We start from the raw sequence: 144,179 nt of genomic DNA on the forward strand, positions 1-144,179 counted from the left end.
TACCGAGTCTCTCCTTCCCCTACTCAATGAGGATTAGGAGAGAGTAAGAGAGGCAAGTGATGGAGAGGATGATAAATGGTGCTTGCCCAGACCGAAGGATGGTTTGCCATGCAACCACCTTATCTAAGTCACCCTTCCAGTCCAGTCAAGGCTGTCACAGTGAATAAGTTGTGCAATATGAATTACCTTAATGTCACTCTCACTTTGAACTTGTTTTATTGATGAAGTTCTTACTTGGGAAAATACAGCCAAAATACACTCAAGGTAAATTCCATGACACGTGAAAACCTGTTGGAAAATAGGTTCTCTCCATAAAAGAACAATTGTGGAAAATAAGGAGAAAGGGCAGGGTATAGCAGATTCCCACCATTTCTTTTTTGCAAGCAAAGCTGAGTGGATCGACGTCATGGACATTGGGAGCCCACGCATCCTCGGCATGCCAGAGGTAACCGATACCCAGTCGGTGTTCAACCAAGCTCAAAAACCCACTAAAGCTGCTTTCGTCCAACAAAGTCCAAAAAGGGGCCAACCCTGTGCACCACAGTTAATCACATCACACCACAGGGAAGACGAAAGGCAAAGTATGAAAACTAGAGAGAGCAGCACTTTAAAATGGGTAAGAGACTTTACATGATGGGCACGATAAAGACAAAAACCTGCATGGAAAGACAGATAAAAATTACCTTATATTGACTATTTAAACCAATACGTACCAGCAGAGGCACATGCGTCACACGACTCTTTAGTGCAATATGTAATGTTCAACATGAAGCATGGACTCTCTCCAAGACCAAGCGGTAATTGTGTCATTTTTTCTTGGGATACAGCACCAATTTGAGGAAATGGTTTGGAGCGTGCTGAAAGGCATCAGTGCTGCAGGAGAGTTTGGAACCAACAAGGCTTGGCTCAGAGCTGTATGTCAACCACCTTCAAATTATCCTCATTAATGACAATTCCAAGGGGAAATGGTCATTTGTATGTGTGTGATAGTCTGGTATACAGGGGCTGTAATATTTCTGGATGCATACCAGTATGAAAAGTGGCATTTATTAGTTAGGGACACAGGTTTTACAGAGCTGAGCCATAGGCAGCCAGCAGATTTTCTGGCTCTGATTCTGTGTGAGAACCTAGGATGTGTTATTTGATGTCATAGACCAGTGGAATGACAAATACCACCACTGCCCACAGCTTTAGAAAAGAGTGTCATATTCTGTCAAATTCGAAATACATATACTGACATTATTTTTTTTTTAAAGGCAACAAGTACAAAGTATAGCTTTGAAAAATCTTGCATTTCAATCCTCACGCATTTTTACAGGATAAAAATCAGTAATTAATAAAAGCAAATTAGCCATGCCTTGTGGGCAAATACTCTCTCCTTGAACTTGAATATAAATGGAGACAGTAAACCTTATACCAGAACCATGTGGAGTTGTAAGAGTTCACTAGTTGACAGGAATCTTCACATCAAAGGTTTGTGACTTGACACTTCTTGTTGAAATACTTCCTGACGCTGATAGCTACATAAATACTCCATGTAGAGGAGAGGTTGAATGAAAAGGCAACCTATCATTATCCCATCCCTTCTTCCCGTCTCCCCCGTATCATTTCCCAAGACTGTTTACCACAAACACAACAGCAACGCTGCCTGAGCTTATTATGGACAGCCAAGCTGCAATACGTTGCCAAGTCCTGCCCCATGGCCTGGGCCTAGCTCTGTTGTCTTGGTAACCCAGCATCCAAGAACAGAGGGTGGTGGGGGGGGGAGGTTGTGTGATAGTGCTGGAGGTGGTGGTAGAGTGTTTGAGGGGGAGGCTTGCATGATGTCATCTTGTGGCATGGAGGGGGCCAATCAAACCCTGAGAAAATTATGTCACCTTTTGTTGAGCCGGTCCATTCAAGGCTATAGAAGTGCAGTGAATTGAGAGCTGCCGAGAGGTCATTTTTCCCCCCCGAGTTGTGTAAATGTGTATGTGTGTGAGAAAAGAGAGGAGAGAAAAAAAGGGGGGAGGCAGACAAGCAGAGAAGTGCATTGTGGACATGCTAATGTTGTTGAACATAAGCAGGGCCATAAAGATGTCACAAAGCTCAACTTCCAAAACATCACCACCGGGGCCTTTATCCCGCTTGTCGTGTTTTTTTTTTTTTTTTTTCAGACGGCTATGACCTCGTCCACCTCAAATTTGAGTCTTAATATAATTCCTATGATGCTCAAGACAAGTTGTCAAGCACTAGAATAAAAGCCCGAACAAACTGTAATGGAACTTGCCCAGTCAGCTTTGTTTTATCACTGAGGCAAGGACAACAATAAGTAACCCCTTGAGGAATAATTACACCCTTAGCAACTATACACTCCTTCACCTATGTGCCATTCCCTCTCCCCACATGGCCCTTAGCTCCCACCCACCCTGAAGCAGACTTTATTGAATCGTAACTGAAATGACAGTGAAAGACAGTTGAATGGGAAGTCACTGCTGAAATGCTGAAGTCACTCAGACTAAATGAAAACAATGCATGCATTAGCGACGTATGTTGAATATTTTTGGGACAAGACGAGGGACCTGTGGGGATTTCTTCCACAGTACGGTTGAAAACTCCCTGCATTTTGACACATGTTGACCTATAACGTGACATTAAGCACTTCTCCATCAACATCATACGTGACACGTTTGTAGAGTGTAAACTCAGCAAAATGATGTCATCTCTTTACTGTTACTTCTACAAATTCCTTGTGATTATAATAAGTGATGCGTTTACACATTACATGGTAACATCAACTAAAAATACACATTCAGTGTGTTGCGATTGTCAGTAAAACTATTAAAAATCACTGTTTCAGTTTAAATGTAACATATTAAAATTTTACTGTAAAGTTCACCTTTACCTTGTCTTCCTTTGAAGAAAAAAAAGAAAAGAAAAGATAACGCCCCATTTATGCCTCAAATGCCAGACTAGCACATACTGGCCTAACTAGTAAGGAAGCCAGCATGAATAACCGTAACAACGAACACCACTGAAACATCCAACCATTTATCTCATGTATCTGGAATGACACAACAAACAGGCAGCAGCTTGGATACACCTTTTAATTTCTGCTAACAGGGCTTAACAAAAACAACAAAAGCTATGGAGTCATAAATCATAATGAGAATAAACTGCTTAAAAGGATTATTAACTGAAATTAGCAGAAGCTGCCAATGTGTCACAATAAAATGCAGCGTCAGAAGGAGAAATCATGGTTTTACATTAATGACAATGGCTTCTTTGTCGCTGCAGTAAGAAGATGAAAATCACAGATCCACTGACTGAGTGATTCCTCTGATCAATCTCAATCACATGTGCATTAAGTCTTTTTACACAGTAGGAGACATTTTTTGTGCTCCTCCCTGGATAAACTTTCTTCTGCAGTTTTATAAGAGCCACTTTGAAAACAGTCACATGAACAAAAATGACAAAAATCACACAGTAAATGCTGAAGTTACTGAATGAGCGACACTGTAATTAAAATCTGAAAAACAAGAGAAGATACATAGATGGAGGGAAATGATCATTTCTATTAAAATCAATTAGAAAAATAAAGTCAAACAATATGCTGTATCCATCAAAGTAACTATGGCAAATATATGACTCTTCTATAGAGCACTTCTCCAGATGGGGCTGACTGATCTGTTCCATGATGTCTGAGCAGCAAAACGCGATTCACCGTCCTGCTGCGTTTATGTCATAGCTTCTCCAAGCTCACGCTGCTCACTGAATCCTGAGAGCTAGATTGCCAGTGTTGGAGCTCATGTTGTCGGCAGCCGTGCCAGGAGCAAACATCTGCTTCAGAGGATGCTGGTCCAACAGTCCAAACCGGGATTTAGTATGATCCTGGAAACATAATACAGAAACTAATGACTGACTGGAGCCCAAAACCACTTACTTGAATATTGAGACATTTCTCATACCCGCGCTTAAGAAAAAAAAAAGATAAGTATAGGATCCTTTATAACAATGTTTTGCTTAAAATGTTGAGTCAAGGCTTTATAAAGTTACGTCAAATAATTATTAAATTAATAAAACATCAAAACTGATCAACTTCTGCGCAGCTGATTACTTTAGCAGAACAGAACTGGCTCTTTTCAAAAAACTGCTGACAAAAGAAATGGGCCTGAGAAGAGGAATTACCCACAGCCTCATTCGCTGCTGAAATTATCACATTATGGTGTGTTGGCTAACTCCAGATGCCTTTGTTGGATACAGCGTAACAGGCCAGCTAATCATGCAAATGAGGCTAACTATTTTTCATAAAAGAAAAGAAAGATGAGTCCATCTTTAAGACTAAAGATAGAAATATAAGCAAATTGCTCAATAAGCAGCTGAACAGCTGAATTATTTTCTGAATTCTCATCGTTAATCTGGCTTCAACATCTGCTTTTAAGATGACGTAATACACAGAGGTGCTCTCCTGACAACCCAGGCTTTGCTTTACCCTCCACAAAATGACATTACGTTGTCCACCACCCACTCAACCCTGCATGTTTTATGGCAGAAAAGTGGCAGGAGGGCCTGCCCTGCTTGTTCTTTGCCCGGGGAAGGAACATGTCAGAGGATAGGCAGTCCTCTATCAATGTTTCCTATCTTCTTTCTGCTTGTCTGCACCTCTGAGTTGGTTTACCTGTGAGTAGTCACGTTCCATCAGCGTACAGTATAGCCTCATTCTTGTACTCTTTCTTCATGCGCTTATTCCCTCTCCCACTTTTTGTTACCACTAGATATTCTTAGCTACCCTTCTTTTTTTTAATTGTGGTTTTAGCTTTGAAAATCAGGAGTTTGTGCATCTCTTCTGGCCTCCATTCTGGATTTTCCCTTCCCACGTTTCTCTCACATGCCTCACCTTGGAGCACAGCCAAGCAGAGAAACATCAGCATACAGCACCAGGTTTCAACCTGCCTCTGAGTCTACGCCTGCCTGTGTATGTCTCTCTCTGCCCAAGGCTGCAACTGAGGCCTGCCCCTATCACCATCCCTCATCAGCACATCTACTGTACCTGTCTGCTGGCACCCTGCCATCCATACACAGTTCTCCTCCATTTGGTGAGAGAACAAGATGGAAGGGAAGAAAAAAAAAGATAAGCCAAGCCAAAAAATCCACAGAAAATGACTACTTGAGGTCAAGCAGATCTGACCTCCAATGAGAACACCCAGGAGTATCCTGAGAGGCACAAATACAGTGCCACTCATTCAGCTGGCTGGGTGCACTGTGCAGTCCCATCAACAGGTTTCTTTGAAAGCCACCGACTCTGTGGTGGGCCATCAAAGCATATCTTCATTCAGTTCCACTGAAAGGATCTGAGGCTCCTGAGAGAAGTTGTGTTTGAAGTGATATCTCTGTGTCCCTGCATTCTTTACTGTGCTGTCATGACTTGGGTTACACAATAAAAAAAACAGCAAGAACACGGGCATGAATCCAGTGGCACCACCCTGATCACATCTCTCATATATGTGAACTACCACTTCTTCCTCTGTTTATTTAGTCAACATACCATACTGTGGTTGTTTATAGCAACGGTCGCTGCTCCTCATAAGATGACACTGTGTGTAATCACGTACTCCTAGGCTTTAAGATCAAACAAAAGACAGAATCTTACCTGTTGAATCTCTTGAGGTCATGTTTCCATTACTCAGCCCCTTCTTGGTGCTCACCTGAGATCATCTGAAAAAGATAAAGAATGGCGAAATAAAGTGATTCAGAGAGAGGTGCACCTAAAAGACAAAAGAAAAAAAAAAACTGGAGTCAAATTTTATCTCGACCAACACTGCCCAAACTTGTATTAAGAAACTTTGATAACTGTACATGAGTAATACCAAATGTTCCCTTGATTTACAGATGCCACAAGATTAACTCGCAGTGTTGTATAATCTCTGAGTCTTGTTGGGTGTTAAAATGAAATCATTTAGTACACTTGCTTGAACTGATTTGGATTATTTTAATATTCCTATAATTAATTATATGGTTTCCCATTTTCTAAACATTATAACAAGAAAACAGAGAGAAGGAAACAACAGTACAATAAGGATTACAGGTCATGTGAACTTTATCTTTTTAAAATAAATGAATAGTACATAAGACAACTTGTTTCCTCTCCAGTGTCTGTAAAAACAACAGGTCTCTCACAGACATACAGATCATAAGTGACTTGACTCATTTAAGGAAAGTCCCACTTACTCATCCAAAATTATATTTCAAATTAGAGCCAAAAAAGCTGCAGTATGTAGAAATCTTTTTTTAAAATGGAATGTTCAGGGTTTAGCAGCTGGGATAGGCAGCTAAAGGCAGTACCGGTTTTCTATTCTTTACCTCTGCTAATTCACTGAATGGGAGAAATAATATCCTGCTCTGAGTTGGTAAAATCTGTGCACAAAGCTTTGCTCCACTTTCTGTGAGTGAAACCCCAGTACACTTCTGATATCTCTGTCTGTGAAATGGACCCATACAACTGACAGATGTAGCTTGCTAACCAAGCTTGCTAGCATTAGCTGATAACTAATAGCTCATAATTACTCTCTGGCCTAAACATAGCCACTTTAAACTCATGAAATTTAACATGGTAAGCCAAAGCCTCTTTTATATAGAGTCTATGGGCACTATTGTTTGTTAGCTCTAATAACTGAAATTTGTGAGCATGTTGTACATGTAGAAGTTAACCATATGAAAAAGAACAAAAGCAGAAAATGACTCATATCTGTATGACTGTATGTAAAAATAAGTGAAAGCAGTACTTTCGCAGAAACTAAAAAAAGTCAAATCCGGTTTAGAAACTGAGATCTACGTTTCATCTTTGCTTAATGTAAATCTAAGCTTTCAGGGGAGCTCTGCAAAACCTGGCAGCCCAGGAAAATTTAAGTAGTCAAAGTAGCTTTTCCATTGTAACATTTAAAATTTATTTGGTGTGCTGGTTTTATTTTATGAGGTCAACAGGTTCAGGTAGATACTGAATCAAGACTCTTGCAGGTTTCTACAGCACATGCAAACACGTTAAGAGTCTGGACCAAAGACGGCTTCGGTCACTCTTCGCCCATTCCAAGACAAAGGTGCTCTCTGCTTCTGAGTTTCATTGTCCCAGAACTGTTGCCTTGGCAACAAAGGCACTGTTTCCGAGTGACACAAAGCCTAAACTAAAAAAACTCTCCTTTTCAGGTTGAAGGCTCCAAGAGTTGAGGGGAAAACAGCAATAACAGGACGGTGGGGAGAGAAACTGAATACCGGCAAATTGCTTCCCAGAGTTTCTGGAGGACATGGTAAAATGATTCTTTCTTTCCTCTGCCTTTTAAAATACCTTTCCCTGGCACTAGGCACCATAGGTAGTTGTGTGCTGGTCCCATTTCTTTTATATCCTTTCTTATATTTCCGTTTTTTTCTAGCTATCATACTGTGCTAAGTGAGTTATCATGTACACCAGCAGACTGGAGCTGCATGTGGCTAGGCTAAGCCTCCAGATGAGGTAATGTTTAGAGAGTTGGTGAGCCAGCAGAAGGGTTGGTCAGGTCTTGATTAGCTCAGGGGTAGGGGCTCTCTTTAATATTGGACACCCCTTTGTCTGGTCAGATTACTACCTTATGAAAAACTACTCCTGCTGACACGCCTATTGGGATCAGAGCTTCCTGCTCGCTACATCATCCTGCTTATGAGTTCTCCACACACAGGAAAACACTTTCAAGCAACAACACTTTCACACACACTTGCAACTCTCACAAACTCTCAGAAGCACAAATACTGAGAAACTCACAAGACCTGTGCATGCATTTACACGACACTCCCAGGAGCACTCACAGATATCACCTCCTAGGGCCTCCTCTCTTCCATTTGTGTATGCCATGACCAGAGTTGACGACCTCGAGATGGAAAACAACCTGCAGTTATTAACAAGGCCAGATGACACACAAACACACACTCATGCACGCTCACTTGTTTTTATTGTGGTCGTCTCCTCCGGCCACTCTCCAATGAAAATCACATGATGGACCTCTTCCAGCTCAAAAGAAAAAAAATAAAAAATAAACCATCTGAGAATCTCGACCACAAAAACATCAATAAACTTTTTTTTCTATTTATATATAAAAAAAAAAAAAAAAAAAACCCCAGCAGATTCATAGGGGAAGCTTTAAGGGGATTTTAATCCTAGCAGTCTCCTAAAAAGGGCTCAGGCTATAGGATGATTTCAATTATTTGATATAATTTCTGATGGTCCATTAGTTCAAAATAAAGCTCTGATTATAAGAGATGTGTAAACAGAAAGCTGCAAACAAAACCTTCATCCGTGTCTGTAGCAGAGCTTTGCTTTTTTCCAGATGTGTAATTGACTGTTAATTAGTGGTGGCTTTATTTCTGCAAATAAACCATGTTTAAACCGAAGAACAACGGAATAAAAGCAGCACTCTGGTGTGTTCGACCACATTGCAAACTTCAACACCTCTTTTTCTAGTGGAGACAAGCCTATAGTAGCAAATGCTCATATGTCTGCATTGCACTTTGTGAAAACAAATTATTACTTGTAGGTGTATACACACAAGTATTGAAGTACATATATCCATACACACACACACACACACACACACACACAAATCAGTCAGGGACACTGGCACAACCTTGCGCCAGCGGTCCTTTAAACCAGTCATGTGAAACGACCCGTTCCTTTCTGCAAATCAGATTACATCTCCAAGCTGAGCTAAGGTCTGCAAGTCCACATACACATTCAAAGTTTGGTGGCTATACTCAGACACAAACACACAAAAACGCCCACACACACACGCACTCAGTTAATCAGATTTTTCCCCACAAAACTTCCTGTCTTTGTGAATGTACAAAAAAAAATTGACAGCATCAGACATTGGCCAAAATAATCATTAAAAAAATGCAATATCCAGTAAAATTATCGCAGATTCCTTTGATTCCACATTCCTTTAAAAAGAAATATATATATTTTCATAGAAGGCTGAGATAAGCCTTCTTTCAGCGGCCTTCGACTGCTGTTTGGCAGATCAGCTATGGAATGAACACATGTGGAAACATGTTTATAGCGTATTTGGCTGGAATGCAAATGATAGATGATTCACAAATGATTCAAATCCTATTCAAGTTACCATGCACTAGAGAATTAAGCCAGGAAAATAACAGTTTATCAAGCTTAAGTAAGTGTCAATTTGGCTTTGGTCAATGATTTTACTTTAAACAAGCCTCATTATTCTATGGAGTAATGAAGTTTGGGTTAGCACATAAATAAGCATGGTGTGGCAAAGTTATTATGCACAAGTTCAGTGTGCATATCCTTAATGACTGCTTGGTTCTATGATACGCTGCTGAACACATCTAACATCTCTGTGCATTTTAACTTCAGTGGTCAGATTTGTAACTATTTGCAGGTTTTTTTTAAGTTACAGTGTTAAAGAGGCTGCTTGGCTTTATGCTGGTGGGCTGTTTGGCTTAATCAAATCCAGACAGCTGGAGGAAGTATAATCTCTACACAATCTATGTTAAGTCTCCCCTCTTTTAGTCTACTCTCTGTCTAGTACCATCTACCGTATACGTCTTTAAAAATGTTTTAAGGAATTCTAAATTACTTTTGAGTCTGGAAGAAGAATCAATACTTTTCAGTGTCCATTATAAAAACAAAGAAAATTCTTCATGGATCTACTGCATAGCTGAATGCCTTTGCCTGTTTTGCCCTTGGTGCCACAAAGGTCAGAAGGTGGGAAGTTGTGGGTGGCAGGAAGTTGAGACAGGGTGCCTACAATGGGGTGTCAGGACTCTGTCAGTCAGTCCAACTCAAGTGGGTCATTCTCTCTTCACAGTGACATTTGAGAAAACCAGCAATGGGGACCGGCTGCACAGGGAATGGAGGAACAGAGGCACCGCACCCAGGTTTAGGTTGCACTGGATGCTCAGATAAGACAACAGGAAGGGAAAGATTTGAGCAGGGCAACATGGGGAGCAAATCATGGCTACCATTACCCAGGAAGAATTCACTCATCCCTCAGATCACTTGCCACACCTGTGGAGGCCAGTGTCTAAATCACACAGTGCCACCAGTCAGAAGTTTAGAATTGGTCACCAAAGCCTCAGATTAGAGTCAATGTAAATTGATATAGCACAATGCCCACAAAAAGCTATTGAACTGGAAGCTCTGGTTGCTTTGCCCAAAAAATAAAAATAAACGATACAAATATTTAATATATGACACAAACGTTATTAGCTTCAACAATCCAAATCATGTCAATCAAGTAATAGTAATAGTAATTTATCAAAAAAGCTGATTTATCCCTGTATCTAAGGCTTAACAAGGTAAAAACACAAGAAGTTATTCTCTACAACCATATGCCTTATTTTTGTTATAACAGAACAAATGAAGGTAAAGGGTATCTAGTATCTGCTATGTAAGAGGTCCAGTGTGCAAGACATGGATCAAAACAGTCTTAGCCACTGAGTTGCCGGTTGAATTTCTCATGTCTTATGGTTTTTATCTGTAATATTTAGAATAAGAAAACAAGCAGTGTTCCACGTTATAACTTGTGATGATAACTGTCATTACTTTTGATATTTAGGATATTAGCAAATATTTGATAAAGTCATTGACCAATAGATCAATAAAAAAAAACTGTTATGATCCTACAATTAGAATAAGTTGGTGGAAATGGAGATGCTGCATGCTGTGCAACTCAAAAGACAGTCCTACAGTTCATTTACATTACAGTATGTGCACACCCACACACACAAGCAAAATAAACCACAATGTAGTGTCTTCATCTGGAGTTTATTTCCTGCCCTCCAGCGTGACATATGGTTACTTGTGTCTGTTTTACACCTCTGAATCTTTCTGTCGAAGTTTTCTGGCAGCACATAAACTACTCATCACCGGAACTGGGACAGAACTTTGGTGACATGGGTCATGACCTTAGCTTTAGGTTAATGAAAATGTCCACATGGTGGATTAGGTTGGTGTTTAGATATAGTTTTTATCTCACTAAGAAGCAAGAAAGTACAAAAATCTGGGTTATATTGGTGTTACTAGCCCACATGGAAACTTAGGAGGATAATGAAGTTCAGGTGGTTGTAAAATAAGACATATTCAGTTCTAAGGGTGTGCAAAAACCCCTTTTTTGGAGGTTTGAGTGGGAACTCCCACTTGCTGTGCCATTAATTAACCATCATACATTGCACTTGAAGAATGTTAGACAAAGATAGAAACCGAGGCCTACGACTGGGAAAGTGTGAATCAAGCAAACGTGCTGCACCACTCACTCATTCAAATGTACCTTATGTCACTTTGTTTTCCAAACCTGGCCTTGAACTCTTCCCTTCCCTTCCATGCATACTTGGACAAAAATGTGTGTCAAGTTTTACAAGGTGTGAAGTGAGGAAACATTTTTATTCAGAAGCAGCAGCGGTAAAGATTCATCTAGTCTCAAATAAAAACGTCACCTTCTACGACCCTTTTAAACCAGAAGGTGCAGTGACCAAGAATTGTCACAAGATCCATGAAATGTTAGTTTTGGAGCAAAGGTAAACAGCTTCTCCCATGGTGGGCCTGTACCCTACACAGAGTAAGCACATGTTTCCCATTGTGGTTGAAAGGAAAGGGGATTAAAGTGTAGCACAGCCGGAGCCACAGCTATACACCCCATGGTGGGATCAGAGTACTCTCAGGTCTTTGAGTATTGCTGATACAGCCTGTTAAAAGTGACTGGTGTGTAGGGAGAATGCATGGTCAGATCTAGCACTCTGCCTCTAGAGTCCAACATTGAGGCCTTTTTTTGGCGTCTAAGGGGGCAGACACGTTACCATGTTGACAGCACGGCCTAACTATGGCCAATGGAGAAACACACACACACACAAAAAAAAGACCCCAGAATAGTTCAGGGTTATGGGAAGGCGTTGAAACAGAGCGGATTTTATTTTCAGTGACCCAATGCTGTTTCGATGAAAAAGAGATCACCATTAAAACTCACTTTGAAAGCAGAAACAGAGGGAAAGAGGAGAGATGAGGGAAAAAACTGTAAGTAGCAGATGGTTAAAGCTTGCAAATACAAGGTTGTCACCCCGAGGCCTCGAGGTCAAACAGGCCACATTTAGGTTCCACAGGGGAGAGTTAAAGCAGGAGACTGTGACTGTGCAGCCAATTAAAGGACACTTTAAAAAAAAGCAAATAGTGGTAGGGACATTAAGGAAGATATGCATAGTGAAGCATATCTGCACATACCAAAAACTGCCAATTAACCAACACCCCATGAAGCTCAGCTGTGACTGCTTCAGCTGAAGAGCTTACATGTGCAGCAAGTAAAGAGACTTTTCTGTGGTGGGTCAGAAGGGATGCTGAAGGAGGGTTGAACAGTCATTTTGTCAGTCACACCGAATATTAGCATCTCTAATATAATGTCTGAGGGATTTTTAATCTTTGAGACTTTACTAAATTTCAGAGGAGGTGACTCACTATAGACTTGATGGCTCTAAAATACAACTCGCTTAAAACAAGACTTTAAACAGAAACATCAAGAGCTCAGTAAAGACAAATCACACACTAACATTTTTTTGAAAACCTTATACATTTATATAACCTTATATAATTATCTTCTTATATTATAAGAAGAGAATTTAGCCCTGGCTATATAGAACTACCATAACATCCTTAAATGCGAGATTATTTCCCTGAAAATTACCTAAAAAGACAAAAGTAATAAAAAAAGAGTAATAATGTACTTAGAAACTAATGAAGTCTGACTTGCCTTAAACGGCCAGAAAGCAGCAGTTTTAACATAAATCTAGTGACTTACTGTACTCCTCCGCCCTGTGATATCAGATTCTCACCCAAGTTGACTACTCCAAAGAATTTCAAACCATCATTCTTAAACTTTTGACCTCAAAATTCACACTCGTACGCATAGATACAAACTTCCTATATGTCTGCCCATCTTGCAGCAGTGGTGCATGCTTCTGTGCATGTTTGTGGGGGAATTTGAGGAGCGTGAATTATGTGCTGGGCGTTTGTGCAGATTCGCAGGACTTTCTCACCCACAAAAACACTGTTTGGGTGAAGCAGTACGGCATGTTAATGAGCATGTGCGTGGTTGTGTTTTGAAACTGGAAACAGATTTATGTAGTGTTTGGGATCAGCTCTGTAAAGGTCATACTAAACAAGCTAGCTCATTTCAGTAAACCCTATTTCCTCTCTGATCCAGGTGACTTTCGGCCAGTAGTTTCACGACACAGAACTGGCCAATCGCCATTCTGACCACTTTCTCCATCTTCATGACATCAGTAATTTCCGATTCCAGTGACGCCGCACTGACATTCAGCTTCTTTGATTAATTGTTTCCTACAGGGCTCTTGCGAGTGTTTCCGTTTAAAAAAATAAATGACAAAAAATATTTTCTGGAGCCCTAAATTGCTAGATCCAAACACTCCTTCAGCTCCAAGCATTGACCACAAAGCAAGATGACCTGGCATGGGATAAAATATCAGCCACAGCAATAGTTTTCCTACTGACCCTGATCCCTGCAATAAAGAGGAAGGAGTTAGAGGGGATATCAGTCAAACTCTTGATTGCAAACATCCTTCAGCGATACATGTGAAATAGCATTTACTTAAACACACATTCGCGCATCAGTGCACAAGCCTAAAAGCATGTCTATGCATGCGCATGTTGTCAGTGCAGGCATTACCAAAACATGCAAAATGTAAATGTCCCTGGATGCCAAAGTGGAAAAAGGTAGGATGAGAAACACCTAATCTGGCTAATCCAGCCAAAGATTAGAAGCAGGCAAATATTGCCAATAATAAACAAATGACTAACATTCTCAGTCTGTGTGGTTACAAGCCCAAGGGCTCCAGCTATAACCCAGCAGGGTCTGGATCCAATCCGTGCTGTTTATCAGTGCAAGCAGAAGTGGCCACTTGTGAAAGCTCTATGATAAACACTTGGGGGACAAACCGAGAATGGCTAACAGATCAGTATGACCAAATCACTCCTCTCAGTTTGATTTACAGATCTGACTTCAAGGACCAAAGCATGACACTCTCACCATATTATCACCACTTCATTACTCACTCTGACACTACCTTCATGATAGCCATACTCTGTGGGGATATGATTTAGCCTTAACCACCTCTAGTGACGGTCACATATTTAGACACTTAAATGACAAGTTTGTCATGGCATTATGGCACGATTAAATACACCCCCCCCCCCCAAGTCGTGTACTAGTTAAATAGGTAACTGCGACTACATGGAGTTCAACATCACAAGCGGTGGTTCAGAAGAGCGACTGAACTAGTTTCCAAGTTTCTTGAATACGAGCATGTTTGTTTTTCTTTGTTAAAATATAACAAGAATAAATATAGTTGGAAGTAGAAGACATTTTTCATCCAAAAGAAAGCTGAGCACCGTATTTTGTTCAGGATGATTGACACAAAACCGTTCGCATGTCGAGGTGTCACCATGGAGGTTATTGCAAAATCATGTCTGATAGATACTGTGACTGACCATAAATTCCTTTAAGTAGTAACAGAGCTGAGTATATATATAGTACCTGTGTGATGAAACATGAGATCAAAAGGTAAAGCAGTGAAAGTACTGAATCCCTCCTTCATGCAGTGTATATGTGTGTTTTTTGTGGGTGTGGTGAGAAGTAAAAGTTTCCCTTCGCTCGAAACCAACTATTTTCTTTTGGTTCAGTGTTAAGATTCAAGACGGAAAAGTGCAGAGCAGGCGGCGCTTTCATTGTCTCGGCCACAGTGCTTTACCTGCTGTGCCCAGGGACTCAACGGGCCTAAAGGACTCTGTCACTTTAACCTTGTCCCCAAGTATGTCCCTGGCCAGCACAAAAGCCATCTGGGGTGCGGCTGAAAGCTTAAGTAACAAAATAACTCTTTCAATCTGCACACTGCATGGTTCTGACTGCAGGGTGCTAAGGTTGCCAATACCAAGACCCTGGACCTATTCCTCCTCCTTCTCCTCCACCCTTCTAATTCTGGCCTACATGACTAACTCCAACTGAAAGCCCCACACGCCAGAGGTGGGAGCCAGAAGCACTGTAAGATTCAAAAAAAGACCACCTGCTCATCAAACTAAATTGTACTCACTGAAGGCAAGAATAGAGAGAATGAAAAGGAGTTGAGCGAGGGGAAAAAATGAAAGGAAAGACAAGTCACCAATCTCCCTCTGTGATCTTGGCAGACAAAAGAACAAATTGTGTTTCTGCATCACGGCACCAAGCGTCAAAATTGATATAGGGTCCCACTCAGGGCTGTTTGTATTTGAGCATACTGATATAGGCTCCATCAGTTCCCACAAGAGAGCCAGAGAGGTGCATGGACCTACCTACCAGCCTTTCATCTAGGTTTCTTTTGTATTATGCCCACTTGTGTCTGTTGTTTCTCTTGAGTAGAATTGACTGTTATTATTCCAAACAGCATTATCTTTATTAATGCCACAGGTCTCAGGACTGTGCACTCCGTAGGAGTCGGGTCTGGACAGAGCTGCAAGCAATCTCCCTAGATAAAAGCTCAGTAGAGAGCTGTATGCAAGCCAGACAGCCGGACGGGCCTTTACCCTCCCTCCTCATTCTCTGAGAGAAGTGTAGGCCCTACAAAGACTGAGATTTGACTTTAATCTTAGCTCTTTCATAAGGCATCTCAGCTGAGGGCAGGGCTCTAGAAGCCTATCAGAGTCACTTTGTGTTAGCCACGAGTCAGAACAAACAAGTGTAATATTAGTAAAGAAAAATAAAAAAACTTTCTATAATAATTCACAGAAAGTAAAATATACACGATCAAAAAGTTTTGAGAACTTGGAAGACTGAAATCACGATATACAGATACACGGTTTATAATGTTGCCCTCCATTAATACTGTGGCTCTACTGTTGGTGGCTCATATGTGCTCAGAATTGAGGCCATTTTCCAAAGGCAGCCATGCATGATGAGTTATTTTAGAGGTGGTGTGGAGAGCTGACGTGTGGCCAGGTCAGGGCAGGGCAGGGGCTGGGGTCTCGGTTTAGTGCCTAAAGCTGCTTGCTCCAGTGAGGAACACAGCATCAGCTCCCGGCCAAACCCTGGACACTGATTTATGGGACATGCGGATTACCATCAAATCAGCCATAAGGACCACCCAGATAGTGGCACAGGACAACAGCCACACAGACTCACAAAAGGCACACAGCTATTTGAATATACTTGCAGGCTAATAGTGACTAATATGGACATTGTTCAACAGACATCCACAAAACACCGAACCATTACTCAATGACACTTTAAATGCAAACACATATGCTGTTTAAGATGCAGTAAATATTGTAGATTAAGACTTTCTGGGACTAAATGAAAAGCTGCACATGCCATGGGTAATGGCTGGTTAACCACTCAAGTGCAGTGGGAGAAATGAGTTTGCTGAGCCTTCCTCACAACCACAAAGCGAGAGAGCCAGCTTCTCTCAGAGTTCATCTGCATCTACGGGATGTGCCTGGAGGATAATGGCTGATTTTTCACACTGACATTCATTTTCTTAATGGCGATGTGGACTCCTCTCACTCATATGCCATCCTTAATACTTTTCCACCAAGTCACACAATCCAACAACAAGTCCTGAACCAAAGAGGAAAAAACACAAAAAAGTACATATTTCTCACTTGAAAGGGCACAACGCAACTCAGCCATAAGGGACCATAAACAATATGTGTCATGACAAATCGGACATGGTATATTCCTTAGGCAAACACTGATCTCATATGGGGAGACTGCTAGGCAAACACTCACCTGCCCTAAGCTAATAACGTGTGGGGGCAAACACACACTTAAGCTTGTCAATACGCTGAGACAATGATGGGAATTAGATTGCACAATGACTAAATGAAAATAGCATCAGAATTTTCTTTTAAAGGACCATCTCAGGGATAGTCACATGTAACATTTTTAATGACAAACTCACCGTATCATGAAAGAATGCAAGATTTGTATCAAGAGATCAAAGATAAATGGTGTTAACTTAGACCATCACAATGCCTTTGATAAGAGGAAATGCACAGTGTACATTTTATTGTGCAAGAATATAAAAAAATATCTGCATGCTTTGTGTGTCAGGAAATCCTACTAAACAAATGGCACTTATTTGTCTCTAAGGCCTTTCTAACCTAGTTCAGCCAAGCTCCAGAGACAGCACCACGCTACACAGTGGGCACCCTTGACACTTCCTGACCATGTGACTCTCTCCAGCTGCCTTTCGATTGGTTGCTCTGAGACCGAGGGATTGAAGAGAAGAGGAAGCGGTAGTGGCAAAGGGTGGCGGGTAACTGCCTGGCAGCAGACACATGAGAAAAAAAAAGAAATTCCTGCCCCATTGCCATGGAGATGAGTCAACAGCAGGTCGAGGGAGAGCAGAGAGGGCTGGGGGGCTGCGGGGCACTGGCTGACCTGCTGTAGTTAACAATTCATCCCCGTATCCGGCTCGCAAATGATTGGGCAAACATGGAGTGCCCTGGAGGCAAAAGGGCCCCAAGGGGCTGAGAGAGGGGCATTACCCCGGGGTGACACACTGACAGGCAGACAGAGGGTGGACCAGCTGAAAGAGGGAGTAAGGGATAGGGGCTACCAGTGTGGGGTGGGGGGGTGAAGAGGCCTAATTGGAAGTGGGATAGTGGCGAGGCACACCGAGTACTGGAGGCTACAGTACAGTCACAAACGGTACTGATGGTTGTGCCCTTTTAAAGTAGCGTAATTAAATGGCTTGTGTTAAGATGCCATTTTGAGGATGAGAACAATCTTTTAAGTACACCACAACAAACATCGCCCTGGAAATTCGGTTTCTATTCGTCATTCTAAGCTAAATGGTTAACAGCACTTGGCTACTTTTACTGTTGTGCCAACAGTAAAAGCAGGAGTTACGTCAGTTTTATAAGCCTAAACCACAGTAACACCATAAGTCTTTGGCATGTATCCTCTTTGCTGCAGAAGATTTTGCCACAAATGCGGCAAATAAAACACTCTTGCACACTTTAAGTTCACGGAAGGTTGATTTGCAATGGTTTAGAGGAGAAGACTCTAAAACTAAAACATCCCAAGCTCATCAAAAAAGTCTGCAGTGACTTTGGAAACATAAACTCACCAGAAGATCACTAGGATGCAATTAAAGGTTGAACTCTCATCTCGAGAATTTGGATTCCTTCACTGTAAAGACAAATCAGAAGAGGAAATATGTCAGTTCACACCCTGATAATATGCGGTACAATTACATTGCTTACATTTCGCTCTCCTTAACAGTGACAGAGTATCTACTACTCAACAGTGAAAATGGCGAGGGCCAGGTTTCAAACACCACCCACTCTGCAGTGGCGCAGACTCACATCCATAATGGATCAGAGAAAAAAAATAACAGATGAGCGATGGGTGGATCTCATCAATGTCACATCATACAGACAAACCACAAGACTTCAATGCTGCACCTATTTTGGGCTAGACTTTACGTAGTGTTGGGTTCTGTCTCACTCAGCAGAAGTTCTCATATGTAACTTTATGCACTGTCACAACTTGGTCTGTTCCCCAGAATGGCAAACCAAATTTCATTATCCAATTGGCCGTCTTTGACTTTGAAGGATTGAAATGCCACTATTACAACAGGCCTTTCACTGGGCAGTGGTGTATAGAGGGTGTGTTAACAGAGCAGACCTTTTACTGGTCCTTCACTTCTACTAACGTCAGAGCACAGTGTTTTCAAAAACACAGCTGAAGCATGCCCTTCCTTTAGAATCCTCTCAGTAATAACTTAGCCAACAAATCTAATAAATGAAAAACAGAGCAACACTTACTGTGTCTGTGAGAAGAAAAAAAAGAGAGAATAGAATGGAAGGAAAACAAGAGGAAAAAGTGTAATTATGATAAACATAGCAGATGTTAAGAGTCACTTCTCGAAAGGTGTGTCATTCAGGGAGTTTGGGACAAACTTTTGGCTGCGGCTGAGCTCTAAATTTAGCATATTTGCTAAAATAAAAAGTGAGTTCAGTCGCTGGCACTGAGAGTTTGTCCTGCCCATTCATGACCTCAGTGGTGCAGCCGGCGTCACTCATGACGAAACACAAACCATATAAAACAACAAAAAAAGACCTCCTCAAATACTCAGTACATAAGGAAACAGGCACACTTCAGTGTTTCCTGTAAATTATTCTATTATATAAGGCAAGCCAAAAAACAACAAAAAATATAGCTTCCTGCTTTCTATATTTAGAACAAAGTAAAAGTACAAATGTGCCTTTTACATAACTTTACAGAGAAGGATATTATAAAAAAAGAGAATCATCTGTCTTCAGTTTCTATGCATTATGTTTTGTGTATATAACGTGAATAGGAGATTGAGGATACATGAGTTTGCTGTATACATTCTGGAGATGAGCCTGTGTGTGTGTCAGAGCCGCAGAGGATGCCCTCGGGGATAAGATGAGGAGTAAATGAAGCAGAAGTCCCATCTAAGCTCAAAAGCATGTGTGTATCAAGGCTGTAACTAAAACACAAGCATAAACACAAGCGATGTTAGGGATTACACCCTGCAACACCACCGCAGGAAATCACTGACAGCACAGGTGTAACCATCATCGCGGACGCATTCTTCCCCGTCTCCACTCTGCCAGTGGAGGTCTGATTGGCAGCTCATCCTCCACGTTCGTTGGCTGCGTGAAACCTGTGTAAACATCTTGTGGGCATTTGTGTGTGGGACATACAGGTGAGGAGAACACACACAAAGAAGGATTACCGTGGCCTAACGTCACGTCAAAGATGCCTTGCAGCACAATACCACACAGTCTCTCAAAGACTTATTATTTCCCTCGAAATCCTTTCCTTCCTTTGCCTTTAGAGTGGAGTCCGATCTGAAACATACAATATGTAAAATATCCACTAAATGTGGGTTGTTGTATCTATTTCAATGTTCTTTACACTGGTCGGATAAGTTTAAGACTTCACATTTAGAAAGCAGGAGTAACAGAATTTAGAGTGTGACCTGCAGGAAAGGAAAAAAGGGAGGAAAGCACATTTCCTCAGCAAACAGCACCCTCTAGAGTGACACAATTCATTCAATCCTGCATCTCACTCCTGGTCTCTGCATGACGTGCAGAAAACGTTGCTCAAGCACGGGATTAATCAGCAACATTTGCTTTACTTAAAATGCAGATAATTCCGTTTAAAACGTCAGGCTTGTGGTTATTTCTTTGTTTTTCTTTGAGACACTAACTAAGCAGGTTGCCTTGTTCTCTGGATTATTTGTGAGCCACGTTATAGAGGCAAGGGTGAACCTTTCGTTTTCCCAATGCGAGCTGATAATGAGACAGGCCATTATTAAGATGTTTGCTTTAATCGTGTGCAGGGTTATTAGGTGCAGTTTACAGTACACAAGAGAGATTAAGTTAGGCCACGCATGATGGAAAGAGCTGAGGAGCCCCACGATAAGCCAGCTACCCCACAACTGTGAAGTGGGCTGAGAAATATGAGCGCACAGCAGGACATGAAACGCAGCAAGACAAACCATTTTCCCTCCTCTCTCTCTTTCTCCCTCTCTCTCGCCTTCTTTCTATGTCATTTTTTCTCTCCTTTTGCCCCAAATCATGTTACACAACTGCCAAGGAATGCCTGCTATATCAAAGAAAGACTTAAAACAAGCACAAAAGAAAAGAACAGTAAAGAGAGGATCGCAGAGGCAACTATGGAAGCAGTAGGTGTTTGATTCTTTTATGTTTGTAGAAAAGAAAAACATGGCAGGGAGCTTGGCATTAGTGTAACAGTGACACACAAGTCCGGACACATACACGCCTGACTGCTTAACACATGCTTGTATAAACTAAATCAGACTGAGACACACAGCACGGAGCACCAAGCAGGGAGCCCTACATGTTTCCTATATATTTTTTTTCCATGCCATTAATAAAAAAACACATTGGGCTGTTTCATTACATTTTGTTGGAATAAAGGGAGTGCTTAAAAATCCATCATTTTATGAGTGCTCAAACTTTCCCACAGAATTCCCACCATTTTCCATGCGTTTGACCCAAACGCATTAAAGTAGCACTCAATTAGGCTGGCACACGGAGCCAAACCGGGGCGTTCGTTTGCTGCTTAATCATGACACACAGCAGCCACCAACGGAGATTGCGAGACCTGTTGTGAATGAATAGAAACAATTCCCTGCGTGAAGACAATGGGGAATCTAAAAAATTGAATCAATAATATGTTTTAATGTTTAGAGAGACTGTAAGGATTCAGCTAAAGTTAAGAATGAGTAGGACTGTCCTGTGTATGTGTGTGTATGTGTGTGTGTGACTGCATGTTTGTCTGTGTCTATGTCAAGTTAGCAGAAGGTCGGAGTGGTGAAGTATTAGAGCACTGTTTGCTCTCTTCCATTCTTCCATGTACTCTTGGGGATCAGTCTGTTTGAGAATTTGAACAGTGACGTGTGAAACCCGTAAAAACAGGACATAGCGCCGCACTATTTGCTCAAGAACACCCAGAGAATGGACTGCCATTACAAAACAAATCCCTCAGCCCGCATTCCTCCTGTCCATCAAAACCTACCTGTTGAACAACATTTGACATGGAGCGGAAAAGGTAGCTTGCAGAAGATCTATTTCAGGACTTCAATTTATTAAAAGTTTTTGACACTTCGGGGGGGGAAAAGGCAAGCATATGCAGCTCACTCCTCCTCCACGTACCCGTCAATGCACACATCCACAAAGTGTAATAGGAACACAGTATCTGCTCTGGACATTATTTCTAATGAATGAAACTTGCTGTACTTCTTCTATAACATTTAACCCCTGTGTGGACTTGTTTTACACAAAGAGGATAAATTGAATGTCACTGAAATTTGATACGTCAGTGGCTATTTTATAATGTTGATTTTTTTATCTCTTCTGTCTGCTATGTTAAACATCTTATCAATGTTTTCAGCATACGAGCCCAAAGTGCTATTACTGCTATTAGTATTTTTATTATGCGACTTTAAAAGGGGATGATTACTCAACTCCATTATGCAATTTTGATTCTTAACAAAACTACAGGTGACTGTGCCGGACACTGTTACTGTAACAGAGTGCATATTACTCATCTCTTCACTGGTTGCCACTAATTTTAGAGGATGCTGGAATTCTTCTGGTATCATTATGTCACATGAAATCAGTTGATTTGTCTAAAAACCTGCTAAATAATATTTAGCATTAACTTTATTTATTTGTTTGCTTGTATTTTTTTTCTTTTTTATTGCGAAACAATGCCTAACAAATGTGTGACATGTCACAAACTTTACGTAACTTTTTGGTTGATGGAATTAACCAACTGGAACAGAATAAGTGGAAAGAGGCAGAACTAGATTCCAGTCCCTTCCCCTTTCTTTCCTGCCATCACCCTCATATTAGAGGAGCCACTGGGAGAACTGGATGTGATTTGTATGTGTGTTTTTGAAGAGGGGTGCTCATAAACAGCCATGAAAGGGGCCCCTCTATTCAGCCGGCCAGGCGAGATGCGCTTCACTGGGCCAGCCTTTTGTTTTCCCCTGGTTCACAAAACCTTAGACATGGAAAAAAAAGGGGTTGATTCTCTTGATGTGCGCAGGCCCAAATGATGCCATTAGATTGGTGCCCGCTTTGGGTGAAAAAGGCTTCAGTAGCGCTTGAAGTGATTTAAAAGATGCAGGAGAGAGCGGCCCACAAATCCTGTTTGATAATAACGGCGGAGGAGAATGGGGAGGCAAAATGCCAAGCTAGTGATCATTCTATAGTATGCAAAATTGCTCTCAACCCTATGAGTGCCATGGATGTTAAAACAAAAGATGAGGAACATTCCTTTATCACGTGATGAGGGTCAATGTGCTGTGGTGGTGTGTGGGGTCAGGAAGTTCAACAAACTTCCCACGCTGCCTTTCACCACAAGACCATGGTTAAAGCCTGTGACACTTCATTATAGGCAGGGGAATTTTGTTTCCCAAAGGGGCAGTGCCTAAGTGCCCATACAAGGATGAGCCATCAGGAAAAAGAAGGAACAAAAAGCAACAATTAAAAAACAAAAAAACAACACTAAATACTAAACTTCCTCATCCGCGTGGCAGGACTAACACATCAGTTACACAAAAGAACGACTGGGAAAACATTCCCACACTGTCCATCACATGGAGTCTAGAGAAAATATCAAGGTACTCTATTTTAGTGTCACAAGAAAAAAATAACAATAATCTGTTTAACATGTGTTTCTGTAATGCGACAAAGATGACATTTTCTTGAACATCTAAAATTATTCCGGCTATTATTCCGGTTAAGTCGATGGTAAAACAGTGGCACTGTCGTTGTGGAGATCATGTCACCACAGTCCTGTCTGTCAACAGCAATCAAATAAGTATGAGAACCTGACAGTGTCAACAACGGGGCAGTGCCAAACAAAACCACTTGTTGTGGGAATAACGAGCTCCTGATCAAGTCCGGTTCCACTACACTCCTCTCAGCCTCATTTCCAGTCACATACCAACTTTTGGAATGTAACTGGAAGCTTTTGTGGTTACTTTTTCTTTCACAATTTAAGTGCTAATTTTGGAAGTTACCTGCATTCAGATGGCCTTTTTATGGTCTCTGTCTTTTTAAAAAAAAATATTATTATGTATATCTAATGCCAGAATCACAATGTTGTTGCAGCCTGATAAACTCAGTCTCTGCTTTCTTATTATATTTTCTGTAGGAGAAAAAAAAATGTATCAATTTTATTAGTGGAGACTATTGACATGGATTAAAATATTCTGAAAAAAAATGTTGAAAGTGAAAATTTTACTCAAATGTGCTTCAGGTTGTTGGGTTTTTCCCCACTTGGCATGATTATCAAGTGTCTGTCCTGCTGAGTAATATTACCTAGACTGAGGAATGGCCCAAATACCTCTCTTATCAGTGCGCATTAGAAGCACAGTTTCTAAAAAAAAGTTTGAGATAAAGTTTCTGCTGTAGATAACAGTCACTTCTTGGATATATAGACAGTGTATCCACATGAAGATACTATTTCCTACATCATATCTGTCAGCTTATTCTCAAGGTTTGTGCTTTACGGAGGAGGATACAGAACGTACGTAATTATCTTATTACCTTTACTTTTAGGAATAGATCTGGTGGCATGGCACCACTGTGGCTGTTTCTCAAAAGCTTGAGAGCATTATGTTTCCCACACTTGTTTATGAAAATGATATGGAGATATTTTTTTCTTTCCAGGAATCCAACCACAGCTGTCAGATTAAATATCTGTAGTCCATATTGATGGGGAAAAAGCTGTGTTTTCATTTATACTCTGAATTGTTCTTAAAATGAATCTAGTGTCTAGTTCATTTGAAAAAACAAAACAAGAAGTTAATTTATTTTAGAATTTTATTATCAAAGGTGAACTTGAATATATTCTATATTTCAAGTCTTTTGTGTATTATTTTGGATGATTATAGTTTATAGTTCACAGAAATCTGAAATTGTGCATCTCAAATTCTTAGAATATTCCATTTCAAGTTTGAGGAAATTACTATTCAAAGTATAAAGACTGTATCTCTTGGTCTAGTTCAGAACACCCAACTACAGTCATGGTTGCTGACTTGACAGCTGTCTAGATGACGACCATCAACAATCTCCACAAGAAGGGTAAGCATAGGTCAACGTTGCATGACTACAAACTTAAATCAATTTAATTTACAATTCTCTTAACAACTTGGGGGAGTTTCTTAAGAAATGGAGCCTGGTGTAGGTGCATCAAGAGCCACCATGCACAGATATTGTCTGTTGCTCACTGGTCCAAAGTCCTCTTTTTATATGAAATTATATTTTGCATTTTATTTGGAAATTAAGATCCTAGCTTCTGAAGAAATTTGGAAAGAAACAGATACCAAGGTACTCTGTTTTATCAAGTCCAAAATCAACGTAGATGTATGCCAGAGGATTTTAAAGCACTTCATGCTTCCATCTGCTAGAAAGTTTTATGGAGATGCCAATTTCCTTTAAAACTCTAACATCTGCCCACAGAACCAAAACTACAACCAAGTGGTTTGCTAACTATATTATTACTGTGTTTGGCTGACTACACAACGTGCTTGACCTGAACCCCATAGAGAATGTATGCAGTATTGTCAAGAGCAAGATGAGAAACACCCAATCCAAAACTACAGAAGCCCGCTATCAAAGCAACCTGGGTTTCAATAACACCTCAGTAGAGCCATAAGCTGACGGCCTCCATGCCACACTGCATTGATGCAGTAATGTGTACTAAAGGAGCTCCAACCAAGCAGTCTACAAACAAATAGACTTTATTTGATCTCAGGAAATATTGTAATAATGTAAAATACTGGAAAGGATGGAAAACTGGACAAATGGACATACAACCCCAAAGCACAATGCCTCCAGGGTAACGGAGTAAAACAATGATTTTTGTTGTGTTTAATCTAAATGCAAAAATTCTCATGACACCCCTACATTTACAATCCCTGCCCTTGATCATGCAAAACAACACATGTTCTCATTGTCTTAACATTTCTTTGCAAAACCAAGTAGCCCACCTAAGCCCATGATGTCAGTGGAAGTGTTTTCCAGGATGCTTATGGATCCTGTGGGCTCCTGCCGATAAGACTGAGAGAAAGTCAGAAGGAGACCCTCAGCAAACTCAATGTTAGCTAACAATAATGCCTTAGTTCCAGATATCAGGCCATCTCACCACAGACCACATGTGGGATAGCCGGACACAGGTAATCAGGGCTGTCAGAATAGGACCAGTTCCTCTTGCAAAAACTATAAACCGCCAGCTACACCCTACTAAACTATTTCAACTGTATACACAAGATAGAAAATTGTAAAAAGAAAAAAAAGTTAAAAAAAAAAAAAAAAAAAAAGAAAGAAAACACATTATACGATTATCATTTTAAAGTGGTGACAGCTCAATTCCCATTTCCTAGAAATCTTTAAACAGGCTCACTTTGTGCCACAGTCAGTAATATAAAGCAAACATTTCCCTCTTCTCCTCTCAAGTGACACTCCTTTTACAAGTTTTTCTACAGACTCTCTGTCGAACCGGTTGGTGGTGAAATATCTGTCCATTGTGAAGCCTGTTGTCATAGATACACCCAGGTGTAGCTCGTGGGCCAAAGCTGAAGAATCAGAAAGCCAAGGCACTCGCTAATCCTTCGCCATACCACAGTGTGTCAATAATCAGGAATGCACTGCTTAAACTGAAGCATTGTTCCTCTGCCAACAAAATCACAAATATAAGCACTGATACTGCCTTTGGGCACTGCCGTCTTTGGGCCGGGAGAAGAGATGGATTGAAGAGAAACAATGAGAAGTCAATGATGGCAAAAGGAAGCTTTGATATCTTTCCAGGGAGCTTAATGCTGTCTACAGCATAAAACTTTCTACTGCGGTACGTGGGGGATGTGTACAGTTGTGAATGACAAAGCAATCGCTTCTTTATACAGTAGGACAAAGTCGGAGCTCCAGAGAAGACCAGCTGCCGTCAACAGTTGGATTACTTTGAAGTAGCTCTGTGCCGTAAGACAGCAGGAAATATCCTCTTGATGTCTTTGAACCCATTAGACTCTGATTCATAATAGAAAGTTTAATGAAAAAATAATCTCACAAGCACTTATACACATGCACCTGACAAAGGGGGTCTGATCTTGGTGGACAAAAGCCCTCTGAAACAAACTAGTGATTCCCCGGAGTTTATCTGTCTGACTGTATTATTTTTACGACTTTACTCTTGAGGATGGAATGTGGAAAGCTGCCATTTTGAGGATGACTCGGGAGGTGTCTAAAATCATTTCTCACTCGTGTCATTATCTTTACGTCTCCCACTTTCAATAAACTAAATGGTAGCTGACGCGTTGAAGAGTCATCTTGGCAAACACCACTAGGAACTAAACCGTCTCAAACCACAGACATGCAGACATGAGCAGCTCTGAGCCTATCCTATGTACAACAAGACAATAGCTCGCCTGTTGTCTCTGCTTATCCTCTTTCTCTTCTTCCTGTGTGTTTGCGAGCGCATATGTGTGTTTTCACATATTGCGACATCACAGATTAAAGATGCGCAGAATGGGGCAAACGGATGCGGCCAAAGTGGTGAGACCATTGTGGAACGCCGTGGGGCTGAAAAGGTCCTCCTGAGAGCTTTATTGTGTGATGGGACTTGCCGCAGCCAGTTCTATTTCCCCAAGATGCAAGGCCTTGGTGCAAAGCCGCAACAATGAGCATCTTTGTCAAGCAGCACTATTATCTTTATACATTACTGTAAATGACAGGAGAGTGTAGTACAGTGCATATTACATTTAATGAGCTCCAGGTATGTGCCTGTTATTTTTAAAAAAACTAATTTAAACATCTGCAGATCTTAGCTCAGTGTTTAAGAGGATGTACTGTGTTGATCAGAAAGCCTATACCAAAGAAAATGAGTGCATTACACAGTCCACGCAGTCTGTTTAGTTATCCGACTACCATTATTTGTAAAAGCACCTGTGCAGAAGATGGGTAATTAAAACTCTTCATCTCGGGTGACGTAATAGATAAGTAGATATGGTGCAAACCCCACGAGCACAACAGCCGCAATGAGCTTCTTGTGCAATTCAGTGCTTCCTCCATCAATCTCTCTCATACTATGATCCTATAAATACAAGTTTGTGTTTTTTTAGACATAGATTTGCCTTTGAATATTTGAAGACTTAATATATGGATTTATGTTGGTCACTCTTCATTTTGAAACCAAATAAACAACAAAAAACCCCTGTAGCTTTCACTCTTACCTGCACACACTATAGACTAGATACACGATTAAAGCACATTTGGTGCACATGAAATCTATGCAAATATTCTCAACTGAACAAAACAAACTTATATGTTCATACGCACGCACTTTACACTCTTTACTCGGTATAAATGCTTAAAAATTAAAAACATGGATCAACTTGTTAAGTCAACGGGTCAAAGACCATCAGACAGGAAGCACTTGACTCTCTCAGCTAAATTACACCTCAACCTGAACTTGACCTCTCAGTCACCTGATTTAAGCACCTGCATATCAGACAGAGCTGCTTGGTTGAGGATTATCTGACCCCAAACTGAAGAACTTGGCCCTCCTCACTTGGCAAGTGCTTACTCGTCCTGATGTCATGCATCTAATTGCTTGCACTGCGTGGGATATGAAGTCTGATATAAGGTACATTGTTGTGTGCACAGGCTTGTGTGTGTGTGTGTGTGTGTGTGTGTGTGTGTGTGTGTGTGTGTGTGTGTGTGTATGAGTTTGTCATCAAGCTAACACTTGCCTGCAGCAAGATACACATATACACTCATGTCTTCACCTGCCACAACCTATCATTACCACTGTCACGTAGCCACCTCCGCAGAAGGCCTCACAAGCCCTAACAACCACCGGCACACACACCTGGAGGGCCAAACACTTAGTTCCCAGCCCTTTCCTTCATAAAAACAGCCTTTTAACACACACATACATAAACAGACATACACACATACCTATTCATATCCTGCAGCCTCAGCTTCTGCCCTGCACCTCCCATTTGCTGTAAAATCTGTCTCACTTTTCTATCTCCCAAACCGCAAATGTTTTAGTACTATTTAATTTATTTCCTTCGTTATCATTTCCCCACAAGGTGAGTGAACCAGCACACAACCTGCAGAGCCCAGTTGGCAGCCACATCCAGGCTGCTCCTGTGACTAGACAAACAACAGGCCACAGTATGTACTCTAAAGCAAACAGTTTGAAGAAATGGAATCTGATAAGTTGAACAGTGCAACTCAACGGAAGAAATGAACTCTCTCATACAGTTTCAATAGCAAATTATGACTCCTTGAACCTGATATTTTAAATGCGATGTCTTCCTCGTGTAGGTTTCTTCATCCATGTTGGCCATGGTTATTTGAGAGTGTACACAGGTGAAAGAACATATAAACCCACTAAGTAAACGTGGATAACAATACACACAGTACACACAGCTCAGCTCACCTGGTACCCATATACCACCTTAAAAAAAAAACAGAAAAGAAAAAAAAAAGGCAAATATCTGAAGATCACAGCCTGCTGTTTAATGGGTTCTCTCTGCAAACACATCATCTAATCAGGGTTAATCAGAGGATCAATCAAAGAAGGCTGCTGGGACGCGCTACCCCAACAAAATCTTTCAAAGGACACGGATCACTGTAATGTTTGCCCCCCTTTATCTTCTGTCACGTTAACAGACTTGTCTTAGGCCCTCGCTCGCTCTGCACTATGTCCTAGTCAGAGACGGCTTAGTGTGTAGCAACCTGTTCTGATAGGTGTGTGAAAGCTGAAACTCACATGCTTTACAGGCAAACTGTGCAGAAGGAAAATCAAGAAAAACAGCATGTCACACCTTACCAGTTTCTAATCCCAGAAACCAAAAGCAAATTATCTCCAGTGCCAATGTTCTTAAGACTCACAGAACTTTCTGTAGGAAATTGTAGCATACTGTTTAGTCATATATTATAGATATTGGAGGTTTGTATAAAGTACAAATTGGCTAAAAGTAGAAATTTGCTGTTGCACATTGAAGGTTAAAGAGTCTTGTGTTTTCTCTTGCCTGTCTTAAAGGACAACCAATTTTGCACCTCTTTGCAGACAGAAGCAATGGTCTTCAGCAAGGTTAGGCTTTCTTCTGTCTGCCTTCATTATATCTTGGCATGAGCATGCTGCTTATGCACATGTATATAGAACGCTATGTGTTATAAATGACCTCATCAAACCCCAGAATACACAGCAAAGGGATCTGGGTAACATCAGTTGCAAATTTTGGCCCTTAGAGCTTCAATAAGCGTTCTCTGCTTCATTTACATACAACAGTATACAGGTCCACTGTCCACTCTCACTAACACTTACACAACCAATTCACGGCATGCTAAACTTAATGTTAGTCAGAGCATAATTGCACAAATATGTATGTGTGTGCATGTTTCTTTGTAACAGGCCAAAGCATGACGTGGCGAAGTGGTTTTGTTGCTCACAAATCAATAACGCTCCACTTTTTTGAATGTCTTTATAGCTTTTGGGCAGACCTTTGTAAATATGCTCCACTTCTCCAAAGGTAGAGGCACAGGAGGTGACTGCTGTGAGAAATATGCAGAGCTGTCTCCATTTAGAGGAATGAGAAAAGATCCAGCCTCAGGATACGAGTATGTGTCTCTATATATGTGTATGTGTGAGTGTGTGTGTGTGTGTACATGCAGAGGGCTCAGGCATGATCAAACAAAGCACACCCAGGTACAGTATGCCATCTGCACTTCCCCCATCCCCCCCCAAAATGTACTCTCCTCCGCCCTCTGCATCTCCAAGTGGAGTCTTTGCACTACATGGCGTATCAGAATGAAAGAGGCCTTGTCTAAGAGGCTAATCCTTGGGCGATTAGTCAACGCGTCTCGATTAAAAGCTAGCAGAGCTGCCACACCACACCCCCATCCTTCAACCCCCCTCAATGGAAATGGCAGTCCACAGGTGTCCCTACAATGCCTGTCTCATTAGGAAAAAATGGGAGATGGGAGGTTGGTCAGGGCTGACTTTCACATGAGACAGAGGAGTGGAACGCGGCAGGGGCAAGGCCCGAACACTCTCTCACAGACCAGGAGTAGCAGGAATGCCAACGCAGCAGCTCTGCAAGAATATGATTTTTCTTTTAATGCAACAACAACAACAACAAAAAAGATTTTGTTTCCATTAATTTTGCTTTTGCATGCATTGATTAAATTGACCTTTTTTTTTCCCTTTCTTGAAGTAGGGCAACAGAAGTCAGTGAGAGAGAGAAAGAGTGAGGCAAACAATGAAGGAGTGCACACTGTGCAGTATATTTTTGACAGATTATCCCCTCATCAGCCAATGTTTTCAGTAAACAGTCGCTTGAATTGGAAGGATTGAGAGAAAAGACGGGTGTTTCGAGTAATCAGCCCCATACACCCTCACTTTCCATCAACATAAACACCTCACTTCAGGAGTATTCCCATGCCCGAGCATGTCGCCATGACTAAAATATTGTGATTGATGACAATGTACACAATCTGAATGCTTAGAAAAAAGCTTCAATGAAGACACAGTCCACAGCAAAAATACAGTATGTTTGTGCTGAAATACACGACTGAATCCAAGACCTTTATACTGAGCTTGAAAGTGGGATTTTTATATTGTGTTCTTCAGCGTGTAAAGGCATACAGTAGGTGCTTATTACATGAGAGGTGTGTCAGAAGTTGCTACGTGCATCCTAAAAATCTCTCCACTTTACAACTGACATTTCTTTCCACCTGTCAAATACAAGCCAACAAAATGATCAATTTATGTGATTATAAATAAATTGTACGTAATTATCAGGGCTTTACTTCCTCCATTGTCATTGTGAGTCTGAGTCATTTTTCTTAATCTGCTCCTAGTTAACCCGTGGCAGCAGGAAATGACCTTTGGGCCGGGTGACAGACTACTGTACTTCCCCAATCACATCCATCGTGTGCCTAACCTTGAATGAAAGCTTAAAAGGGGAGGGGCTTTTCTTTGGAGTCTGGACACAGGGAGGAATCACTTACCACTTTCCCCAAGAGACCCCAGTGGAGCTAAACAGAGAGGGGATTCAAATAACAATAGTGGAAGGGGGAGGGGCTGAATGCTTCCTGAGATCACATGTTGTTAGAAAGACCACATCACTTGCCAGCCGGGCAGCCAGGCTGGCTGTATGCGGAGGTCCACGGGGTGAGAACACACATGGTTTCAGTTTGGCCTCGTGTAGTACCGGGAGGAAAGAAGGGGCCTGGTAGCAGGAACCCTCCAATTCTCACTTCCTGCTTCTGCTGGAAAGATGATCTGCGCGCCTGCCATCACCATCAACACAGAGCACAGTGTTCACGCAACAGCCGAGGGGATGGCATGTTCATGCGCAGGGCAACCCATCACACCAAATCAGCCTGTCAGCACCCTGAAATCCAGGCTGGTGTATTTCCCCTAACGAGATGGCGGAACAGAGCAAAGACAATCCCATTCAATCATGCCGCCAAGTCTCCTGTGACACACAGGAGCCTGTTAGCTGTGTCATTTATACAGGAAGTAGCTTTCAAACAAATTAAAACACATCAAGTTAAACTGATATATACATATATATATATATATATTTTTTTCCATTGGTTGGCTGTCTTTTTTAATTAGTATTATTATTTTCTGAACTACATGTGACACGTAGAAATTGCCGTGGGTGTGACAAAAGGGCTATATATTGACAAAATGGAGAGAAGGCATAGTGATAGGCTTGTGCAACCGTGTCAATTAACTTTACTACCTGAAAGCCAGATCAGTGTCACTCAAACAGCGTCTGAATGAAAGAACTCCAGGTGACCTCTCGGTCCCTCCTCGGCAGCGGAAGATGACTAACCTCCGCAAATCACGGGTTGCATTTGAGTAAAATAAACACAGGGCACTAATAAAAACCACTGGAGCGAGATGTTTGTATGCATGCAGCGTTGACCCAAATCTGAAGTAAAGATTTTAAAAATCAGAAAGAAAAAAAAACAGCTGCAGTGAACCGCTGCACAATTTGTGGAAATAAACACCTTTTGGGTACTGACAATGTATGATGTGTGCGGTAACGTGTGCGCTTTCATGTGTGCTGCTAAAGCCTTAGCAGCATTGTTTATACTCTGCTGTGTCTGGGTCAGCAGGGTCCTTGACTGAATTCTTGCCTCAGCATGCAGACAGTTTTAACAGTGTTGTTGCAGGAGGAGGAATGATTACATTATAAAAAAATATGCCACACCATATGTCCTTGTAAGAGCCCAAACCACACGCAATAAAATCCAGCAGGCCTTCTAAAGCGGCTTCTGCACTTCACAAGCTGACACAGCCTCGCTTTGGGCATTTCACCAGAAGTTTTTTTTTTTTTAAAGAAAAAAAGAAGTTTTCAAAAGGGAAAATTTGTGCTTTAAAAAGTGTTCATTCACTCTATTTGTGATTTCAGAATCTCCCAACCTAAGAACCACATACCAAAACTTGTACCACTCCTGACATGTTGCCAGATACTGCAGTGGGCTTGTGTAGTGTGTAGGCTTGATGGCAGTAGTCAAGTGTGTGAGGTGGTGCGAGAAATGGCGTAGAAGAACAAATGCAAATCTTTGGCCGGATCCTTAGTCCAACTTCACACACACATACATAAAAATGGCACAACCAACTCAGACGTTTTTATTCAAAGTTGCCTCTTCTGTGTGAACATTTGAAAAATCCTGACTGGAAGCCAGCTTATTACTTCCATCAGAACCTCACCCTCTATGTTCCCCATCTCTGTTTCACTCTCTCTGTGCTCTCCTTGTGTCTCACAACAAGACACAGCATGCTCACTGTAAACCTCTCAGGGGGGGGTGAAAGGGATTGGGAGATTAAATTTATTTTGAATTCCTTTTCCTTAATGTGCCAATTACCCCCACCCTTCCCTCTCCTTCACCTCTTTTCTCCACCCCAAGCAGCACAGCGCAGAGTCTGTGCTCAAAGCACATCTCGTTTATGTTTTGTACACAGAAAACATTTCTTTCACCCCCAGCTGAATCTCAAACTTCACAGCTGTAATGGCATGCAAATCGCTGAAAAAAAAAAAAAAAAAGAGGCCGCATTAGATATGTTTGCACGGCTAAAAAGTGTGGGATAAGTGTGGGATAATAAGAAAAAAGGTTTGCTAGTTGTCAGTTTAGAACACGAGTAACTTTAAAAAAAATGTTTTATAGTTTTTTAATTACAGGTATATCTAATTCTTAAGGTTAGCAGTTGTAGCTTGAAGTTTATGGGAACTCACGGCTTCTACTAATCAAACCAGTCTTGTGCAATATGTTTTCCTGAATTAGACAAAAGTAGATAGCCTTGAGCTCTAAAACCGTATTAAACCATAATATGCTACAGCGTCATAATCCCGGTCATTTGTGTCTAATCTTAGTAAGCAGATCAGAAACCATGCATGTACATGTGCTTTTGCTTTGAAAGACATTGCCGGGCAATTTTTTTTTTTTCCTGCATCAAAGGTCAGGAATGCTAAGGTCAATGCAATGCTACAGTTATAAAAGTGCTTGATAATGATGCCTGAAATTCCCGATCTAACCCACTTGTGTAACAAAACGAGCTTAGGATGTGAGATTTCTCGACTCCGTTTTTGTTCCACTATTCAGAAGTTTGTTTCTTAGCTCTCAGAGGCAACAAAGACTATGCTTTAGTAAATGAACCCTGGCAAAAAGCTCAATTTCCCTCTTTTCTTTGGTTGGAGGACCAGTCACAACCTCCCTTTTCACTACATTTTCACACATTCCATGCATCCAAAATGGTCTTGTTTTCTATCAACTAAGTCCCTTAATTGACCGTTCTATCCAAGGAGGGATTAGCTGATAAGAGGGGGTAAAGAAGAGAGTGAAAGCAAAACAAAAAGAGGAAGTAGACGGACAGTTGGGGGTGGCAACACACCAAAGGATTACCCCTGTCATCTGTGCTCTGATAAAAATACATCTTTAGATGTGTGAAGGGGCGGCGGAAGGACTTTGTTAGGCATCCAAGAAAAACCTGCGCTATCAGGCACTTTGGGGGCACCTTCTCTCCAGGAAAGAACAGAGGAAGGCCCCTGCAGCGAGGATTCAGTATTTCCTCCACCAGCAGCTACAGTTAAGACACTCCGAGGACCCAAACGTCTTTCCAAAAGCCTGTCTCCGATGTTCTCCCACAACGCTTGGCCCCACTTTCTGTTTCTCTATGTCATTTTACACAGCTGCAGGGCCCATTCTTGCACTAAACATTTTGCCGTCACATTATGCTGTAACGTTTCAATCTGTTCTTTCCATTGTTTGCCGAGGTGCCAGCGTGGTTCATGATCTTCAGTACAAACAAGGAAAGTAGAGTTGTAAAAGGTGGTTTCGTGCTGTTGCGAGATCTCCAAACTCTTTAGAGCAAATCTGTAGAATGACTAAGTACAACAGGGACTGATATAGTACATAACCTGTGAGCACACACACACACACACACACACACACACAAGGTAGCCAAGTGCCAGCCACACTGCTGACGTAGGTGGAGTCCGAGCATCAAGCCAAAACAGGCTTTTATAATTGTGCTAGATTTATAGGTGTGGTGCCTTGTGTTCTATATTTAATTACAGATTTTACAATGAGAGCATGTTAAGTGAAATGTAAGACAAGAACATTAGAACTATTGCCTTGGCGTAGACGTAGCAGTCTATGCAGCCCTACCTTGTAATTTCACCATGCAAGGTTTCTGCATAAAATGCTAATATATGCTTCATCATTAAAGGTGTGCAGGTAATATCAATAACAAAAAGTTAGAAAAGAAGTCTGTGTCTCCATCTTTGCCTCTCCTCTGCTTTTTATCTATATTTATACTCTTTTTTTGTCTTTTTTTGCACATTTCTTTTATCTTGCATTTGAGAAAAATGAAGCTGTTAAGTGGCATGCCTTCTCAGATTATTTAATTAGGTTAAAACAAGTAAAAATAGCCTGTGCTGACTCCAGGGAAATTCCACCTGGGGGATGACAAGGGCTGTAAGAGGAGTGGGAGGGGTCGGGTAAGGGCGATTTGGGGAGGGGGGGTGAAAGTCAAGCCCCATCTCTTTTTGACAGATTGGTACAGACACGGGAAACTTTACACGCTGTTTATTTGAGCACGCTTTCTGTATGCACATATCATATTAAAAACCACAAATGTCATGAGAAGAGTCAGAAGAACGCGCCTTTCCTCCCTTTAACATTACCCGAGCTGCTCCGGCTGATTTATGCAGCACAAAGGTCACGTGAAGAGAAAAAAAATACACACTTTCATGTGTCAGTCACCAAGCCCCTCTCTGTCTCTCTACTTCCACTAATGATTGACAGTGACACATCCAAGCTGTTGTGTACACAAATACACATGAGCACACGGGCATATGCGCACATATACGCACACTTTTCTAGAGCATCTGTCGGTTAGTGCTAGAAACTTCAATGTGACACCTGGCGATCAGCAAACAATTATAAAGCAATCAAGCGTGAAAAGCTGAAACCAGCTAAAAGTAAAAGGTGTTGGGTGTTTTAAAGCGCTGTAAACAGAAAAATAAATAAAGTTGCTGAAACAAATTATCAGGATATTACAAAGAAGACAAATGCCGTGTGCTACTTTTGGACAAACTGAAAGTAGCAGGCTTTCTAATAAAATTCTGAGCAATAAAAATGTGTTAGACTGTAATTCTCAGCACTATTAAACATCATAATACATCAAACTGTGCTTTAGCTAAGCTCTGAAGAACAAGCTCCATGTCCCCCAACATTTGCAAAGCAGATGTCTTGATTAGTGCATACCAAGAAAATCTGTCATTCCCTCCAACAAGACAAGGACCATAAAAAGTTAATAAAACTACGAAATGTTCTGCATTAAGCAGTTCTGCTTTTTAACAGTGAAGAAAAAAGCGACTTTACACGCAGCTACCTGAATACACGGGACACCATAGTGCGCAGTGCATGCATTAAAAACACTGGGATTCTTTCCAAGATGATTAGTGAAGAAAAGTGAAGCCCACCCATGTTTGCTCAAACAAAAACCCTGGCTATCCAATCACATTTTGTGGATCAGACTATTTATGAGAGTACCTGTAAAGACCAGAGGCAAAGGCTCGGGCACATGTTTTACTGCTCTGTTTGAATAATCAGGTACAAGTAAAACAAACAGCTACAGAAGGGATGTTTAGCAAGTCGCTCAGGATCCAACTCAGGGCAATAAGTGTTCATTAGTTTTAATAGCCTGGCTCCCGGAGCAAATGAAATGAAGACCAGGAGACCACATCCAGCTAATGTAAATAAACCAAATAAACCAAAAAAACCTCATCAACTGTCTGTTGTGAGAGAATTTTGAAAAATTACTTAAAAATCATCCTGACTTTTATAAGCAGTTTGCATAAGAGTAGAGCAAGAATGGGAGGAAGTAGCCTATTTCTAAAATTAAAGCTTGTTTTATCATGTAATTGATGAAAAAGCATTTAACAGAATGAGTTAATTCACTGTAGGATGACGATCATAAAATACTAAAAGTGGGAGGGAGTACTCAAGGAAAACTTTAAAGTTTCATCTCAAAAGCCCAACTATGTCTTTAGCCTGTGTTAGTCTGTTATGCTGGCGGCACATCTTGATTCCACCTGAGCTCAGAGAAAGGTGGTGATACACTCCCAGTGGTCCAGATGGTCCCCCCCAACACTGGCCCGAACATAAACATGGCTTGGGTCTGGTTGAGGAGAGGGAGACCCCGTTTATTTATGGACATGTCTGGGTCTGGGACACAAATATAGAAAGATAGATCGACGAGATGAGGGACAAAGGAAAAGAGCAGGGAAGCGGTGCGCTCAGACTTGTGGACGTCTTCCAGTATGGTCAGATGGTGTGATCTGGCCCACCTACACAGGAGCTGAATATTCATGTGTCTATGTGCAAGTGTTTACAAGGTTAAAAGTGCATATTCCCATATGCCGCTTCTCTTATCTACAGATTCAGTCCAATGTACAAACTATAAAGCAAAATATCTTTTTAACCTGAAGAGCTAATTACACCCTCCGTGACGTCAAACGTGCCACAAACGAGCACATGTAGCCAGCGGTATTGGCTGCCGGGCGGCAAAAGTAGAGCGAGGGTGTGAGGCCGGGGAATTCAAAGAATTTTCCTGTGTGCTTACCGGCACAAACCAAGCCCACTGTACATCTATGAAAGTATGGCTGAGCAAGCCCCTTTTCATCTTTGCAGCGCTCTCCTTAAATAAATCGGTTCAATCTCGATTTTTACAATAGGGTTTTACAGCTTAATAACCCGGCTACAGAAACCCAGACATCGTAAGGTGTTTTTATGGCTCTTGTAGTTCCTTTATGACCTGGCCAAATGTCATCGCTTCACTGTACACCAAAAGGGGCAGATACTTCTCTAGAAAACAAGACAGTTATGATGTTTTGGAACTTTGTTTAGGATAAGGAAGCGTTGATGAGGAGAGGATTGGTCCTCCTACACAGAAAGGTACCATTTGCTCTCACAGACTTCTACTTGCGTTCCACTAGAACACAATGCTGCACAAAGAAATCCATTTCATGCATTTTTGGTGCTGTTTTTTCACACACACACACACACAACCTATCTATGCTTAAAACCAACTTGCATAATCACACTGGACCTACCCTTATGGAAGACATTTTGAGATCGCGTAATCATGATGCTGATACAAAGCAAGATGACGTACATTGGTGCTACAACAGCAGCTGTTTTTCGTTGCTATAAGTCATTAAAATCGCTATTTGTCCATCGATCTTCTGTCTCCGTGTGAGGGTTCTCTGCTTGTCTCGCTTCGGCATCGTTACAACATCGCACAGGGCAATAAAACTAAGGTTAGGTGATTAGCACTGTGGCCTGACACAGCATGCACTCACTGAAATATAAACACTACACAATCACACCAAACATATGAGCAGCTTCAGCTAATTAAGACCACGCTGCTTTTTAATGCCTGTTTATATCTGACTCCTAAATGAATGCTACCCCTGGAGCTCCCTCCAAAACAGGTCAGCCAAAGAGAAGAGGACAGGGGAGGAACGGAGGCAGGTTGGAAATTACAGGCAAACCAATCTGACCTGCGGTGCCCGAAACTAAAAGCTTTACTAAAAGAAATGAAATAAATGCGGTGAAAATGAAAAGTTCTAGCATGAACCTTGATTATTTTCATAAATCTCTCGGAAATCTGATGATTACAGAAGTTTACACAAAAGCATTTGAAGTAAGCAACCATTTTCAACTTAAAAATGACCAAATGTGCTGGACATATCTGAATTTCTTTGATCATAAAGATTTAGGAAATGTGAGCTTTAATACTTCTCAATCAGTACCATGTGGAGCTTTATTGGTGTACTGCTGCCATTCTTATTGCCTTGGCAGGCATGAAGGACACAGAAACCCAGGAGACAGGGGGACTGACCATCGCTCTCTAACATCGTTAAAAGCGATAAGCTGGCAACTGGCAGAAGCTAAGCTTGCCATCTGTAGCCGCTAGGTCCCTGGCCACCTTACTCAAACTTTCCAAAATGTTTTCACAATCTAAACTCTGCCTCTCCTCCCCGGTTGTACACGACTCAGCCCTCAAGAGCTCAGTGAAGTTGATCTTTTACATGGCGCCACAGTTCTGGGAGAGGGCCAGCCTCACCTGAATGACCTCGGCCTTGTCTTCAAAGCCATTAAGATTGTCTGCTGTGACCACGATCAATACTTCCACAGACCTCCCCTTGCTTTACGAGACAAAGAGAGCACACTATCTACATACAATAGAGCACAGCATTGTCACATTTGTAATTATATTTGAAGGCGTATTACCTGTTTTTATATGCGCACATTGTGGTGCACGGGGGTTGGATTTCAAGTTGCAGCTTGTTGAGACTTGGGGATTTACTGAGAAGGTGGGAAGGCATGTGAATGTGTGTGTGACAGGGAGAGCGAGCGAGAGCGAGAGAGAGAGACAGATGTCTGGAAGAAGCTAGGCTGGCAGAGTTTACAGTGAAGGAGGACTGGCTTTGTAAGCAAATGAAGGAACACACACAAACGTGCGCTAACCTCACACCAACTTTTCTCCTTACACCACACTGAATGCCAAGCTCACAACAGCCATGCACCAGTGCTAACCTGGTGTCTGCATGCATGGGCTGGTGTTTTGTGTGCATGTACATGTCTGCCTCTAGTTCACCTATGCTACCTGTTGGGCACTAGACTCTCGCTTTGTTAATAGTGTTACGTGCTTTTACAGAAGCCATTAAGAGCATTAGCAGATGGGCAAGATGCAGTACTTTACTGTGGTAGGATTTCCCCTGGTTTTAAACTGAGGTATTGCCAGTGTTATACTAGGGAGGGCTTGTGTGGAGGTGACCTGCTGGAAAGTTTAACAAATAAAAAAAGAAGCTATGTACACCAAAAAAGACCAGTCAAGGAGCTGCTGCTCTTAACACCCCCTGTTAAAATCAACTGTAGGGAGCCACGGCACAGAGCAATAATAAATAGCTACAGAGAAATGTAATTCTTTACTGCCCAGCTGCAAAATGTGGTTAATGCAAAAGCCAGCCTTCTGAGGTTTGAAATCTAAAAAATGCAGCTAATGAACAAATGTTTTCCTAAAGTCTTGGCCTCTTACAAAGTACAGAAAGATGGTGAACTCCAGCATCAATGATTAACTTGAACAGTAGACTGAGGTTTACCTGAGCCATTGACTAGACAGGCACATAAAAATACACTACAGACTTCCTCCTTCATATCGCTACCAAAGCTCCACCCTAACTTGCTCATTTTGCAGCTCTGCCATGCCTCAACAAACTGTCTGCAGTAAACAGCTTGGGGAAAAACACTGATCTTTACCGTAAAGGCAAGTGAGCTCCTAAGATTCCTGCCTGACAGTTTCGAACACGCCGGGTCAGGTTCTCAGCTCTGCTAGCCTGCAGTAGCTGTTATCAAAAGCTGCTGAAGGATTTCAGTGATCGATTATTATGAAGAGATGAGTAATTCTGGAGAGCTTAGAAGAGATGGAAAGATAAGCAGCTGAAAGCAGTGTTGCAATCATTTGCTTATGTTGTATACAGCAATTGTCTGAGAATGAATGAGTTTTAATTCAGGTGCGATTGTCAGCGAGCTTTCCACAAAGACCTGAAAATAAAATATGGGCAGTACAAGTTTGCACTTTCACTGAGAATAAACAGAAAGTATATGGAAAATACAACAAGAACAGATATGAATGGTCAACAGCTTTGATAAGCCTGCGGGTTGGAAATGTATTTAGGCTTTGGTGAGAAAGAAATGAGGCGATAAGAGGGATCTACAGTACATGAAATATGACTAAAGTTAAGAAGGCTTTGCATATCTCAGTGTGTGTTCAACTTTTTTTTTTAAAGTGTCAAAGGTCCAAGTTCCATGACTGACATACTCAAAAGGAGAAATCTGATAAGCTGTAGATTATGGATTACTTGATATAGCGCATTTGTGCATGACTTGCAGCTTTGCATTTAAAGTGCACACACTTTACATATACACAAATGCATGCAACAGTAAATGTCTAATTGCACATGTGCACACATTGCATTCAGTATGAATGCACAGACTGTTTGAATTCTGAGACACTTCATGTCAAAGACGCTACAGGGGCAAAAGGTGACATAAAAGTTCTCCTGTGATTAAAACCTGTTCCCATGACACTGTTTCCTGTCTCTGATCTCAAACTCAGACATAAACCTGAAAAGCTGCATAGTTTCAAACCTGTTTTGTTTAAGCAAATTGGTCAACATACAACAATGTGGTGTACACAATAAGAGGACATGGAAAACTTCAACTTTACAAATAAGCAAAAGCTGCAAGACCAAATTAGGACTTTGGCCTACGCATAATTTGCACAGACACATGCATATGGGACACCCGTGGGAATGGAAACTACTTGCATTGTACTAATGACTGTGCTGTCACTTTGTCACAAGTTGCCCCACCTGTTCCTGAAGTATGCCACTTTTATCTCCGCTTCATTCATTCTCTGTTCGTTAATGTCTGAAGTTTATAGCAGAGCTGAAGAACATGAATGAATTGCTCAGCAGTTGTTAAATCTAAAGGACAGAGTGCGCGTTGAAGGCTGTTTTTGATTTTTTCAGCACTTCTGTATTTCTTGCTGACCCCAAATTATCAGGTATTTAAAACTTTGTTGAAATGATTCAGATTATCTTGATAGCAATAATCAAAAATGCTGCATATTTGAGTCTCCTGTAATTTGACAGCAACTTGCAAGGCTGGAAAAGGGTCATGGGAGACAGATGTACAAAGTGAAGTTTATTGAAGTTCACTCTGATTTTATCGGTGTCGGTACACACAGAGGCACACGGTCACTTTGATCTTCAAAGGGAGATGAGCTAGAATGAGGGGCAATAAGAAGATAATAACGCCAATCTATATCCATTACTCCATAGATCACAGGTTCACTGCAACATGCAGCTTTTCTAGCTTTTGTTTTCCAGACAGAGAGCCACATTTCATGTTACCACATTGCCACCTAGTGGTCACATGTACCCGGGCCGGTAATGGAAACCTACTGCAAATCTATCCATGCATTCAGTTTCTTAACAGCAAACCTAAACCTTCTCCATCTTAGGTTAGGTCAGGTGGATGCAGACTCGAGCCCAGAGAAAACTGCAGGGTACACCCTGGAGAAGTTTTCAGTCAATTCCAAGGCTAAAACAGAGAGACACACTACCATAAACGCTTCCATTCACACACACAGCCAATATCAAATCACCAGCAAGTCACTGGACTGTGTGAGGAAACCAGAGCACCAAGAGAAAAGCCATACAGCCACAGGGAGAACACGTAAACCCACAATGAAAGGCCCAGCCAACCAGGGGAGTTAAGACCAGAAGCTTCCAGCACTGCATTCTACAAATACTGCAAAAAATTGAAAAGTGAAGGATGTGAATGAATTCTATTCAAAGCATTTATATGTATAAAAAAATATTAAAAACACTTTTAGTAATAAAAAAATCAACCTCTAGCAGTAGAGGACACACCAAGGAAAGAATGAAGCTGTGCTGTGATTTACATTTAAACCGAGGGCAGAAGAGTCAGCAAGGTGTAATAACTGTATATTAAACATGATTATCTACTGTGACAGGTGATATATGTAATCTAATTACACTTAATAATACAATAATACACAAATAGAAAGTGGGGCCTTGAAAAACCCCACAGAAAAGATCCAATTGTGACCTCTAGTGGTGAAGTCAAGGAAGTGTGTTGGGGACATCACAAGGCACAGAAAAAAAAGAGAGCGAGCGAATGTGTCCCCAAAATGATATTTTTAAATTTATTTTAACTATTTTATTATGTTTTATCAAATTTATCAGACTCTATTTATATTTTGCCTCTGTCAGTGCGCCCTAGGGCAGCTGTGGCTACAATGTAGCTTGCCATCACCAGTGTGTGAATGGGTGGATGACTGAATGTAGTGTAAAGCGCTTTGGGGTCCATAGGGACTAAGTAAAGCGCTATACAAATACAGGCCATTTACCATAGCTTGTGACATAAAATGAAATATCCAATGCTTAACAAATATAAGTTTTACAAGTTATTTCTGACTTCTCTCATTTGCTTAATAAAAACAATTTTGACAGATTTCCTTTTTTTATGGCAGACTGTCTAATAAATTTGTGAGTGTACAAATTTGTTAGTGACTAGTGAGTGTACATTACAATGGGAGATCATCATAACAGTATGAAAAGTAGAATATATTATAGATGAATGCACAATCTGCAAATGCCCCTTTTTCAGTGCAGGCTGCACATTTAAATATATATGTGGTGGTGGGTGATTAATCACACGCTGTACAAACAGCACAAAGTGCCCGAGGGGACACGCAAATCATAAGGTCCACAAAGCATCAGTAACACCTGGATCCCAGTGTCCCATCTGACAGCAGCAGCTCAACATGTACTCCTCTACTTTGCTTTACTCTGGAACCCTCAGCACACAGCGTGATCAAAGAGGGTAAAAGGGTAGGAGGATATCCTCAAAGAGTCTCAAGTTGTTAGCCACTAGAAAATATTTATCAAGTTTAATTTCTAAGTGTTGTTTGTTAGCACGCTAACTCATAGTAAGCTAAAGTTGTCTGAACAAAAAAGGGTGATCTCTCCAGCTGTAGTTTGGAGAGCCAGGATTACTGGAAGTTTTAATCAGTTAAGGTGACAATGCCATTTTAACTCAGATTCAATAGCATAGTTGAGATTTTCATAACTCCTGAAAGCCACCTGAAAAATCACAGACATGTGTGAAATGTTTTGAATGCCTTAAAAAAACATTTAACTAGTAATTATGATGATTTTGTCATTGATTTTTAATGTCTCTTTGATTTCAAACCCCAATTTTCTTTCTTCAAAATAAATGAAGATATTGTGACCATAATTTGATAGATAAAAGGTACTAAGAAAATCACCACAAAGCTGTTAAAGCTTAAAAAAACAAAAACCCTAATGAAAACTAATTTCCCGAGGGATGAACCTTCCTTCTTTCACAGGGATGCAGACAGATCTGCATGTTTGATGTGTCATAGATTTTTCACTGGATTTACTGGATCCATCCCTGACGCAACCCTTCCACTTCTGCTGGCTGCCAGAGGTAGGAGTAAAGTTTCAAATTAGCACCACACATTTTAAGTGGCCACAGAAAGAAATGCAGGCCAGAAAGCCAAGATTATGTTGTTGCACACATTGCCCACAAGAGTGCAGCAGAATCTAAGGCATCCATCAAGGTAATCCCAAAGCTTGACTACAGATGGCACTACAGCACAGCAATTCTCTCAGTGTTATTTTACATGGACTACTAACATCACACCTTATGAAGCCCAGATTTCACAAAATAAATCAGCATCAGTCCCCTGGGAAACATGAGTGGCTCTGCTTATTTGACTGAAGCCTTCTGATGACAGCCCAAGTAGAGGACAACTTCCAGTCAATTTAACTCAGATTACAGTACTTTGGTAAGTAAGTCTGTGACTCTGTTCAGTGACACTGGCAAGCAAATTCTTCCCTGTCTGTCAGGGCTCAAAGTTTGACAGCACAACACACTGGCCTGCTCAGCATCTGCCCCCCTACTTATCAGGCCTAAAATTTTAATTTGACATGAGCCTCTATGCATCACGAAAACCAAAGGTATCAGACAATCAACCTTAATCAAGCATTTTATGTGGAGACGATTGCGAGTTGACGACATTCAATCTCTTTTAAAGAAACTAAAAGCTTTCACAATCGCACGGATCTCCAACACGAGCACATGACTTAACACACACATAAACAGTGGTCTGAGGAGCCTGGTGGTCTGCTGTGTCCCAGGGAGGTCACACAGGAAATTTCACGCTCCTCTTCACACTGAAAATGTCTCCTTTATCCTCCTGACTGGAGACAAAATAAAAGAAAAGAGGAATGAAAGACTGAACTGGAAAAAAAAAAGGAAACCCACTCTGGCTTACTTGTGTAGGTGTGACTCGCTGAAACACAGCCATGGCAACCCATACCCAGCAAAGTAAAGGAGGAACATGGTCACAGGTTCGGTGGAATGTGACATTTATGAGAGCAAAACACAAAGGGAGGAATTTTCCCTCCAAAACAGGAGCAAGAAAACTTAAGAAGAAATGTCAGGAATTTAAAGTATTTTTAACTCTTGATCAGATTTTTTTTCCATACAAGGACAGTCAAGAATGCACCTGAAAGTCCACTTCAAGTGTGCTTTAAAAGAAATGCATTTTAAACTAATGTTATCATCGTTACACTGCAAACTATCAGAGCGGGCTGTTTGTATTCTAGTTTTACTATTAAAGCAAGAGTCTTTATTTAGCATCGTTCCTCTTTGGGACACGTTTGAGGTACGTAGAGCATCCTGTGAGAATGGAGAGCTGTCTGCCCGTGCTGACAGAGGTGCCCCTGTACTGTGGTGCGCTGAGCATTTTCACCATTTGCTCTCTGGTCTTAACACTTGGGCTGACACTTTCTATCTTCTATACTCCTGCAGAGGTCAGTGTGGTTTTTCTCATGCATACAAGGTAAAAAGCCCACGGGGTAGTAGGATCACAATTACAGTTCCAGGAAACATACCATTTTTAACACATAACAGGAAGTGACAGGCTTAATGACAGCAATGTAACTTGAAAAGGTGTAAACACAAAGTGCACTGGGAATTTTTAACCAAAGAAGTCAGGTTTCGTGTCACAGCTCCAGGCATTGCTCCAGTAAACCCCTCCACCCAGGTTTGCTACTTCCTCTAAAACAGCCTTCTTCACTCTCACCTAAGCACAGGCTGGATGCCTCTCTCAGCCTCACACTTCCTGGTAACTCCCACACCAGGATAACACCACCCTGAGGCAAATATACACACACGAGCCACCTTCTAAGTTGTGGTTTCCCTTTAGGAAATCACCAATCTGCTGCCATTACCCACCAGCATTTACACCTCCTCTCTGCACCCTTTAATTTTTCTTTACCCCAATGTTTAAAATTAAACAACTTCTCTCCCTTATGAGAGATCATTACAGGAAGAAAGCACCACACAGACTGTTAAAAGACGCCAAGAACAGCTAATAAATCTAAGGTGGTGATCTGGTGTCAGAGCATCAGGGTGTTATCAGTGTTATTAGCAAAAGCTATGTACACATTTTGATGTGACTGCTGCTGAAGGATGTTTCGGGATTTCTGATCTTCAGAATATTCTGCGAATTTGAAACTGTGAGCAAGACGAGAGGACAGTTCAGAAAAACATGACACGATATTGGACCATTTAGCCGCTGTATCAGTTCAGTTTGCGCTCCCTTCCTTACCGTCAGCTTAACCGTGTGAGAATCACAAAATTTTAAATACGAGACAGCACATATGGAACACAATTGCCAAAAGCCCTGAGAAGAAAAACACTTTATAAAGCGCTCCAGCTTTTCAAAAGCTCTCTCCTTCTCCCTTTCACACACACACACATAAACACATAGACACAAACACATACACCTCGAAACAAAGGTGCCATTTTACTCAGGAAGGGTCAGCAGTTCTCTCCATCAGACAGGGGCTTGTTCTTGGTCAGAGGCTGCTGCCCAATCTCAGGCCACCCTCCCCTGGCTCCACTGCCCCCCCCTCCGGCCCCCACCACCCCGGAGACAAGCTCCCCATTGTTCCAGCACTACTAATAAATGACAGTTCTCCTGTTCAGACAAACTTTAGGGCCCATTCAAACACACACACACACACACACACACACACACACACACACACGTGTAAATGGTGCTCTATATAAAAAGATACCAGGAGCATTTTCTTTAATGGCTGGTATTTCTGGAGCTCATTAAGTCGTTATCTGACACTAATGATGAAAGGATGCCTTCCTGCATCTTAAGCTTTGAACCTGAGGACAGGATGAGATAATCCTGAGGGCCGTTTGTGTAATAATGAATAATAAATGTTCCTATTGCCTTCCATTTCTCTTCGGTGGTCAAAAGCGGTCATGACATTGAGTCATAGTTCACCAGGAGGTCATGCTGCTCAGTCCGTGTTGTCACCCTGTGAGCTCAATCGGGGGCCAGGGAGCCGAGGTAGGCCTTGAGTTTAGACATGATAAATCACCACTCAGCTTAAGCTCATAAACACACCATTAACACGCTCGACCACATGAACTCTACCCGTTTACCTTAACCACATGGTGCTTGGGACTATCTGCCTGTGTTAGCACTCATAGGGGTCTGATGCACATGGCTGTCACAGCTCCATGAGGATCTGTGGGGAGCAAGGGGAGCTACATGAGATCCTTTCCCATCATTAGTAATTAGATATTTAATCTGCTTCAGACCACAGTGTAGAAACAGTGTACGCGCTCCTTGATTTGCTTAGGTGACATTTATATTAAGGCAGTGTAAACTGGTGTTAATCGTCTAATAAACATCATCTGCACCTTACTAAATAGAAACAAGATTAGCTTATATTCCTGACAACACAAATCAACTTGAAGCTGAAACTCAATTGCCAGAGATGACAAGGTCCTCCTGAAATGTTGATTGGAGTAAATACAGGGTTGTTAAGTCTTGCCCCGGTGTGTGTATATGGTTCTCTGCTGTGGTTCACCACAAACATATCATATGACAGCACAGCCAGCTGAAAACTGAGAGAAAGCAAATTCCTGCTATTTTTAGCTATGACAAACATAAACAAAAGAATCAGAAAAAGAAATACACTTGCTGAAGCGTCATGGCTGCTTTGATGTCTATCGGATCACTCGTGGGCTTCCATGAAAGCATCTGTATTTTTTGATGGGCTTAAACAGCAAAAGGGGTGATGTTGGCCATGCGCAGGACAGATGCTGGGCAACCGGGGTCAGATATTGCTCCCGCTTTGCCGTTTAAATTACAAAAGGAGGAGGAGGAGGAAGAAGAGGCAGAAGTTGTGAGAAGAGGAGTAAGGGGAAAAAAAAGCCCCAGTGTTTAGTCAAGGCCTGCTCACTGACACAAAGTCTGTCTTTGTCTGCCTCCCAGGGTGCCAGATAAAGGAATTCTTGTGTGTCGGGGGCTCTGACCGAGTTTATTTGACACTTCAGCTCCTTTTGTGAAGCAAGTGTCCCACCGTCAATGCTGGCCATGAGAGTCACTTGGCATTAGACAGAGGGTCGCTCTTCAGTGGAGAAAGGGGGTCTTGTTTGGAGAAGATTTTTAATAGAGGTGGTGTGTGTGTGTGTGTGTGTGTGTGTGTGTGTGTGTGTGTGTGTGTGTGTGTGTGGACAGAGGGGTGCTCAGTCGGTGCTCTAAGCTGTATACGGACATATAGTGGGGCTCTGTGCCCTCCCGCAACCACAACAGAAGAAATTCTTCATTGCTACAGAAGTGCGTGGGATTGAGAGGACTGGGTACTGAAAAATGAAGACAGGTGAAAGTGGAGGCTTCAGCAAATGAAGGAAGACATAGACACACACACACACACACACACACACACACACACACACAACACCTATTATGAATGCAATGCCATTAAGTCACACCAGGCTTGTAAAAGATGGACATGCCAACTTGCAAAGCAGGTTATCTCACGCGATTTTGAGTATGTTTATAAGTTGGGGTGATCACATGGACCTGTAGGTTCAACTGAAAGGAAGCATATGATATATATGTATATATACATATATATGATTGACAGGTGTTCCAGTACCACTGAGGTCAAAGTTATAGTGCTCAAAGCACTTTCCTCTCACCTTGAATGGAGTTACTGTATGAGCGGTGGGAGGGCATGCTCCTTTTTATGAACACTGTATCCACACTGTGGATTTATTTCAGCTGCACCTGGTCTTTAACAACTTATAACAGGTCATTGCTCTCTAGGCTGTGAACACCCGGCAGTGCAGGTGCATAGCCAGTGGCTGTGCTCAACCCATGCATGTGAAATATTAAACTGAGCCATTTTTCCATACAGTTACAGATGCATATGTAATGATGTTAGAGAATAATGAAGAGAAGTTTTCACCTACTGAACAGGTGAACTTAATGAGAGTTTGGCTTTCTTTGTCAAAATACACAGCTCCCTACTGACAATGAGCAGAAACACACCTTCTGTGTTGGTATCCATAAGTATGTTCCTAATGAGTCCACTTCCAAAAGAATTTAAGTATAATTGTAATTTGGTAGAGAAGATATGGGCACCCATGTGGGTGTGTTGAGAAGATAAGAACAGAACCTTTGGCCAAAGTAGACAGTGCTGAATGCATTGTCACGTCTCGAATATATAACATAAATAAAAACCTCCATAAGTTAAGCATACTTATATTTTTTGCTGACACAAAGGTTTTTATATTGACGTTGTCCACATACCTGCGGAATCAGGAGATGCGCACATATTATCCAAATCACTGGACATCCACTGGAGCACAGCTTCCAAAATATAATCCAAGATATCCAACTGTGCAAAAATAAAAATCCACCAAATACAGATTTCATTTTCGAAATCAGCATATAACATTGACCATCTATAAAAATGTCAGCACTTGACCACGCGTGTATCCCAAATATCCCAAGAGACTTGTCCAGCAGCTGAATCTGTGGCAGGAGTAGAAACTCATCCCAGACTGAAGTCACCATTTCCTTATAACACGCGAAAAGATCCATAGCTGGAGTTTTCAATCCATCAGCTGCTGTCATCGTGATCACGTTTAAACAAAAAAACAAAACAATAATAATAATAACTTCTCCACGTTTGTCAATGTCGCCATTAATCCCGTTAATGCGTCCAAAGAGCCCCAGCATTAAACGATTTACGCCCAGGCAAATCCAGCAAATCAATCAGAACGATTATTTCCGAAGATGCTGATTCCTCCTCAAGGTCCAGCGCAATGATGGTCTCTGCGGCAGCTGCAGCCAGAGTCTCTGCTGACACGACGCGCTCTCGTCAAGAGCCGCAGCTTCACTGAGCCATAGTTTGTGCGGAGCGCCTCAGCACATGCTGTTTTCACCAAACGTAGTTGCGCAATGCATGACGGTAAGTGGAGTTAACTGGAATAGGAAAACAGCAGCAAGTTTAAACCTTAAAAACAAATTTTAAAGACAAAAAAAGAAAGAAAGAAAACACGGAACGCAATGAAATGATTTCACAGGTTAACCTTAAAATAATGAAAGTAAAGTAAAGGTGAAATAACTTTTAAAAACTGTTACCTGCATTAGAAATTAGATCATTTTTATCATTATTATTATTAGTAGTACTAGTATTTGTATTATTATTCTCTAAATATCAGTAAAGCTGTCATGGATATCAGCTGTTACAATCTCTGTTGCAATCGTTCATCACCTGTCAGTTTCATTCCAGGTTGCGTGTGAGCAGTGTGTGTGAGTAATAATGATCATCTGTAGCTGTGCAGAGATACAGAGATGTCGGTGGCTTGAATCACCTTCCCATGAATGAATCTCTTGTCTTTCTTACCTCACTTTCATGTCCTAACCACCTCCAGGCTTGCTTGTATTGCCTGGATCACGCTCTCAAGCTTCAAAACAAGGCCTGGATTCACGGGAATGGAGCACAGATCAAAATCAGAACAGAACCCACTTACTTACAATAAGCTGAAGCTAAGTAAAGTTGGACATTTCTTCTCACTCACTGTGGACTGTGGACTCAAAGCTTGCATACATGTTTGCTATTATTTGTGATTTTGTTGTGTATTAGACTGTTTTTTTTTAACTTCATCATATTTAAGAAGTACTCTGATGAAGCGTTTAAGACTAAAACACAGCAGAGAGGATATAAGTGACAACAAAGCTGGGATAAGGGAGTAAAGTTGATAAACTCTGACCTAAGCCAAAGAAAAAAAACCATGAATAAATAAAAAAGTATATTCACATAGAAGTTATATCAGTCTTTATTATACTTTCCTTCCTCATACATTACTCCCTGTTCACACAGGACCTGGCACCGTTCCATTCCACTTTTTACTTCGCCCTTTTGGCTGCGATCCAGTCCAGTCCAGGAGTACCTGAATTGCACGCGATTCTGTCAATTGCAGGTACTTGATGGCTTTCTTGTGTGCAGGGGTTGAAAAGTTGCTGGAGGTTTGCGCACACAGCATTGCGTGACTAGCGCTGGGGACGAAAACACAAAGACATTGTTTTCAGTGATCAAACCCCCTTTATAGTAACTCAACAGCATTCCTGTCTCACATTCCTAAGCCACCGCTGCTGTGTGAAGGGTTTTTTTCTTTCCTTTAAAAAAAGGAAGAAAGGAAAAAAGAAAGAAAAGGAGGGTTGCACTTTTTTAATCTGGTTCACTGTGTCGACCTCGCTTCTTCCACAAGTTTTCTCGTAGCTCATTAATCATTAATCAAGACTGAATTAAAGTATTAGTTGAGGCAATTATCTGGCATGGGGTAATTAAGAGGTGTTTATCCCTTATCCAAAACAATGTGATGAATGTAAACACAGTGTGCCAGCTTTCATGTTAAGCCAGCAGCCAGCTGAACAGCAGTATAAAATCAAATGAAAATGCATTGCTTCTCAGTGTATCCCCTTAAAACATGCGCGGGTGGGATTTCCAGGTTGTTTGTGCAACTGCCTGCAAATGTGTTTATGCTCACTTGTGTGCATCCTCCTACACCGTGTCTCCACTCACGCCAGCATGCGTCTGTAGGTATGTGCTAATGTGCACACAAATGTTTTCCAGATTGGTGTGACAAGGATAATCATATCCAGGGAGCACAAACCCATGCTGAATGCTTCTCACACAGATGGGAGGAAAAAGGAGGAATGCATTAAAAAATCCCGGGGAAACGAGACTGACTGAGTGTACACCCACAGACAGTCGTGCAAGTGTAAAACTTATGATATGTGGAAATCTACCGGCAAAGGAGCCAAGCGAGGCCGCCATCACCTGGAGTGGGTGAAACAAATCTAATATTTACTGAAAGCGATGACCCTCATGACCTTCTGCTTTCAACATAGAAAACATAGAGACGAGGACAATTGAGTCAGTCATATCTCCAGTGTGTGCTCTGAGAGTGATTAAGACTAGAGCACATTCATTACTGGCCCAGCTCAGACAGAGAGGGGCTTCAGAGCAGAGCCCTTGTGTTGGACTGTTTGGATGTCCTATCCCCTTGTATCTCTTTGACTACTTCCAACACAAGGCTCTATTCAACCAGACTGGGAACAAATGTTTCCTTATGTGACCCTGAGTACCCGAGCTTCAGCAGGATATAGAGAAGAGCCTATGAGACTGAAAGAGAGACATTACTGAAGGCCGTACCTCTGCTCTTATAGAGAGATATGAGCTGGATCGCAGGTGGGGACAGGGGGAAGGATGGTAATGACCTTACAGAAATAACAGGGTGGATGACACAATGACACATGTTTCCCAATAACTATATGCTGTTTCTTTGGTATGGCCCCAACCACAAAATTGCTAGCCTGCTTAGGTTTCCGTTCTTTATTTTCTCACTTTCCCACTTCTCATGAGTGTTATTACTTCTACATCCGCCTGGGAATTAATTGGGTAAATATCAGCCAGGAAACATGAGGTTAGATTCCATGTTGGCAGCTCATGTAATTTCACATACAGCCAACATGCAGATTTCCGTCTGTTTTTTTGGCACGCCTGTGGGAATGGGCAAAGTGTAGCAAAACAGAGGTCAAGGCAAGGTTTCACACTGAAGTGGGTGAAAATTTCTCATGTGAAACTAAAAATGGCTTTCACCAGTTTTACATAATGAGACATAATGTGGCGTGTACCTCTTTTCTATAGAATCAGCCAGGATAAAGAGCTAATCCTCTTGTGCTATGAGACTGATAGAGCTGGAGTCTTTCCAGCACCTTAGGGAGTCAGATCTATGGAAGAGAGAGCCTTTCAAAGAAAACCATGTAATCAATGGCACAATCCCCCTCAAACCCCCTCATTCGATTGATGCTAACCGTAAAGATTTTGGTAAATCAGTTCGCTCAAGCCTTTCCCATCTCATCCTGCATTAAGATGTCAAACTGTAACTGGAGTTCCAGTGTTTACCCAACCAGGTTTTCTCACTTGAGGAGAAATTAAATGAACTTTTGGCCCGGACTAGGCGTACAGAACCACTGACATGCAGCCTATATGACTCATTCAGTCTTACACTGGGCAGAGGGGGAATTTATTCGGAGAAACACACCCTTGCTGGCGTGTACCATAGTTTGATCATTGCAGGTGTCTTGGTTTATTGGGTTTCTATGTCAAAGAGCAAACCTTAGTCTATAAAAACCTCAATTTAAAGCTCTAATTATGAAAACACTAAGCACCAATGAGCATGCAGCTGCATACCTACGAGTGCATTTCAAGGAGCAGGAGTTCTGTCTTGGTGACTCTACAAAGAGCCCACATGAAGTTTAAAATTTTAAACAGGAAAAAATGAAGGTAAGGCTAAAATTGTTCAAATAGGGGAAATACTATGAGTAAGTTTATACCTCTAGTTGGAGAATAAGCATATGAAGCCTTTTTTAAATTTTTCCTCTGGATGCTTTTCTAAATGTGTGTGTGTGTGGGGAGGGGTCGGGGGGGGGCGGCTAGATTTTGGTGGCAAGCAGTGTGTAGGCAGCTGGGAGTGTGGCAGGGCTATGCGTGACTAGGAGAAATACACCTGTCTCTGTGCTCAGGTATGGAGGGGGAGTCGGCAAGCAGGGGCCTGCCAGGTGAACAATGCTCCCTATTGTACCTTGCGCTCTGACTGCTGATACTCGCAGGAGAGGAAGCCCTGATCCCAGTGTGTGCGTAGCTCGCTTGCCCGTCTCTCCCTCCCAGCTCACACAATCACACGAGATACACAGCCAAATTATTTATAGTACACATATTGCGCTGACCGCAGGCGCCCTGAGCTAAATCCCAACAACTCTGCCTTTTACACGCAAGTTGCCAATCAGAGCAGTGACTGACAGATTTTTTTATATCCAAAAAGTTGAAATGTTGGATGTAAAAGTTATAATTGTGTTGAGGATATTTTGTATGAGCAGTATTATGAAGGGGAATATACAACAAGCTATCATAATAATATAAATGGAAAAACATGTCTTAATAGGTGTGAATGTTATTCGTACAGAGATTATTCAGAGGTGTCACTTTAAGGGTCTATAATTGAGAGCACACAATGTAAATACATGACGTGACTGTTGATAGTAATCTATTATCAGTTCTACCCCAACCCATGTTTTCCAGCCTTTTTATTCTCGTTGCAGATAAGGCAATTTTGAGATGGAGAGTCATGCAGATACTGTAGATTGCAGATAGAAGAGACCCCCAAAGAAAGTAAAAGGGAGGTCGCCCATTGGTGAATTACTGACACTCTCTGTGCTTTCAGCAACAAAAGCTGTCTCTCATTTTGTTGTGATTTGTTGGGCAATTATAGAGAAAAAAAATGAACAGGGTAACTATGGGGAGGGTCTGGAATGTGTGGGAATGCTAAACATCTGCTTTGAGAAGTTTTAGTTCTGGGTTGAGCTTGGACAGTCGCAAGTAAATATCTCTGCCAAACAGAAACTCCAGCTGTTCCACAGATGGCATCAGTTATTTTGTCCCATTTGGTGTTAAAAAAAACATTTTTGCCTTAAAATGATGTAAGTTCCTTTGATCTTCCTTAACCTTTTCCATTGTGTGACAAGGAGAGCTGCAGTGTGAATGCCACCACTTATCTATTCCTGTTAAATTCCTTGACTTGTGTCGGTGTGTGCTTGTAGGCATGTATAACACCAACGCTATCTCATGTGAGTGTGTGTGTGCTCACTGACTAATGAAATACAGTCTTCATAAAGGTAGTATTGTTAAGTTGCGTGCGAAGCTCATGCTTTAGGCTTTGGGTCCCCGCCCACCCCTGTAAACCACGGCCTTTTTTTCCTCTCCTTTTTTGCCTTCTACACCTTCCCCTTTCTCTTTGTTACAGGTAAACATTTGATGTCCGCACGCAATCCCCGGAGAGTCTCCTCCCCTTGTTCTTTCCTCAGCTCCAAGGCTTACTCACACTCTCTTTTACACACACTTACCACACACCTCTCATTCTCGGTCTCTCGCTCATGCACTCTCTGACACGCAACCTTTCCCTCCCCATTCTTCTGAAATTCCTCTCCTCACTGACTCAGCACCTGTTTCCTATAGAGGACATGAAGTTTCTTTCTGTTGCTCGAGAAACTGGTTGAATATCTGATTGACTCTAAACATTCAGTTTCACAAACACTTTGCACACACGTTTTCTGTTACTGAACGTTAGTCTCCTTTGTCTGTGTTGCTCCTTCCTGTTTGTTGTATTCGGTTTTTTTAACCCGTTTGTCCTGCAGTATTGTGTTACATTACATGAAGTTTGTTTGCCTCTTTTTTATTTCTATGTGGTTGTATTTTTTTAACATGTTCAAAATAAAGATTCAGTTCAATTCAAAGTTATGGACAAAACCAACAAGACTTATTTCAGTAAATTTGCTTTTTTAATTCAAGTTAATGTTGCCAGAATCAAAACTAGAATTCCTCCTGGAATCACACTGACCACAACAAAGTCTCAGATACCGGAAACCGATAAACACAGGGTTGGTGTGTTGAAGTTTCCTTGGGCAAGACACCAAACCCCAAGATCCTCCTGAGAGTAGGCTAGGTTCTTAGATGGTTTTGCCTGCAGCTTTCAAGAATTTAAGGTTAGATAGTAATATACAAGCACTTAATATTTAATATTTCATTGCCAACTACATGCATGTCGCATCCCATGACTGCATCCCTTAGAGTTGGCACCATATGCTAAAGCTTGCCTGCCAGATTACGCAAAACTGCCTTTCTGCTAGTTTCCATGATAGTCGGTGCTCCAAGAACCACATTTTGTCACAGACTCATAAGATGAAAACATGCCTGCTTTGCTGTCACTTCTAGTAATATCGATACCAACAAAATTACCTTTGGCACACTAGAAAATAATCTGCATTGGTGGGGGTACACCCTGGATACGTTTCCAGCCCATCATAGGGATAAAAGAGAGACAGAAAACCACATCTATTGACAGTTTAGATTAACCTAAAAAGTGTGTACGGTCAGTGAGGGGAAAATGAAAACACAGCCCAGAGTCTGCTTTCTGTGAGGTGACAATGCTACTGAGCACCACCATCGTGATATGATCCGACAATCCAAAATATGAGAAAAGGAAAGAAATGGATTCCTCACTGATTTAAATCAGAAAAGAATTTACTGTTTTAACCACATTCAACTTGTGTAAACTTCAATTTTCTGTTTCAGGTGTTGTACATGGTTTTGGTACAGCTTTTACTGAGATACAAAAATATGTGTGAATAACTTCCAAAATATTTATTGGTGTGTGTGTGAATGATTATGATCTAACACTTAAACTCCTGGGGAAGGTAATAAAACAAGTCCAAATCTGGTCTGCAGACTCAAGCTCTAGTACCACTGCCAACCTCAGTCACGCACTTCCTTTGAGCTGCACTTCACCACAAACTGTGAAGCTATGAAAAGTCCTGTCAGGTTCCGATACACGAGGATCCATGATTAATGACCGTCATGGCTAAGCGGGGGAAACCCAAAACCTCTGTGCCAATGTTAGCAGCATCAAATAGAGCTGAAATCACTGAAAATGAATGCAAGAGTAAAGGAGAATCGTTTTATCATGTCAAGGACACACACACACACACACACAATGCAAAACCCACACAAACGTGCATGTCTGTACACATACTCACATGCTGCGTAGTAACAAACCCGAAAGTGCTTGCAAAGTTCGCACATGAGAGATAACTGCATATACATATCGCTGTTCTCCAGTATGCTTAGATCATATATGAACAAAGATTTAGGTTACTTGATAAATAAATGTAATAAATGAGTCCTGCCTCCATCTATCAGTTTTTTTCTCCTCATCCAATTCAGCATCGCAGCATTTTACTGCTGCCATAGCAGTAAAAGGTGGGGTGCACCCTGGAACACACAACCAATCACACTGACACCTACGCTCAATTTAGAATGACCAGTTAAATAACCCCATGCATGGCTACGGACTGTGAGAGGAAGCAAACATATCCAGAAAAAACCCACAAGCTTCACACAGAACAGCCACAGCCAACTGGTGAATTTGATCCCAGGACCTTCATGCTGTGAGGCAACAGCACTAACCACTGCACCACCTTACTGCCCGGTGAGTCCCTCTTTGCTCTTTTTTATTTGGGAAAGTCAGACTGTCAGAGAGGAAAAGACAGTCCCAAGCAGCCACAAAAGAAATTATTTCAATCCCTTCATTGTTGTCTCCTGTGATCATTGTGCCTGCTGCTCTCTTTCATCAAGGGCTTTTGGCTCCCTCCAACCAGCCCAATTAGTAGCCCTGCAGAGGTGAAGTGTATTATGCAAATACAAACAGTTACTGTACCAGCTTGAGCAGCCCCCATGGGTAGCGTACAACAAGGCTATGTTAAATGAATATTAGATTTGTTGTGCCTACAACAAGTTACCTATTGTTGTTGTGGCCTTTCTGCTGCTCTGGAAAAGCCATTCAAACAAGATAATCTGTCTGCATCTCGTCAATGCAGCTCACTGTTTCACTGTGCTTGGACGAAACACTGACACAAAGGGGCTGTTTGATAGGGGATATGAAGCAATTGGTGCAGGGGACTAAATAGATATTTCTTACAGCCACTGCTGCTTGTCACTGGACCACTGAATACGGCACAAACACTCTAAATGAAAATATCAGAATTTCCCACACATTTTTACAATGCATCACCTTTCCCGTAACTTAAACTGTGTAATATTTTTTGCCATTTGAGTCCATTGTTTCATATTGAGTTCATTTCTGTCTCTCTCTCTCTGCTTTCATTGCAAACAATTGCTTTTGTCCCTGTCCTGGATAGGTGTGATGGTTGGGTCAGAGCTGTGAAAGGGCTGTATTGTCCTTCTTCACACCCCAAGGTGTGCTTGGAGAGAGACCAACAAAGTGGTAACTAAACAGTGAAACAAGTTTTCTCTGTAAGTTTGTACCACATGGCTCCTCAAGGAACCATTGTTCCCTTTCATTACCCACATCATGTGGGAAATATTTCAGTATGTATCCATAAAATTAGCCAATAATACAAACTGTGCTTTTTTGAGAAGTTAGAAGGCTAATGTAATTTTGACAGAAAGTCACGCAAATGAAGGCTGCTATCAAAGTTCTCCCTATTTTTTGTTAAATTTGGTGACTGCGTCACTTCTACTTTTTACACACTGTAATGTTTTATTAATAGAAAAAGCTGTCACAAAGGCAAATTTCAGGGTGTTCTGTAGCTGTCTAGTTTGTCTGTGTCACTTTCTCTCTGGTCACGTCAGGCAGCTGTTTGCAAACAGTCTTTCCCACAAGCCAGTCATTTAATAACAGGGTTGAGTTGGACTATAATGACTGCTTTCTGGCACGCTCCAGCAGAAGAAAAGAAGCGCACTGGCAAAGCACCTTTGAATACAAAAAAATAATCAACAATAAAAAGCAAAAAGTGTGTTGTGATTGTCATCATTGGTGCATATTTTAAGAAAAAAAAATTCCAACTACCAAAAATCAGAAAGCCATATTTCATTTATGTTATGACATAATCACCACTTTCTTATACTGTATTTCACATTACTGATTTAAAAGGAACATGGCCTCTTGCTCTGAATCGTAAATATATCTTAACAACCACTTCAAAATAAAAGTAAACATTTACTATGATTTACAGTATCAGTATAATTAGCTTTAGCTCTTATTTTGTCACCCTTGTCCCCTTTTGGTTCCTGAAAACTGAATGACCTCAGAACATTTTGTTTACGTTTTCTTTCCCGACCGGTTCTTTTGAATCCTGTGCACACCGTGCCGCGGAGGCTCAGCGTATGGAGTCACTTTAGCATGCGCCTTTGATGTGTGAGAATGGTATGCCGAGGTCCAATTTCACTTGCTGACGCTGACTCACACAACTGTAAGCTAGCGTGACAGCAGAGGCAGGTTAATGTGTTCTCCCTCCAGGCAAATGCAGGGAAATATGAGTGACTGACTGTTGCCTTTAGCCAGAAGAGATGAAACACAGAGAGAAGGAAGTTCTGTTTGAACAATTTGAAGGTTTTTATTTGCAAGCACACCTTTCAAGAAATAATTACATAGGGTTTGTGTTATCTTTGCATTTAAGAAGTCAAGCAGCAATAATTTGTGTGATGTAACACGCTTATTGTATACGACTCAGTGCACACATGAGGATCATCACAATCCACGAGTAAAAGCACACTCTCCCTCCCCCTGGGTAGATACAGTGTCCCCTGAGCTCTGTTTAAACCATTATGTGCCTCTAACATGTATGTCCCTTAAATCTATATTCAGAACCCCAACAGAGAAAGAGTCCATGGCAGCTTTCAACATGCCTGAAATTGATTTTGTGCTCTAGTCGTTCTTTAAATAAGTGTCTTTTAGCACATTCAAAGTCCAGAGAGAGTTTAAAAAGAATGAATTAATCCACCGATGCATGTCAAATTTAAATACAACAAAAGAACAAAGCGACACATCGGACTCATAAGATAACAGACCCTGTCTACATCAACCTTAGCGATGTTGTGCATCTGTATATAAAATAAATGTTGTTATGAACTCTAAACTTATAAAATCCTGTCTTTCAGATGGCTATCAAAGTGTTAGAGAAAAAGACGCTTTAAGAGAAACATAATACCAGGGCCAAAGCACAACTAAAACATATCTGTGGCAGCATTGTATATATTTCCCACAACCTGAAATACACCCTCAGCACTTAACTGCACAACCATATTGAGATAATGTGGGTTTGAGGGGAAAATAGATCTAAGGGCAAAGAGAAGTGGGCAAGTTAAGTAGTGTGTGGTGGTGGGTTGTAAAGGTTGGATGATATATTCTAAGAAGTAAAGTATGCGTGTGTTTTGGTGTGTGTGTGGTTTATAGGGGCTGAATGGGGCACTACTTTTTAAAGATGAGATACTGCAACACGTCCACTGCTGGTGGCCCCTTTTTTTTTAAATGTGGAGGTCACGGTATCATCACTCACAATAATTTAGGAATCAGTGGGTGTAGGTTTAGAGGTTTGGGTTGTAATAAATTAATAAAGAAAGGTCTGATGTATTCATAAGCGAGAGTAAGCCACTGATATACAATATATATTAGACACACACACACAGAACAAACATTAAGTGTCTCGCCTCTTTCTACTGGCTGGCATTTATAGTGCTAACAATGGACTATAAACCTCACAGTAGCTCTTTATGATGGTGAAGGATCTGCATTTTTATTAGGGGCAAACGTTGAAATTACAACTCATTCTTCTCCCAAGCATTGCAATGCGCAATCCCCACCTGTGACACAAAGTCCAGAGTCTGCTGCCAACACACTGAGGATGACGTCAAGGATTGGTTTACCTACTGAACCCCAGTCAGCCAGGTGAACTCTGGCTCACCTCCCAGACTGGTCATCACTGGCTGAAAACTACAGAACACAAATAAGGCATACTAATTTTAATCTTAAATATAAATGCAAACAAGCGAATATGCAGAAATCAAGCGTTAAACACGAGATGTTGAATAACGCTTAATTATTATTGTAGGACTATGCTGAGAAGGAATTGCATTTTTGCATTGAGTGTTCCTTCCTGTAAACCTGTTATTATGTTATATAGGTGTGCGGAGTTTGATAACATCACGCTGACATGTCAACAGAAGTTGACTCATGTTCTTGGAGTAGCTATAATTATTTTCCCTTCCTGGCGGCTGAAGGTAAATTATGATTACAAGTACAGATGAGTGAAGCAAAAAAAAAGGACATAGATCGAACTGCATCAGCGGACAAAGTCTGCTGAAATATTTGACCAGGAAATGCGTAGAAAAAAAATCATACTGATTAAAATGGACGTGGATTGAAAGACTCATGAGTGACTGTGACAAAAAGGTACGCACCTCATACGTGGCAACCTGGATGTGTATCCAGAAATATGGTTGTTAAGCTCGGTGTGAATGTTTGAGGGCACTTACAGCTGCTGTGTGGAGAAGTGTTGCCCCGAGGGCCGCGGCAGCATGAGTGTGAGCTTTGTGGTGCTCTGGAAACAAGAAAAGCGGCTCTGTTTTTGGATCGCTGTCTTGGCTTTGTATGAACGCTTCCTGGCACGCAGTCAAGATTCTGCCCCTAGTGAGGGAAGATTAATGACAGCAAGTCACGGAAAGGCAGAGAGCAGAGGAAAGCAAAGGAAAGCAATAGGGTGAGAGGGGAAAGACAGGAGGGATAGGGGGTAAAACAAAAGGTAACGGCTGTTTTGTTGGCGTGATGGTAGCAGGTATGAGTAAAAGGTGTGTGACTCTGTGAGTGTTTGTGCCTGGGTGTGCATCAGTAAGAGTACAATACTAACAGAGATTACGAGGATTAGTGGAATCCTCATAAACATTCCTGACAGTTGTACAAACATGATGAATATAATCGCTGGACAAAAGGCCATGCCCTCTTTAAATTTCATCTCTGTAAATCCAGCTAATGTCCACATACTCTGGTTATCTCACAAAACCTTAGCCTACTCCTCCAGCTGTGGTCAATCTCCATATTCGCACAACACCTTCAAATCTGACGGAGGGTGAGAGATAGCTACAGGCTTTGTTTAGCTAAGGTCTAGACATTACAACCCCTGTCCTGTAATGACACTTGAACAGACAGAGTAGTGAATCCTCATATGGCGTTCCCTCATATTGTACTCACAATAGCTTGAACATCCTAAGAAGTAAAGTAGTTGAAATGTCAAACTTGGATCAAGAGATCAAGCTTCACAAGTGGGAAAGCACAGACTTGGAAGAGAAGCAAAGAGAAAAAAACAGAAAGGCATCAAGAGTTCTTCTTTTAGGTAACATGGATCACGACTAGTCTGTGATGAAAGAGCCAAGAGCTGAGTAGAGCGTGATGCTGCCAGGGCTGACCTCTCTCCCCATCTCCCAGCCCAAAACCCCCAACCAAAGTATCAGCCTCAGGACAAGCACAGGTCATGGTGAACTCACTCTCCTCATTTCCCCTTTCTTTTCTTGACCACAAAAACAATGACATCACAGACTTTGGAGTCTCTGACAAACCTAAGTCTTTGTATCAGATGAAAAATGATCCTGAGAAGGAATATTCATCAAACTAAAGGGGAAAAGAGCGTGTGATTCTGTTTTTGTTTTTTTTTTGTCAAAACAGTTCACTTCATTCTCGAGCTATGCCAGGTTTTCCCTATGACAGTGAAGAGCAAACTGCTCCGTTTCATAGTGCCAGGACATTCGAACAATGTGAATGAAGGGAAACTGTAAAAGCCTTTTCATCCAAGAAGCATCTTCATACGATCTTTTTATCTGAAACTGAGGTTGCACAGAGGTCACTTATTCTTTATGCCATTCTATTAAAAGCAAAGTAAACAACAGGTAACTGTTGTTAGACGGCATGTGTAATGGGCTCAGCACAGATGCAGACTGGATCGTGACTCAGAGCAGCGACAGGTGACAAATGGTCTGTTCTTTTGTCGCAGTCGATCTCTTAGGGCTTCGCCAAACTTCCAGTGAACCTGGAGCAGTGCTGCTATTGCTGTAAAAGTGCCGTTGAACAGATTTTGAAAACAAAGAACTCCATGCTTCTCTCGCCGAGCTCCACTAGTGCACCTGGAGGAAATTAATTTAGCTAAGCAAAACAGTCAAAGCCCAGTGATACCTTTCAACACATTTTTTTCCTAATGGAATATTCACACTTGTGATATATTTTAATAAGTGTTTCTAGGATTGAAACTTAGCAGTAAGTAATTTGCAGATGACAGCAATGTAGCTGTCTGCATACACATTCCCATTTGGTCTCTAATACTTGAATTCTTTTGAGCCAAGTCATGCCCATACTTCCTATCCCGTGGACATGGTGTTTTACCCAAACACCTGCCACCCATTCTGCTGACTTTATCTGGGAGAGAGCAGAGTAGGTGGCGGGGAGTTAAGGAAGAAGGGAGGGGTGCTATTGTTGGCACACTCCTACGGTTCTGTAGGATGGAGAATGTGCAGAGGTGGAGAAGGGGATTAAACAGAGCAATATTATTCTTTCACAGACCTGCTTTGAATCAGAACTCAACACCACACATAAAGCTGTGAGGACTGGATGAGCTCATTGGGGGGAAAATGCCGCTGTAGTGACCCGGAAAAAAAATGGGAAAAAATGTCTAGCAGTAACAGGAAACAGAAATAAAGAGAGGAAAAAACTAGCTGGCTGAGGAATAAAACATAAGTCAACGTGTTTACCTTTCTTAGATGAAATAATAGCTTTTGGAGGCATTCCAGTTAAGGTTTCTGTGATCAATTTCCAATCCTGATTGGTCTTTGGGGGGTGTATTCCTATGGGGAAATATGGAAACGTAATGTCAAGTTCTTTCAATCGTCTTCACATTGTGGCTGAAAACTGGTTTGATGGTTGGTCAGATGCACACCTTTTTAGCTAGCATGAGTGCAATTCAAGAATATTCTATGTACACAAATTCACAAAAATGCCCTGAAAACATTTCCTCATTTAGCAGGACAGTGATCCATCCATCCATCCATCCTCATCCGCTTTATCCGAGATCGGGTCGCGGGGGCAGCAGCCTAAGCAGAGAAGCCCAGACCTCCCTCTCCCCAGCCACCTCCTCCAGCTCATCCGGGGGAACACCAAGGCGTTCCCAGGCCAGCCGAGAGATATAATCTCTCCAGCGCGTCCTGGGTCTGCCCCGGGGCCTCCTCCCGGTGGGACATGCCCGGAACACCTCACCCAGGAGGCGCCCAGAGGGCATCCTTATCAGATGCCCGAACCACCTCAACTGGCTCCTTTCGATGTGGAGGAGCAGCGGCTCTACTCTGAGCCCCTCCCGGATGGCCGAACTTCTCACCCTATCTCTAAGGGAGAGGCCAGCCACCCTTCGGAGGAAGCTCATTTCTGCCGCTTGTATCCGCGATCTCGTTCTTTCGGTCACTACCCACAGCTCGTGGCCATAGGTGAGGGTCGGGACGTAGATCGACCGGTAAATTGAGAGCTTCGCTTTTACACTCAGCTCCCTCTTCACCACGACGGACCGGTGCAGCGTCCGCATCACTGCAGCCGCAGCACCAATCCGTCTGTCGATCTCCGGCTCCCTTCTCCCATCACTCGCGAACAAGACCCCGAGATACTTAAACTCCTCCACTTGGGGCAGGAACTCATCCCCGACCGGAGTGGGCACTCCACCCTTTTCGGCTGAGAACCATGGCCTCAGATTTGGAGGTGCTGATCCTCATTCCCGCTGCTTCACACTCGGCTGCGAACCGTTCCAGTGCGAGCTGGAGGCCCTCACCCGATGAAGCCAACAGAACCACATCATCCGCAAAAGCAGAGATGAGATTCTGAGGCCACCAAGTGAAAGCCCTCCGCCACTTGGCTGCGCCTAGAAATCCTGTCCATAAAATTATGAACAGAATCGGTGATAAAGGGCAGCCCTGGCGGAGCCCATCACCCACCGGAAACGAGTCCGACTTATTGCCGGCAATGCGAACCAAACTCTTACAACGGTTGTATAGGGATCGAATTGCCCGTAGCAATGGGCCAGACACCCCATACTCCCGCAACACCTCCCACAGGACACCCGAGGGACACGGTCGAATGCCTTCTCCAAGTCCACAAAACACATGTAGACTGGTTGGGCAAACTCCCATGCACCCTCAAGTATCCTTGAGAGGATAAAGAGCTGGTCCAGTGTTCCGTGACCAGGACGAAAACCGCATTGTTCCTCCTGTATCCGAGGTTCGACTAACGGACGAACTCTCCTTTCCAGCACCCTGGCATAGACTTTCCCAGGAGGCTGAGGAGTGTGATCCCCTGTAGTTGGAACACACCCTCCGGTCTCCCTTCTTAAAGATGGGGACCACCACCCCGGTCTGCCAGTCCAGGGTACTGCCCCTGATCTCCACGCAACATTGTAGAGGCGTGTCAACCAGGACAGCCCTACAACGTCCAGAGCCTTCAGGAACTCGGGCGGACCTCATCAACACCAGGGGCTCTGCCACCGAGGAGTTGTTTAACTGCCTCAGTGACCTCGACCCCAGAAATTGGCGGGTCATTCCCTCATCCCCAGACTCTGCTTCCTCCTCGGAAGACGTGTCAGTGGGATTAAGGAGGTCCTCAGTATTCCTTCCACCGTCTGACAATTTTCTCAGTCGACGTCAGCAGCGCACCGCCAGCACTATACACAGTGCAGGTAGAGCACCGCTTTCCCCTCCCGAGACGCCTGACGGTTTGCCAGAATCTCTTCGAGGCAGTCCGAAAGTCTTTTTCCATGGCCTCTCCGAACTCCTCCCACACCCGAGTTTTTGCTTCAGCCACTGCCCGAGCCGCATTCCGCTTGGCCTGTCGATACCTGTCAGCTGCCTCTGGAGTCCCACAGGCTAACCAAGCCCGATAGGACTCCTTCTTCATCCTGGTGGCTCCCTTCACCTCTGGTGTCCACCATTTGGTTCGGGATTACCACCACGGCAGGCACCAACCACCTTGCGGCCGCAGCTCAATGCAGCAGCCGGCAATGGAGGCGCTGAACATGGTCCATTCGGACTCAATGTCCCCAGTCTCCCTCGGAATGTTGTTGAAGCTCTGCCGGAGGTGTGTGTTGAAGATCTCGCGGACTGGGGCCTCTGCTAGACGTTCCCAGCACACCCTCACTCACGCGTTTAGGTGCACCGGGTCTGTCCAGCGTCTTCCCCGCCACCTGATCCAACTCACCACCAGGTGGTGATCAGTTGACAGCTCAGCCCCTCTCTTTACCCGAGTGTCCAGAACATATGGTCGCAGGTCTGGTGATACGATTACAAAATCGATCATCGACCTGCGGCCTAGAGCATCCTGGTGCCACATGCACTTATGGACACTCTTATGTCCAGTGATCCTAAATATGAATAAATATTTAGCCAATGCAACTACATAAACATATGAAAATGTTCATATGAAACATGCTAAATGACCATTTGGAACTTTTGTTACTTTTCAGGTAGCCTTAAAATTACAGCTAAGACCTCATTAGCTGTCCTAGATTGTATACTGTCACACAGCATAACGTGCTAAACACACAAGTAACCACACCTGGTGGAAATCACTCTTTATGTTGAACATTTGTTGACAACTGACTCCATAAATGGCAAAGTGATTATGTTAATAGGGATGTTGATAATGCAAAAAGACCATCCACAGACTGCTATTTTAATTGAAAGAAATTCATTAACAGAAATACTGCCTTGACTTTGCCAATAAGTGAAGTTGTCATTAACTTCCATATCCAGACTCATCATGTGATATATGGTTATGGGATACTTTTTTTTCACAATAAGGGTCTATTTTTGAGTTGTGGCCACAACTTGAGGTATGACATTTTAGAAAGGGCTGAAATTTAGGTTACAATCACCTCAACCCCTAGAATCTCAGAGTACGGGAAGGAGTGACGATGTGCAGAAGATCAGAGATATATATAGACTTCAAAGTAAGAAGGAGAATCTTAAAAATACCACAGACTTTCTGAGTATTGTTCCTCTATAACCACAGTGTACGTATCTTCTGATAACTCTGTCCAGCAGGATAACACAGCAGGTCGCAAACCTCAAAGTTGTATCTTTATAAAAACTGTGATGCTATCATGTCAGTATGGACCAAAATCTCTGAGGAATGCACCTTGTTGACTCTATGCCCTTAAACATCAACCTCAGTTTGTGTCTCCTTTACTGTACAATACCTGGAAGTTATGGCATGGGTCCATAGTTACAATGTAACATGAGGAAATACTGTTTGTTTCTCTGCTAAATTACCAGGAAACTTTAATGCAGCACTTAAAATTGCTTACACACTACATTACTTACAGTGTAATTACTTCTGTTTCTTGTAAAAACCTGACTTGCTACCCTGTTATTCTAATATATCTACTTTTAAGTATTTGTATGTACATTTTAATTTAAAATAAAAATGCTGAAATTGTATTTAATTACAGGGGAATTATGCCCCTAGCTGTGGGCTATATTATAACATCTTAACTAAAATTTTTTTGCTATAATTGCCTGTAGAGGCTGATAAGCTTTACTTGTTTTTAGTTGTTACTGGTCCCTGTACAGCTGTAGTGAGAGCTTGGTTTGCACCGCCAGCAAGAAGTCTGATTGGAGAGACAGTTTTGTGCTTTTCATCAATTTGTTCTTATTATCTATGGACAGAATTTATAAGCACAGCCAAAGTTTCGAGTGTGATGTTTATGGTCTCAGGATCCCATCTCTGCTGTTTGGAGAGATTTGGTCCCATGGCTTAATTGAGCAATGACCTCCCAGCTTGCACTGGTTTGCAGCTGTGTGTGAAATGAATGTGATGGAAATCAACCTCCAAATCTGAGGCTGTAGGCAGAAATGAGCTTCCTCTAAAGTGCGTCTGAGCTCTGCCTTTGAGATAGGCTGAGATGCTCGGTCATTTGGTCTGCCTTAGAGCTCCAGGTTGTTTATTTCACTTACTTTATCATGGGATCAAATCGAGGGATCAAAATGACTCTTAGCAACTTCATCATATATATATATATATATATATATATATATATATATATATATATATATATATATATATATATATATATATATATATATATATATATTTATTGTTTTATTTAATAAATTATGCATATTACTAACAATAATTTCTTTCTTTAGATGACACTAATTACATAACTAATAAGGCTTTGAGAAGAAATGTGTTTTGCTATTGTTATTATTTTGCTCTGCTTCTGAATTATTCTTGGGGGACCCGGGTAAGCAGGTAAATACGTTAATAGGATCGTTAATAGGATCAGAGTTAAGAATTAAGTCCATTATGAAGGCAAAAGGGGGTCCATCCTGGTATTAGCAAGGTGTATTTAATGAAGTGGCCAGTGAGTGTGTGTTTGCAGCTGTATTTTAGTTAGTCTAATGTTGATTGTATAATAAGCACACCTTTATACTTCAAAATCATAGCTTGAGATTAACCAGCCTGCAGACAAAGGTGGGTAGTGAACTTGTTGAGATTTGCTGAAGTGGTTATGGGTGTGAAGTAGGAAGAGAGCAATAGTCGGTCATGGACTACAGGGTACAGAGAGGGCAGTGTGTAGAGGAGAGAGAATCTAGGATGGACAGGCACAAAGGGACCATTGGTTTGGCTGAGACGCAGCATGAATCCAGTCGGAGTTCCGTGGGAATACTGAGCTCAGTGAGACAGATCTCCCTCTCTCTCTTCTCAATGAGTTTGTGACGGAGAAGAGGAGAAGGAGACATCAAAAAACGCCCTCACAAGCAGCCCTCACTGACACACTGTGAGCATAATTTCAAACCAACACAAGATATGCAGCCTAGCAACACTTCTAACAAGGAAGTGAAACTAGAAAAGAAAGACTGTTCTGAGGAACTCTGGAATACATTATCTGTAATTATTAACACGCACATTTGATAGACTTCCTGTTCTTGTTGAACAAACAACAGAAATAATTAGAGTTGTGTTTCCTCGTACATCAATACCTGGAAAAGTTTATTTCTGCCAAATTCTGCTTCCAAATACTTCTCATCCCCTACAGCCAAGTCCCCCCCCGACCATTTGTATCTGTATCATTACCCACGCCAACACATGTAGCAATCCAAAGTACACACCAATTCCCATGAAATAGAATCTGATCCAAAACTACTACAGAAATCCCATTGTTCTCCATCATGCAACACTGAGCCTTCACAATCAGACCCTATTGGGAAACTGCACTCGTGTTGAACGGAGCACCAAAATACACATATGGATACAGCTTCTAGCTCTGGGGAGATGGGTGGGGGCGCTGGGCAGCACAGGAAACATTACAAGAACATGTAAACCAAAAGCTTGTCAAGTTTTAAGCTTACATATTAATTACACTATTTTAACTCCTAATTCAATAAGTTGTCACATGGTGGTTTAACTGTATTTACTTAAATTTTTAGTTTATCTGTCTTCCTCTAAAGCAAGGATGGGCTGTTGTGGGGGGCTGCACCAGTAAGCTAAACTCAATTCTGAAGTGATTAAATTTTAATTTAATCACTTCATAAGTTTATTGATGAGGCCCTCTCCAACAGCCCCAGTTTCTCATGTGGCCCCTTTGGGAAAATTAATTACCCACCCCTGCTCTAAATAGTGAGAATCACTCCTCATTAGCATCTCCTCTTACATATCTCTATGTTTCTCAGAGGGATGTGGCCCTTACACACCGTTCCGAGTGGGGTCAGATGGTATCAGTGGCATTTTTGATGCAACTGCACAGATACTGCCCTGCCACCTTTGGCATTTGGACCGGGCAATCACACAAATAACATAGTTTAAATAGAGCTAAGGCATAACGTCATCAAACTTTTACTACTCTACGTAAAGCTTTTATACTCTAGACACCATGAGGAAAAATGTCAAAATGTCATAATCACAAAGTTGCTGACTGGTATGGTTGTTTTAGACCAAATGGATCTGCATCAAGAGTCACTGCCCAAACTGAGACTTCTCTCCTTTCATTCTCTAGCAGCCTGCAGCATCTCAGACCCCCTGCAGTGTTCTAATACCCCTGTGACCTGCTGGACTCTGCCTGCCTCCTGCCCCCTGCACTTCCCCACCCTCCCGTGCCCTCCCTGGCACCTTTGCCCCAAGACCATGCCTCATTCATCTGGCCACCCCTCTCCGGCCAGGGAAGCTGAAGGCCTTCTTTGTATGTGCTCTCTGGGAGATATTAACCCCCGTCTCTATGCTCCCACCAAACAAAGGAAGCACTTACTAACCGCTAAAGCCTTAACAAACAGTGGCTTTCAAATGAACCCTGCTCCATGCGGTGCAGAAGGAGGGGAGCGCCCAGGAGAGTAAAGCCCGAAACATTTGCTTGTTTTTGGAGATTACAGAAAAACCGGGTGGTGCGGTAGTCGATCTTTTTTGCATCGATGCACTACAGGTTCATGTGGTTAAGACTGAAACAGGAGTGAAAGTAGTCCACATATACATATTTATATATGCCAAAAGAGAAAGTCACAGACTTTCCAGTGACAAAGAGTGCAAAATATTTTTTCATAATTTTTTTATCTACTTCCTCATGTTTTTTCAAAAATTTGATATTTCAAATAGAAACCTTCTACATACACACATGTCATTGAGGTGTTTTCATCTCACGAGTCTCTTTCAGTTTTAAAATGTGTCATCATCGCACAATGTGATCCTTGTTTTACATGCCTATCTATCATAGTTGTTGTCAAACTGATTGTGTGGTTAAGTATTATAGTAAGGTCGAGTTTGGAAAAGAATGTAGTCTAATAGATCTGCTCTGATTAAAAGACTAGAAGTAGAAATGGGCAAAAGTGTTACTTGCAACTGAACTGTGGATGAGACACATTTGCAAGCACAAGGCCTTTACAACTGTGGGCCTACTATCAGCATTAGAAGTCACAGAAATCTGGTGCATTGTGAAGTGTAATATAAAAATAAGGTAAATGATACAGTTAACATTAACTAAGGCTACTATATATCTGAATTTGCTACTGGAGCATAAGCTAAAGTAGCTGTAGGGATACCTAACTCATCTAATGGAAAGTTAGCAATTATACTGCGCTAGCTAAGGTTACTTTAGTCTCATTATGTTTAAATAGCAAAATGTCAAAGTGTGCTCGTCACTGGGTAAGCATTATGCTTGAGTGACATCAAGTAGAACAAACAGATTTTTATCTACAATGGTGACAAAGACAAAGGATCACTTGCTCCCGCGTTACTTCACAATATGGGCGCTAGCATGTTTTGATTGGGAGACGGAAATTGCTACGCCTTAGAAGGATATGACATGGTGCATTGCATGAGAAAACATACTACAGTGGACAAAACTAAGTAAGCCCTTCCTATTGTATGTAAACAAGTACGCCTGACAGCTTTTGTTGGCTTTGTTGATCAGGACCTATCAAGCCAGTAAAAACAGAGTCATGTGTTACTTAAATTTGTTTTGTACGTTTCTGGGAAAGAAGCAAATATCTTTGAGTTACACATTACAATCAAAAATTCCTCCCAGGTCTGAAATGAATGTGCCAATGTCCATTTGTCGCTTAACAAATGTGCATGTAATATCATAGCTACCACCATTACATTTTATTATATGTACTGGCAAGCTAACTGCTTTCTGGGTTAAAGCAGAAATGAGGTGAAAGGAGCCATAGGGAGAGAGACAGAAAGATAGAGCACAAATGCAGTTTAACTGTGGGGATTATATAGTGAAAAGAAACTGGACAATCACACAGGAGTGCCTTGTTTCATGAGCATGTAGTTGGACTAAAGGTCAACAACCTCTAAATGATGACTGCATCTCCAGTCTTAGCAAACTACACTACAAATGCACACTGTGAAAACAATCTCCAATTAAAGAATTAAAACAGAATCGGTGCTTGGAATAAAAGTAACATTGAAAAATGCGCTAGATTTCGGTCATTTCTTGTATTTAATTAACCAATATTTATCATTTAGCTACTGTACCACAATTCAAATGTGAACCTATAAACCAGAGGCAGCCGCAGTAAAGCGCTTTACAACAACTCTTCTACTGATCTGATAGCTCCTGTTTTAAACTGTAAAGAGCGTACATTTGTGCCCAGGAGTGTGCTTCTGATGTTTGATTTTTTTTTTGTGACTGTTTGAATTATTAGTCATCTTTGGTGGAGCTTAAAGTTTTATCCAAGGACTGGCGCTCGTTGATTTTTTCCCCTTTAGTCACACAGAAAGCAGTTAGAAAAAAAAGGGTTAAGCTGTCATCAGCAGGTTGCCGGACCTCTCAAGGTGTGCCATCACCTTTCCATCTCTGCAGCCACGCACTGACATTTGGTTAGAACATATCTCGCTGGCCAAACAGAACATTGGCAAACAAGAATGGATAAAAACTATGGATAAAAAGCTTACTGGTATGCTGCAGGAGATCCAAAGCACACACGCTTGTTGCACGCTAATAGCAAAGAATGGTTGCAAGTACATCAGCAGATAATGTAGACAATTATTTAATGCCTCCAAGATCTATGGGTCAGTGCCTTGGAAGAATCTCCTTTCTTTCTTTTTTCACTTACAAAATGTGCCTGATTTTCAGCTTGATTAAAAATATCTGATATTATTCCCTTAGATCAATAAGATGCCAGATTAACTCTGGTTTCATTATCAGCACTATCTAATGGAAAACAAATCCACTTTCTACTCTCCTCAGACAAGAATACAACATAGCGTCTGATGTACTTTTACACATGTGGTCGATCCCGCTGTTCACGGGATAACATGAGACCCTGAAGGACAAGACCGGCTTGAGTCCAAGTTACAGAAACTGTCTTCCCACATCTGAGCCTTCTGCCAATGAATAAGGCTTTGTCTGTAGACGAATGAGATCCATATCTCCCATTTGGCATTACTCATGTCATCACTAATCAAAAGCAGATGAGCAGACAAGCTGTGCTTTGCACCAACTATGTGTGTGAGTGCGAGCATGAATGTGTGGTTGACTGTGTAGAGCTTAGATGGATTTTACTGTGGACCTGCGGGACATGACTGAGGTTAAAAACAAAGTTTATGGAGATATCAGAACATGCTGATGTAAACCATGCACTCTGGTCAGTGTCGTGTTTTACGACCACAGTCAGCAAATTATTCACAAATTTGTGCGTGGCTTCTGCATGTCTTCATCATTTCTATTCAACATGACACAGGCTAAAACGTAAACACAGATTTACATTTGGTATATTTAAGTACTTTACTGTATGCGTAGTATAAGTGGCACATAAGTGGCACCCATTAAATGGGTAAGGGAGTCTAAATGACAAGTGAGGAAGTGATAAAAACAGAGGTTGGAAAATCTAGGCAGGTCAGACCTCATGCACTTGTAAACAAGTGATGGTTTCTGGTGTCATCAAATGCAAATGCAAATAGCTCGAGCTAAACAGCAACAGTGAGAGACTGGAAGAAAGATAATCATCTGCCACCCAAAGGTCAACTAAAGAACAACCGCAAAGTCATTTTATCATCTGAAACTAATGGGAATAGTTTGAGAGAACATGGCACACAGAGATTAGCTTTCAGTCTCCTTTACAAATAATTTAATAGTAAAACTGTAACAGAGTTTACCCTTTGCTTCATGGTATTATTAGCAACTCCCGAGACATCAATGGTTCATTTGTTAAAAATGAAAACTGAGGACATGAGGAAGTAAAATGGAATTTTGAGAAAAGGTTTTATGTTTCAGCAAGTCTAATAATAACACAGAAAATACAATAGATTAGACCTAAAAAAATGTTCAATGGAAAAGTCCAGAGAAATAACTTTATGAAAGGAATTCATTTATTAGGTCCAGAGGGATATATTAACAAAACCGGGACAGGCTGCAACCAAAATCTGTCAGCCACCTGAACAGGTTGCAGTGAAGTGGTCAGAAATCATTGTGTTGCTTGAGGGCAGCTTAGCAAGGCAGACGCGGGGATAATCACGAGGTTTAAACAAAGAGTGTGCCACTGAACAATGTGTCATCTAATCGCTGTCACTGCCAGACAATTTGCTGAGCCACCACAAACATACTTTGGATTGTACTGGGAGAACCCTGACGTATATATTACTACAAACACGGACACACACATGTGCTATGACCATCATAGTATGATGTTATAATACAGTACCATTAAGATCTGACATTCAGTTTGGTGCTCAGTTGAACTGCCAAATATATATATAGATTCGCTATGATCATTATATAATGATTCAGTACTTTATTTAATTTACGTTCTGGGAAAAACAATGTGTGTGTTCTATAGAGTGAGGGACTTATGTGGCCAACCGCGAGGTCCAAAACCTAAACGTAGATGGTTTCCTACCAGTGGAGCTTTTTGAAAGCAACTTTTAGATGTTTCTCAAACCACGCTGTTCCCAAACTTCTCATGGCCACATTCATTCTGTACAAAGGATCTCTGTTCGGCCTGGCCTCTCTCAGTATCCTTTTGTGAACTAAGTCGGCAGTCCTCCTGACTGGAATGCCTATTCTTGGAGGTAAAATGCACAAAGATAGATGCACAAAGCATACTTTCCCACAACATATTTCTCGGACACACCTCACGTTAACATCACTGAAAGCAAAAGACAGGTAGCTGTAATTCCCAAAATGCAGAATGCGCCTTACTACTTGCCAACCTGTAGCTTCCATTGCCATTCACAGCTCATAAAGAACATGAAGAACATTCAGCTCAATAAAGGGATGGAGACAGAGAGTTTGAGAAGGGTGAAATATCTGAGAAAATGACAGGAGATACAGACGCGAGGAGAAGAGGCGAAAAAAAAGAGTGAGAGCTTGGGAGCTTCAGACAGCCTCTTCACCAGTAGAGACTGTATGAGGGGGATGAATGTGGTCCTTTGTACTGGGCAGACTGTGGGCTCCAATGTATGTGTATGTGAAAAAGAAAGAGAGACCTAGGCGGCCCAAACTCAGGGCCTACAGATGTCTGGAGCTGCGCCGCTCACCCCCGGCCTCCACAGGCAGCAAGCAGCTGTTGTCAGAGAGAGACAGGCCGCCCCGGAGAGACTGGGAGGGGGCCAATGGGCAGAAAACAAGAAAGAGCCTCTTTCACTGCCTGGTATGTCCTTCTGGATCCCTACACAATGTATCCTTTGAGGACCCAGAAGAATAACATTTAGATTTAAAGTTTTCTCATCCTGGGAAGTTTGGGTCAGCTCGCTCATTCCTCTCACTCTGTAAACTGTTGAAGGGTTGATGCTGAGGTTAGGGCTGGTGCTGTCATTGCAGTCAATCCAGGAACTCAAGCAGATAAAGTTAGCCTGTCCTCGGAAACATTTCAAGCACCCCTGACTAATACGGTCGAGGAAATGTCAAATGTGTTGTAAAGAATTATGGCTCTCAAGGACCACAGAGAACTGCTCCACTGATCATGGTAAATATTTTTAAATGTAACTTATTTGCCTCGAAGTTACCTAAGTGGCTAACAGACAGCACAATCTGTTTTTTAGTGCTAACCCAGTCAAACACATTCAAGTGCTGACCGGTCACAGAGTTTCATACACTCTCACTCCCAGCAGGTGTTTATGAAATGTACTCGGAGCACCTGCAGAGTCAAGGGAACCAAGTGACTCTGTGTTTCCGCAACTCAAAGAAGCACAACAACTCACTTATTGCAGTACAGAATGTGCATTCACAGCCTTGGAGGCCTGCTTTGAAATGCTTTATTAAACAGATTGACAGATTTCTCTCTAGTCTGTGCAAACAGGTTTTGTGACGAGAAAAGAAGGGGCGGGACTTTCTTCAGATAAACCGCAAAACTAAAAAAAATCAAACATGTTGTTTTAATAAATCAGCCCAAACGTTAACATTTTATAGTAACACGCACCTGGCAAAGGACGTTGACTCTTGAGTTAAAAAAAAACCCTTATTATCAATAAACGCCAATAGATAACTAACACAACAGTAACTGTCAAATAAAGAGGCTGTTATGACGCACTGATGTTGGCTTTAAAGTTCACTGAGATTATATTGTTTACTTTTATGCCACTTCTATCCAAATAAAACAAAATTTGGTTCGTCATCAAAGGCCAGTAAGTCAACAATCCCAGTTGAGCGCAAGTCAAACATAGTTATATGTTCTTTAGTAATGTAAGTACTTTTTAAATAATAATGGTAATAATAAATGGGCATGTTTTCTTTTTCTTTATCTTCAGCCATGAAAAACACATTAGAAGGCTGCCTGACAAGAACTGCTTTGCGATACTGTTTTTTTGAGTGTCGTGAGCTTGGTGTCATGCTCAAAGAACAGTTTGAGATGATCTGAGCTTCATGGCATGGTGCGTTGTGCTACTCCTCATTGGTCATAAACAGATGGACTTGGTCAGCAGCAGTACTCAGGGAGATTGTGGTATGCAGATTACACTAAATTGGTATTAAGACACCCAAAACCTGTCAAGCAAATATCCCCCAGACCATTACACATCACCACCTGCCTGAACGGGCAAGATGGAGCCATCCTTTTTCGCACCAGAAACCAAGACTCATCAGTCCAGTCAATGTTTATCCATTTTTGGTGTCTAATTTTGGTAAGCCCATGTGAATTGCAAAAGAAGAAAAGGCCGGTTGGTATAACAGATAATACAAAGAAGAACACACTGCCAAGACACACAAGGGAGAACCAAGAGTCACAAAGCCTCTTGCCATATATGTCCAGGCCTGACCAAATGATTGGCATGCTGAGGCAGGAGTTAGGCCCCAAGACTAGGTTTGGCTGTAAAGGAGATGAAACTAATAAAGTCTATGATAGAGAAATCCAGGAACTGGGATAGGAATCTTAAAAACAGGATAAACTTATCTAAATCTTTGGCCAAATCTGGTCATTATAAATAGTAAATATTATGACTATGAATGACTAAAGCTGGGTGAAAAATAAAACAATGTTCCCTTTGTGTAAGGCTGATGCTTTACAAGCAATATGTGTCCCTGCCACCATCCTACCATGTCTGAGTGCAGAATGAGCTCATCATCACTTCAGAGAGGATTAGGGCATAAAAACCTGGATTAAACTTGAGAATAGTCCTTTTGTAATTTAAGTTATTTTTTATGCTAAATTGCAGAATATGTGGTTTCTGATGCAAGTTATCCAGTTTAAAAGCTGCATTCATCTCATTAGTCCCTGCACAATGGATGCATTTGTTATTATACATACACAGACATTGGTTAATATAACAACACGAGTCCCAAACTACAAAAATACCAAATGACCTATAGTTGCCTTGTGGTGTACTACACTACTTATGTGATTATATATGAAGATCTATTGCTGGTAAGGTGTGAGCTCAAGAAAGTGCAATTTTCAGGGTGTGTGTATACAAAGACGTATTATGACTCAGACTACAACTGAGTCACTATTTGGCCAACTTTCAGGAAACTGAGCAGGCTGAATAATACAGATCAATCAAAGCAAATAATGCGATGTAAAATTTTAAATGTAATAATACATTTTAAGTCAGATCACATAAACTTTTGTGTTTGGGAGATTATTTCCTTGTTGTATAAATGCTTCTTGACAATAAATCTTATACTGTTGGAGAGCCTGTGTGTTTCCCTTTAAATGTTGCCGCATTTATAAGAAAAATGCATTTGTGTGGATTGAGCAGCATGGTTGAGTGTTTGGGTTGCGCCCATGAAAAACTTACCACTTCTTGACCCTAATATGTGTGTGTGTGCACAACAAAGAGAGGGGGAAAATGCCGCCAATGTGCACAAACAATTGACCACACAGTATACAATTAATTTGCACAAATGTAATGTCTTTGATACGCTGCTTAGCGATGATACTAACTCTCAAAGTGGAGCCAGCAAGAATCGATAAGGGAATCAGGATCCCTAAATTCTTTTCAATTCCCATCTCTACTGATAGGTTTGCTTTCGTGTGCTTGTTTTTTTTTCGTGGTGTGAGTGTTCTTCTACTTCATTTGTAAAGAAGTGTTTCACTTACCCACATTTTAAAGCTAAAAAGCAGGGACTGTATCTTTAAAGAAAATAATTTATTCCAAGTCTAAAAGCTGCAGATGACAGTAATGAAAAGACTATTAAAACTTCTAACTTCTTAACTAAACAATTTTATATCATAGAGAATAACATTGTTGAGGCAAGTTACAGACATGATGCAGGGAAGAGAAGGAGAAGACTAGGAGCGAGAAAATCTGGAAAATGTTTGAGAGAGACAACAGGAGACAGTGAAACATGGAATACTGGAATAACGCAACCACAAATAGCCTCGCAAATAGAAGGAATGTATAAACATACAGTCTCGTTTCTTGGGGAAGTCTGGGCATCCCGTGAATGGATTGTTTGTTTGTCTGCCATTAAAACGATGCGGGGAGCAACACACAAAAATAATAAATGATTAAAGCGCCACATTAGCTTATGTTCTGATTCACTTAATATGTTTCTTCTACTGACTTTAAAAGTAGAGAAGTGGCGAAAAAAGCAAAGATTGATGGATGATCTCATTTGAGAAAATTAAAGAAACGATCTTTGCCACCTTCTGCCTCCAACACTCTGACTAGGACTGGCAGCAAAGTCAGGGGAACTGTTGAAAGCTGCTGGCCACCTTTTAAACTGGTCAGTTTAGGGGTGAAGACAAGTAAAACTAATGTTCCCATTAGGACTCAAACAAAGATGGAATGAAGAATGTAAACGAGAGGTGTAGGGAGGGAGGTGGAGAGAAGGGAAAGGGACCCCTATGGGCTTACCAAACAGCCCAGGAATGCAGCGGTAAAAATGAGTTGGGCTCTCTGGCACAAGATGGTCCGTGTGACTGGGTTTAGATGATGGCTGTGACAAAGACTCCTTTCTTACTGACTTTAATAAGTACAATGCACCGTGGAGCCACAAACAAGCAACCGCTTGTTGTAGAAAATATGGATACACCCCAACACGGCGATGCACCCACGCACTCACACGAGAAACTTTTATAGAATTTCATCTATTATATGTGGACAGCTGACACTGCCTTTACAATGAAAAGGGTTTGTGTGTGTGTGTGTTCATGTGTGTGTGTATGAGCCACTCCCTTTAAAAAACATCTCTGAGAAGTGCAGAGTAGGCCTATCATAATTACAATAACAGCAGACTGTCATGTAAAAAAATTACAAAATGGAAAGCCATCAATAAAGCTCACGACAATATAAAAGATTCCATCTGATGCACATTTTCCTAAAGATCCCACATGTGAAAAGTCAAATAAGTCAATAGCCAATTTAAAATCTCAACATTATTTCACCATGATCATTTTAAAAGAGAAAACACGTGCCACGTGTCAGATATGCTGACCGTAAAGGTTTACACAATGAAGAAAATGCATACTGTTCATTCGCGTTTGTGAATGTTATCTCAAATTTATCAGTGAAAATGTCACTATCTGGATATACCAGAACTCACTTGACTACACAGACAAACCCTGGTAGAAATACAACATACCAAAAAACTGAAAATGTCTTCAAATGGAGCAGAGCTCTTTTTTTTTCAAGTTTGCCACTAGCTCAAGTGACATCACATCAGGCAGTTAGCCAGGTTCTGAACACAAAAGGACATTTTTTCCCAATATCTATAAAAGTTCTGAGGTGTAAAATATATGCCCAGGTCAAAACATTAGACTGTATCAATGTTTCCAACAAGTGCTTCGCCATTCATCAGTGGACTGTATGAAATAAGGCACTAAAGTCTCTTTCCTGAGCATGCACATTAGTTTTTAATAGAACCTCCTCAGTGTTGTGCTCACCATTCATCACCATTACAGCAAATGTGTGTGTGTAAATGTTTTTTTTTTTTGGATGAATATGTCATTCATTTGATTGCAAAATCTCTGAATTGCATTGGCGACGACATGAAATTCAAATTTTTTCAGTTAGGAACTTGTAACAACTTATAATGCAACCAAAACCATACAAAACAAAGTCGATTAATGAGCTAGTTATTAAGCAATAATGAGCTGGTCCTGATGTTTCTAAATAAGAAAAGGTTTATGAAATTGGCAGCACCAGGAAGAATTTCAGTAGAAAAACGTTTTTACTACATGAAATATTACATAAACAAAATATTTATGCGTCTTAAAAATGGCACGCACACATTTTCGTCTTTGTAATCATCTTTATGTTTGATATTCCAACTAAATTTAACTCAGTTTTAATCATTTAGCACCAATTCACAACAACAATTGCCTCACAGTGCTTTATATTGTAAGGTAAAGACCCTAAAATGATACAGAGAAAACCCCAACTATCACAAGCACTTGGCAACAGTGGAAAGGAAAAACTCCCTTTTAGCGAGAATAAACCTGCAGCAGAACACGCCCCAGGGATGGGCAGCAGTGTGGCGCAACTAGCTGGAGGTGATGGGAGGACGACAGGACAAAAGGCATACTGTGGAAGAGAGCCAGAGATTAATAATAACTAATGATTAAATGCAAAGTGGTGTATCAACACATATTGAGTTGCAGCATAACTAAGGGAGGATTCAGGGTCAATTGATCGAGCCCTAACTATGTGCTTTGTGGAATAGACTCAATGCACAGCTTTTTCACTTTTATTAATAATTAATACCTGAGAATAACAGTCTATTTTTTAAGTTGTTAAATGACAGAAGGAACAGAAAATACTCATAAAGCTGAGAGTAAATACACGAAATGTGTTGTTTTTCTGTACATGTATAAACGCTGCTCCACCTCAGGCACCACCACTACATCACCATACATAACTCCTTCAACGGTTTCCCTTTTCACATCTGCACAGCGGTTTCAGTCTCTCACTTGCTCTACACATTTCCACTCACCACCCTGCATTACACACACCTTACATATGTGTGAAGAAAAAAAAATCCCCAACCCACCAAATGTTATTCCACATTGTTTTTCAAGTGAAAGATTTAAAACCCAGCTGCTGGCCACCTAATGCATTTGGGAACAAACTTGGTGTAAGGGGGTTAAAGTTTTGTATTTTTAACCAGGTCTACTCCCTAATGCATCCCATCTGGTCTGGAAATAAAGTAATACTATTCACTGCTCATAAAGTTCCCACCTGGATCCATTACAGCTGATTCTAGTGGGATATGGCTTTGAGAGGTTTTGAGGTTTGTTCTTTGAAAAATATGAACATGCTGTTATCTTTGCTCCGGTGCTCTGCAGAGGACTTGCACTCTTGAGCATGTTGAAACCTTGGCTGTTCCAATACGAGCTTTGTTCTACTAACAGTTAGTGAGGATTTACCATCACATGGTCTAAAAGGGGTGCTCTGTGTGTCTTCATCACAAGACAAAAAGTGGTGCCTTTGAATTTTAAACTACAAAAACAAACAAAAAAAGCCAAAAAAATACAATACAATTAAGGTAAACAGAGAAAGTGCTTTTATCACACGTCTTACTACTCCTGTCTTTATCTTTCTTGCCATAAATTCTGCAAAAAGAACACATGTATGCACATGTAGGCCTGCTATAGACAATGAAATATATATATATCTATATTTTTAGTGTTGACGCACTTCTGCTGTGCTTTCCGCTTAATAAAGATAGATCAAATTTTTACACGAGTTGTTCCTTGGCCAGAGATGAGCCAGTTTCCATCTCCTCCTGATCAGTTTTCACCCCTACTACCAGTTCAGGTGTTACTCTCAACAATAGTCATCTTGTCCAAGCTGTCACCCTTCACATTCCTAAACTCATGTAATCCCAGCTCCACTACATCATAGTGTTACCGCATATGACAAATATCTCTAGCAGACACAGTGTACCCTTTGTTCCTCTGATGTTTAGTTATTCTTAAAAACACAGGATAGCTGACACTGGGCACAGATGCTGGTGAACTACCATGGGGGGGGATTGATTAGGCATTTGAATCCAAGGCAGGTGTAGGGCTTTGACACTGACACCCAACACCTGCTAGGAACAGCAGACAATCACTTCATCGGGTCCAGTCAAAACATTTCACGTCAATGAATGAATTCCAGTTGCTCTGAATGTAAATTAATACTCTGTCCAGCGACTGCTTTATGTGAAACCTGCACTGAGACACAGCTGCAGAAGGGCATGTGCTGAAAATCAGGCCAAGAAAGAAATGTTTAAATCTGTGGATAGGAGCAACACACATTTTGACTAAATACACGGTCGAATTGGGAAGTTAGGTTTAGTCTTTGATCACAAAATAATGTGCAGCCACGCTTAATCCAGTAGGTGGCATTACTACACAGTAGACAGGGACTAACGCTCGTCTACACAAAACAGACAGATTTTGCAAGAGTGCCTGTACTGAAATGATAAGTCTTGTTGGTAAGTTGGGATATGCGTGCATGTGGGATAGGAAAATAAACAGCATCTGTGCAGAATTGTTGTGACTTTCAAACATTTCCCAGTGCAGGTGGATACAAACAATGAGCACAACAATATGGCCTTTGACTTGCTCATCAGTAAATCTCTGTGCTTCATCCACAATGCAGTCATCTCTCTTTAGAGTTTCCATCTTTCACAGACAGTGAAATCAATCATTCCTCAGATGTGACATCAGAGACACTCTGTCCTTGTACTGTGCTAAATAACTCCTGAATGTGTGATCTGCGGATCATCCTGTAGCATCTTGCATCACGGTACAGGAGAGATTTGACAAGTCCATTAATATTTACATGTTTTTCAATAATATACTATCTCTAAAGCTCTTGCTTACATGAACGCCGTCTTAAATTATGACACAAACCTCACAGCTACATGCTAGTTTTCTTTCTAACCTCATCATCGTCTGCAGCAACACACTCCACCTCTGCACTGACTCCAAAGATGCCTGGTAAAACAGCACCACCACCGCCAGAGGCCATCTGTGCCTTTTCACAGCATACTCGCTTGCCAAGCATTAAATCACCAAATTGCTCTACAAGTTTGTCACTGCATATTTGTTCAGTTCCTGCTTAAAGACAAAATGTAACAAAACAAAAACAATGTCTAAATATGAGAACCTTAAATCTCATTTTAGTGCATAAAAAGCCTTTAGACAAAAATCCAGTGCAGGCTAAGATAGGGCGAGAGATCATCTCGCATTCGAAGGGTTTCACCAGCTCAGTGGGAGATCACAGCCGTCCATTTAGGCCTGCAAGGACATCCTACTCATCTCTGATCTGATAACAGAGCTTAAAAGCAGAGACAGGGACCAATTTGCTCATAGTCTTCTAAATCTTTTTAGAATAGGCTGTGAGTTCTGAGCCCCCAGATGGAACAAATCTCCTAGAGAGATGTATAGTACTCTACAAGAGTCGCCTGCCAGAAAAAAATAACCCTGCTGAAAAGGACTGAAAAGTGTTACTTGTAAATCTTTTACTCTTGGAATCAATACTACCATACATCTAGACGTGTCTGGGGATAATATGGTGCTTATCATAAGTTACTCCAGCTGAAAGTGGTAGTATTTATGGGGACATCTGTTGTATCTGTCACTGGTTATAACTGTTTATTTGCTGGTTTATCAAAAGCCACAGCTTGGGCACCGGATGGTGGATTATAAAGACGTGCAGATAGCGCTGTTGATGTGTGGGCCTCTAATCACGCACCTCTGCATGTGCAGCCAAAACACTCCGATGGCCTGTGATTTCTCACATCACCAAAGTGCACTCCACAGGACAAGAGCGAAATGTCTGGAAGGCCGAACTGAAGAACACCTCTTAGATATGGAGAAGGCTGCAGGGACTCCTTGTGCCTTCACTTATTCTGATTGCATATGGTAATCTGTGAGGTCGTGGCGGGTGTTTGAAAAAGGGGGGGTGGGGGGGGGTATATATATTAAGACATAGTTTCCATGTTGAGTCATAATTTAAACTGAACAGTCCCAATTGAAGGGAATTCTTCATTTTTAACAAGCTGTAACTGATGTAAGCTTGAGCCTTTGCATTCCTCTGACAATTGATCCAAGTATCCACCGGCCAAAACCACCATCTGTCTTTCTCTGTCTAATTCCTTTTTTTTTTCTCCTGTTTGTTTCATTGATTTCAACAATAAAGCGGGGAACACAAGGGAGCGATGTTGCTTTGTGAGGTCGCTTCTGTCGAATTACCCCACAATTCTTGGTCCATTTTGAAGGCCTCATTTTTCAACTCTTCAATTGGTTCATTGAATCACTCGAGTGCTCCAGTCATTGAGAAGGAATTTAAAAAAAAACAAAAAAACAGCACCTCACACACAAATTCACTAACTTAAAAACAGGCATGTGTTGTGTTCCTGCGTGGAGTGTGTTTGTTTCTATTTTCAAGCAGATTCTTGGAAAAGGCAACATGAAGTATTTGTTTATAGGCTGTCTATGAGGGGTGTACCCAGTCTCTATAGCCTTCACAACCCTGTGGAGGAAAAGCAAGCACAGAAATTTACTGGGTAGTTGGTCTGCACAGCACTGTTCAGCTCAAAGTGGCTAGGAACCTAACAGGCATTCATCAACAGATGACACATCCTCATGACTTTTAATCTAGTGCAACCAAAAGTAAACATCTGGTTTGGTGAAATAAGTGACTGACTCAGGATTAATTAAGGACTTTGTAAACCCACTAACTGTTTCTCTAGAACAACCTTTAGTTGCTTGAAATAAAATGGCAAAAATGCATTGAAAGATGGATAAAATGTCTCTAAAAATGTTACACGCCAATTAAAATCTGGGGATGTGTGTCAGTTAAAGATACAGAAACAACTGCGGGCAAATTATGCAAAGGTTTAAAACTGCAGAAGCATATCGGCTACGCCGGGTAAAAAGAAGATAGCGAGGTGAAAAGATTTAGATATTTTGCAGTGACCTGAGGGGGACTTTAAGCAGTTTTGCACCACAAGAGACAGGAATGAGTGACACAGGGACATCGTGATTGGTATTTCATTTTTAATAACCTGCCGCTGTACGGTCTCAGTGCTCCCTGTCATTTGAGTTCATAAGTAATTGCTATGCTGTCATATACCAACAAACAGCATAGATTGTCATGGGCATAGCTGGAAGTCACAGTCTTTCATTTTGTCTCCTATAATTGAATACTCTGAGTTCATTAAAACCCATCTGGATGAGCATAAATGTAAGTCCCTAAGGAATGTTACCGAAGGAGATTCATTTGTTCTTATAAAGACTGAGAGACTCACAGCAAAACTAAATGTGACAGGGATGAGACTGAGTTCATCCAATTTATACAAAATGTGTTCCAAGCTGGTTGCAGAGAAAATGGGAGAAAGCGTCCAAAGGCAACACACGACAAAAGAGCGTGGGTGGAGAACAAATAGAAACTTTAGAAAAGCAGAAAATAAAATAATGACCAGTGATGTATTCTTCTTTTACTAATAGTGTCATTTCAGCACCTTTAGAATGCTTCACTTGTCACAGCACAACAATAAAAACTTGCAGGTATTAAGAGAATGAAAGAAAATATAGCAAAAGGTTTGCATATGAAAAAGTTTGTAAGTTGATGGATTAATTTTCCATCAACAACCACAAATCAAGCACAGAAAATAAATAGCTCCGTTTCACATCCCCTGCCCGCATGCTTCATCACCAAGTAATTATCAGTAAAGGTGGCAAACAAGCAGTATACCATGAGTAGGTGAGGATCACTGGCTGGTCTCTGGAGAGCAGTGGACCAGATGATGATGTGATGAGGTTTCTTTAAGGAAACTTCTAGATTTTGTCAAGCACAGGATTGGGTCAGAAACGGCCTATAAAACTACTGCAAAGGTGATTTTATCTACAATTTATAGGAAAGAGTTTCAAATATAGTGAACTGGAAAAAAAATATTTATAATATCAACAGATGTGCCCCGAGTGGCATTTGGTCCATTTTGGTTGTCAGATATGATGAATTCATTGTATTGATTAGATTTTCCTCAAGTAGCCTGTTGCTTTAGCTGCTGTTTGCCAATAAAGTGTCAGCTCTGTGAAGATCATTTTGACTCTGCTTCAGGCAATAAAACTCAGCCAAGAATTATTAGACTGTGGAAGTATACCCAGTCATGCGGGAGAGAGGAAAGCACCCAAACAAATCAACAACCACTGTGACAAGGTGTGTGTCTGGGTGCTTCTCTGCTGATTGTGATTATCTTAGACTGTCATTCGCCAGTGGCTCATTTTGTTCTTTGCACCTTTTGTGCTATGCAAAAGTCCCAACCACCCCACGTTTATTTAAATTTTGCCAGGAAAATACAAACATCAGGTTATTAAAATATGAGCAAATATAAATGGAAATACAGTATATAAGACAAAAATCTACTGTATGTTCAGTAAATATACTGAATCTTGTTACAGATTGTCTTCTTACAGAATCTCGGCACCGAAGAATATTATCATTATTAAATTATTGTACTATTTGCCCACGCAGTCTTTCAATGAGTGGGAGCTCTTTTGATCATCTTATTAATTAGTTGTCTGATTAACTATTATAAAGTATTGGTTTATGTTTTATTTTTAGGATTACACAACTATCCCCATCTTATATTGTTCCCCTCCAAACATGCTGCTGGGATCAGTTTCACAGATAAAATATAAAATATACTTTTTTAATACATACATGAAAACCTAAAATTACTATAGATTTTACACAGTGACCAAAAACCTTTGGGAAAAGCAGACTAGTTGGTCTTTCCAATTTATGTACCCGCACCCCTAGTAGCTAGCTAATGGATTAAAGAGTGAGGATTTGAAGAATCAGCATTAAAATTCATATGTGAAGTAATGAGGGCGATTCCAACCGATTAAAGGTCTCAGGTCACAGAAGGACTCCAGCTTTAATCATTAAAATGATCCCTGTTACTTACTGATGTAATGTCAGTGTAGGAGTAATGTGTCAACACAAAGCAATACAGAGAAGTCAACACAGGGCAAAATATGACTGCTCACTGTTAGCAAGACAAGAGTTTTTATCAAAATCTTGACTTTAAAATGTTTTGGGGTTTTTTGTACATTTGAAAGCAAATATAGCACTCTCTAAATCAGCACTGATCTACTCACATCTATTCAATGCACCGCACAGCTTTAAGTTTCCTGGACTGGTCTAATGAATGACATACGGTGAAAGACAAATGTACAACAAAATTCAGATGTCTGGCAAGGCGGGCGCCGAAGAGCTTGTCCTGCAAGTGACATTAACGAGGACAAAATCATATTCAAGGAGGGGAAACAATGTGAAATGAATGTGTAATGTGAAACACTGATCTTAAGATTTAACAAAACTATTGTGATTATCATTTTTGTCATAACTGTGCAGCCTGTTTAACCTGAATTCAGCTTCACCAGAGTGAAGATGCTCCATTGTACCGTAGTTTTAAAATAAATAAATAAATGCATGTATTAACACTACATTGGAATTTTAACTCGCCCTGGCATTGTTCATCAAGTTTAGTATCTTTCACAAAGCGGATACTGCTCAATTAAAGGACATACCGACTCCAAACGAGGAGGATATGTGAGTCACTCTTGAAAAATATTGATTCTTCTCTGCTCTCTGACGATGCCTCAGCTTGCTGTCAAGCTGTCTTTCAGTTTAGGTGACTGTTAAGGAATACAGTGTGAGAACTGTGGCTGAGGATTTATTGGCTGTAAAGGAAGATTGACAGATGGATCACTGAGACTGGTTATGAAAGCAGGGGTTGCACTACAAGTAACTCTGAAGGATCTACTGAGTGTTTTCCTTTTCCTTTTGCAGAGTTCTGTTCTTAAGCTTCAGGTATACATTATGTACAGTACTGCCATCTACAGAGCATACTGATTACAGTCATTACAAATAGACATCGTTCTTGAGGCAGATATCCCATGTGTAAAGACACACGCTAGAGATAAATATCTATGCTGTGAGAACAATAAAGCTAGATCTGTCTGTATGATATCATTCAACAATTTAATGACAATCCTCCCGAGGGTAAAGTAGATATAACAGGATATTACCAGGAAATTGCAGACCAATATCAACCTATTTCATTTTTAATCTTTCATCACCTGATCCTGACACCTCTTCCCCTGCTGACACCTGTTGAAAACACAACAGAGATGGATTCTCTGTGCAACCTTTGTATAATTAAGGGTTAACTGATATTGGAAATTAAATAGTGCTGAAACAGATTTGTACAAAAGGGGGCCAAATGTGGCCGGATATAGTTATGCCAAAGGGAATGCAAACATCTACTCAGGGGAAACAGTAACATACAGTCATATGAAAAAATTAAGCTTTCACAAGAGTCTATGTAGTCCTGTGAAAAACTGAGTACATTGCATGATTCAGCAGATCCACCTTTAGCAGAAATAACTTTTTACTAACTAATAACTCATTTTGGCCCCATTCTTCTTTACGACATTGCTTCAGGTCATTGAGGCTTGCAGGCATTCAATTACATACAGCTCTCTAAGGCCCTGCCATAGTATTTCAGTTGGGCTGGAATTTGGGTCAACATCATTGCATCACTTTGATTTTTTATTTTTGTTATTTATTTATTTTCAGCCACTCTGTTAAAGATTTCCTGCTGTGCTTGGCTTCATTGGTTTCATGGACTCAATTTCAGCCCAGCTTTAGCTTTCATACAGATAGCTCTCAAGTCCGATTGACTCCAGAATATTTTGGCATACAGATGAGTTAATAACCCTTTAAGACCTACCATAGAGCCAACTTCACCAGAGCTTATCTTTATATCTTTACATGCTGTAGTGCAATTTCGGGGAGTATTTCAAGTTGCTATATATCAATACAACCATTATATCCCCAAAGTTTAATAATATGTAAGCATTAAGTCGATAAAAAGTGCATAAATTGCAAAAAGTGCAATAAACTACAAAAAAATTGAAAATCATTTTTGTTTGTTTTTTTTAAACATATTTCTAGTTACAGAAATTTCAGAGGTTTATCCCTCAAAACTGTAAATGCAAAAAAGCTGCATAAAATAGTTTCAAACCATAGGAAATTTATTTTGAGTGTCTTCATAGTTTAATTTTTGAGATACACCAATTTTTATATACTGCAGGAAAAACGAAAATAAATATTATAATGCAAATTTGAAAAAAGACAGCATGTGCATCACAATAAACTATTTCCAACAGTGTAATTTGAGTTCTAAGCATCGCAGAAACTATACAGAAAGGCATGAACTCAAACATTAATTTTTAAAACACCAGCATATCTTTGTAAATGCCCTATAGGAAAAAACTACATTTTCTGTGAAAATGTCTTCACTTCAGGTTTGGCAGGTAATGGCGGACATCAGATCGTGCTGACATTTATTCCAACGTAGGAAGTGTTATGAACAGCTGATCAGATCAGCAAAGCGTGTTTCTGGAATATTATGTTTTTGTTGCTGCAAATGCTTTTTATGCATATTTAAAAAGGAAAATGTGACCTAGGACAAGCTGAATGTATAAGATGTAAGTACAATTCCTCCGGTTTCATATCCAAAAAAACTTATTGCGCCGTTGCAATTCTACCGGGCTTTAAAAATAGCTATGCAAAACAGAGCCTGCCTGCTCCGACCAGCCATAAGGGGTTAATGGTAAACTCAATCAATACAAGGAGCACATACCAAAACAAACCTAAGTCATTATCCATCTGCCACCGTGCTTTACAGTTGATATGAGGTGCTAATACTGATATGACATGTTTGGTTTTTGTCAGACTTGTGCCCAAACATCTCTAGATATGTCGAAAAGCCTTTGTTCGAGAAATGTTGTGATTTTCTCAATTTTGCCATCCTCATTTTAGGGTTCCTGATGACACTTCCAAACAAGTCATACTTCAGTGTTTTTGTATGTGTACTGTCATGAATGTGCTTACTGAGGCGTGTAGGTGTCTTTTTACATGAGTGTATAGAAAACTTTGCATTTGCTGAGGCTAGAACTTATCAAAAGACTTACTGAATTATAAAGATTATGTTTTTAAACAAATAGAGGTCCCTCAACAAGCACTACTGAAAAAAATTACACCACCCTGTTGGTTTTGCATTCAAAATTCATATCAGTAATGCCAAATCAGATGACACATTCAGAGCTATACATGTTCTGTTACTAATTTGAGCTTGAGTTATATTTCACTGGCATCTAGATAACATTTTATAATCAATGTGATCACACTCTGATTCATCATATATTACTGGGTAACAAACATGATCATTTGAATCAAGAGAGCACAGAAGAGCTCATCAAAATTCTGCAGAAGGACTATCACCTTTTTATAAGACTAATTCTAAGTCTTTCTGCCACCAGAGAAAATAAAGGTTGAGAAACTACAACGCTGAGAGGAGAAAACACTGTTATGTTTTTAAGTGCTTTTCATATTTTCAGCAGTAAAACTTCAAAGTACCAAATAGCTAATAAAAATGATTTAGCAGAAGCAATTGCAATATAATGAAAATGAAGAAATGAGTGCATGAAATACAAATGTAATCAAATACATAAGTGAAGTAAGTGCATGAGATAACTGAGAGATTATCAATCTTGCGTATTATTCATGCACACAGCAGGCCACAGTATGTGCTGTAGAAGATCTATTGTAGCTAATGATATAGTGGTAAACCTTGAAGCCACAACAGAACAAAAACAAAACAAAGAAAAAGAATTTGTTGCTATGCAGATGTCAAATTATTTTCAACTAGAAAATGAAAAGCAGATTAAATGAATACAAATGAAAAAGGACATTATAACAGTTACAATAGAAATCCATGTTATCAGTGCAACTTTTACAAAGCATTATCAACTTGCAAATCACAGCCTATTGTTATACTGTTAGCTGGTCTCTCGTATATCGATTGTGTTGGACACAGCTGACTGGAAGCTCTAATGAAAGCAAATCTCCCTCAAGCCTGCTATCTGCCCTGACAAGAAACAAAGTGTTAGCTCCCAACCTTTCAGACGGAGAAAATATCCCCACTTGGCTTGCAAACAAACTTTTGGCTCGCTCACCACAAAGTTAGACTCAGCTAATGACAAGTGCTTTAATTTGAGAACTGTCCTTATGTTCTTTGATCTTAGATGTGCGACGGGCATCGGGCGCTGTTTCCCACTGCTGCGGCCGAGCCGAACACAGATGATAATTTATATCAAGTATAAAGTCAACAAGAGAACATCCAGAGACACATTTTTTTTCCCTGCTGATGACAGTGAATGGCTAATGAGAAATTAACTGTGGAAAACTTTCATAACATAAAAGTAATATTGCCCACATGATGCTAACATAATGTACTCTAATATAATATACATACTTATTGTTCTGCATAATGCATTAGTGTCGTAATAAACTAGACTAATGAGCAAGGTCCCATAACATGTCACATGTCTTCTTCTATAATAGGAGAAATCACTTATTCTGCAACTGTACCAAATACTGTTAAATAACCAGAATGACATGAGTGGTTATGAGAAGTAAACATTGAGCACCGAGCACTACACATGCACTTGTTATGAAGCTTCAGTATGTTGTTTACATTTTGGTCAAATGTGAAAGTGATGCTGCTAATCCACTAAAGATTCTTAGTTAGAAATAAACACCAGACCAGAAAGGGGAACAAAGAATAGTCTTTTTGCTGTCTTATCAGAATGACATTTTGACAGTTATTCCTCCCAAAGTGTGATGAGGAATGCTTTCACTGACATTTTTTTTTTTTCAACTTTCTCCTTTTGAAATTTTCCTTTTAATCAAATTCAGTCTGGTATCTCTCTGAAAATGCGTATATGATGATGGTAAATAGGAACGATGTAGCAATATAAATAAATTCAGAGTGAAGGCTTAAGTAAATCATTTAGGTTAGACATAAGTCATCACTTATTCTTCAGTTATCCACTGACATTTTAATATTTTAGCACAGGTCTTTTACTGTGGAACATTTGCATAATTTTGAATTTTTAGATGAAAAATGAAAAAACACCACCGGTAAAATCTGCCTGTTTGATAAGTGTATACTGATTGCAAAGACTTGAAGAAACACATGCAAAAAAAAAAAGCTGCACAGTATTTTTAGTGAGGTCCAGTCAGACCAAAGGCCTGATATAGGAACTCCTCACCCTCAGTTCAGTTAATGCCATCACTCCGAGACGAGTGAACAATCCAAAGACAGATGCAGCTTCTAGCGCTGAAACCTAAAGCCGATACGCAAGTGTTTAAAACCTTCATTTTTCTTAAGCTGCATCCACACAGTGGGCACTTTGCTTTTGGATCACATGCCAGACTCTGGTTGCCTAGGTGACCCTCTAATGTAATTACCTACCTTGCCATATATCAATCGCCATCACTCACCTTGAAGGAGAGAAAGATTTATCTCACGACCCACCCATTTCACATTTCCTCACGTTTTTTTTATTTTGTGTTTTTGGTTTTTAGGTTTTTCACCCATATTCTCTTTACATTGTCGAACGTCACTGAGTTTCTATGTTCGCTGGTCACCAGGTTGCTGTGGGTCACTCCCTGTGTGGATGCAGCTGAATGTTCCAACTCTATGTGACAAAAAAGACCCTGCAGTAATCCCGTAATGTCACAAGTTTCTTTTGAAAGTGAAATCATATATTCACTTACGTGCACCACAGATGTTTAGCCCCCCACAGTGCAGCAATAGATGCCGAGAGAATCCCAAACCGTTCTCAGACGACTCATTTGAGATCTAAAGCTTTAAATCTTTTCACAACAGGTATGGTCTGGATGAGCCTTCTGGCTTAGATTTTCAATTAAATTAGACCCAAAGCATCCAGAGATATTGTGTTTGCTCATGCAGAGCACTGCATGAAAAATATGTTCATAAAAATAATTTATCAGGCCATTAGAATGATGGTGATGAGGACTGTAATGATCTCTGCTGAAGACCCATTTGTGTCTGAAAGTGCACTTCATTTATGAGAAAAGCACTACTTTTCACATCAAAAGTTAAAAACAAAACTATTGTTAAAAAAAGTGAGAAAGAAAAACTACTTCTTGTTTGATTGAAAACTCATCAGTAAATTGTTATAGCTGTACAAAAAAGTTAATGCCATTTTGTTCTGCTTACCCTCTGGAAGAGAATACAGAGGTTGCTGTGTGCATCAGTCTTCTGCGAAACATCACTCTAAATACAACAAGCCTCTTCGCTTCACATAGGCAATCAAAAGTATGTAAAAAGTAAAATTATCATAATGTATACAACTGTGTGTGTGCTATTCAGAGTAAAATTTTTCACCTCTGTCACTAAATAACAAAGGCCAGTCGACATCACGTGTTTACACTTAATCATTTGTGGTATTCCCATAAGAGAAACGGTTTTCTATCAAATCAACTCACTTTATTTGTAATTAAAGTTGCTGAGCAAAGTCTGCACTTCTGGCGTTCTGTCTGCTGGACACTTGATTAACGATCCCAAACATGTTTCTCACTCCCCTGAGCCTAAACCTATTTCTTCTGATACTGTAATATATTTCAGCAAAAACACACAAACACAGATGTAGTGCACACACACACACCCACATGTATAAATAGGACAGGGCAGTGAGATTTTTCTCTCAGCAGGGGCAACCTAATTGATGATAACATGTTTGAGAGCTGTCAAGACATGCCACCAAAGAGGTCACACACAGAATTCCTTATTCTACAAGGAAAAGAGAAAGTAGAGTGTTTGCCTGCAGTCTCTTAATTCCTTTAAGCACATTCCATGGTGAGACCATGGATTTTGTCATGTATCAGTTTAAAACTAATATTTGCTTAAGGTGGAAAAGCTATTTTTGTATCTTTTTTTCACTCAAATTCATGCAGATCTAAGACATATGCTGTTTTTGTTTTCCACTGAGAGGTGGAAGCGTGCTTCTTTTCCTTTCAGCCCCATCGGTGCAGGTCAATAGGTTAATGTAAAAACTCAAGTGTTCTGACTCTTAATTAATGCTGCAATCGAGGGGCAGCATGATTGCTGATGGAGAATAAATGTATGGAGTTGCTGCTGTTGCTTTTGAAAGGAAATTGGGGTCAGTTATGATGCAAGGTCATATAAAGTGAGCTTTCACAGGCATAAATGTGATGGGAAATCAAACCGAACTCGTTTCAAACCCCCCAAAAAACACGTGGGAGGTCTTCAAGGTGCAATGGTGCAAATGTCCTTAATCTGTGGGCATCATTTACCTATAATATCTGTAGCTTGATGCTTTATATACTGGCAAGTGGTAATGGTGGTGCAGTGCATGTATTTTTATACTGACATATAGCTTGTTGTAGGTATTTTTTTTCCACACCAATTGTTTAGTTGTGAATTTGTGTAATTTTTTATTAAATCTGTTAGGGATTTATTATAAATGGCATCTGTGTTAAACATATCTGATTTCCACAACCTTGCTATCTGAGTCAGATTCATCAAAGGCTTATAACTAACCTATAAAGCAGTAGTAAATATTTCTTAACATGGAAAAATATATAACTTAAACCAAGTTATAACGTAAAGATATTCTTATGCAATTTTCATGTATTTAAAAAAAAATAATATTAAAAGCTGAAAAACCTCATTTAGATCAAAAAACAACCCGTGGCGAGCTGGTCTCAAGACCGAATACCTGGGTCGGGTTGGTTCATGAAGGACATTCAGCATTAAATTGTTTCCAAATCAAATATGAAAATCATCAAGAATGAGATTTTCATATGTGAGTGACAAGATGAGATGGGGGGAGATTATCCGCTGTGGTGATTCCTAAAGGGAGTAGCCAATAGAAGAAGAAGGTTAATACATGGATGTATGATAGGGAGACTTACTGGTCTCGCCCTAAGCCTTTCACATAGGGACATCTGTTCAAGATCCCTCTGTGTTCCATTTGAATGTACTCTTTAGCCCTCAGTGTACTTTTTGTTAAAGTGGAGACTTAACATTGTGAACGCGTGTTTTATATAACCCAAACCATCATTCTATTGTAAGCCTAAGCAAGTAGCTTTGCCCAAACCTAAACGAACAAAGCAAATAAAACAGAACTCTCTTTCTGAGAGCCTTATGGTTTACAAAACTGATGCCCCTCCTTCATTATTAAGCAGACTTTTTTTCTCCTCAGTCTGCATGTCCATTAGAGCTGTGTCATATCGTATCATTTGCGATAACACAAAAATTAAGATAAGACTGAGTGAAATACAACATTGTCAGAAAAAGAGTATTGCACTTAGTGTTATTGCTAATGCACATGTGTGGATGCGTCTGTTTGGTCAGTTGAAGTCTTTGTTGTGGAGTCTGACAGCAGTAGTGAGGAAAGACCTGCAAAATCTCTGCATCCCACACCGTGGGTGCCGCAGCCTGCCACTGAAGGAGCTGCTCAGTGCTGTCAGAGTCTCCTGCATGGGGTGGGACATGTTGTCCAACAGGGATGACAGCTTAGCCACCATTCTCCTGTCTCTCACCACCTCCACTGGGTCCAGAGGGCATCCTAGAACAGAGCCAGATCAGCCTGTTCAGTCTCTTCCTGTCCCCAGCAGAGATGCTGCCATCCCAGCAGACCCACCGTAAAAGATGGCTGAGGCCACCACAGAGTAATAGAAGGTGTTCAGGAGTGGGCCCCTCACTCCAAAAGACCTGAGTCTCCGCAGCAGGTACAGCCTGCTCTGCCCTTTTCTGTAGAGGGCGTCTGAATTATGAGTCCAGTCCTGTTTAAATTCATCTTTAAATTGACTTTTTAAACATTACATATGCATTCATAATATATAAGTGTCATAAATGCATATAAATACATGTCCTCCATATAACAGGAGCAGCAAACAATGGATGGAAATGACTGATGTGGCCAAATGGTGGAAAAGCAGGGCTTTAAGCAACATTTTTCAGTTTTATTAGGCCTTTGTGTGACAGGGGTAAGCTTCTTTAGTCATTTTTAAATTAAAGTGCAAAGTCATTATTTCATTATCTTATACTTTTACTTATAATTTCCAGGGAAACACCTACCTAGGTTACATCTGTGCTTATATTTGTCACTGGATTTAATGCCGTGTCTCTACTATTAAACTATAATGCTGCTGCAAGCTGGTACCTTGTTTCAGAAGACTCACACTTCAAATGAGGACGTTTGTCATCAATGACAGCAGCTCCTTTTAAAAACAAAGATGGCAAATGCCCTTTATTTATAAATGCTGCTGCCTACAAGCAGCAAGAATCATCAGAAATATCATTTCTGGACATATTCTTGAAATATCGTCATACAACTTTGAGACTATATCTCCCACCCCTAATGGAAAAGGAGTTGTAGCTGGAATCAAATAGACAGCATTTTTAAAGTATCAGTTGAAAGTAGTAGAGCCAGCAGTACTCCTGGATATATTTGGTTACACTTCTGACCTTGATGAAGAAAGAGCTGTGGAAATTTCATTAACAATTCATTATGCCAACGGCACAGCTTTATGCAACTACTGTCTTCAGTGACTGCGGTCTTAACGATGCCTTGCAAAGAGACACATAATATTCGAGCAAGTAAATCAAATTAAATCAAATCAAATCACTTTTATTGTCACGTCACATGTGCAGGTACACTGGTACAGTACATGTGAGTGAAATTCTTGTGTGCGAGTAAGTAGGGTCACCTGGGTGGCATTATGTTGTCCTGTTTTGAGGAAGTTTGGGGGAGGCATGGTTTCGCACCATATTGACTTGTCAATATGGTGACAGTACATAAATCGGTTTAAATGCCAGCTGCAAATGTAACAAAATCACTACAAAATAAAATTTGAAAAATAAAATTATACTGAGTACAAAAGATAAAATATCTCCCAAGTGAAAACAGATTTACCAGTCACAAAAAGAAGCGACGTTAATACATCTCCTGTTGTTTCGTATCACAGCTCTCAGTCTCACAAACCACTCATCTCAACATGCTAGCCCTCTTCCCTGTAAGCCTTTAACAAAGTCCTTCAAAACTCCCTACTCGAGCAACAATTGCTCACTGAACACTGAAAGCCTTCACCACAACAGCTCCCTAGGCAGTCAAGCAATTTCAATTGCACCTTCCAATTCCAACAGTGGGGGATGAACCTATGCCTGCTGTGACATCTACAGTCCTCCAGACTTCCAATATACATTCTCCCTCTAACTGTCTCACTGTGAGCACTATGTGCTGCACACAGTATGCACTCTAGGTTTTCTCAGATGCGAGACAAATCCTTGTGATTTTGTCAGTTGTATTTTTGTTTGCAGAGCCATATGGCTTCGTCTCGGCAGCAGTCACCAGTCACTCATCTCGGTGTCACAGCTATAAACGTCTCAATTAAATAAGATTCAATCTTCAGATGAGCGGTTTCACGACTGCTTTGATCCTTTAATCCTCATGTTCATCATTTCTACACTTTAATTTGGGAAAAATGACAAGGCTGGGTTGAGATGTGCTTTTGAGCATGGTACACTAAGTCCTAAATCACACCTGCTATGATTAGGTGGCTCACGGCAGGATGGTTATTCCAATGAGTACACCAGTTCTACATACGAACCCTCTTTTAAATACAGAAAACAGACTTAGAGTGTGCATGCAGTGTTCCAACATAATATGTGAAATCATAACTACATTTGTGATGGTCTGATAAAAACTGAAGAGCATTATAGCCCCACGGCTATGCAATAAAGTATTCCTTACTGTCATATAACATCTCTGATACTCAAATGAGGATTAGTGGGGAGCTTGAAAAAGATTAAATGCAAAGAAGCAAAGATATAAATGGTTGCATGCAACAGCACTGCAGAAATACTTCTTTTTTTTTCCCGAGTCCCCAGACTTTGATATGAATCTCCTGCCTATTCATCATAAATCAGGAACAATCCAGCTGAGCTGATATTGTTGCTCAGGTTTACTGTAATCCATATATAATTAGAGTTGAGCAATCATACAAGAGATTAAATCCAGGATATGGAAACACAGAGAAACAGTTAAAGTGACCCCAACTATAATCCAGAAAACATATTAGGATCAAACACAGGACTTCAGTGAGCTTCTACTGCAGACTGTCTTGGCTTTATAAAGAAAGAACATTCATTTAAAAGGACAAAGAACTCAAAGATGTCATATTTATCACGCTCTACCATGCCATAGAAGAAGAACAATGACCAAGAATGCCATGTTCTTGTCTTTAAGCTGAATAAGTGTGCTTAAGTGTGTGCGAACATGTCACAGGCACTCCCGACAGACACCAGTACACAATGTACCAACACCTTCACCACCGCGGCAGGCCTAATGAACGCAGCAGAGACACGCCTGTTGTTTTCTTCTCTCAATTTACGCTCGTTAAGATGTATCCATTCACATCCAGCTCCCCTCAACAGAGGCAGGTCAGACCGCAAACCTGACACCTACGGCGGTGTGAACATAAACACCGAGCGCTCGATTTTTACTCTTACTCGGGTAATGTGACTTGAAGACATTCGTACTGTGTAGCATTTGGTGTGAAAAGAGTGGGCAGACTATTCTCTCGAGGATTGCTTTCAGAAGTGCAAGCTGTTGTAATATACATCCGCGGTTTGATTTGTCACTATTCGCTCACATTCATAAAGCTGTTAGTTGCATACAATATGAAGCTATTCTTATTTATCCGTTCTGTGGCGCTGCAGTGTACTTGTTCACACTATCGCCTAACAAGCAAAAGGGGAATAAAAATCCTTGGTTTGATTCCAGGAGGAGACATAAATCCCTCTGGGGTTGGGTCAGGAAGGGCGTAAAAATCTGACAAATTAAACATGCACAGCTACCCGCTCTGATGATCCCTCGTAAATAAGAGAGCAGCCGAAAATACAATTTCATATGAAAAGAAACAGCACTATAAACTGAATATTAAACCCTGTTAGCTACAGTGGCAAACAGTGTACTGTTTGCAATCTGTTGTGCTTTAATATAATTCCAGCTTGTTATTATTTCATTACTAAATCATTTATAAATCTCCTCCTCAGTTACACGGCCCAAAACCAGTGGCGGGTTCCAATAACAACAACGCTCATGGTTTGTTCAATATTAAACATTCATTAAGAGGCAGGCAATGCTTTATTGAAACATGGTTTGTTTCTGCAGCCGGAGGCGGCTAAGCTCTCCATCTCTGTCACTGTGTCTCTGGTTGTGTATAGCAACATGCTGCTGCTGCCACAGGAAAGCAGCGTTCTCACTTTGTGCTGCTCCCTGTCTCGGTTTGCCACTTGTATTTTTTTTCCTTACACAGCCATCTGTCCCTGGCCTGTGTGTTTTGTGTTCTGGGTTTCTGAACAAACATTAAGCGGGACTCACTGCTACAGATTTCGAACATCAATCCATGAGAAACACTGGGGCCTATTCACATAAACAAATTATTACCTCTTCTACTGGTAGAACACTTTTGAATAAACGTGTGAGTAAATAAATAAAAGCATTCAATCTGTTTGGGGCTGATTAACTTCCTCTTTACTGATACTGAGTTTCTGCTAGGCTTCAGTTTGTCCCAGTACTGTGACTATTACATACACAACACCGGTATTCCAGATCTCTTTCTTCTGAAAAATCAATGATGCTGGGAAAAAAAAGAAAGGAAAAAAACACAAAAAGAGAAAAACACCAAAAAGATTTGTTTTTCTTTTAGAGAGAATCTAATCTTGTGGATTTCGTTCTGCTTTTGTGGAGCAAGAACAGCTCTGGCAAGCTTGAATAAAGCAAAATAAAATAACCCAAAACAATCTACTAGTAGCATAAGTGCCTGAAAGTGTCAGACAAACAATATGTGGTGTAACTTTTTCCTAAGCCTCTCTCACGCAATCAAAATATAGCTATGGCATGTGCTCCCAGCAAAATTACTATCAAATGTCTTTTGGAGCATTCATAATCTCTCATAAAATCCATATCTCCACACCAGAAAAAGATGACCAATATTATATACTGATGGCTTGCTAAAAAAAACCAAAAAAACCCTGACACACAGAAACACAACCAGGATTTGATGCAGAAAATATGCATTTTCATGCCATAATGAGAGGATTTACCAATGTGTTTAAAAGACTCAAAGCAGTTTCATTTAAGCAGGACTGACATGCACATTCATGGCACTCGATGTAATCCCTGCAGGGCAACAGGCTGCAGACTGTAAGCCAAGAATGAGTCATCTCAGACAGACAGAGATGGAAAGAGAACGTCATGAAGCAGGTTACTTTTCACCCACCTTATTAAATTGGATGTCCAAACAAGCCTTATGTCGTGGTGACCAACTCTCTCTCCACTGCCTTCCTTTTAACATGATCTGTTGGGCTTTTATGTCTCACACGTTTAATGCATTGGAAATGGATGACACCAACAAGTCATTATGACCATCTGACAATGTGACTGCTGCCACGTTCTACCACCTAAGAGTTATGTGACGTGAACAGTGCGCTGATAAAATGTGACCCTGAAACAACTGTTTGAAAAACTGAATGGAATGAATGAAAGGAAAACGTTCAATATGAAATGTTGGGGGATTCAGTGAAGAAGAAAATCTAGTTTAGTAGTGGCAGTGGAAGCCCTGGTTTCATTATGTCTCCTCCAGCTGTTTTCATGACTGCAGTGGTTGAAGAACCGCAGAGAGATTTTGATTCAGTAGGTTTTATAATCGTTCTCTACTCTGTGGAAATCCAACTCACGCTTCTTGGATTTTTTTTCCCCACTCTGTGTGACTTGGAAGAAACTCCTAACTGCTGCCTCTTATGACCAACTAGTTTGTGTTTTACTGGGAGCCTGTTTCTTTAATGCATGCTATGACCTGAACCACACTAACTCATTTTTTGCAGCATCATGCAACATGAACCTCTACTGCTTACTGACGCTAATCAGGAAAAGATGAGCATCATGCTCCACTTGCAGAACTGACTGGTCAGTAAGCTGTGATTTAATACACATCGATCATTTAACCTGTTTAAGAGCAGGTTAGATCTGCACCTTAAGTTACCATGGTGATGTACCCCGATGAGAATCGAGTAGCTCCTGAAGCTACCTTTCTAACCCCCTAGCTCCGCTTTGTAGTAAAAGTGTGGTGGTGGTCTGTGTGTAAAGTGGTGGATTTATTCAGACACATTTTAGAATTTCTTTTCTTTTTTTATTTTTCAGTAACTTATTGTAAATTTCTGGCAACATTATAATTGTAAAAAGGTCTTTATCTACACTTGATGCTTTGTTTTGTTTTAGGTATTCATGTCCTAAAACACTCTTAGCATCACTTATCAATTAACTTAAGTTTAAATTGTTAATTACAAACCATGTACTTGAATTTGCTTCTCATATCTGAAGCTTGTATTTCTATTTCTTTATTTCTATTTGAATATTCTGTTTTGTTGTCCGTGTGTTTTGTATCTGATTTGATTCGTCTTGTCAATTTTTAAATGTTTGTTAATAATTCAAATAAATCCTTATATTATAAATGAGGGATACCCCACAAGGATTTGTCCAGTCTAAATAAAATGCCTTTTAATACTACAAAAATACTAAAACATCATAGCTGTGAATGGAATACACCTCTCTGTAGAAACATATATTTCCCATTCCCATCTGTAGGTACCACTTATGCTGAACAAAGTTTGTTGTTTCTTTCAGCATGATTAAATATACTGAATGCCTCTATTTATCAAATCAAAACATATAAACATAACCTTTCATAAGAAACCTTCTATTATTCCAGAAAAGCTCCGTTACCTGCTGATATCTGTTTGTGTTTTCACATGATGATGCTTGCAATACTTAGCCTTCCTCTTTGCCTTTTATATCGATGGCAAAGAAGTCACTAGAAGATTATTATGGAACATATGAAAATGATATAATAATAGATAAAAGTACATGTCCAAAGATGCTACAATATATAAGTTGTAACAAGTTTTTTGTAACATATACCTACCTAACATAGATCTGACAGAGACATGGCTAAAGAGGGAAATTTCAGACTATCCAGTGGAACAGCTAGTTTCTCACTAATTCTGGTGGCTGCAGAAAAGCAGCAGTAAAAGCAGTAAGAACGGCTTAACAGCTTTGTTTACTCAATATGCTCGGCACTGGATTGAGGCCATACTATTTACCACTGGAGTTTTTATCGTTGTTCAAATTATGCCATCAGTGCTCTGCACATGTGACATCATTAATTCCACAGTCACAGGCCAATACATAGCAACCCAGTGCACTGCTCATGATAAGAGTGGAGATGGAGCCCATTTACCAGTTCTTGACAGTGCAATTAAACAACAATCTCAAGATGCTTTCACACAGTCACTGTAACTTTTCTCAGCCATACCGGACAGAGAAAGCAGTTAGACTGTTAAACGGTCTGCACCCTGCCTGCTCTCTAGTGAAAAATTCACTTACACTGCACCTCATAGCAAACCAGAATAGTACAAATTCTGTATATAATATCAGAAAAGTGAAGCTAATGCAGAAATGCCCTAAACTTGCGTTCTTTTGAACAGCCAGCAGGTTGTATTTCATGAGGAAATTATGGTTCAGTGATAGTAGCGCGTGGGCAGCACATACGCAGCATGTGGGCAGTCGGTTGGCAGTCCATGAGGCAGATACAGACACAGTCTACCTGCAGAGAACGTTTGTTGTCAGATCGAGACAGTGTCAAAAGTATGCGGCACAACCAGTCTGTGGGTAACTCTTGCTCGTGCTGTTGCTGGTCCATCAGCCAGCTGAGGAGAAGAGACAAGTCCTTTCCTTCCCTTGTCAACCAGTTACCATTCAACCGATGCACAGTGTCATCCACATCATGCACTGGGCTGCTGGGACTTTGGGAAGCTGCACAAGAGCGATGGTGGTTATTAATATTTTATAAATAATCAATTAGCATGTCATAGTACAATAAAGCAAGATATGCTTTAAGATTGGCCTACCTAGTGACAAGTTGCTATTATATGAGGATCCCTCAGTTTTATAGTCAGATCTGTGCCACACTCATGAATCATGGGTTCAAAAAGCTAAGACCCTTTGGGGAAAAAATGCTCAGCTTGGAGCAAAACTGGGACTACTGGGCCACATTGACTACTATCCATGTCCAGCTGATGTAGACATGCACAGTCTGCTGTGGTTATTTTTCCAGTCTGCAGTGGTCAATGTTGTATTTTCTATGGTTTGCTGGGGAGGTGGCCTTGGGTCTTATGATGCCAATAAGCTTATGATGAAGGCCAGCTCTGTGACATGGATGGAACTGGGCAGTATGTAGGCAGTGACAGAGAAAGGGATGAAAGGAAATCTGAAAGCACTCATGAACAACCCCTCTTATCCTTTGCCAAGCTGAGGAGGCTCAGGAGCACATTCACACACAGATCCAACCAGCCATGTGCCTCCAAATGCTTGGAGGATCTCTCATGCCATCGGCCATCAGACTCCACAGTTTACGTCCAACCTCAACTAACCGACACTCAAACACATGGTCTCTATAGCTATTTTCCATATATAATGCATGAATAAATGCCCATATATTTTCACAAATGATGTTCTATCTACAAACATCCAGAGCTCTGTTTCAGAGTTCCTATCTTATTATGTACTAGAATACATCAGTACGTGTTGACATGGAGTCAATCAGCTTGTGGCCCTGCGGAGGTGCTATCAAACCCCAGGCTACAATGACAGCAAGCTTTGGCTTAACTATATTTTTGGGGTATTTTTTATGTTCTATGGGGCTGGCAAGTTGTCCAGACCAATCGAGCACAGTAATAATATGACCAGAAAACCATTTGGTAGTAGTTTTGGCAAACTTGCTAAGTCCCTCTGGAAAAGAAAATCAGTATTTCCAGTGTGCTCTATAGATGGCTGTGCTGGATAAATAATAGTGAACCAATACATCAACACCACATGCAGAAGTTGCAGTAAGCTGCAGTTACAGCAGAGGAAGATGCTTTAATTCAACACAACAAGAAAATAATGATAGGAAAGTTTTCAAACAGACACTGCTAACATATTTACATGTAAATACATATTAGCCACCTAGCTTCATCGTTTCTGGCAATTAAGGACCCCCATTGTACTTCAGACCTTCCTAGCTCACTAGCGACTTCTTGCCTATAAATATATTATCGCCCTCTGCTGGTACTGCAACTTCTGCACGTGCGTCCTTTTCACACTCTGGAGAGGCAAAGAGTCAAATGGACACAGTGCACTGGTGTGTCTATTACACACTTTGCCGTGATATGGGGTTGCACCAGCAGATAACATGGCACCTCAAATCATCGCAGACTGCAGAAACTATACCCTGGACTTCAAATACCTGTATTCTGTGCCTCTCCACTCTCCCTCCAGACTATAGAACCTTGGGAAACCGGAAATGTACCACAATGTGTAGATGTGTTGTACGTGAGTTCAACATCCATTTAAATGTCAAATCCAAGAGTATCCCAGCTAAATACTGCACTGCAAAGTTCTTTATTTTACCCATCAGTGTTTTTAATGTTTTCAGATCATGTTGAAAGAATCAAACTCCTAAAGAGTGGTGTGAAAAAAAGTTTAGTTTTTTACACATTATTTATGTAAAAGAAATCCAAATGTAAGCAGGTGTTTCTGTAGTCAGTTGATAAGAAGTCTGTAATATGCAGATGGCTGTGCATTCTGTTTACACTTCCTCTGAAGAACAGAGCTGCAGCCAGATATCCCAGGCCTCCCCCAGGCTGAAAGCTAATACATTAAGTGCAAGACAGCTCCCACTGATCATAGTATTCATCAAAACAAACTCAATTACGCACATGTCCACACAAAGAAAAACTAACCTACAATCTCAAGCGAAGGCTCCCCTTGTCTTCAAAAGAATATATATAAGCTCTATGACTCAGTATTTTTAATACAGTCACTTACTGTATCTTGCTTGTGTGTACATTTATCCAACTGCTCTGTGAAAAGGCTTGAATTGAAAAGAAGAGTGATTTAAGTGATTTAAATTGTTCGTTGGAGCTCATCGGTTTGACCATTTCAGAAACTGCTGATCTACTGGGATTTTCCCACACAACCATCTCTAGAGGTTTACAGATTATGGTCTTAAAAAGAGAAAATTTCTAGTGAGCAGTAATTCTCTGGGTGAAAATGCCTTGTTGATGCAAGAGATCAGAGTAGTGCTAGCTAAAAGGAAGGCAACAGTAACTCAAATAATGACTTGTTACAACCAGGGTATGCAGAAGAGCATCTCTGAACTCACAACATGTTGAAATTGGAAGCAGACGGACTACAGCAAGGGAAGACCACACCAAGTGTCATTCCAATCAGCTAATAACAGGAAACTGAGGCTAGAGTTTTCTCACAAGGTCACGGAAATTTGACAGTAGAAGATTGGAAAAAGTTGCCTGATCTGACAAATCTGGCTAACACGGTGTAAAAAACATAAAAAGCCAGCTCCATCCTGACTTGTGTCAAAGGTTGGGGCTGTTGGCGGAGATGTAACAATTGCACACTGAGCATCGTTTAAACATCACAGCCAGTTGTTGCTGACCATGTGCATCTCTTTATGACTACAGCGTACCCATCTTCTGATGCCTGCTTCCTGCAGGATAATGCAGCATGTCACACAGCTCAAATTTATCTTGGGTTTCTTGTATGTGAGAGTGAGTTCACTGAACTCAAATGGCCTCCACAGTCGCCAGCTCTCAATCCCATAGAGCACCTAATGATTCTCTAATAAAAACTGGGGAACATTGCGAACCGCGGTGTAAAAGCTAATTGTCAATTTATCCGTTGTTTGCATGTGAGATTAAGATGTATTTTTTTCATAAAGTTGGCCTGAAATATCAAGCAGTTTTCAACATTAGCGATCTGGTATTTTCTAATAAATTTTCATCCTCATTAATATTTAGCTCTCATCTCCTAAACTGTCATATCTGAGAAGAAAATAACATAATGGCAGCTATTGTTTTAGTCATGAAATTACTGTTACAGGTTTTTGAGACATCTACATAATCAGTGTTATTTTTTTTTTCACTCCAAAAAAACCGAGGTGAAATTGGAGAACACATTTTTAAGCAATTTATTTTAAAATAAATGCTGGAATTACTAAATTTTGATACATGTAATACATCCAGATAAATTAGAATTTTCTGGCAATTATTTCATGTTTGGGATTTAAAGGGTTAAAGACTTTACTTTAGATGTCAAAAAATGGGACAGCACAGTTACACCAGAAATTTTCAACCCTTGATAGAAGCTTTGCACACCACATAATGTCCCAGGAATCAGACAGAAAATGACACCTGAAATAAAAATCAAAGCTACAATTTAAATCAAGAGGCTCTGTTTGTCTGCAATAAGCACTGATGCTACGATTATAATTTTAAAGTGGGAAAGTCAGACACTGAGCAGTGCGCCACAGAAATGCAACAAAAGCAGCACTGACAGCTTATTCAGACAGAGCATACCTGAGAAATCTTATCCAACACCCGTCTCCCTCCATGAGCTATTTTATCTCTCATCTCTGGGCTCTGAAAAGTAGAGTGAAAACCAATTGGCTTCATAAGATTAGAAAGTACCACACGACGACCAGGCGCTCCACCTCTCAGCTTTTACCCTCACACACAGCTGTGAAGCAGAAAAGTGTGTCGGAAAAAAAAAAGGTTTATTAGAAGATTGCAAGATTGATTGAAAACCGTTAACTGGCTTTTTGTGGATGGAAGGCTCAAGAGATTCATTAAACGCCTCTGTGTTTAAAATAAAACCCACAAAAGTGCAATGCTTGACTGTATAATGCTTCTAACAGTGTAACAGTTCAATTTTTCAAAAAGAAAAAAATGCTAAACTACCTGCTGAAGTTAAAAATTATATTTGATCATTTCAAAATATATTTCCTCGAGTTTTCATTTTAGCGTTTAACTCACAGCAAGTTTCTTCTGCTTCCCAAACATGTAACCACACAACCAGGCAACGCTTGAAAGAGAATATGAGTCATAAAGTTACAGCAGTGAAGGGCATAAAATTCTCTCTGAAGTCTGGTTTGAAAAGTGGAAGAAAACAATTCCAAGGACCTTCGAGAGGAAAAGAAAATACTCAGAACATGAAAAGAAAATGTGTCTATAAGCAAGCTTTCAGTGCTCTATAAAGAATCCAGCCCTTATTTTGGAAAGCTAACTTTATTAGATATATTTATTCAACTGCTCGTTGACCCAAATATCTAATCAGAAAACCCGCGGCAGCAAATTAGTACATTTAGCCATGTCAGCATGGTCAAAACAAACTGTTAAGTAGCATCAGAATTAAAAGAAAATTTAAGTGACTTTCAATTTTTCAATCTTTGTTGGGCTAGTCTGAGTATTTCAGAAACTGATGATTTACTTCCCACATAAGCATCTCTAGAGTTTACAGACAATGTTCTCTTGTTTAAAATGCATTGTTAATGCAGGTCAGTGTCATGGCCCTGGTTCTGTTTCCCAGCATTCTGTGTTTTTTGAACTTTTAAATATCTTCTTTTTTTAAGTAAGTTTACATTTCACACAGTCACAGTGAATAAAGAAGGTTGGAAAAACATTGTCTCAATTTCTGCTTCGACATTCAGATGATAGGGTCAGATTTTTGGTGTAAACAACTTGAAAACATGGCTCCATTCTGCTTTGTATCAACAGTTCAAGCTGCAGTCGGTGCTATAATTGTGTAGGGGATATGATTAGTGCCAACTGGGGGTCGTTTAAACACCTGCATATTTTTGCTGTCCTCTTATGATCACAGTGTGCCAATCTTCTGATGGCTACTTCCAACAGGATAATGCCTCGTATTGCAAAAGCAACAAACTGATTTCTTAAACATGAGAATGAGTTCACTATATTCAAATGGCCTCCACAGTCGCCAGATCTCAGTCCAATACAGCACGGCTGAGATGTGATGGAATGGGAGATTGGCAAAACTGAAGTGTAGCCCACAAATCTGCAGCAACTGAGTGATGCTGTCATGTCAATATGGGCCAGAATCTCGGAGGGATGTTTACAGCCTCTTGTTGAATATATGCCATGAAGAATTAAAGCAGTTCTGAAAGTAAGAGGTGGTCTGGTCCTATATCAGCAAGATGTACCTAATGAAGTGACCAGTCACTGTACTTCTAAAGGTTGTGAGCTGGCTCCTCTCCTCTGTCTTTCTCCTTGTGTGCGTGTCAGTGAAATAGGGTCTACTCCTTATCTGAGGAGGGCAAGGTGTGAAAAGGAAGAGAGACAGATGTAGAAAACATTACTTGAATTAATGACGGTGACTGTGAGTGCAATAAAACCTTCTGTATTTATCACTCTAGAACCAACGATGGAAGGACACTTACATCAAACATGTGAAAGTAAGGCCAAAATATCGGATTTTTTTTAAACAACATGAATGTGGTGACAGTGGTGCAAAGTCCCCTGCTAGTACCATCACAGCTGCCATCCTCCAAAGCAATCGACCGAAGGGAAACACTAGCAACAGCCCTCCTTCCAGATCATTGATATTGGGTATTGACAGTCTCACATGGTGTTGACTGAACAATCTGACTATGGAGAAGATTACCCTGCACAATAAACAATAGTCACAAACGTTAGCTTTAGTTCTTTTTTAGTTTTTATCATGTTACACAAATGACATCCTTAATTTTGTTTGGTATTTGTGTGCAAATGGATAAGATGGAAAAAGGTATGCTATCTGTAACTCATAAGAAAGTAATTAAAGAAAATTCTGGACTGAACCTGAGAGCACTAAAAATCCAGTGGAACAGTCTCCAGCAAAGATAATCAATCGCACTTAACAGCTCTGAAACAAGCAGTTCTTTAGCTTTGTTCCAACAACAGAAAAGAGAGCAGTGACTGGTTTGCATGCCAGATAACACCCTTTGACAAAGCTCTAAAAGCACATTTACAGCCACATCAGGAACTGACCGGCTGTCAGCTGTTGCACACAAACAGCTAAGCTCGGCTGATGGCTAGGTGGACAAAATTCTGTTCTGTGTGTTCTGTTCAGAACTGTACAATAAAATAATAATATTAATAATAAAAATTAAAGTCTGGGTATGTTTTATTTAAATCTACCTCACATTAGAGGTTTAAATCATTCCACTATCATACCTCGTACCTCTAGGGTAGCATCATTTCAACTTAACCAGCTATTTCAATCACAAAAAGCATTCATAAATGAATTATACACGAGGAATTACAGAGTAATTAATTTGGATTTTACATGCATGTTTTGTCAAATGTCATTGGTACAGCTATTATGGGAAATGGCTGGCACTTAAAACGTCTGTCAAGCGCAGTGATTTGCGCCGACTTTTAAATGATTCCTAATCATCCATCAACCCACACTGTTTATTCCCAGCTTGATTATAACCTGTGCTTCCTGCTACAAAGATGAAAAGTCCAGCGACATCATGCCAGCAAAATAAAAGATACCTCTGACAGCAAAATTCAAAAACACACAAAGCTGAATAGCAATCAGAGGTTTGTGTCGGGTTTTATTAACAGTCACGACATCTAATACCAAATCTTATCTGTGTTCAATACTCTTTAACAAATGAAGATGGAGACAGTGAGATCCCACTGAAAACACTCTGGATAAAGCTGGATAAAGCTGAAAAAGTATACTCAATATGATTGAAGCCTTCCAATGTCAACTATGAACCTTGGTGCTCAAATCCGACTACTGTGTTCTAAATGTCCCAACGGGTGTGTTTCAAGGTAACGTCTGTATTTCTTAGTGCTCAGTTTGTTGTAATAGACTATGTGGAACAACATGAAGCAGATCATTATCCTTCAGAATCACCTTAGTCACCGCAACTGTGTCTCATAGGAGTTAGAGTTTGTCACAGCGGGCAGAGTCATTTTCTGTAAATAAATCGCAGTGTGTTAAGACTACAGATAGAGCAGTTGGCACAAACAGGGCAAGGCATATGGCTGAGAGTGCCTCGGTCACAGAAAAGACTTTTAATGCCTTAAACACAAAGTCTTTGGTTTGATAAATAAATGTTTTGTTCTATACACAGTTGTGTTTTGGAAAGTTGTTCAGGAATGTCTGAGAAATTTATTTAGTCCTTTTTACTTAATGCTTTAAAATCAGTTAAAAATAATTTTAGCAGGTTATAAAGGTCTTTCAAAGATCTCTTTGAGCATTGGCTGCTTTATTATTCATTGCCAGTCTAAACCTTGTATCTGACTATTTTTTGGGGAATGTTGTTTTTTAAGCAACTTAACACTTAAAGATCCAAAACATGTAAACACAGAAACTTTGTCAAAAAAACACAAAAATTTATTTTTTTTCGAAAAGCCCCTGTCATGGTTTGGTGCTGCACTGCAGGCAGCAGTGTTGGGGCTCTTATTAAAATCAATGGAATTATGAACATGGAAAAACAGCTTAAGATTTTGGTCCACAATGCAATATTATCTGGAAAGTGTATGATTGGCAGTGGCCTTATTTGTCAACTGGACAATGATTCACACTGCCAGTGCAGCAGAAGCATATCTGGATAGAAAAACACACAGTAGAACACCATCATTCATGGACTGGGCTCCCCAGAGTCCAACAAAAGGTAGCCAACATTCAAAGCAGAGCTCTGAATGTCTCCCAAGAAGGCAGGAGAACTATTCCTGAAAATGACAAGAAAACTGGTCTAAGAGAGTTCAGGCTGTGGTGAAGAATAAAGGTGGCTATACTAAATTCACTCATTAGACTCTGTTTTTGCCTTATATACTGTATTTCCATGTTTGCACATGTTTCAATAAATTTCTGCACATATTTCCCATTTTTCTTGAAAAATATAGGAATTGTATTTTGTTTTTCTACAATTTGCAGCACTATAAGTGACAAAGCACCAAAGACAGGAAAAAGTACAATACAAAATATGTCAACAGTCTCTGAATGAGGCCTAATTTCTTTCATGTTTGCTAACTTATTATATAAACAGGTTCCAAAAACACCTGTTTAATTTTTGTCATTGGTGGTACAGTCATTACATAATTGCCAAAAGCATCAGTAGTATTCATTAAATATTTTACAGCTGCCTCGGGCTTCTAATTGCTTGTCAATTCACCATGGTACGATGTATAATCAATGCTTTCAGTTCAGGGCCTGGACCAGAGAGGTACTTCATCATGCCTCAGTAATTAGAAAGCAAATAAAGACCTGAACTACCCAGCAAAGCCAAGTCAGGATTTCATTCTGCACATCGTTCAGTGCTATTATGTACTGCCATGCATTTTTCGCAGAGGGAATACCCGTAATAAGTGTTAGTGCCTAAAGGCCTCATAAAAAAATCTTTACCGTTACCATAACATCCCAAGACACTTGTCTGATGCCAAGGTTTCAATGACAACACAGTTTTACCTACAATATCAATGTTAAAATCATACAGAAAAGTTCATAGATCACTTTAATTTAACTATATTGCATTGTACACAAAACCAAGTTAATGGGTCATTGATTCTTTGTCGGGGCAAGGTACCTACTAATAAATTACAGTTTAAATTCCCCCATGACCTTTTCCTTTTCCTTCTATGTCTTTCTTCTGGACAGTCAACATGTGCTTGTTTCCTAGCTTTCACTAAAAAAGAACAAAAAAAAGAATAATATCCAATCAATAACTGCTTAATGGCCTCATGCGAATTTTAAATGCAGGACTAGAAGACAGGCTTTGACGATGAAGTGCACCCAGTACTAGATTTTCCCCTAACTGCTATTTATGTAAAAACAAAGTATGCTTTTAAGCCGTTAACGCACAGCCTAAATCTGAAAATAATGTTACAAACATTGCACTTCCCTAAGTTCTTTTCTTAAAGAAAAAAGAAAAACAAGGCAGACACAGTAGATTAAGTCCAATTTTAAACCCGATGTGGTCTGACATCTTCCAGATTGGTTGTTGTTTCATGTGTCATGAGCAATACAACTAGTGTTAGGACAGAAAGTGCAGGTCTGTCAGCTTACTAGTCATGGCTTTTGCGGCAAAAACCCCACATTCATCCATTTGCAAAGAAACCTAAGTGGCACCTTAGTATTATTCTATCATATTGAATAATGCCCCAACATTTTCATGCCAGCCTGTTACTTACAGGGTATCATTTGCTCTTCTTTTGACCTCATGCAGATTACAGTACCGTACCATTTACCAGAGGGTGCAGTACCATCAGTACAAGGTACAAGTGCTTAAAAACACAACTGACAAACAAAATGCTTAAAAATAAAAGTGATAAAAGTTTGTCTCTCTTTCTCTGCCAAAATCAGCAAGATGGAAAAATAATCATTATAAAAGTCTCTTTAACCACTTTATACAAAATAAACATTAAATTTTTATAGACTATATAATTGCAATTAGAATATGATTTTCTGAAACATTAATATTGTGTTCTACCTGTGCAGAAGATTGGACCTCACTCATAATGCCATGGATGATTTGATTGGCTTGTGTACTGTCACCCGCAGGTTGACGAGCAGATGTTTGGGACGCTGGATTTGGATTTGTCACTCTCCCATCATGCAGAGCTGCTGAAGAACATCAAAAACAGCACTTCAAAACCAACGCTTGGGTCTCAAAGGTGTGAAGTGAAGCACTCTGCAACCGCCTCAGCTACATCCTGCATCGTTGAGACTACTAGATATGTATTGCGTTTACCACATGGAGGAAACATGATGAAATTAGCTTTGAATGAGTGCTGGAGGTTTCTGCAGCACCTGATTGTTTTTACAGCTCTGTGCTCACTACTGCCCCCTGAAGGGCGAAAGCTGAACTAAAGGTAAAGTATGGGCATGAACTTGCAGTACACTTTTTTGGGGCTGAAAGTAATATTTTCCTTTGTGGATGACATCCAAGTCTCACTCCAGTCACTTCATTTTTTTTTCTTTATTGACAGTTTGACTTTCACTGTGCAATGCCTATGCCGCATTGATCAGACTGTAAAGTTTAGGTTCATTCGGCTAGCTCTTTTCCCAAGGGCTGCCACAGCGGATGGATCAGTATTGTTTGATTTGGCACAGATTATGGCAGATGCCCTTCCTCTTATCTGTGCTTAAGGCACAGGTGTCGTACCATTTGTGTTATCTCCTGGTTTCGAATCGCAGAGCTTTCAAGTATAAAGCGCATGCGTTAAAGGTTTCAGCTAAAGGTAAGCTCCTTTTTTTGTGCGCAATCAAAAATCTGAGTTTGTAGCTTCAGGGAAAATTTGTGACAACAGACCGTCTCCTAGCCAATCCTAGTCTGACTTTAAGGAAATGCGTTCTGACATATTTTTCCCAGAAATTACATAAAATTGAAATTTAAAAAAATGTAAATCGGGTAAATAAACTAGTAAATAAGTAAATAACTTATTTCATGAAAAAGAACTCGTGCCTCGATCCTGTAACCAAAATGTTGAAGTCATATGATAATTGGATGATAAGCTGATAAGCTGATATGAACTGACCTCCTCTAAGTCTTGGTGTCAACTTTATTGTCACATCCCAGAACTATCCTATGCACAGTGGCGCAGGGCGCTCGCCACCAGAGTCGCTAAATTATAGCATGCTTCATGCAGATCAGCTCCATCTTATGTGGGATTGGCTATCTGCATTCTGCACCATTGGAGACGGTCTCTCTCTTCGTTCAGAGGTGAGTCTCTTCAGCACCTCCCCGGCACTGCTTAAACATCCCCGCGTCCTCCTGCCGGAGACAGTTACTGCGCGCGCCACACCACGAGGGCATCCGTGTCTTTTTCTCTTGTCGCGTAACACACAATACAGTATGGAATTAATGCAAAACGAAATTTTGCATCACCCAGTGGTTTTCCATCTCGCCCATGAGACAAACTTGGGGAATATTTGAAGATGAACCTGCCGTGGACACTGAAAACACTTGAACCCACACAGAAGCGGTGTGTTCTGTGAATGCTGAAAAAAAAGCCCAGTTACAGGTAAGATAATAACTTCCAAGAGCAACTGATAGGGATGTGTATAAAACTGTACGAAAATAAAGGAGAAGTCAGATTTACGGATTAATGAATTAAAAACGGGAAATTGAATGTGCTTGAGCCAAAGAAATGTCTCGCCCGTTTACCGTGGACTGTGGTAATTTTGTTAACTATTTACACAGGCGCAATTTCACAACACACATAACCAAACAATATCCTATGCTGTTTGTGTACAGAGTTTCCTAATAATGTTAATGAATGACTTAACCCCACTCTTTTGCAGTTTGTCTTTTCTGAACCAGATTTGTTTCATTGTCTTGTCTTCTGCTAAAAAATCCACGTTCCTGAAGGGTTTTAGCTACAAAATACTCTTTTTACCATCTGTGCTGGGAGCAAACTGCATTTCTGACTCCTTTCTGCCTGTGCTGGCTCTTGGCTGTATATTTTTAAAGGGAGAGAGAGAGAATACCTGTTGCTCAGTTTGCACAGTACCTCAAACACAGCATTTTTTTTCCACAATATACCATACACCTGCAGTGTTTAGTTGTGTGTGATTCATTTTTCATCTACACAAGTGCTTCAGGCACCATGTTAATCATGTCTGTGCTCTGCCTCTGTAGGACTAATCACTAATCTTATTTATTCTTTGCAATGGGAATGTGCTTTTTTCAGTTTCCAAGTGATAGGTATCACAACAGTGTAAGCACCTGAATCAAATAGCGGACATTTAGATGTCACTGAGTTCAAATATCCTTTTTAGTAACATGGTCAGCTGTTTACCAAAATACAAGACTGCAGGCAGAGTCCAACCTTTCCTGCTGCTATGGAGAAAATGATGCACTGGCATAATAAAACCACTTATCTTTTTGGCTCCAAACTAAGTTGTCAGACCACGTTTGCCTCCTGTGTACTGGCAGTGAAAAGCACTTCAGTCTGACTGCAACAAGGCTATTGGCAGTGCCGTGATTCCCCCCATTCAATTACTTAAGCTGAGATAAATTTACATCCATGCCGTCCCCCTAATAAATTGGGTGGTGGGGGGGAAATGTGTCAACAAAGAATCCAAGGTGGCTTGTCACAGCTGATCGTTTTGCAGCATGTGAAATGAAAGAATTTCCCCCGGGAGAGCTTATGGCTTTAGGGCGTGTGGAGTGATTTCCCTCGGTAGCAGTAAGCCTGACCAAATAAAGGCGCAAAGAAGGTCTAACCTCAGGTAGAAAGCACCGTCTAAGCTTCTGTATGAGAAGATGTTCCTCCTAAGACATGCTGTTAGTCAGGTCTGTTCTCAACAGAGATACAGATAATCATGGTGTAGACTATTAGATTCCCTATACGAAGTGCTGGCCATACATGTGAAAAAATACTAATTTTCTTATTGCTACATCGTATGCTCACATGTGGACAGTTTTCTGCCATACAATAGCCACTCATATCATCTGTCCGCAAGTGGATTAATGATCGTGTTCTCTGCTATTTAGTCCATCAAGGTTGAAAGAACACAATAAAGAGGTTGGTTTTCAAGATTTTCATACTTTAGCTGACATAGCTTCTCTTGTGCTTGTGTCCAGGTGGGATGTCATAATCAGTGCGACACAGAGAGACTGAGGTGTCATGGACTCGTGGATCTTCCCGTCATCCCCTCCGAACCTGTCGGAGCACCTCCTGTACGACAGCTTCATGCAGGACAATGAGTCCATCCCCCACGGGAACTACACAGACCACAGCTTCACCAGAACCAGCACGGTGGTCATCACCTGCATGTACTTTCTGGTTTGTGCTATGGGGCTGTGTGGAAACGCTCTCGTCATCTATGTCATTCTGCGCTACGCCAAGATGAAGACAGTTACCAACATCTACATCCTCAACTTGGCGGTGGCTGACGTGCTCTTCATGCTTGGCCTGCCGTTCATTGCCATCCAGTTGGCGCTGGTCCACTGGCCTTTTGGGCCTGTGCTATGCAGGGTCGTGATGACCGTCGACTCCCTCAACCAGTTCACTTCTATCTTCTGCCTGATGGTCATGAGCATTGACCGCTACTTGGCCGTTGTGCATCCCATTAAATCCACAAAGTGGAGGAAGCCACGCATGGCCAAGACTATCAATCTGGCAGTGTGGGGGGTGTCGCTGATGGTTAACCTGCCAATAGTTATCTACAGTGGTGTAATTACAAAGCACGATGGCTGCTTTTGCACCATCGTATGGCCTGAACCTCAAGAGGCTTACTACACAGCATTCATGTTCTACACATTCATTCTAGGCTTCTTCCTGCCCCTCATGGTCATCTGCCTTTGCTACCTGTGCATCATCATCAAGGTGAAGTCCTCGGGCATCCGTGTGGGCTCCTCCAAGAGGAAGCGCTCAGAGAGGAAAGTCACCCGGATGGTGTCCATCGTGGTGGCAGTGTTTGTTTTCTGCTGGCTGCCTTTCTACGTTTTCAACGTCACATCAGTGACAGGCACCATCAGCACCACCCCGATCCTGAGAAGTACCTTTGCATTCGTGGTGGTTCTAGGATATGCCAACAGCTGCGCTAACCCAATCCTTTATGCCTTCTTATCAGAGAACTTCAAGAAGAGTTTCCAAAATGTCCTGTGTCTTAAAAATGTGGGAGGGCTGGACGAGGTCGATCGAAGTGATAGCCGGCAGGACAAATCTCGCATGATGAATGACCCGACGGAGACCCAGAGTACTCTGCTCAATGGGGACCTGCAGACAAGCATCTGAGGGGCGGCTGATTGGACTCATGTACACACTCGCAGAAACAGTCATCACTTACCAATCTCTCTAAGGTTTCATCAGGAAGAACATTATTAAATATTAAACTTATTAAGATCCAACACAGAGGAAAAATCAAAGGCATGCCAAACTGCAGTGTCACTCTTGATGTATTATCAGGTTCTAAGCAAATCTATTATAACATAATAACACAAATTCATAAATGCTGTCTTTAGGCTGTAAATGAAATGCAAATTTAATCTCCTCAGTCCCAGGTGTATTAACTCTGAAGTAACTAAACAGATGCCAACACCCAATTGCAAATGTGCCCAATTAACCAGTGTAGTAGAGACCCAGCACTACGTACAGAGTTTATAGCAGAGAGGCTGTGCCAAGTTTACACATTTTTGTATTGGCTGAAAATAACAAGGGAACAGTGTGCTCAAGATATTGTGTAACTGCAGATTATTTGTTTCTTTTCGGGAAGTGTTTTGACAGTAAACAAAATGGAAACTGTATTTAAAGAAAGTCAGAAAATGTATATAAATATATGAATCTCTCAATCCTGTCTTGTACAAAACTAATCCTCTCTGTCAGCTGTAGAACATAACGAATGTCACTGCTGTTGTGTGTCGTTATGTTCTGTAATATAGCTACTTTTCTTCTTATTTTTGTGAGTGATTTTCCTTGTAATACAAATGTATCTCATGTAAATGTGAATGTTCAGTAGGCCACCAAATATTTAGCCCTGTGTCACTTTCTCCCTGCATTACACTATGTACATATATAATTTATGTCCCATTAAAGGGTACTGGCTTGACAGTTTATCAAGCAAGCCTCTAACCAAAGTGCTGCTAAGATGTATAGACATTTCGTAGGGTTGTAGTACCATGGTGGTATTAAATAGAGCAATGTTACCTTCCTGTTTTACTGGATTTTTCACAACACTGCTTATTATTTAACGACGTCTACCATATAATAATCTCGCTGTCATTGTTTGCAGAAGTAACAATTACCAATTAGCTCAAATTTTGGAGAGCTGTTTCTAAATGATTAAGAATGAATACAGAGTCTTTTTATTATGTTTTCTCCAAACCTGAAACCTGTTCAGATAATAGTTATTTTACTGCATTGTTTTCTGTCCACCGATTTCCCAGGAGCTGCAGCGCATCAAAGGGTACAGATCACTTGATCTATATCCTAAATCAGTTCCTGTATCTTGAGACTGAGCTTCCACATCACATATTATTAGTTAACACTTTGCATCCTTTGACTCTGACCTGTCGTCCTCCGTGGCGTCTTGGGGCTACATTTCGAGTGTGGTTTCTAACACTGCGTGTCTGCGTGTTGTGAATTTGTGAAGGGCTAGAACACTTATCCTAAAGAGGCTGTGGTGTTCCTTTTTAAATCGTCACTGTGCTGCTCCAGGAGTCCACAGTTCCTTCTGACAGCCCGTGATCTTTCTGTTCCTATAGTCGGGTTACTATCTTTGTGTTTATGAAACATTGATATTAGATGTGGAGGTTTCTTCAAACGCATCAAAGCTACTGATAGATTTTAATTAATTCATAAAGAATCGTGACTGGCCATGTGTTGATGTGAACATGTCAGCTAGCACTCTCTTGCAAACAAGAGGTAAAATACGTGTTACTACTGCCTTAAGCATGCCGTGTTCAATATGTACTTCTTTGTGTGAGTGTTTACATGATATGCAGAAGTGCACACACACACACGCACTTAGTCACACCCCATCCATACCTAACCAAATTCCATATCCAGTCTGGCACTCTCTCTGCAGTATTGCTGCATATGTTAACAGGATTGTAACTTCTTATTAGTACTGAAAGACATGGAGCACCTCTAGTGTCCTATATTTCTATAGCAACAGTGACCAGTTGGTGTTGGTTGCATAGAAACATTTATAGCATGACAATAATAGAGAGATGACTCCAGGAATACATTATGACTAGATGTTGCTCAGATGACTGAAGAAGAAGAAAAAAACTCACCATCTCTGAGCTATGAAACCAAACACCTCAGTTACATGTGAAAGCTTATAGTCTGTATTAGTACATGTGAGCAAAATAAACACCTTGCATTAAGTATCATGGTAGCAGATATCAAGAGAGAGCTGTGTCACTGCTGTTTATTAATGCTGATTTCTTAAAATCCTTTTTTTAATTAAAAATATCTGAATTGATTACATTGCCTATTCTATTGGTGTTTTATTTCACTTTTCTTTATTTTGTGAATGTTACCATTCCTGTATTTTGGGATATATGTTCCCCCAGCTCCTGTTTAGTTAAATTAAAGTGAAATAGCTATCTAATGAGATGAGATTGTGTATAGACTGCGTATAGTTGTGTTGAAACTAAATAAAGAATATGTTCAAAAATCATTTGGTGCAGTCTCTTTAAACTGACCTTTGTCACAGCATGAATGAGCAGGTAAACACAGAGGTTGTTTATGAAGAGTGTGGGACTTAGATGTCAAAGGTATCCAGAGGTGTGGCTAAAGGGGAAATTTGATTGGACCCCCTCCCTCCCTAAAATCATGTGGTCATGTCAGTGCAACCGTGGGTGGAAATTAAAGGGGAGGATGAGGAGGTATAGCACCGCTCTTTGCAATCATCAAGCCATCACTTTAAATTATACCCATTTAATGTTAAATAATATTAAACCCACTGAAAGCTATTAGTTTAAATGTAGACTGGAAAATAATTTATTTTGAAAGTTGAACTCCCCCTCATGAACCTCACAATGGCTCAGTCCACTATAGTACACTGCACAAAGCATGTGTGAGTGGTCTCAATACCCATTAAAATTAAGCATGTTTGCTGTTGTAATAACCAGACTTTATTTTTATTAATACGCTACCTCGCTGTCGTGTTTCAATATTGTTACAAGGTGGCTACGGCTTATTTCCTAATGTGTGTTTATGGAGACGAGGGATTTGTGCACTCATTTAATTCTCAACCAATTTTCTAAGGATACAAAATGTTAAATTAAAATCCAATTTACTTTAAACTGTTTTAATTAGTGGGAAGTTATAGTAACTTAACACAAATTAACACAAAATAACTGTCATAGCAAATCATAAATATGAGACAAGTTTAACTTATGTCATAAATAATCAAGTAATTACTTCTATAATATAAAGTGAAGGGATATAGCCTCATCTTATGTGCTGTTTTAGTGCAGGATGTGGTCAAATGCCCACGACCAGGCTTGTTCTTTTTTTGTGTTGCGGTTTTGAATGTGACCACAAGGTGGAGCCATATCAGCTGTTGTGTTTCAGCGTTCAGTCTAAGTTTTGACAAAGTGAGACTCCATTTTTGTTTCTGCCTTGTTCTTCTATAACAGTACATGCACTGCAGCGCTTCACTTCTGAAAATATATTTTAATGTGCAAACAAAAAGAAAGAAATGAGACAGACAGCATATCCATATTCCAGTTTTGTTCTGAGTTTAATCACTGAAACGAATGAAGCTCTCCTCTTCCTTTTCGTTTCAGCTGTGTCCCTGAATGTCCTTTGGGCGGTCTCAACTGCTCCACGACAGAACAAAACCACAGTGTGACCATTTCAGAAGTCTTCAATTTCACTCTTCAGAAATTCAGCACTGTCTACGAGCTGAGGTTACGCAGGAGACCAAAGGATATGCATGTTGGTTTTCAATAGAGCAGCTAAACAAACAGGGGTTCTTTTTTTTTTTTTAAATGTGGCATTACTTTGTGATTGGTTAGGGCCCTGGTCTTTTTTTTGTTGTTTTTTTAAATACAAGTTTCAATCCGTCAGTTTTTTTTAATACACACAATCAGTGACCACAAAACCCTGACACGTATGTGCGTTATCTAGTCTGAGTTGACAAACGATTTAATAGAACACTAGGTTTGCAGAGGCAAGACATACTGTAAGCCAAACTGGTCTACACCATCCACAGTTGCCATGGAGAAGATTAATACTGATGGATGCAGAGCCAGACTGCAGTCGCACAGGGCCCATATATGTGCAATGTGTTTAATCCACTATAAATCTCAAACAGCCTTCCCACCCAAAAGTACAGAAAAAAAAATCATGACGGGCAACAAGCCTCGAGCCATTACTAAGGGCAACTTTTCACATATAAGATCATGAGAGCCCAATCGCATGCAGTGCTGTTAAAAGGGCTTCTTTTTTTTTCCTTTGCACAGAAACATTCAAGGTGTTCAACTCGAAGAGAACACATCAGCCTCACATATTACAGGACCTGATCTGTAGTTTTGTGTATTGAATCTTCTTGTCATACAGTACAAAAACCCAAAGCTCACATTCAACATACACACTTTCTAAACAGCAAAAGGTGAGCCAATTAATCATCACCATCATTATACCAACAATTCCACAAGAATGAAAGTATAATACGTCAAAACAAAAAAAAGAAATTTCCAGTACCAGGACAGCAAGAAACATATATGAATGTACTGAAAACAACAATTAAAAAAATAAAAGACACTTAAAAGAAAACAAGTAAACAAAAATTTCAACGAGTCGCTAAAAAAATAAGATATTCCCTGCCCTCAGCCAGACTTTAAAAAACAAAACTGAAACAATCAACACAGTAAATAATGAAACATGAGAACACTCAGGTCCAAATCTGTTTAGTTTCCATGGCAGCGCTTCCCCAGCTACTGGCAAAGGCAGCGTCTCCAAGCTCTCCCATTATTTCTTTGCCCATAAAAAATAGATGTATACTAGATTCATACAGTATTTCATAACTAAATTCACAAATGATAAGAATCATAACCATAAGTTTAAAAATGTCCTTGCAAAGTTCATAATACGCTGATTTATATATTTAATTTTTTTTTCCTTTTTTTTCCTTTTTTTTTTGCATTCAGTCCTTTATGCATATGACAACATACTGTCCTCCATCATCACTAAGTTAAATGCTTGGTCAGCTGAAATGAGAGCACCATGGGAGAGAGATGGAGAGTGTGTGGGAGGTGGAGAGGGACGGAGGGTGTGGGGGTGGGGTCAGAATACTGTGAGAAAAAAAAATCCAGATATGCCCAATCGGCGTGACAGTCTGTCACGCTCAGACTCTGCCCCTGCAGCAGCAGGAAGGGGAAGGGAGAGAGAGCGGCGGGGTGTGGAGCCTCTTCCCTCTGCCCAAGCCTGGAACTGGCGGCGCCTGACTCTTCCTCCTCCTCTCCTCTTTATTCAGTTTTGTCAAGTAGATGCCAAGAAGTAGCTCAGTGCTTATTTTGTTTTCTTTTGAAAGTATGTGTGATTTTACACGTCTCTTTTTGTTTGTTTGTTTGTTTGTTTTCGTCCTCCAGAACTGGAGGAGCAGACTGGTAGTCAGAAAGTTTCAGGTAGCTTTGTGTGTTTCATCCTGTCGCCAGTCACATGACTGTCTCATTTAAAAGCAAGTGGTTCTTCATGGTCATTGGTCACAAAGACTACTCATACTCAAGGAACTGTTTATGGTAGAATAAGAGATACCTAGAAAGAAAAGAGAAAACAAAATGAATTACAGTATCACACTGTATCAGATTATGTAGCACTAATGTTGTGTTTTGACTTTTACCCTTCACTATCGAGTACATCCTTAATGCTAGCCTTGGTGATTATGGCATCATCACATTTGAACCACTGATCCTTGTGCTGGCGGATGAAGCTGGTGTAGTGGCCACTCTCTAATGTGCCTTGGTGGTTGACCACAGCAAACAAGGAATACCTGAAAATAAAAAAGGAAAGAAAACTGAGTTTTTATACAGGAATATCCCATCATCGCCCCAGTAAATGAGCGCTTTCGGTTCAAAACCCAGCACCATTAAACTTTAAGGTCATTTTTCACACTATAGAGATATTAAGGAAAAAACATTTTCACTGTGTCCTCTTGCTTTACCCACAAGCTGTCAGTTTTATCGACACAGTATATTCCCAATAAATGTCCTGGAAAATTAAAGCTGTTGTAGCTGCAATGGATGAAAAAAACTAAGAAGCTTTTAATAGGCTTCAAATTGATTTAATTAGGGGAAGTCACAGCCGGATGGTTTGGGTCATTAGCATGTGCTACTGTGTAAGAGCTGAAATTTCTTCTTTGATGTCAGACAGCAACAACTGCTGAGAATTTAGTGATAACTATCAGCTCGATGTATATACATATCCCAAGATACTCACTTATTGTCATTGTTTAATACATCAACCGACTGTTGATACTGCCCGTTCATTCTGCTCTCTTTACTGTAAAAGACAAAGAAGACAGTTAATGTTTGAGGCAAGCGTAAACTGCCTCAAAAATCCACTAGGTGGCAGAATACTACAATCAATGAAAGCATGTGGGTTCTCTGCCTGTAACACTAATGATATTTCAGTTTATGAGTGGAGCTGAATGGATGCAACATTCAGGGGTGGGGCAAGACTGCTGCTGCATGCTCTAGTGACACCAGTGTATATTACTAGGGAGCATTTACACAAAGCATGTCATAAAATGTAATAAATGAATTGGGAAGGTGAAGGATATACGAGGACAAGTATTTTTTCCCATTTGGGTGTTAGCTGTCACATATTTACTATAACATATATATGAAAAGAAAAGCTGAGGGCCTGATCAGTAGTAAAAATGAAACATGTAGACTTCAGTGATCATCTTACCTGGACGCCATGAAGGGCGTCATATCCAGCTCTAGGGGGAAGGAAACATACGTGGTAATCTTCCTCCGTAGTTTAGCAGAGTGCTCAAACCGCTGGAGAGGCCAGAGAGGGTTGACGAGAAGGGAGACGGGAAAAGGAGAAGGGGCAAGAGAGAGAGGCGGGGGATGGGGAAACCAATACTATATGTTTAGAATTAATAGGCATCATATATATTAAAAAAACAAACAAAAAAAAAACATGAGTGAAATGTATGTTTTCCACCCTGGCTGTCAAATATTACCATATTTGTAATGAGATAACAAGTGAGGCTGATATCTATCTAAGACAACATTATTGCAGCCTACAAATACATTAGGTCTCCAGTATTGCAATAAATAAAACATGAAGATAATGGAGGACCGTATGAGTCATTAAAAATCATAGATGTCCTGGGACACTGCACAAAGGTGCAACACTGTAGGAGGCAACAACAGCTAAATTGAATTATGAACACACCTACGCACATGTACCAGCCAGCTAAGGCACTGCATAATGTGAACCTTGCTGACATCAGATGAAAGGCTGCATACACACAGAGCAAAATGAATCATATATTAAGGCCACTGCAATATAGAACAAGTACAGATAATTGAACAGCAGAATGCATTGGCATGAAGGCAGAAAGAAGGGAAAGTTCACGTCAAGATCAAATGCATTTGTTTTTCATCTGGCCTGCAGTGCAGTTGCAAACTATAGGAAACACGGAGCTAGTCAACCTTATAGCTTGGCATTAATGTTTACATCCTGTCATGGGCAAGGGCAGGTTCAAGATTCCCTCTGTGCAGCAAAAAAGCTACAAAATGTGTAGCATGATGGAAAGAAAAGTAGTCCCTAGATAAAACTGCTCAGATTGCTGCTCATGTTTTTAGGGGATGAGACCTTAGCATTATAAGGAAATGCTTATTAGCTCAATTACATATAAAAGCATGCAGGAATCTCATCAACGCATGCACACATTTGATTTTAAGGGTGAACTTTCCTTTTAAGCCACAGAGCTCTTTTTACTATTTTGGAGTGGTGACAAAATTAGACGTGCGAATGTTAGATCCTCAGATTAGCCTTAAATAATCAAACTGTCAGACAGTGACAGACAATGTAACAAGTGATAATTGGCAGCACACGGGTGACTCACTTTGAGATGGAAACATGCTACGATGGGAAGCTTCTTCATTGTCAGCTGTTTGGTGGACTCCTGGTAACTATGGCAACCGCCACATTTTATTTTGGCACTGCTTCCTAGATGCTCAGGTCGCGTAAACCTGCAGAGTGAAGAATGCAATAAAGAGAGAGGGGAGAGATGACGTGTTAAAACGTGCAGCCAGAAAATGGATACGGAACGGAGGCATGAAACGCGAGAAGCAGGAAGAAAGATTTCTGCGTGGAGTGTTTCTGGTTGTGTTAGATGTCCACTGAATGTGGAGCACACTAAGCTGTTCTCAGTATCAGTGGAAGAACATGAAGGTCTGTATAATATATGCTTGCTTGCACGGTTTTGCTGCAGCACATACGCATGTCAGTTTGCCTAACGCAAAAGCCCATGTGGTGTCGCCAACGCCTCTATCACCATGGCAATAACATCAACCAGTTCTGTAGCTTTAAGAGACTTGCTGCAGCAACTAGAGATGTGTGAGAAGCTGCAGTAAAAAAAAAAAAGTCAGCAGGAGAGGAGGTGAGAAAAAGAGAGGGGGAGGATGAGACAAATGTGAGTGGTAGAGAGTGAGGGCAAACGGGAAAAGAATGAAATAAGATAAGGAGAAGAGGAAAACAAATTGAAAGAATGAAGAGGCAGTAGAGGAGATATGAGAGGTCACACTCCCTCTGTCAACCTGGTGATGGGAGAAGATGAGATTCAAGGATAACACGGCTGTTGTGCCTGAATAGAAACTATATGCAACCCCCTGTACATGTGCAGGGGTGGGGTGAATGTTTGACTGCTGCTGAAAAGATGCAGGTGGACTGATAAAAGCTTGTTTCCTTTTAAAAAATTATAAACTGATTTAATTCTATCCAGCAATGATTAAAAACTATCAGTGTTACTGACTATCAGCGCAGATTACCATGCCTACAGTGTTTTGGTTTGCTTCTGCTTTTTGTTTATGTATTTTACATCACACTCACTGACACATCCACAAGTATTTTTAAAATCAAGAAAAAAAATGTTCTTCTTTGACTCTCAAAAAGAGAAAAAATGCCGACAGAAACATTTATTAAAAAACAAAACACAAAAAAACCAAACCGTCATTTACATAAAAATGTGAAAAAACACTTTTAAAATGCCTGCAAAATCAGCAGGTGACAGTATAACTCTAATTCCAGCACCATGCTGCCAGTCGGCCGTGCCGCTGCCACTATAATCCATAATATCAGTTTTCCATGTCTAGACATAAACAGGGAGTATCTGCACCTTAGATGGAGTTTCCAGCAGGCCTTTTTTTTTCAGTGGCTTTAAGCAGTTTTTCAAAGTGTTAAAGTGTTGCATAAAAAAAACAAAACAAAAGAAAGCACTCCTGTGGAACTTGGACTGAGCGTTATGAATGAATGAATGAATGAATGAATGAATATACCTGCGCAAGCAGTCTGTGAGCGTGGTGGATCCTGACAGGTGGCTTTCGCCATTAACTGTGCTTCCATCCCCTCCAGGGCTGAGGGGCCAAAAAGGCGTGGATGAGCCAGGAAGGTCCAGACTGATGTCCCAGAAAGGGTCTATCGTTGTGGAAACCCCACTACAGGGAAAAAAAAAAGAAGAAGAAGGAGGGAGTCCAATTATAATGTCTAACTATTAGTGTGTGGCTTTGTGTAGTTCAGTGGCAGTATGATGACATAGATGGTAACGAGTAAGATTAAACTCCCTCAGCCCCTTGAGATTCTGATCATGTCTTTGTTTAAGGCTGATGGAAGACTGAATGTGTGCATGTGAATAATATCTACACAGTTGTTCCGGGTCCATCTGCAATTCAATGATGTGTTACGTCAGAGAAAATGGCTTTGCGAAAAGAATTTGTATTACTACAGCCCAATAAGCGTGATGGACTGCAGCCCGGGCAAAACAGAGGCCTCAAGTGCAAAATGCGTAGAGTATACATAAATATATATGCACAGGGGTGGGCTGCCAAATATTATCAATGTTGATTAGATGAGTCATGGTTTTGCAATACCCAGAGAAACCAGTGGGTGGCTAGCAAGGCAAGCAGACATGCATTTATGGCGATAGGAGATCAGCTCTGCAGTAATTTGACACCAGTATGGCACTACTTTAGTTTGAAAGCCTTTGCTGATGCATTTTATTGCTTAAGAGCTTACCCATTATATTCAAAAAGCGATTTTAATGATTATGAAGGGGCGTGATTTACTGCCACAGTGATGCACTGTCATGAGCAGCTCTGCATCAGCAGTCTCTACTTTCACAGTGGAGGCAGGTAATGTCACAGTAAGCTGGGCTGGGCTTGCCTGCAAGTCTGGGTGAGGTGCTTTCCAGTTCAGTGCAGCGTGCTAGTGTTAATGTGACAGGACAGCTCTAGGGGGAAGCAGGCAATGCTTGGGTTGCGCTGCTGTCTAGACAACCTCCATTAAAGCAGCTCTGCAGGGACTGGGTCTTTGAATAAGAGCGCAAAAACCAATGGCTCCCCCACTACTAGAAGATGACAGGAATATATGGAGGATGCATGAATGAGTAAATGTTGGAGGGGAAAAAAAAACAGAAGGCGTGATGCTGCTTCAACATGAATGCTTAGTGAACATCTCGAGTGGGATTGTCTTTCAGCAGTCCCTTTCCATTGCATCATGGCGGGGTTTTTATCTGAACACACACACACACACACACACACACACACACACACACACACACACACACACACACACACACTTACTGGCAAACTTGACAGGTAACATCTGATTGCAGGCCCCCGGTGAAGATTTGGTCAATGATGCAGTTACAGTGGTTTGGATTGTTGGCTTTCTTGCCATTGTCGTCTGTTGACCAGAGAGAGGAGACAGTATGAACACACAGAACTACACACTGCCCACCTCTTTAGCACATTTAAAAGCTTCACAGTGCCTCGCTCCCACTTCACAGCTCTTTATTCTCTCTAGCCAATCAGGGTAAGCCTTTCTGTTGTGGCTATGACTGAGTCAACCTGTCATTGCACTGCACCAGGGCCTATTGACATTCCTTACACTACTTGCTTGCTGTCCCTTTGGTACATTGTAAGTCTCCTTCAGTATGTTTCCAGTGAAGTAAGGCACTGTTGTCTGTCGGTAGATTTTAGGTATAATTCGATATGCCAGATCAGAGACAGTAGGTGGCTCTGTCTCCTAACACTCCCCTCAATCTCAGCCGACACTGCTCTTAGCTGCGTTTACTCATTTAAGTCAAACTGGAATTTCAGACTAAAGTATTTATGGGCCACAAACTCAATAAATAAATAAACCCATTAAACTAATTGTGTTTAAGGACGACTTACTGATAGTGTCTCCTTTGCAGTGCCTATGCAGTACATCCAATGCTGCAATGAGGAACTCATGGGCATCTTGCTGCTCGTAGCCTGCGAGGTGACGTGCATGAGTCCACACCAGGTGCAGCAGCCGGAATGGAATGTGGGGCGAACGGTGGCCCGAGTAGAACTGGGAGAAGGGATGAAAGATGGGACAGGTGGGTGAGGGTGAAGAAGAAAGGTGGTTAGCCTATTTTTCCAGGTGTTACTAGGTGTGTTATTTTATCCACTTCATTCCAGTCTCTTTTGGCTTTTTTGTAAGCACTTCATTCTACAGGTCTTGCCAGATATAAATGAATTCTAACAAATGTTACAAAACAGAGCCAGCTCTGATGACAGCAAATCCACAGAGAGGGAAAGTGTAAGACACAACGCAGGCAAGTCAAAGCGGATGGGTGGGGGAAAAACGGGGAGAGTGTGCAGCAAAAATATCCATCTGTTATGTGCTGGAGATCTCTGGCTTGCTGTTGAAATTGGACTGAGAATTCAGGGCAGGTCAGGATGGACAAGCAAGTGACAAAGCAAGTACTGGCAGGGTGCAAAAACAGTGCAACGAAGTTCCAACAAGAGCTCATTAACGCCAGAGAAGGATCTCATTTCCCGACGTGCGGATAATGCGCGCACGTCGCTTTATACTCCTCAGTTTTCTCTGAAGTCTGATTGAGCGGTGAAAGAAAAAAAAAAGCTGAGCTGACGTCTCTTTTTGAATCTTACAGACTCTTCTCCTTTTCGGCAGTCTGAAGGTGGCTGACAAACGAATTACGCGACAACGCGAAGACAAGAATAGGGGAGAGGAAGAGGAGAGAGTCGCTGATCAAAGCAGGCCGCACCTCCCCTTTTCAATCCAAAAAAGCTGCCTGAGATCACGCAGGTGCCTGCAGAGCCAGAAGATGACTTTTGATGAAGATACAGAGGGGAGCTGGATGTAACCTATGAAACAAGGCTTAGGCACCAAAAAAAGACTGCTCATGTGCCAGGGACTGTTTAAATGTAAAATCCTGAATTTCATGTCTCAAAGACACTTCATGTGAAATACAAGTGAACAGTTCAGCTAACTGAGACAGGACAGACATGTCTGTGTGTGTTGCGGAGGTGGGGGGCTGATGACTCAACTCGTTATATATTATAACACCACTTGCCAACTGTGTGCCGATATACACTGCAAATGAGAGGATGTAAGAAGGAAGTGAGACAGTGTGGGAGCAGAGCAGGCAGTCATTACGTAAGACTCTGGGTTGATGAGTTTATTAGACATAAAATGCCTATTTTCTGTTGCAAGAAGAAAAAACAGTTAAGGCTTTTTAAAGGCTATGTAATTTAAATCTGGCTGATCAGATTCAATAAAGGTGTATAATTACTGCATTCTGCTCATCCATTTGTATGTGGCACTCTACATTCCTTTCAGGCAAGATTTCTTCCCTTGTCTCTGCCTCCCTCTTTGGACTTGACAAAAGAGCACAAGAGTGACTCAGCCTTTTATGGCAGAGAAAACATTCTGTATTGCATGGTTGTTAAAAATCTCTCAAATTATAGCTGTGTACACCCAAAAAAAAAAAAAAAGATTATAAAAAACGAAACATTCACAAACCCATTTTCTTTGTGCCATTTACCAAACCTATCTAACAAGTTTGCACATGTCGACTGTGCATCGTACCTCCTGAAAAAGCTGCGACATCTCACACACCAGACAGGAGTTTGATTGCATCTCGCACTTGTGTCTGTCGGAGAGAAAGAAGTCTCGTAGCAGTGGTGTGTGTGTCAGAGCCTGAACGATGCAGTTCATGAAGCACGTGTTGCCCAGATTTATTAGCCCTCGTAAACCTGCGGAACAAAAAGGGAATAAAAGAAGAGGGAGAACATCATGGCGGTGAAGGTTAAACACAGCAGTGACTCCAATTCACACTGGTGGCAATGGAGAGATTTTTAAATCATATTTATCTTTGAACTAAAGTGAATTTCCTCGTTCAAAAACATTTTACAAGTCTTTTTTTTTTTAATGCTCTCTCATTTTAAAGTCTAGGCTTTCACTCAACTTAGCCAGACAGTTATCCCTAACCCAATTCAGCAATGTTTTAGCCGTTAGCTTTGGGTTACCATCATGCTAAAAGCTGTATTGCTCACCATTCATCACTCACTGAGTTGCAACGGGTTTCCCTGGGCCTGTTATTAAGAACTAATCCCATAGTATCATACTGCTACTACCATGCTCTACCATGGGGGTGTGACCAGAAGATGAGCAGTGCCTCATGTTCACTAAGAGCTCTTTCCAGAAAGTAAAATATTTATCTCACAGTCCTTTAAATGGCATTTGGTAAACTCTGTGAGCTGTCATGTGTCTTTTACTGTGAGCGATGGTTATCCCTACAAAGGACTTTTGAAGATGACACATCAAAATTCTATGCTACTGGGAATACTCGTTGCTTTTTATGCCTTTAGCCTGAGCTGTGGTGCGACATAATTTTAATCACAGAGCTCTGGAGAGTTCATTGGATTTCACGCTTTTTGTACTGGCATGTCGTGTAAATTCTGAAACAAATGCACCTTGTCAGAATATAGAGTAAAGTAAAAGGTTTGAACACTTTTTTTTACATTTAATAAATTGAGTTCAATTTGTTTTTTAACTCTAGATTGATATATAAAAGGCTGGTTGATTTATTTAAACATAATGAAGTTATGCATAAAAGCCACCAATGCTTTGTGATCCATTTTTGTTTGGCTGAAAAGTTAATATGGTGTTGGGTCAGGTATGCCAGCAACACTGTGTGCAACTTGGATGTGTTCCCAAAGCTTTGAATGAATTCATTTAGAGTGAGAAATGATGGCCAGAAGAACAGGTGAGACACAGCTAGATTTTGGGTCTAATCCAACTGACCAAGGTTTGGTTCTTGATAAGAGTGCTCAGTGAGCGCCTAAACAATTTAGACTGGTCATGGTGGGCGCGCACACATAAAGACACAAGTTCCACCGCCCAGTCAGGTTGACCAAGCAAATTGTTTGAAGGTATAAAGAGAGTGAAGGCTGGTGGGAGACGGGGTGGAAAAAAGGGTAAATTACTACATGTACAAAATTAGAGACACGATGGAAACAACAGGAGGGGTAAAAGCATGGCAAGAGATAACTCCGAAAAAGGAACAAAGAGAAAACAAGTTCTGGGTAGAGATAGACACACATTCTGATGTAGTGTGGACATATCTGAGAGTGAACACTGTGTCCTGCCTCTCCCAGTCCACTGCCTGTGGGGCTGCCCAGTCTGGTTGACCTTGAGTATTACACCTAAATGCATGAGTGACTCCAAGCACACTTGCGCACACACACGTGTACACAAACACACAAAGAGCCATGGAGAGAACCCACAGCAATCACAACTGTGATGAGAAGAAAAGCTGTGCAGATTAAGACGTGCAGAATAAACAATGCAGTCCATTGCCCACCTATGGTGCAGTTTGTAGTGATTTTCCTCCGCTTTGGATTGTGTCGTAATAACTCTAGCTCCCTCTTGGTCGGCTCCCATGTCGTGTACTTTTCCCCTATGCCTGTGGACAAATGTGACGGCGCAGAGATTACCAGGCTGCTTTAGTTTAAAAAAGAGAAAAGAAAGAAAACTGTATTAATGAAAACAGAATGCTATACCTTGCAATTTCCATGCTTTCCTCTGTTCCTCTTTGGCAATCTGCTCCATGTCTTTGTCGTAAATGTAGTCTTGACACACAAAACAATATATTCCACCATATAATAGGTCTATTGCTGTAGGAAGGAAGGAGGAGGAACTAGAGTGAGTGATAGATTGCAATCAAATTATAAGTAGATTTTTTTTTTTTACAGTAATAGACATAGGGTTTTTTTAATTATTATTTTGCTGTCTAAAACCACTGATAAAACCAAGTGTTACCATCTTATTGCTTCCACTAGAAAAATTACAGATGTGAGGCAAGCAGTGATGGAAAAGGTGTATTTGTCTACCACCCCCACTTGTGCTTCCCATTAACACAACCCACCTTCTTCCATTTTCAAACTCCACAGCAACAATATTTCAGCTCTGTTGCTGTGACAACCTATTTTTAGATTAACCGGACATCTTTCTGTTTTTGGCGCTACTCACAATAAGAAGGTGAGCTAATGCATCATGTAGAAAAACCAACCGGTGTATATGTGCTGCTCAGTGTTTTGCAAGAGCGTGAAATAAGAAAAGACAGTAAAATATATATAGAAATAGGATGCTCCTCTGCATACAACAGCACCCGGTTAATGAAGAAAAATTAGAATAATACAAGTGGCAGAGAGAGGAGGAAGACAAGGTCCTGCATAAGGCATGAGAAGCACTTCAGCACTCGTGCTAAAATGAGTAAAGCATAAGAGCAAAACAATGAGAGGATGAAGAGGTGGGGAAATGAGGTTGATAGAAAAAAAAAGCAGACAAAGAAGGCATGAGCAAAGTCCTGTGAGTGAGCCTGCTAAGAACAGGAAGTGAAAATGATGGGAACAGAGCACTGAGAAGGGAGCTTGACATCTAGCAGTGGAGCAGACAAGGGAGTTTGGATTAATTTGATTAGAGGTAGAGAGGAACAGAGTGCCAGTGTCAGGGAGGCACCTGTGGAAAGCTCAACGCTAATTAAGACCGTATCCCAGCACATGGGATGGGGTGTGTGTGTTGTGTATGTCTGTGTGTGTGTAACCAAACTGCTGAAATGGATTAAATCAATTAAAGCCATTAAGATGTGTACAAAACTGTTCTATTGTCTCTGTTGTTTCCACATTAATTTGTGCTCATCAGGGTGATGTCAAAATCTTGCTCTTTAATACCTTTGTCTTATTTAGCATAATTGGTATGTAATGTTGAAGCTACTCTTTTTGGTAGCACAAGATTAGCAAAAGTCTACCATTCCCTTGCTGAAGAAGACTCTGGTAGTTTAAATGTGACTGGCATAGGCACCCCCACAGGAACTGTAATGCGATGCAGTGCGAGTAGGGTTTGGCTCCTTGGCTGCTCAGAGGTAGTTGAGATCAGCATCTATTTTGCCACTGGTCTTGAGAACAATTTAAATATAACCAACTAGGGTCTTAGAGTACGTGAGAGTGAGCAACTTACCTAGATTGTGTCTCTTGTTTTTTGCGTGTTCGTGGATGTGTTTCTTCGTAAAACAGCCAAAAAAGACGCAGTAGAGACAAGAGTGGAGTCGGTTCAGGTGGGCGCCACACATGTGACAGATACACGACTTGGCCTGGGAAGAAAAAGACCCAAGGGAGGAGGGGTTGGGAGAGAACAGGGGACAAAAAGAATTAAGATCAAGGCAGGAGAGGACAAGTCCATATTTTTGAGAAAATCCTCTGCAGCAGGACAGAGCTTAGAGGCCTAGTATTGGTATACAGAGCAGAGAAATAAAGTTCTATCTCAAAGTCAGTCAAACAAACAATTCTGAGGACACAAAGCTTGAATGAATCTGACAGGAGGACAGACTAAAGACTGCTGGGCCTGCTGACAAATCAAACGCAGCGACAAATTAATTTCACAGTGAATCTTTCTGTTTTAAACACGTGCAAGCCATAAAAGGGTGTTGATGCTTGACAGGCACACCAGAGGATGCAGACAGTGTGCGGGTAACTCACTAACAGCAGTAGGTATGTATTGCCAGTGATTTCATTCATACCACGGCATAACTGGCAAACATGCAAAAACCTCTTCCTTAAAGGAATCAATGTAGAATAATAAGCAGCAACTATAAAGCTAAAATGCTAAAGAGCATGAGTGACACAGAGGATAAAGGATCTGTTCTATGAACACAATGTGTAGAACTATAGTCCTGAATAATGTGATCAGCAATAGAGTAGGACAGAACTGCTTGACATGCAGGTCAAGCATTTAAAAAGGGTGAAAGGTCAACATGAAACTACTATAAATAAATATATAAATACAGTATTATTGATCTACTTAAAATCAGAGCTTTGCCTGATTTTTGTTTGTTTGTTTTTTAGGAATCTAAAGGACACCACAGCAGAAAGTTGTCAGCATGCCTGTTTGAAAGGAAGAAATTGAATAAGGAAGGGAGGAGAAAGAAAGCAATCTAATCAAAGCCTTTCAGGGTGCAGACCTGATGCAATGAGTCACCCACTTAGAGGGGAGATAGCACAAAAAGAGCTGTGAAGTAGGTGAAGATACAGAAAATAAAAGGAAAAAGTAATGACCGGATAGCTTTCGGTTTTACACTTTTAGGCATAGTGTGTGAAACTAACCTCACTCTCTACTTTATAACTAATGCTACTGCACATAAACTCAGCGGTCCCGCGTTATGTTGTCTGCCTATTGTTAACTTTGAATTGGGATTCAAAAGCGTAACCTGAGACACTCTGAAAAACATTAACCGCCATTGTGCCACAGAAATAAAAAAAAAAAATGTTAAAAAGAGGTCCAGTCAGTTTTGCCTTCTTCTTCCTGGACAAACCACATATTAGTGAACATTAACAGTGTACAATGAAATGGTATTATTATACAATTATCACTAATAATGCAATCATCATCCCTAAAATAACTAAGTGTAAATATGTTCTGTAATGAAACTTCCCATGACAAAGAACTGGGCAAAGAAGTGGGAAGTTGAATTGGGCTTCTACGGGCACATTAGTTTCAGGTCTGTGTAAAGGTTTTGTGTTTCAAGAAACTAACATTATAGCTGCAAGTAACAACGCCGTTCAGCAAGGCACAGTCTCTAAAATCTCATCTCGCCGCTTGGTATGGCTATGCATTTTGTTTCCAGTGGCCCCTAAAGGTGAAATGCAACATTTTTATGCTTCCTTAAAAATTTACTTTCTGACATGTGATATTTGGACAGAAAGTATATTTAGACCTCACTTCCTGAGACAAACACTTAAAAAAAATCCTTACAACTCTTGCAAATGGTGGTTTGAAGCTCATCTGCACCAATGTTCGACACAACTGGAGAAAACAAAAAATTCACAATTACTAATATGGTGAAAACACCTCAAGCTGAATTAGCCACAAGCCCACAAATTCAGCAACTCACTTTCAAAAGCCAAACACCCCTAGAGACAGTCTGCTCTATTTATATTATATATTTCCTTTAGGCATTATTATTAGATGCTGCATACATTTTCAGTACATTAAACTTGCCTTTTTGCTTATTGTTAGCTTATAGTTAACGGTAGATTAGGTGCCTCTGAACCAATAGTTATGCTGCTACAGTCTCAGATAAAGCATCTTCTCTAGCACATGCAAAAGTTTTTCAGTGGAGCTGAGGTCTGTATTCTAATGGCTAACCCATGTGTCAAAATGACTCATGCTATGTGGACCCCTCTTTCACAGGCTGAGCCCGATGAATCTTAGCATTGTCATCACAAAATAAGCTCAGGGAAGAAAAAAATTAAATGATGGAAAAACCTGGTTATTCAATATATTCAGGTAGTCAGCTGACCCATTTTCTTGTTGAACCTAGCCCTCCATTGTAATGAAAGGCTCTTTCTTACTTTACAGTATACCTGGGAATGGGGGGAAAATAACCCTGATGATACAATGAACGGTTTATTCGCTGTAGCATTATCAAATGTGTAACATGTCATTTCTTAAAAATGGCAAATGAATTACCTGAGTCACCTTCTTCTCCTTCTCCAACACTGATTAGTTACCTTCTATTCACCTTAACCTGGCTTAATAAATACCACCATGACTAGTTATAAAGTAGTGATGGATGGTCAATTTGGAGGAAAAAAATCAGTTTGGACTACATAAACAATAATTTATATAAAAAATATTGATATCGGGTGATATTGATACCCAATACAGCTCTATTTCTATCATTTCTCTTGTCAGTTACTTGCAACAGATTTTTTTTTTTAGTTAACACCACAATTTGATATGTTAACAATAACAGAAATGCCACTGTTAATTGTACTTGAGGCATTATGTTTTTTTAGCAGGGGAAAAAAACAAAAAAACAGTTGGACTGAGACCTGAATCCCTGCAGAGATGATTTATCAGTGGGAGTGGGCAGAAATGGTCACAAATTGTGTAGGAGCAAGTGGTTGCAAGATAAAAATACCATTCCTGTGCAAAATTCTACTGTTAGAAGAGAAAAGAATTCAAAATTCACTTATTTGATTTGCAAAGTATGCTAGTCAGGGTGTGATACCTCAAATGCGGACAGTACCATGCAATGACACAGAGGTAGCCAGCAGAACTCCCAGTGCGGTCTATGTTTTGGATAAGCATTAGTAGGCATGGGCTAGATTGTGATGACATTGCAGTGGAGGGGATATTCAGGGTTGCAGGCACTAAGCTCTGTTTTTATTCAAATTGGTCTGTGAGGCAGCCAGCTTTGAATGCGTGTTGGGAAGAAGGGGCAGCACCAAAGAAAAGCTCTATGAGCTTGGTGAGTGAATAATCTAAGGAAATGAACTAATTACGTCACTTAAGACTAACATCTACAACAAACTCTAAATCTTTAAGGTCGAGTGTAAAACATATAAAAGGTAAAATGGGAGACAGTAGTGGTATAATGATAGAGTGAAGAAGCAGTTGTGTTTATAGAGTATAAATTAAGCCCTAAATACACCAGTAAGAAAAGCTACTCACTGTACTTAATATTAAAAACATGTTTTTAACTGCCTGTCCAAACCCATCCCACCAGCAGTGATGTTAATCCCCATTTCTCTACTGCACCATAGCACCAAAAACAAGAAACCCTGCTAATGCCACGCCTTACCCTACTCCTCACCCTCCCCTACCTCAACACATCTGTATTGGGCAGAAAATCTATCCCTGTTCTCTGCCTCTTACAATAGTTCACAGGCTGTCTACTCCTCAGTGTCAGCAGTCCTGCATCTCTGTCTGCGCCTGGAGCTTTTAATGTTCTATTAGATCAGCTATTGATCAGCCGCTGGCTCAGATGACTGGAACAAGTGTCGAGCAGGTAGCAAGCTCATGTTCGTGCTGCGCTAGGCTGCATCTCCCACCTGGGATGCACGCTCTTTGAGGACGGTTAGGCTGTGCTCTGAGTGAAGGGAAATGATGCGCAAAGTTGCTGATTTATAGAAGAGCAGATTCAGAAAGGCACCGATTTAAATGACTATACCTCCAATCTATTATTAGCATGGGCAAAAGAGGGCATAATGCTTTGTGGAGTCCACTGAGGCTGTGTGGGGCTGCTTGCAAAAAATGACCATGATGGAATAAATATGAATCCTCCAGTGCTCTAGATCTACTTCACAAAAGTGCCATCAATATGTCACACTTACTCCAAGCATTAAGGGTAATGCATTCAGTTATTCAAACGTAGCCAGTAATGTGATGAGCTGTAACTGAGGAGGAGAGAGAATGATGACAACAATTATGATGTGGACAAAGGTCTGGCTCAACGGAGAACCTTCTTGCTGCTGTAAAGAGAGGAGCAAGGAGGGGAGGGGCAACAAAGTCAATACAGACTAGAGAGCAAAGCTATATGAGAACAGTGACTCACCATGCTGGCCTAGCACTCATAAGCCCATGCATGCTTTTCAACACACACACATACATTAACCGTAACTGACATTAACAGTGCATACTATAAATATGCCTGAAAACACACAGCAAACACAGACATTGTTAGACATTTGCTGTGGTACTTGGACACAAGTGTGTACATATACCGAGTCTTCTTTGACTCTATATTTAACATGAACAAGTCAACAAGAGGCTGAGGAAGGAAACTGATGGTGATGCTCCAGAACCACACTGCTTCTGACTGACCTCATGGGGCTGTTGCCTGACGCTGTCTTGGCAGAATGATGCTGTAACCCCCCACCCCCACTATTTTCAGATAACAATGCCTGGCCCACAACATGCACTTTCAGTAAGCTGCCCTAGAGATACACAACATGAATCTATATGTTTTCACGTCAGCTCATTGCATGGTCTGTTGAAAGTGATATGAATGCTGTGTGGTCTTGGCTTGAGAATGTATTCCCACCTCATACATATGAATTTTAACTTGTAGGAGACATAGGGGATTGTTAGAGTGTGTAGTTTAGCCTCATACTGTCACATATAGTGGTATAATGACATAAAGCTAAACCCTAAGCCCCTAGTGTACAGAGTCTACTTTTTCCAGGAAAAAGAAAAAGGCAGACACACACACACACTCACACACACCTGAATAAACAGTGTATGAAGGAGAACTCCATACTGGGGATTTGTGCAGATTTTGTAGGCCTGCAGAACACGTGACAATCTACATAGTGAATATGTGAGAGTAATTAAGATCACTGAGTAAGGGAGGGACAGGCTGCATTCTCTATTCTTTTACTCTTTTATTTAAGACATTAAAGGATGTGGGAGAAAACAGGCAGCAGAATGCAGCAGTGAAAGATGAAATATGGCATTTAATTAGTAATACTGTATTCAGAGATCGTCTTCTGGAATATGCATATACTTGGAAACCAGCCACACTCCCTTTAAAGGTCATTGTGAATCAATGCAAAAAGCTCCATCACACAAGAGCACAAAGCCAACATTAATTCAATTCACCTCTTAAAAACAATAATAATTTATGAACAAGTTTGTTAAGCTGCACAGATGTTTAACTGTCCAAGCTAACAAATTGCTATATGGTTATTGCAGCTATCAGATGCCCACAGCCTGCTCTACCAAAATAAGACAACTATTTATTTAATCAGAAATTGAAGAGCAGCTTGTTTTGAATGGCACCCATGGACTAATCAGCAAATTGCGTGTTTTTCCCTTCAGCACCAATAAGCCATAACCATCACTTGTGAGAAAATCTATAAGCACCACTGAACAGAGCCACAATGGAGCTATTGCAATATAGCTTCCTTAAAAGTGATATTACAGAGCAGACCCAAGTAATTGTCATCCAAGTGTCTGATGCTATTGTCTTTCTCACAAGGAGAGAGAATGTTTTGTAGACATAATGTCAATCCCAAGAAAAGCTGTCACTTCAGTGAAAGGTTTTAACTATAGGGAATAACTGAGTGTCTACAAAAAGAGATTGATTGCCTCTTGGTTCTGGGCTTGGTCAGCCGCTGGAGAGTGACTGACAGCTCATTAGCCAGATGGTGGTACTAAGGGAGGGCTGGACAGCAGCCTCATTGGCTGGCTCATGCCACGAACAGCATGCTTTGTGGCAGTGATGCCTTTCCAAAGCCTGCTGGTCAGTCAAATGAGAAGTGTAGTTGAAGGGAGGGCAATGAAAAGAAACAGTCTGTGGGAGAGGAAGAGGGAATCAGTCAAAGGGAGATGAGCCCAATGAAATTGCAAACTCATGCTCTTTTCCGCTTACAAAGACTCCCATATCTGAATATTCGGGTGTAAGGATCAATGAGGCCATTGCTTTTTCGTTTTTGTTTTGTAAACACCGATTTTCTCTTTTTTATAACGCTCCACTCCATTGTTTATCTAAGAGTAACCTTCCATGCAAAATCCTACCCATATGCTTAACCAACACTTTACATATGTGGCTATTATTTGTCAATTTTGTACCTACTTACTTAAAATTGCTTCCAAATGGAAGATTGTTAACGTTTGTCCTTTGGTATGTCTTACCAGAAAAGAAAAAACCCAGCATGGTATAAAATGCACCTAGGGGTACAGTACAAAGAAGTTCACAGAGTGTGTTACAGTTGCCTCAGGACACAGAGTATTTATGAGGCAAGACTTTCTATGACTAAAAAACTGGGAGGCAAACAGCATGTGAAAGGGGCACCACAAGGTGACACACCAGGTCCATGATTACTCTGGGAGGGGTTTACAGACCATTTGTTTAGTCTGACTCACTGAGCCATAGCCATGGTGCCTGACAGACCGAAACCCACATAAGAAGAAACCAAGGAGTGACAGAGAGCATACAGACATGGAAAAAACAGGCCTGGACAGGGGCCCAGAAACCAAAATCTGACATCACCAAAGCCACAGAGTGTTGCCTGCAAGCCAATCGGATGAGAGGGGAAAAAATAAATAAATAAATAACAGAAAAATAGACCATTTGATTATGCATTTCCCAGGATCCACAAAATCAAATTAATTCAGATAAAGATATAATTAGAAAAATAATAATTCAACTCATGTTTTATTTAATTCTAATAAATACAGAACTCTGCATAAGTCTTGAGTAACCCAACCATTTCTTTGTTCCATTTCGAAGTAGCCAAATTTTCTTCTAATTTTTAAAGTAGTTTTGAAAAACAGTTCTTCCCAAGGTTTTTCAGTCCTTATACCTGACCATTTTCAAAGAAATGTGATATTTTTTTGTGTGTTTGATTGTTAAACCACTTCACACTGACCTATGTATCAATCAAGCATAAAAAGGCACCCGACTCAAGGGATGAATCAGTGCTCTAACTACACATAACAATACAACCCTGCAAAGAAACATTTTTAAATTGTATACAATAGCATTTTTACACCAACAAGATGATTCCCAAAAGAAAACTATTAGCCAGAAGATTTGGCGTATAGTGTCATGGTGTGCAATGTGTCCTTAAAAATTTAAGAAGTGACAATTGAAGCTTGAAAAAAAGAAGTGACAGGCTTAAAAACTATCCAGAGAAGATGGATAGTATCTAAAAGCCATGCCCTTAAGAAACGGGGGGTGAATCCCACAAAGACTTCACACAGGACCTGAGAGATGTATGTGGCCCTTATTTTGATCCATCTACTGTTCACTGAAGCCTCATTAGAAATGGTCTCAATGGAAGAGTGACTGTCAAGAAGCCATTCTTAAGGAAGGGAAACTGGAAGAAAAAGCTGGGGTATGCCAAACTACAAAAGAAACCGATTGAAAAATCAGTAATAACAGGGCATGTGGGATAATATTTTCAAATGTATCATTTTTTTGTTCAGGCTGTGTGGAAGAACAAAGATGATGATACAAAAATATTGACTTTCAACCTATTGAGAATTGTACAAATTCTATTTGTGCATTATATACACTATATTTCCAGGGATGTATGTAGATGTTTTAAAAAAACATAGCTGCACCTAAAGAAATGAGGAGTAGCTGAAGATTTCTGCACAGTACTGTACACCAATAAAGTTAAATAAAATATGAATAATCAAAAGAGTATTTGAAACAAACTTAATGGGCTAGACTTAAGAAGAACCATGGCTGAGCAAGGTTTACAAATAAAATAAAGTCAAGGTAACGCAGGCAGCAGCGGCGTGGGCGCAGAAGAGGAAAAAAGCGTGATAAGAAGCGACTGTAGGAATAGATCCTGGCGCTACAAACGTATGCTGATGAGTCAAGGAGCAGGCCTGTGATGCGATGGAGGCAGATCTGACAAAGAGATCTCCTCATAGCACAGAAATCAGGCGCTCTCTGGGATGGGCCGTGCCTCGGTGATTTTGTGCATGTGTGCATGCCAACTGAAAGAAGAGGAGGGAGAGACGGGCGTCGTAAATGTGTCATCCTTGAAAATATATCCATTTTCTAAAATTTCCAGCAGCATCTAGCAAATGATTTATTTCTCATCTTCTCTCATCAAAAGCAGAAAAGCACAAAGGGGGGTTTGCACTTATGGGAAAGGTAGAGGAAGGCTGGGGGGCAGGAGGGTATGGTTTCTCAGATCATATATGATTTATCAAAACTAGAAAATACAAGTTCAGTACTGTCAGCTCTCTAATCATTACTCTTTAATCTAAGTAACAGCACAATCTTCAAAGTAGTTATGGCTGCAAAAATTCTGCCAACCCCACCCCACTCTGCTTTCATCTTACCCCGTTTCCACTCAACCTAGGGTAATAGCTGTTGTTTAACTGTATTGCATAGACCCTCACTGTGGAGTAGTCCAGTAAAGGAAATAAGAGTCCATCTTCCTGGATTAAACAATGTCAAGATAAATAAGTATGAATAGAGGCATTACCACTTACAACCATGGCCATTCACAAACTATAAATTTTAAATACGACTGAAAGATTAGCCTCAATCAAATGACACAAAAGCTGCTCTGACACTCTTCTGTCAAAGTCCACTTAATTGGAAATCTGGCAATTACAATGACAATTAAGAGAAAAAAAATGTCAGGAAACAGCAGAGAAAAGGTGCCACACAGTATACCCATTTTAATCACATGCAGAATTTAAACCACACTAGCTTAGCATATCAAAAACAGAAGGGATTTGAAAGACAGAAGGGAAAACAAACCAAAGCAATGGTCTTTCCTTTCCAATCCTGTGGCTACCCAGTATGGCTGATGAAGATCTTTCCACTAACCAGCATCTAGGTTCTTGTTCAGGGCTAAATACAATAAACCACACACTTATTCATCTGGAATAAATCCACCCCGAAGACAAACAACACTGTATACTTGTTTATTCTTGCCATTTCATTTCATGGGGCATCTTCAAAACGCCCCTTTATTTGTATTTAATTGTTTTCTCAATGGACCGTTTGTGTCCCAATTATGAAATGATTTAGAGGCCATTTGTGATTGTGCAGAGAAGACGGTTGCTACATTTTTAGAACAAAATGACACCAGGCTTCAGGCGTGACAGAGTCAACAAAAAATAACAACATTAAACGTGGAGTTTATGGTTAATATTTCGACTGTGTGTCAGTAGCAGATTGCAGAGCATTGCACAGCAGATAAGAGTACTTGTCATTCCAGATGAATGGGGAATTTGCTCTAGAACCAAAATGCAAAAAATAAATAATCCTAAGGTCCTCAAAATGTAACACACAGGATCCCAGGCCACACGGGGTCACCACATCTCTCCTGCAGTGTCCTATTCCTGATGTTCAATCTACCGTGTTTTACCAGTGACAGTTTGTACATTCAGAACAGGTGACTGCGTAAATGCATCACCTGGGAATTGATATTGGCTTAAGGTAGGAAGAGTGACAGCTTACAGGAAGGCTGCTGAGGACAGTCCCTTCTAAAAGAAGATGGGAAAAATGCAATACAAGATTACAAGATTACAAGGCACTTCTAAAACCAAAACCACACTCTCATCTTTCCAGAAGGTGCCTCTTAATTTACAGGGCTTCCCACTAGTGTAAGACGAATATGCAAAAGGAACTGCACAAATAAGCTTTTATCTAGTGAATGAATATGACATTCACAATATCCCTCAGTGTCAGTGTCATCTAATCAAACCATTTTGATGCAATAAGTATTCAACATAAAGTCATACTGGTATCTAATGATCTTAAGAACAAACACAAAGTGGTCTCACCTTATGAAGACATTACTTTTGTACCACTGAACCAGTACAATAGTGCTCTGCATGTTACATTAGTTAGAAGCTAAACAGGCTCAGTGACAAGTTGTAAGGCACAAATATTTCAACTAAGTAAAATGCAGAAACTGTAACTTCTCTTTTTTACCTGCTTTCAGCCGTATGTAAACATGCTATTTCAATATAATAAATAGTCATATGCTCGATGACGGAAATATAACAAGGTACAGCAAGCAAGAAACATGGATAAAGCCTGCATGACTCTAAGGCTACAGGCGCATTGTGATAATTTGACATGATAGAGAATCTAGAGGGGATACATTATAATGAAAAACTGAACTGATAACGCACATGGAAATGTGGAGCACAGAGCATGAATTAAAATGCAATCCAGTCTGGAACTGAAAATGTTAAACTGTATGGAAGCTTGCTCGTCACTACTTTCAATGCAAAACAGTCATCTATCCTTGAGCACTTAACATCTAGCAGGATTGGGCCTGGAGGACTGTTATTTATGCAGCATACTACCAAGCACAGATGGTGCAGGATTGATGGAAAAAAAATAGGAAAAGAAACATCACTATACCTCTGATAAACTGCTGTTGTGTTTGTCTCTACATTGCAGACACATGGAAAGATTTGTTAGATGTACGTCTTATGTGAAAAGCGGTGCTTGCTGCTGATTCAGAGACTCTGGAAGATATTATTTCGCAAAAAAGATGGTTGTGTGGAGCTGACAGGAATATTGCTGAGACAGAGAGCGCTGCAAAACAGATAGTGAAAGATTCCTCCCAAACGTATAGGACAAACCAGGTTAGCCACCACTAAACACAACAACAGGAGTTTAGCCATACCACTGTCCATCACTGAGAAGTGAGCAACACCTATGACAAGTCATACTTTTATGATGGACTTGAGCTGCTGTTGAGCACTTTCTTGTCTGTGGTGTGCCAAAGAAACCAAACAGGTTTTTAAAATAAATTGTAGCAGTGCCCCCCATTAAACAGTCATGTATACATTTTTTAGATGCTCTCTTACAGTTTTGCTTTATAATTCTGCTGTCTTGGGTGGGTGAAAAAAGAATTAAGACAGACAGGGTGAGCGCTGTGCTCAAGTTAAAGCATGTCATTCTAATACTGTATAAGCAAAAAAAGGGTCACTGACCATTTAGCAGTATTTGCTCTAACATACCCGCAATGTAACTGAGCCATGCTTTTGGCTGTTCTACTCATGGTCCACCCTCCCCAACAGGCATTATTTCTGGCTGTAACCGTGCATCACAAACGATACAAGGATGGGGCCGATTCCTCCTGCTACATTGGTTTACATCCAATATTCTGTCCACTAAATGAAGAGGCACTGAAGCGGATGGGTAAGCGGGAGGAAAGAAAGCAAGCCAGCTCTTATTCATCTGAACTACCTGCATTATGTCAGTGAAGATGAGGAGAGGGGGGAAAAGCATCAACTCACCAGCTCTGCCCATCCTGCAACACTGTGAAGTACCTATTTTATCACAACGACATAAATATGCATCACAACATGCAGGTGAAGCATAGATGGCTTATAAGCAAGCAACATTCAAACTGTTGCTAATTCAGAGTGAAAACAAAGCCAAGCTAGTCAATGTGAAAACAGTGGCTCAAAACCAAACAAAAGAGGAAAGAAAAAGAAGAAAGAAAGGGAGTGATAGGGTGGGAATATAACAGAAACTGCAGCACGGTCCAGTGATGACGTCAGTGTAGAGAGATACTCGTAGCTGTGTAGGCCAAGCAGGTGTGGGATGAGCCCAAAAAGAAA

The 144,179-nt window shown here is 40.7% G+C and overlaps 2 protein-coding genes and 1 long non-coding RNA gene across 9 annotated transcripts in view; 1 reads left to right on the forward strand and 2 right to left on the reverse strand.

Annotated features, from left to right (window-relative positions):
* Positions 1 to 3,072: 3,072 nt before the first annotated feature.
* Positions 3,073 to 112,047, reverse strand: LOC116325229. Of its 3 annotated transcripts, XR_005612892.1 has the most exons (6): positions 111,794 to 112,047; positions 50,524 to 51,176; positions 49,422 to 50,099; positions 18,130 to 18,191; positions 5,630 to 5,694; positions 3,073 to 3,870 (listed from the first exon to the last, which is right to left on the reverse strand). It is a non-coding gene; the product is annotated as an uncharacterized LOC116325229 (long non-coding RNA). The 3 variants fall into 3 exon arrangements; XR_004199838.2 differs by lacking the exons at positions 50,524 to 51,176; positions 111,794 to 112,047 and adding an exon at positions 50,392 to 50,521; XR_005612893.1 differs by lacking the exons at positions 50,524 to 51,176; positions 111,794 to 112,047 and adding an exon at positions 50,259 to 50,499.
* Positions 112,048 to 112,406: 359 nt separating this feature from the next.
* LOC116325197 (somatostatin receptor type 2-like) lies at positions 112,407 to 118,437 on the forward strand. 5 transcript variants are annotated; one of them, XM_031746019.2, is made up of 4 exons: positions 112,407 to 112,544; positions 112,883 to 113,026; positions 113,196 to 113,327; positions 114,893 to 118,437. In XM_031746019.2, exon 4 carries the CDS (start codon positions 114,936 to 114,938, stop codon positions 116,046 to 116,048), a length of 1,113 nt encoding a protein of 370 aa, XP_031601879.1. In that variant the 5' UTR covers positions 112,407 to 112,544; positions 112,883 to 113,026; positions 113,196 to 113,327; positions 114,893 to 114,935; the 3' UTR covers positions 116,049 to 118,437. The 5 variants fall into 5 exon arrangements, with proteins under 5 accessions (XP_031601879.1, XP_031601883.1, XP_031601881.1 ...); XM_031746023.2 differs by lacking the exon at positions 113,196 to 113,327; XM_031746021.2 differs by lacking the exon at positions 112,883 to 113,026.
* A 1,045-nt stretch (positions 118,438 to 119,482) lies between these two features.
* The window catches only part of LOC116325221 (ubiquitin carboxyl-terminal hydrolase 22-like), a 25,774-nt gene continuing 1,077 nt past the window's right edge, over positions 119,483 to 144,179 (reverse strand). The window contains exons 2-13 of the mRNA XM_031746052.2: positions 132,294 to 132,426; positions 130,838 to 130,951; positions 130,639 to 130,740; positions 128,862 to 129,028; positions 127,178 to 127,337; positions 126,584 to 126,686; positions 125,282 to 125,440; positions 123,850 to 123,976; positions 122,679 to 122,770; positions 122,205 to 122,267; positions 121,609 to 121,758; positions 119,483 to 121,523 (exon numbers count right to left, since the gene is read on the reverse strand). Of these exons, the coding sequence (XP_031601912.1) occupies positions 121,481 to 121,523; positions 121,609 to 121,758; positions 122,205 to 122,267; positions 122,679 to 122,770; positions 123,850 to 123,976; positions 125,282 to 125,440; positions 126,584 to 126,686; positions 127,178 to 127,337; positions 128,862 to 129,028; positions 130,639 to 130,740; positions 130,838 to 130,951; positions 132,294 to 132,426 (1,413 nt within the window). The 3' untranslated portion in view covers positions 119,483 to 121,480. The remainder of the gene's footprint in view (positions 121,524 to 121,608; positions 121,759 to 122,204; positions 122,268 to 122,678; positions 122,771 to 123,849; positions 123,977 to 125,281; positions 125,441 to 126,583; positions 126,687 to 127,177; positions 127,338 to 128,861; positions 129,029 to 130,638; positions 130,741 to 130,837; positions 130,952 to 132,293; positions 132,427 to 144,179) is intronic.

This window comes from Oreochromis aureus, linkage group 4 (assembly GCF_013358895.1).
Source record: "Oreochromis aureus strain Israel breed Guangdong linkage group 4, ZZ_aureus, whole genome shotgun sequence".
Taxonomy (NCBI): Eukaryota; Metazoa; Chordata; class Actinopteri; order Cichliformes; family Cichlidae; genus Oreochromis; species Oreochromis aureus.

What these genes read in the sequence shown, in the direction of transcription:
- LOC116325197 (XM_031746019.2), top strand. Translation starts at nt 114,936, where the DNA reads ATGGACTCGTGGATCTTCCCGTCATCCCCTCCGAACCTGTCGGAGCAC.